Below are 144,179 nucleotides of genomic sequence, written 5' to 3'. Positions count from 1 at the left end.
TGTAAGGTCGGTATCGGTTCCCAACTGGCTAGGATTCCCTCAAAACGATCCCCTTGTCCCGATGGCATAAATCTATCAAGCAAGTAACCAGTATGGCATCCGGGGAAATTTTTTCCACTAAGAATTGATTCACTTGTTTCTTTCTCCGTTATGTAACATCATTTGGGGCATTTCAGATATAAATTTGAGACCCTGAACTGATGAAGCTTGTGAACAGCACACGTCGTGAAAATGTTTTATTATTTTTATTTTGTTAGACTCATTTACTATTTACTATTAATATTTTCATTATTAATTGTAATATATCATTAATCTTTTCGACTTCCATTGGACAATAAAAACATGTGCATTTTTCAAATTATTATAATATTTTTATTTGCCTTAGTAGCTTTGTAAATAGGTGTGGAATAGAAATTCGATATCACAAACACATAATTTTCAATACAGAATATTGGTAGTGAATCAGAAATCAAGGGTATTCAATACCGTAATCGGGAGCTCTCTTGTGTTGTCTTGTGTGGTTCGTTCCAGTTCATTATTAAATGTATTAAAAAAATGAATTTTCCCCGGCTCTCGAAAATATTCTTCTTTCCTTTTTCTGTGAAATGCCACAATTAGAAAAAAAAGTTTTCCCTCAAGTAAATGTTTTATTTCAAGTTTGAATTATCAGTAGATAACAAATTATTTCGAGCGGCCGCATTCCTTGTTTAGAGCGAATCCTGGACCTTATAACCGTTCAACTTATGAGCTCCGCGACACCCATTGAAAAGTCTGATGAGTTGTTGGATTTCCGTTAAACTCTGTATGCTTTCAACCATACAGAAAGCATTCAGTTATGTGTTGCCACATTGTTTAATATTTTGGAGATATGTTGCCATAATCGTGTGAAGGGGCTTCCCTGTTCTTACACAACCTGCTCGAAGAACAAACCTTTTTGCTAAAGTCTTCTGTGCATTTTCAAGAAGTTTGATATGGCTGCTCGGTCACCAATGGAAATTAACTTTCAATGTCAACTTCCCTTCTCGAGATAGCCGTGTAGTGTCGGTAGCGGTTTCCAACTGCCTAATAATAACACTATGGTCTACCTGTCTCGGTAGAATAAGTCCACCAAACAGCACCCGGCGGAATTATTCAAACCATGAATTGATTCACTGATTTCCTGTTCCATGTTGAAAAGGCCACTAAAACGGAAGCTTTCAAACGAAATTTTTGCGGGTTTAGTATCACAATTAGACTGACTAATTGAAAGCATAGACAGAATGTATGTCTATTGTTCGGCATATTTGCCACATAACCGGTATTCGCCGATCGATGACTTTATTATTATATGAATTCCAGTGAAGCTAAAACCATTACTAGTAAATTCATTTCTATTTTTTTGCTCTCATAAAAAACTGTTAAAGTGTTGGTTCATCAAATCGCAAACCATAGTGTGTTATAAAACATGTTTTTTTTTTATTTTTCACATAGCTACTATTTAATATATCATCTGGTATGTAACTGTTCCGAATTGATGCAACTACATACCCAGGTTTTTGGTTCTCCATGAATGGTTGAATCTGTGTATGGAGAGCTAAAATTTAAGGATATTCTATCGCTTCTCACCCACTGTGGTAAGAAGCTAAAGTCATAGGGGTTCATCGTTCTTCCTTGAGTCCTTGCTGTATTGATCTTAAAATTTTCTAGTAAATTGTATAGCATCCTTTATCAGGTACCGGATTTACTCCTGCCTATACACATTTCGAATCGGTCTGCATTCTTCCGGGAATGCAGGATAGTGTCGCTTTTATAAAATCTCTTACTCTTTTCCGGGGTTGGAGTAGGTGCTTTTTGGAACCTACTGATCGTTCAGTGTCTTTTCGAATGAAGACGATTTGTTTCTGTTAGTTTGTTTGTTGCTGTTTTTCAATTTCATCCATGATCCTATTATGCTTCCCTTTTCATCAGAAGAAATGATGAGAAGCCAAGACAATGCGCGAATCCCTAAATAACCAGGGGAACGTGAAGTTTTTAGTTTTCTAACCGTCAGTAAAAAAGATGCAAGTAAAATTGATATTTTGTAAAAAAAACCAAAATTATTATTTATCGAAAAGAATTTTTCTGTTAGTTCAATCCTAAAAGCATTTTTGTTGATTTAATTGTGCTTTGGTAGTCATTTTAAAACTAATTAAAGTTGCTTAAATATGTTACTTGAGGAAACAACGATCTTTTGAGTTTTCTGCATCCTGCATTCTGCATCTGCTTCTGCCCAATGTCGCTCGATAGGTCGCAACTCCGGTCAGTCAAGTGGATTTGTCTTTTTCGGCACAGCATGGAATCCATTCACTTTATAACATTTGCATTAAAAAAATGAACTTTTTTCGGGAGGTGATAAAAAAAGTTTAGACAGATAATTGCTGTTGATAAATTTCGCATGGAAGGTAATTGTCTAAGCATTTAACCGAATCATTCGCCATGGCGTACAAAAAAAATCGTGTAGGTATGTTTTTGAGTGCTTTCTTCGTTTAGTTTATATTTTGAGTTCTTTCTTCTTTTTATATATCAATTCTACCTAAGTTATTAGAATCATCGTCATCTTACGCTTCAGGTTGTCCCAGCAATTCTCGATGAGATGCAGCTGGGGGACGTTGGGCGGACCGACTTGGGTATCGCATCGATATTCAGCCGCTCCATCTCCTTCAATCGCTTCGAGTAGTGAGCCGACGCCAGATCCGACCAGAACAACGCGTCTTCGACCTTACGGTATTCCTTGAATGACGATTCAACTTTCGGCATACATTTCGTACTATAAATTTCCCCTTTCAAGGCCAGTCAGAAGCGAAAGAAGAACGGCTTTGACATTCGACGGTTTGGGGAACTTGGTGTGTGAAATGAACTTCACATCGGAGCTCACTTACTTCGTGGGGGAAGTAGATCTCAGATTTTTTTTTCGGGGGGTGTTTAGGAACATGTTGATCAATTTCCGTTGGAATGGTCGTTAATAGAGTCGTTTTTTGAAACCTACTCATTTTATAACTTACTTAAATATTATATATTTATTAATGGATTTAAATATTTAAAGAGAAAAGTTTTTATAATATAATATTTTTTCAGTTTTGGAGGGAGTTTGAATCCCTAAAACACTCCTCTGTATACGCGCCTGATCGTATAGATTGTCACAAATGTAGTGTTCCGATTTCCACATAAGTCAAATCATGTATTTATTGGCAAATTTACACATATTGTATTTTTAACGTATTCTGGGATATCAAACTTATGATGAAAAGTCCAGAGTCCAGAGAGTTACCGGAAATCTGCTTGAAGGCAAGTTTCGTCATCCATACTGAGACAATGTAGTTTTGTGAACATCCTTGTGTTGAATTTTTCTGCATGTCTACCGTATTCTGCTGTTCATTGCGAATCGGTGCCTTTCGAAATTTTTACGTATGTAGTCCTTCGAAGTACATAAGTTTTACTCAAATGCAGTTTTTTCACCACGTCACTTACATAACTGTCTGGATTCCTCTTGAAAGCTTGAACTACCCGTATATCATCCATTCTGGCCACTTTTTTACTTCCGATCAAAAGATAAACTTTCGTTGTACCAATTTAAAATACGAGATACCGTAGATTGTGCACCTTCCAGCTTTCTGCCGATAACATGATGAGAGAGATCTGAATTTTAAAGGTGCGTACGCAGAATTTTTTTACGCCGCTGCTGTATTCGCTCATCCACGATTAGCTCGAATCTTTGTTATTGATATCATTATCATTATCATGATTATTATCATAATCTCAAACATACAGTATAGACGAACTTCCGAAAAATCATGAGGACTGGAATCCAGATACATTCATTGGATCTATAAAACTATTATTAAATGCATTTTAGCATATGGATGCTTTGTAAGGTGACAGAATGAAGAGTCAAAACTAAATCATCTTCAAAGGACAGTGGTCCTAATGGCGATGAAAGGAGCGTTCAGGAGTTGTTCCTACTGCTGCTGTAAACAAAGAACACTTACCGACCGACACAACCGCTCACATATGCATCATCCCTGTGGCAATCTCTCTCACTGAATAGCTACATATACTGTCATTAATTGAGTATGAGTTTCACTAAGACATATTTTTGTCATGTCACTCGTACACTACCTTGGTGCTGTAACAACATGATCGAAAACTTAGAGTAACAATCAAATCTTCAAAATAACCATCATGATCGTTAATCGGATGGAAAATTAGTGGAAAAATATTCTCGGCTTAACTCATTGCTAAATTTTTACGAACATAGAGGGAAATTTTCAATGATAATAAAAATTATTTTGAAAATCCAACCGCAAGTCGTGTTTCATGCAGCTGTTTCAAAAATCCACAGCGAGCACAAACAATCACCCAAGTGCTTCGTGTGCTGAGTGTTCGAGACGAACAAAATCCTGCGCCCTTGTAACTTTCATAAATATAATTCATGCTAAATAGCATTTAATTTGGTTTTATCGAAATAGTGCGTGGCAGTAAATTAACTAGTTGGATATAAAATCTTGTAGTCAATATTTAGCATGACATATTTCTTCATTGAATTTTGCGTATTGAGAGCTTTGAAAATAACATCAATTTAATTAGGCGCCAAAATAATCATTTTCATACCTTCATCTAGCATTAATTTGCCCTTCATGTAGCATTCATTTAGTATACAGTTTTCGCTCATTGGCAATATATATCATAAAAATATTAACAGCACTACCCTGGGCATTAGCACAATCTTGAGACAGATTGAATGATGCTGTCACGGTCCCAGGGTTTGCCTGAATCCTTAATCACTGGAGAAATATGCACATCAAATGTTGCTCTTTATAACTGCCCCTCCATTCTCGAAGGAGAGAAATGGAAGCTCCTCTCCTTCTAGAAAAAGGATGACAACGAGATTCAATACAACAAATAATTATCTAAAATCTCAGCTCAATCGGCCACGTAAAGCTTGTACGCAAATAGGCCTGAATAAAAAATATCTTTTGAATAAAAAAAAATGTAGCTCTTTCTTGGATTGCGTTGTACAATACTTGGTTCTTTCTCAGGCATTCGTTACTTTCCCTCAGCCCCATGTTAATGCTCCACTTACTCACCAATTATTATTCATACTCTACTATTCGGATACAAAATAAAAAAAATACATTAATTTCCACTTTCTTGATTGTAGATTGAGTTCGTTATTTAATTTTGTTTATTCATTGTCTGATATATTACCATACGTAGCATCGACAAATATACATCGGATTAGAAATGTCAGTGTTAGTAAACCAAACATTTCGATATCTCTTCTAGATAATTAAAGTAATAATCCTTTGTAGGAAAGCAGGGAATTCTCCGAAGTTTCACTAACTAAGACATTCAAATCAATGCAACAGTTGGTAGGATGACAAAATACACTGAAGTCTTTTTTTATGCGAGTTTACGTACCGCATAAAAAACCGCATAACTCTGAAACTTTGCATAAAAAACGTAGACAGGAAATTGCATAACTCTGAAAATTCGCATAAAAACCGCATAACTCTGAAACTTCGCATAAAAAAGTCGCATAAAAAACCGCATAAAAAAGTCCTCAGTGTACCGATACGATACAGACGCTGGAACCAATAAGCCCAAGCCTCAAATTCTTTGGTGAACTTGCAATAGATGATACTCGTATCTTTCGTTGCAAATTGGTGACCGTAAAGGAATCTGTCACTTGGTTTACAATCTATCCTCGATAGATCATCTCGATAGAAGGGAATCTATCATTTCGATGATGACCTCGGTTTTTTCTAACGTTACTAGTGCTAATTTCGGCACCATAGCGTAGTCGCCTGATATAGAAAATATGGAACCAGCAAACCCGTACACTCGGCCAGAGTAGCCCATAAAGGGAAAATAAAACTATTGACACCACTTGTACATCCGAAAAATATGAACCACAAAACTGTTTTAGCTGGTACTTAAAACGTACACGGTACACGGTGTACGAAACCAAAAATCAGGTCGTATGCTGACAGGGAAGAGAGTCCTCTTAGGGGGATGTCGGAGTGCCTGTGACCCATTTTAGGAGAGGCTTCAAAAAGCTTCTGGTATCCAGTGGCTGAATAAAAAATGCTGTATCCCATCCAGCTAAATCCAAGGTGGCAGCCCCACCAACTGGATCGTCCTAGTGGTAGCTAGGACATTAAATAGAGCAAGTACGATGATCCTCCGGCGAAACAGGGAGTTGGCGTATGGGCAAATAAACCTCCCGTAAAATATTAATATTGCTAATAATACAGGTGATAATACGACGAAATAAGGACTATGACAGGAAAATGCAACAGAAAGATATACTCCTCGAAATTTCGATGTCGTAGCGCTGCAGGAACTTTGTTGGACGGAACAGAAGGTGTGGAAAAGCGGACACCGAGCGTCTAACTTCTTCCAAAGCTGGGGTACAACGAATGAGCTCGGAACTGGTTTCGTAGTTCTGAGCAAGATGCATAAGCGAGTGATTGGGTGGCAGCCGATCAACGCTAGGATGTGCAAATTGAGAATTTAAGGCCGTTTTTTTCAACTACAGCTTCATTAACGTACACTACCCACACGAAGGAAGACCTGACAAAGAGAAAGAAATGCTCTACGTTCAGCTGGAACAAGCTTTTGACGGCAGCCCACGTAGAGACGTAAAAATTGTAATCGGCGACAAGAATACCTAGGTTGGAAGGGAGGTAAAGTACCGACCGGTAATCGAACCGAACAGCCTACATGCATCAAACAATTACGACCAACGATGTTAACTTTGCGACCTCCCAAGGAAAGGTAATCATAAGCACCTTCTTTTTTTTTTAGGCACACTGCTTAAGCTCTAAGATGCCAAGAGTATTTCCTACAAAATGCCAACAAAGAGTAAATTTTCTTCGAACGATAACAGGGTCTTGGTGGGGTGCTCATCCGCAAGATGTAATAAAATTGTATCAGACAACGATACTTTCAGTGATGGAATATGGATGCGTTTGCTTTCGTTCCGCTGCAAATTCTCATATTATCAAACTGGAGCGAATTCAGTATCGGTGTTTGCGAATTGCTTTAGGATGCATGCATTCGACACATGCAATGTGTCTTGAAGTTCTGGCGGGAGTTCTTCCATTGAAGGATCGTTTTTGGGAGCTTCCGTCGCGACTGCTAATAAGATGCGAGGTACTGAATCCCCTAGTTATTAATAACTTCGAAAGGTTAGTTGAGCTTCAATCTCAAACAAGATTCATGACTGTATATTTTAACCATATGTCACAGGAAATCAACCCTTCAAGATATATTCCTATCCGTGTCAGCCTCCTAAATGTCCCTGACTCAACTTTATTTTTCGACACATCCATGCAGCGTGAAGTGCGTGGAATCCCGGATCACCTACGCTCTATGGAAATCCCAAAAATATTTTCACGTAAGTTCAGGCATATTGACTCTGAGAAAATGTTTTACACGGACGGATCGCGAATTGAAGAAGCGACAGGGTTTGGTATGTTCAACAATAATGTTTCGGCCTCATTCAAGCTTCAAGAACCTGCATCTGTTTATATAGCAGAGTTAGCAGCAGTTCATTATAGCTTGAATGTAATCGTCACATTATCTCCAAACCATTATTTCCTCTTCACAGATAGTCTGAGTGCAATTGAAGCCATTCGCTCAAACGCTGCTGAAAAAAATGAACCGTTTTTCTTGGGCAAAATAAAACAGTGTCTGAACGACATATTGAATAATAACTATCAAATCCCAATAGTCTGGGTCCCGGCTCATTGCTCCATTCCTGGCAATGAAAGAGCCGATAGTTTTGCCAAACGTGGTGCTATTGAAGGTGAAATTTATGAGCGACCGATTGCTTTCAACGAATTTTATAGCGCGACTCGCCAAAGAACACTTGCTAGCTGGCAAGCTTCTTGGGATGGAGATGATCTGGGTCGGTGGATGCACTCAATTATTCCTAAAATATCGACAAAGGCATGGTTCAAGGGGCTGGATGTGAGTAGGGACTTCATTCGTTTGATGTCCAGACTCATGTCCAATCACTACACCTTAGATGCACATCTCCTTCGAATTGGACTTTCCGAAACTAATCATTGTGCTTGTGGCAAAGGCTATCGCGATATTGATCATGTCGTTTGGACATGCGTGGAGTATCGTGTTGTCAGATCTCAACTAATAAATTCCCTGCGTACCCAAGGTAGACTATCCAATGTCCCAGTTCGAGACATTCTTGCTTGTCGTGACCTTTCTTACATGAAACTTCTTTATCATTTCATAAAGACAATTGAAGTTTCAATTTAATAATTGTCCCTTTTGAGGGTTAGTGCTGACTCCTACTGCGTCCATTAGTTCATCCAATAGCAAAATTTTAATAAAAATGATGTGCTGATACAAACAAACTCAAAATAGGTTACGAAATCAACAACAAAATGTATAAAAATTTAAGCTTATCTTATAATTTATAGCAGTTAATCGCTTGGTTCAAATAATGTTCTTAAGTAGATTTAATAATAAATAACGAAATAGCTAATATGATATTTAAAATATAAAAGGAATATGTTTTATTAAACTCAAATCGCTGTGACTATATTAGTATTATATTAGGTTAAGAATTCTATGTAAAAGTGATGATACGGCGAAGAAAAACTTATGTAAATTGCTTTAAGAAATAAACGTATTTATGAAAAAAAGAGTATTTCCTAATCTTAATTAACGACTAACTTAAAACTAGAATAGTATCATTAGATTATGTCGTCTAGAATTTTTGAAAAAAGCTTTTAGCTGGCGTTTTGCATGACTTCCAGATGTTGCTATCTATGGCCGCTTCCTTTCGGTTCGTGTGGGTCCGCGGGAAACATCGGACCATTACTTGGTTGATAAAAACATGCGCTGAAATTTTTCCACGATGAGTACCACACGTCGAAACCGAACGTCGCGGCTCAACATCGAGCGGCTCCGGGATGTTGGAGTAGCTCAGGATTACGTGCAGCAGTTGGCAATGGCACTACCAACGAAAGAGCAGTTTGGCGCAGCTACTCTTGAAGAGGGCTGGAGAGACATCCGTTCTGCATCAGAAACACTATGTATGGCGGCTCCGAACGTAAGAAACGACTAGTTCGACAACGAATGTGAACTGTTAGTGACCGAGAAGAATACAAGAACAAAAACAAACGAGGAGCGATAAAGATATGCGCGGAATAGATTAAACTCAGTATCTTGTTGAAAGAAGCGTGAGCAGAAGTCGCGAAGCGATAGAAAAGCTGTTCCGTGCTAAGGACACGAGAATGTGAGCCGTTTTTGCAGAGGCCATGTGCCAGAGGTCGATATGTGCAAGGACACCAACGGGAATCTTCTCACGAACGACTGTAAAATGATCAAGAGGTGACGGCAGTATTTCGACAAGCACCTCAACGGCAATGTAATGAGAAACGAAAGTGGCGGCGCGATAACGAACTTAGGAACACGTGCGGAGGACGATAGATTATCGGTCCCAGACCTCCAAGAAATCAAGGACGAGGTAGGCCGGTTGAAAAATAATAAGGCCGCTGGCGTTGACCAACTACCAAGCGAGCTACTAAAACACGGTGGTAATGCACTAGTGAAAGCACTGCACTAGGTCGTTACCAAGATATGGAAGAACGAGATTTTACCGGTGGAATGGATGGAAGGAAACATGTGTCCTATCTACAAAAAGAGTGACAAGCTGGATTGCTGGAATTACCGTGCGATCACTCTGTCGAACGCCGCCTACAAGGTATTGTCCCAAATCTTATGCCGCCGACTTTCACCGATTGCAAAAGAATTCGTGGGACAATATCAGGCAGGATTTATGGGCGAACGCGCTATCACGGAGCAAGTGTTCGCTATCTGCCAGATGTTGCAAAAATGCCGCGAATACAATGTGCCCACACATCACTTATTCATCGATTTCAAAACAGCCTACGACACAATCGATCGAGATCAGCTATGGAAAATCATGCACGACTACGGATTCCCGGACAAACTGATACGATTGGTCAAGGCTACGATGGATCGAGTGATGTGCGTTGTTCGAGTATCGGAGATAAACTCGAGTCCCTTCGAAACTCGCAGAGGGCTACGGCAAGGTGATGGTCTTCCGTGTCTGCTATTCAACATTGCTTTCGAGGGTGTAATAAGAAGAACGGGAATAGACACGAGTGGCATGATTTTCAGCAAGTCCGTCCAGCTGCTTGGTTTTGCTGGTGGCAAACAGGCATCAATCGAAAAAAATGAAAACGCCTCCTGTATGCGAAGGATCAATAAAATTACACTATCACTGAGTTTACTGGTTCACGGTTACTGATTCAACATGTTTCGATCGAAGTATCTTCTCTTGAATCGGGAATCAGGAATCAGAACAAATTGGCTCAAATGGCACGTTCCCCTTGATATTTGGAGATTTGTGCCTTGCCATCAATTTGTTTTTAGCATCATTTTCCCGATATATAAGAGGGAAGGATTGAAAGGAAATGGTAAGGGTTGGACTAGGAGGATGGGAAAAATTGACGACACAAAAACACATAAAAGCAGAAGTAAATTCTGCACCCCTAAGGGATGCTGAACAATCTGCTGAGGATCACATTTAGTGGAAGCAGAAGTAAATTCTGAACCTCTACGAGGTCCCGAACAGTCTGCTGTTAATAAAATCTCCAACCTCCGAGAGGATTTAGAGATCTTACAAAAGCGACACCATTCTGCACTCCCGGAAGAATGCAGAACGATTCGCAGTATGTACGAGCAGAAGTAAATTCGGTAACCCCTAAAGGATGCCAAACAATCTGCTAAACCCTATTTAAGGTGAATACAGAAGGGATTCATTCACTCCAGGAAGAACGATGAACCCTTCCGACTATAGCTCCTTACCACATTGGGTGAGAAACGAGAGAATATCCTTCAATTTTAGCTCCGCATACACAGACTCAATCATGTATGGAGAACCAAAAACCCGGATACGTAGCTGCGTCAATGCGGGACAGTTACATATCAGATGATATGAAGTACCATAATCGCATTCACACAAATCACATGAATAATACTCAGCACGTTGAATAGTAGCCATGTGATAATTGAGTTTGCAATGTCCAGTCAGAGCTCTGACCAGAATACTGCAATGATGCTTGGAGAAATGCAGTAGACACTTTGACATTTTCAGATTTAAATCTGGTAGAAATGCTTTTGTCTGAGCGCAAGTTTGCAAGCTGCGCCAGTAGCTGGCATGTTTGGATGCAGCCCAACAACGAATCTTGTGCTTTATCCAACTAGTTGAAAGTGGTAAAGCTGGTTCAGGACCAACGAAATCATTCGTTGCACCAGCTCTAGCCAACTCATCAGCCCATTCATTTCCAGTAATACCAGAATGGCCGGGTACCCATAAGAAGTAAACAGCATTTGAAATGCTGAGGTCTTCAATTTGAGTTCGACATGCGATCGCTAGATTCGACCGTGAGTCATTCGAACTGAGTGCTTTTAAGGCTGCCTGACTGTCGGAACAAAAATAAATTCGTTTACCACAGATCCTCAGCTGAAGTGCCGATTGTACTCCACACAGAATCGCGTAAATTTCTGCTTGGAACACAGTACAGTATCTACCAAGTGAATGAGACTGTTCCAACCTCATTTCACGACAGTAGACACCAGCACCAGCACGACCATTCAACAGAGAACCGTCCGTATAACAAACTATGTGTTCATCAAGTTGTCGTTCCAGACAACCAGACAACCATTCCTCACGAAGAGGATAGCTCACATTGAATGTTTTGAAAGGAAAACTACATGTGAGAGTTAGGTCACTAGGAGCGAGTAAATACTCATCCCACGTAACCATTTGAGACCACAAGCGAGTGTGGCTGGTAGCATAATCTAATGGGTTACTGTTCCAAAGCCCTGTAACCTTAAGAAGGTATGCACAAGATAATGCTTCTTGTTTTAGGAACACATGTAGTGGTTTAATGCACAGTAGCGCCTCTAGAGCAGCAGTAGGAGTTGTCGTGAATGCTCCTGTCATCGCCATTAGGACCATCCTTTGGAGATGATTTAGCTTTGACTGAACTGTCGCGACTTCTCCTTTCTGCCACCATACAAGACATCCATATGCTAAAATTGGTCTAACAATAGTTGTGTAGATCCAATGAATATATCTGGGTTTGAGTCCCCATGATTTTCCAAAAGCTCGTCTGCATTGGCCGAAAGCCATGCAAGCTCTTTTAATCCTGAAATCAATGTGAGCAGACCAATTTAGTTTTGAGTCAAGAATAACCCCGACGTATTTAACTTGATCGACTACAGTAACCTCTGAACCGAAGAACTGTAACGGACGAGCTCCTGTGATTATCCTACGATGAGTGAAAAGCACCATTGATGTTTTGCCCGGATTTACAGATAATCCAACCTGACAACACCATTGTTCAACAGATCGCAGGGCTTGTTGCATTAAATCAAAGAGAGTGTTAATGCTTATACCGGTCATCAATATATGATAATCGTCGGCAAAACCATAAGTCGGAAATCCAAGGTTATTAAATTTCCTTAACAAACCATCAGCGACTAGGTTCCATAAAAGTGGGGATAGTACACCTCCTTGAGGACACCCACAGACACTCAGCTTTTTAATCTCTGCTTGCCGAAGCGATGAACAAAGAAGTCGATTGCTAAGCATTGCGTGTATCCAATTTGTGATACTTGAAGGTATGCCATGACCACGGGCTGCTTCCAGAATTGAATTGAAAGACACGTTATCAAAGGCACCGTCAATATCTAGGAAAACTCCCAAGCAAGATTGCTTTTGTGAGAAAGCTTTTTCAATGTTGTACACAACATCATGCAACAGGGTTGTAGTGGACTTTCCACGCTGGTAAGCATGTTGCATTCCATGTAGCGGATGCACGCCCAGACTAACATTTCTGATATAGTGATCGACTATGCGTTCCACTGTTTTAAGAAGAAATGAGCTAAGACTGATAGGCCTGAAACTCTTCGCTTCCTCATAAGTGTCGCGACCGCCTTTGGGAATAAATTTGACAATTATTTCCTGCCAGGCTCTTGGAATATATCCTGTCGCAAGACTAAAAGTAAGTATTTTCTTCAAAACATGTTTGAAATGTTCATACCCTTTCTGCAGTAACACTGGGAAAACTCCATCCTTTCCAGGAGACTTGTACGGAGCAAAACTCTCAACTGCCCATTTGACCGATTCAATCGTCACAACGCTTTGATTTACTGTTTATAAAATTAATAAGTTTGTACGTTATTTTTCTGGAAAATTATTATAATACAAAATCGTTTCTTTTGTCCAGGCTTATATCTTTAGGTAGTTCATAACTAAAATTGATCTTTCCAATAATTTTCCAGTTAAAGAATATTTATCAAAACCTTCATAATGTAAAAATATGTGCGAAGGGACCAAAATAGAATAGAATAATTATCACGAAAGAATCTAATAGTCAATTTTATCATTTGCAAACAATCTAAGCACTTAAACTAGATCAAGTTTCTATTTTTTCACTTGTATTTATTCTGGGAATCTTTTATTTGCCTCATTTTTATTATAATTGTGCTCGGTGGTTTCTTGCAATTTTTTTAATGTGATAATGCTTTCCTTTGCCATTTAAATTAGTTCATTAAAACATTTATACGAAGATTTTCGGAACAAAATGTGTTAGTCATGAACTTTGTAAGTTTATCAACTTACCTAAAGTAATTTCGACCTCGTCTGGGAATTTCGAAGTCGATTCAGGCATCTTCGTTATATTTTGACGTATTGAAAAACATTGTGATTTGTCTGCTTCGTCATTTATTACATTTTCCAAACCGTAGATGTACCTCATAATCCTACCAAAAAGACTCTTGAATAGGGCTAGGTACATGGAAATTGGCAGAGCCGTGGAAAATAGAGCAGTTGATTCAAAGTTTAGCTAGCCAGCTTCGTCATTTATATCATCATATCTCCTGAGCCGAAAATGCCAGCCATTTATTCTTCGAACTTCATGAATGGGCCAATATTAAAAAATTAACGCACAAAATAAACAAATTTTCATGCACTTAGTAGTGTAATGATGGCTTCCTCATATTATTTATTATCTCATATATACTACAAAGGAATTCATCAAACACAATAAATTAAAAATGCGCATTCACCAATTTTGAAAATATCTTCGTTATAAGACTTTAAGAAATTTCATAAGAGTATAAGTTTGTGATAATCGATTCAATTATCTATGAGAGAATGAAGTGAATTCAGTTAGTTTAACCATTAATTAATATAAACTGCAAATTAAACAGCTATGAGCCATGAGCCCAATTCAAAAGGTTTTAAGTTTTTCACACCATCGTTTCAAACAGTGGTATGAAATTTCAATTATTTACTACTCTAAAATGCGTGCTTTGGAAAATTCCATGAGCGCTTCACAACACCAGGCGCATATGAAAACCCTTGTCATGAGTCATACTTTTCGTCGTAAGTATTGAAATAAATGCCCACGAATTTTTCAACGGATTTGGATATTTGGATATTGTTTGTCGCTCTTTCAAAGGTCCAGAACATTGAAAAAATTCAATTGTTTTAAAAAAAATGCATGAAATCGATAGGAATTTTTTTACGAAAATTGTATACATCTAAATGTTCAAACAGAACCCATTTATCAGTAATTGAACACAAAATAAAAACAGTCATTTTTTCTGAGCGATTTTACCCATATCGAAGATGGCGACTTCCGGTAAATCGATATTCGTAACAAAACATCGCAATATGGTTATTTTCGGAACGTGTTTAGAAAGTAGGTGTCGGAAAACGATGGATGAAGATGACAACTTCCGGTTGATCGATAATTCACGAAACCAGTAACAAAATTGATATTTTCGAAATGGGTTTGATGAATAGTTGCTGGTAAACGATGTTTGAGGATTATGAATTGCCGTTCGAATCATTTACAATACCAATATTTTTTGAATGAGCTTGAGGAGTCAACTCTAAAAAGGATGTTTGAAGTTATTTCAAATCACCGTCGGCGACTTCCGATTTATCAGTTTTATTTGGACATCCTCGTGATACAAAATAAACTAATGAAAAGAGAAAAAGATATACACTGGCAATCATTTTTATTTATCCCCTCATATGCTTTTTTACGTTGGAAATGACGCTCATCAAATACCCATATTGTTGAGTTTTGTAACGAATATCCACATGTCGCCATTTTATATAATACAAATACTTCAATCATGACTTTCTTACATGTACTCATAAAACCAAAAATGCCCATATTGTAATGGCTCGTAACGAACATCGTTGAACTGTATGTCATGGCGACTTCGAATTTGAAATGACTTCAAGTTTTTGCTTCAAATCTGTCCCCACAATATACAACACGTGTGTTGTCAGAGCAAATGTTTCCATACTTTGCGAACACCTCTTTTTACGAAATCCGACTTCGGGTCCGAAATTGTAGCTACACCCTACAGTTTTAAAAGTTTCAAACCTTCATTAAAAACGACGATTTGAAATACGTAAAAAATCTTTGAAACTGATCCGACTTAGTTGGTTAGTTGTAGTAAGAAAATATGGAATGAAACTTGCAACAATTTTCAATTTACTGGTAATGCGAAATGCATCGTTACACATTCATAAACCACGTTGGGAGGGGGGTTTTGTTCAAAGTCCACGTAGTCTTATAATTTATTTATTTACCAATCCAGTCAGATTTATTTTTTTTTGGTATGACATGAAACCATCAGCTCAGCGAAAAACAGATTCGGGAAATTAAATGATTGGAAAGTTAAATGATTATCGAAAGTAAAACATATTTTGTTTCCTATCCTTCACACTATAAAGATGTTTGTATCGAACTTTGTATCGAACTTTGTATCCCCAATACAAATGATCTGTTGTTCCGTTTGCTGTAAGTATTTTCAGGACTCAATAGAACCAGAATAGTAATAGGTGATGTAAACCAACAAAACGCGCTTTTCACAATTTTATCGTATCTCTCTGCACAATTTTATCGAAGTTAAGGGAGGGGTGGGGTCTAAAGGATGAAAAAATCATCATTTTTGCGAATTTTTTTTCAGAATTTTCGTTCAACAAAATAAATTCAAATAATTCGCCTGATAAAAGCATCATTCGAAAAACATTTTGTATTTTTATCGTGGAAAATTATTGAGAAATAAGTCGGTGAAGAGGTATCTTTGCTAACGCTTCTTAAAAATCATGATTTGCGATGTCCACTGTATCTCAGCGCAGACTAATCAGAAGTGAACAAATCAAAGCAGCATAGTTAGAGTAGAAGTTTTTCTAGACTCCAACGTTTCTGTTTGATTTTTTTAATTTTTTTTTCAATTTTTGGTGGTTGTTCAAAGTGAAAACTATGATTTTTCACGAAAAAATCCACCATTTTGTAGCTGCAAAACCTTTCCAATGTAACAAACAACGAAAAGGAAAACGTTGGGGTCTGGTTTTTTATATGTAGAAAGCGTGCGCAAAATTTTAAACAAATTGGTGCAGTAGTTTTTGAATTACGATGGACACGGACTTTCAAAACCTGCTTTCGACAAAATCGCGTTTAAAGTTTTTTGTTTATAAAATAAATGGAAACAATTTATTACTCAAGGGAGCTCGTAGGGTCTAACATTTTCAAAAAATCGTATTTTGTCTTTTATTATTTGTTATAATGAAACATTTCAAGAATGTTTTGTCAAGTTTTTGAGTCAATCGAATCAGAAATCTTGGGCCTGTGCGCTGAGCTCTTATTTCTTCGCAGTATGAGATAAGCAAATATAATAATAACTTGCTGAGTTTTGTTCCGATAGGCTTGAAAATTTCACAGAAATGTTTTACTATAAGAAAATACAAAGAAAAAAATAAATGATTTTTCAAAAGTGTTAGACCCTACCTGCCCCTTAAGCTGGTTTGGAAACTACTATTGGTTCATTAAGCAGGTTTGAATTTCAAATAGCTATCTCTTACGGTTCCGATGATATATTGGTATTAGTGACGTAAATGTCAAAACTCATTACCGCTCATTTTTTTCGAATATGGATTAACCGATATCAATAATTTTATACTCGCTCAATACTAAAATTGGACACTTCAAGTTTTGGAGATAAAATCGTACAAGTGTCGTAATCAACCAATTGACCAATGATCTCGTTCAAATGTATTATTACTAATACGCTTGGTTTGAGCAATGTTACTGAATATGTGACATAAGCACTGACACTCAAATGAGTGTCAGAAGTAATCTTAATAAAATACTATAAATGTTATACTGAGGCTGAGAAAGGTATTATCCAGTTGTATGTTCGAGCCTTAACTTAAAAGGATTCTTAGTGTCAACAGGATCATAGTACTAGCCATGCAATGATTCTGTGCGCTAAGAATCGGCTGAGAAGGCTGTTGAAACAGAACTGCCAAATTCCACGGAAGGAATGTGATACCGAGACTTTGCTTTACTTCGAGAGAATAAAGATTAATATTGAGCATTTCTTGAAAGGTTATAGTTTGTATGTCGCTATTTGTGTTCAAAATAATTTCAAACAATTTTTTTGTTATATTTCTATAGCTATAAGCTAATTCTATTAACTAACTCCAATATAAATCCATAAATCTAGGTTATAATATGAACAAAATCGCTTTCTATTTTCGAAATGTAGATATAAATTTTCAGTTTGATTTTACCGTCGAATTTCAAGCACGTCATCAACACTACGAATACAAAGGGAATGAAAGGTGGTAGTCCATCTAGGGTATCATGAAAAATACTTTTGACCGATTTCTGAAGTACTGTAGCCATTAGATTAGCTGGGAAATGGAAAGAAAAATATGTGAAGAATGTTAAAGCTTTATCAATTTATCGAAGCGCCTGACTCTATGTTTTATCAAGGAATGTAAAGCATACATCTAATACATTTTGGACATCATCGATATTTTTCTCTTCCAGAAATATGAGCATGAATCAAGTAAATCGTTCGCTTTTTACCAAGGATCACACGCTTGTTCTGCTTCCATCGATAAGTTCCAAGTACTCCACAAATTTAAATATTGCTGTGCAAATGCATTTGTAATATTATATTATAAACTGCCTTGCAAAATTTTTTACTCACTTGAGAAAATCATTTAGTTTTCTAATCGTTAATTAATCATCATTCTACATTTTTATGTACGTATTTGTACGGCAAAACATTTATGAATGCTTCTGAATTAGTTCTTTGAATTATCATTTTTTATTGTATCGAAATATTATAATGTGAACATTATGACAAGTAATACTATTTAAGTGCAACAGTTATTTTTTATCTCAGATTCGATGCATCAACACTTTGAAATATGCTACAATGACTTCGAAGCCCACCTGCTTTAAGTTTTGAAAATGACAAGAGCAAAGCAAATATTGAAAGAAAACCGAGCTCAGACTGTGATTTTGAATAAAACCAATAGGTAACGCAACAAAAATATCCCAAATAGTTGATATGTTTGCACTCATTTCATAAATGGTATTCTCAAATTTGTAGCAACTGTCTGAGGATGTCGATTCAAAATTCTTTCTATGTGATGGATTTTTAATATTTCTTCGTTTTTACACTTTTCACTAAAGCCCCAATGCATTCAATGATCCATTCCAAAATTTCTAAGAAGCTTGCATTCATCACTAGTGCAAAATAATCCAAAATATAGAAAAATCTGTGAAAACACTGTTATTTTGGAGATGTTGTAGTAAATAATAAAGTTATTCATCATAAAAAAATAAGTAATATAAAAATCAATAATGCAATAACTAAAAATATTTTTTCTAATAACTGTAGCTATTACCCAATGTAGTTTCTTGGTACATAGAAAAACATATGTCATCGCTTTGAACATAAAGAAACATGTCAAGAAAATATTTAAAAGTTCCGACCAAGCTTGAATTTGTGAAAGGGAGTTTGATCAAAATTACTACTTGATACTTGCAATTGGAAAATCTTTCAATCTGTTTCTTTGTTGGAAGATTTATCTTTACAATCATTATAAACATCAAAAATCAAAATTACAACCGTTGAGATATCGTTAGTCAAAGAGAGTTTATTTACTTGTTATGATAACTATGAAATAACTACTCTATTTAGCATTATCCATAACAGATTTTATTCTAAAGGAATGTACCTTTCTAAAGATGATAATACTTCCAATACCGGTCACAAATAAGCTAAGATACAGCTAGTCGAAACGTTTTCACTTTTGTCATCCCCTTAGTTTCGTAGCGTAAAAACATTTCTCGTTATACGCTTTGACGCTTTGTTGAAAACGTAGCACATCCCTACACATGCGAGTTGTTTATAGCGAGAAGAAGAAAAAAGAAAACAAAATTTTTAACAAAACTCGAACGAAATCTCGCGAAAGAAACGCTTTTTAACTGATATTTTTCGCCAAATGCATAGTAAAATAATTTATCTACAATCGTATGTTTTTGATTTTTCGTGAATCGGGTTAGTATTGAAGAAATTTGCAATTTAGGGTGGATTTTCGGCGAAAAAGCAAGAGGAAGCATTGAATTGTCTCGCTTCGACCTGACCACGGCGAAGCGCTACCTTAATCAGCATTGGTTGGAGCACAAGCAGAGAAGGAAACAACGAAAAAAAAATCAAATGCGTAAACAAAGAGGATTGGAACCGGCCCACCGGGCATCGTACTCTGAGTTGTTTTCCTTCGAAGTTTGCAAGTTCTCTTCTCCGGCTACCGATTCTTCACGATCCATCGAAATATGGCGCATCAAGAGCTTATGTGTAATTCAGAGGGAAGAGCTTATTAATCGGAATTGAATACTTGTCCGGAAGTTTTGCATGAAATATTCATAAAGGTTTGCTTATACTAGGTTACGAGGCGACGCTGAAGTTCTGGTGATTTCTTCTTTGTTAATGCTTGTAAAACAGTAGAAACTGGTTTAGTTATTGCATCAGTTTTCCATCGCACTTAGGCGAAAAAATAAGGTTAACTTTCTGATTTTCAAAACAGCATCCACCTTTTTTTTCAGTGTATTTCTCAAGCACCCGATCGACCCACTTGTACTCGGCGTGCAGATTTCCCCCCAGACGGCTGGCTATGTCTGCCAGCCGTTTTTGTCGGAATTCTGCCAGAATTCCGGCAAAAGTCTGGCAACAATGCAATAACCGTACATACTAATTATGGAAAATGTTATTGCCAGTAACAGTGCTTTCTCACTACCAAACATACACATATTTCAATATCATTTAACTCGTCTCAAGATTCGTTTTTTGTATGTACATGTGGGATTGACGAACATCAAATGAAGTCGAATAAAAAAAAGAAAAAAGAAGGAACAGAGAAATAAACAAGACACATACGGCGAGATAGTGACGCAATTTCGCCTGAACAATTTTGACAGCAGCCGGAATGCAGCCAGTCTTCTGACGGTTGCCAGAATTCCTCACAATCGGGGATTCGCTACAACTTGTTGGACTCCAAAAAATCTTTAAAAACTCAGTTCTTGATAGAAGTGGTCTCTTCAGCAATGCAAAACAAATGATTTGCAATTACTGAAAACATGAATAAAGTTTCATTTAAATCGCATTATGCGAAGACTGATGACTTGCTACCCTTTTCTAGAATTGATCGATTGATTAGAAAAAAATGGAAGCTAATGAAATTGCTGTTTCAATATTTGACATCTAGGACAATATTTTTCTTAGGAGCTTTAAATTCCGAAGCTCAAAGTTGTGTGGTTCTAGACCACTACTTAATTACCACGTTTCGCCACGTTTATTATATTGTGAAATACTCACTGGATCTTGACAATGCAAAGCTATAAAACTAACACAACTTTCAGATCTCCCGTAAATCACATTTCTTCAAAACTGTATCGAATGTTCCAACGAACGGCTAAAAACGAATATCGCGTTGCACTACAGTTCTTCGAAACTTGCTGAATTTTGGTAACTCAATCACTTTCCAGCATAAACAATGCAACTTATTCGCTCTCTTCTGTAAATCGCGTCATTTTTTAATTGAGCTTGGAACAAGCAACGCACACTACTCATCTTTCTATTTTCAACCAACCGATGTGCATCATTAGCACGATGTAGAACTGACACTGGTGGCGAGATAGGTCGGTTTTAACTGTGTTTGTAATATTCTCATGAAATTGACTATGGCGCCGTGATGAACACAAGTAAACTTCGAAACAAAACATGATTCCAAATTTTGTCGTGAATACGACTTACTTTACTATGGGGCGCCTTTCAAAATTTACCCTCTGAGAGAGTGATAAGTTTTTGATCGTGAATATCTCCTGTTATATCTAACGAATCAACATAATTCTTGCTACATGCCATCGGAAATATGATCACAATTTTATGATAAAACTTTCTGTTGTGTGACATATTCTTAAATAGTTCACAATTAAACTTTTCTGAAATGTTTGGTATAAACGAGTATCAAAGAGGATAATTCATATGGCGCGTTTGCCTTTCTCGTATTTTGAAAGCTCATAGTTCAGTGATCTGTAGAAGGATTTATATAATCTAACTACCAATAGAATCGAAAATCTTCAACTTGAACGTGTATTACAACAATATTGAAGTTTTTCAATAGTACACTATTGAAAAACCTGTTTGATTTAACCCATGACAGCACCAGCCAATCAGAACGCGAGATGTCTTTATCTATACAAGAGCATCCATATCAAAGTTGAATGGTTCACTTTTCCTATCATTTGCTGAGCAACTCTTCCCGAAACAAGACACACGACAGCAACATCGAGGACCTGTCGTCTCATTGTTTCCCGATATGAATGCACGAGACACCGTCAGCACAATGACACCGAAAAAGGCAGCCAAAAAGTCCAGCAAGGCCCATTGCCGAAACAAGACACACACGAGAACCATCTCATATCTCAATATTTCCTACCAGAAGATTCATCAAGATGGGAGTTAAAATAATTTGCACCGTCACTAACACATTCAATTACGAACGGCAATGCGAAAGCGAAAGTGATGATTTTGAACACATCTTTATACTAGTTTACAAATATGCCGTGCGAAACAGAGTTGCCACAGATCAATATGTATTTTTGTCGCGAGTACTTTAGTATGCGGCCGAAAACAAAAATTGTTAGAACAAATGTTTCCACTTGATTTGCGCATTCTACTTTCCAGGCGTATCAGAACTGGCTAAACTTAAAGCAATTCTAAATATTTCTTTATCACAGTGATGTGGTCATCCTGAAAAGGACGGGGTTTTCAACGGATGGCCAGCTGCAAATGGCGAGGGATGATTTTCGTTTTCGTTGTCATGGGCAGCGTTACCGGTCAACTCCAACACTTCGGCAACCAAGTACTCCATCACTGCCGCCAGATAGACCGATGCACCAGCACTGACACGCTCGGCGTAGTTCCCCTTCCGAGGCAAACGATGGATTCTGCCGCCAACTGGGCACTTCAGACCAGCACGGTTTGAGCGGGACTTTACCTTGCCCTTAATTGTTCCTCCACAATATGCTGTTAACAGCTCGACGACCCATTTAGTATTACTGGCTGCCGCTCTGCTAACTCTCTCTTTTATATCGTTTGACTGTTTCCTGTTCTGCGTATAGGAAAGGAATTCTAACAAAGGGGACGTCCTACCGTGCTACCACTAGCACGTATAAAAGGAAATGTGATGTGAGAAATAGCGTCATTTAAGTTAAAGCAGCTACTCTGTACGTACGAGACACCGTCAGAACGATGGCTCCGAAAACAGGTAGAAAAGCAGATTTGTACCGTCACTAACACATTCAATTACGAACGGCAATGCGAAAGCGAAAGTGATGATGTTGAACACATCTTTATACTAGTATGGGGTCGTGTGAAAATATGCCATGCGAAACAGGGTTGCCATATATACAGGTTAATCTGTATTATTATTATTACTATCATTATTATTATTAGAATCACTCTTGCATACCGAAGATCGTAGATACATTTCAGACCAGGCCATTGCAATTGTCTCGTACTGAAATTTCGAGAAGAATCAGATATCTTCGAACTTCATAGCTTCAATAAAAATAAACTACAAATTTGTCGTACCTAGCTTCCTATATTAGCAAATTAAAAAGGAATTGTTTCAAGTTTGGAATATATAGTTGTAGAATAGTAGCTGTTTAATGTAACTAATCTGTACTTTAATGTAGGTGTATCGCTTCAAATTCTATTAGTGAAAAAGAGGAAAGCTTGCACAATTCATACAATCAATCAACTAACTGATATTCGGAAATGTGATGGGAGCGTGTCAGTTTTTTCGTATTCACGACATCCAGTTATGTCTCTGACATTACTCACCCGCCTTTTTTTTTCTGAGCTAATAAGTAGTGTTTTCGGGTATAAGGTTCAATTTATCCACGTTATCAACTATTCCCGTCTGGGTAAACTAAAACTTTATTCTCGATTAGAGCAACTGGACGTGATTCGACGGATGATCCCGAAACGCAATGTTTACATTTTTCTTCCCATATCTTCTTGTTTTTCTAGAAGAAATGACAACCGCACTCACTCATAGGAAAACCTCGGCACCTGTCAATTTGCCATCGTGACTGAGAATAGCCACACCAACAGAGTTGCCAATTTCACAGATTGAACTATGTTTCACAGATTCTCAATATGCTGCACAGATTTTAAAATGGCACACTAACTTAAGAGTTAGAAGAGTTGACTCAGTTCCGAACAGAAATGCCAGATATTTTCATACAAAGTCTGTATTTACCCAGATTGAAAAAATTGTATTCACTATAAAACCGAAATTTTTGTATCGAAAATATGTTGAGGTCATTATTGCAATGTTATGAATTTTTAGACTCAAGCACTAAAAATTTTGACCGCAACTTCCCACATTATCAGATCCGAATGGATTCCGAATCGGCGAGAAATTTTCATTCGGAATTTCATGTGGAAATCATAATGGATTCCGAATCAATTCCAACTCCAGTGCAACAACCGATTCCGAATGAACCGGTTCGCCGACAACCGGTTCTTCTTTCCTGATTTTGCACGTTTTCGTACTGATTTTCAGTTTATTGTCGTGAATACGACTTACTTTACTATGGGGCGCCTTTTCAAAATTTACCCTCTGAGAGAGTGATAAGTTTTTGATCGTGAATATCTTCTGTTGTATCTAATGAATCAACATAATTCTTGCAACATGCCATCGGAAATATGATCACAATTTAATGATAAAATTTTCAGTTGTGTGACATAATCTTAAATAGTTCAAAATTAAACTTTTCTTAAATGTTTGGTACAAACGAGTGTCAAAGAGGATAATTCATATGGCGCGTTTGCCTTTCTCGTATTTTGGAAGCTCATAGCTCAGTGATCTGTAGAAGGATTTATATAATCTAACTACCAATAGAATCGAAATTTTTCAACTTGAACGTGTATTGCAACAACATTGAAGTTTTTCAATAGTACACTATTGAAAAACCTGTTTGATTTAACCCATGACAGCACCAGCCAATCAGAACGCGAGATGTCTGCATCTATACAAGAGCATCCATATAAAAGTTGAGTGCTTCATTTTTCCTACCATTTGCTGAGCATCTGTTCCCGAAACAAGACACACGAGAGCAACATCGTGGACCTGTCGTCTCACTGTTTCCCGTTCTGCGTACAGGAAAGGAATTCTAACAAAGGTGATGTGAAAAATAGCGGCAGTTAAGTTAAAGCACGAGTGTCAGCACGATGACAGCGAGAACCGGATGAAAGGCAGCCGAAAATTCCAGCAAATTCAAATAGCACTTTTAAGTGCTAAAAATAATCATAAAGAATTAGTTGAATTTTATCGCTTTCCTACCATTTTCCGAGCAACTGTTGCCGAAACAAGGCACACACGAGAAGTTAAATTAATTTGCACCGTCACTAACACATTCAATTACGAACGGCAATGCGAAAGTGGAAGTGATGATGTTGAATACATCTTTATACTAGTACACAAATATGCCGTGCGAAAGAGTTGCATTCTTTAGTATGGGGCGCTTTTTGATCATGATATCTAACACATTCAATTACGGCAGGACAGTAACGCTGTCTCGCAATACGAAACAGAAAATTTTGATTTAGAAACATCTTTATACTAGTATACTTTATACAAATTATTAGAACAAATGTTTTCACTTGATTTGCGCATTCTACTTTCCAGGCGTATCAGAACTGGCTAAATTTAAAGCAATCCTAAATATTTCTTTATCACAGTTATGTGGTCGTCCTGAAAAGGACGGGGTTTTCAACTCCTCGTCGTTACGGATGGACAGCTGCAGATGGCGAGGGATGATTTTCGTTTTCTTGTTGTCGCGGGCAGCATTACCGGCCAATTCCAACACTTCGGCAGCCAAGTACTACATCACTGCCGCCAGATAGACCGGTGCACCGGCACCGACACGCTCTGCGTAGTTTCCCTTCCGGAGCAGACGATGGATTTTGCCAACTGGGAACTGCAGACCAGCACGGTTCGAGCGGGACTTTGCCTTGCCCTTAATTGTTCCTCCTGTGTGCGTGTTTCCGCGTGAAAATTCCACAAGAAGTTGTTAACCTTTAGGCAGCCAATTCAGTATTACTGACTGCCGCTCTACTAACTCTCTCTTTTATATCGTCTCACTGTTTCCCGTTCTGCGAAGGGGAGGTCCGTACACCGCTACCAGTATAAATTGAAATGTGATGTGAGAAATAGCGTCATTTGAGTTAAAGCAGCTACTCTGTATGTACGAGACACCGTCAGAACGATGGCACCGAAACAGGTAGAAAAGCAGATTTGTACCGTCACTAACACATTCAATTACGAACGGCAATGCGAAAGCGAATGTTGAACACATTTTTATACTAGTATGGGGCCATGTAAAAATATGCCATGCGAAACAGGGTTGCCATATAAACAGGTTAATCTGTTTTATTATTATTATTATTAAATAGTTTCCGGAACAATCATTGTCGAGTACTCATCGTCGATTTAATTGTAGCATTGCTATTGAAATGAGTGTTCTTGCACGAATTCAACCTAATCCGACCCTTTCAGTGAGGTGAACACAGAAAAAGCACTTTTCCTTGTGCCAGTAGCGAAAAGGGAGGTGTTTGTGTTTCAAACCATACCAGTGAACCGGCCGGAGTGTTGGAAATGCAGAATGTAGAGGTTAAACCCGTAAACCCTAGGTACGCTGGCATGGATGAATTGTTGAAAACACAGAGCAATGACATTTCACACACGAATCTGCGTGTATGTGGGAGGGAAAGCATATGGGAAAATTTATGGGTGGGTTTCACTCTGACTATGGCTTCTGTGCCCGACTAACTCAATCGGTTGGTTTGAATGTGTAGCGTGTCGTTGTCCTATTTGTAAAAATAACAAACTCAAGAGGTTGTTCGACATGATACGAGTGCTAGCCTATGAGTGCATTTGCTGTTAGTTGAACTCTAGATCCGTTTGTGCCACTGTTCGGTATGACAATTAATGTTTCCACTTAATTTGCGCATTCTACTTTCCAGGCGTATCAGAACTGGCTAAACTTGAAGCAATCTAAATATTTCTTTATCACAGTTATGTGGTCGTCCTGAAAAGGACGGGGTTTTCATCTGCTCGTCGTTACGGATGGCCAGCTGCAGATGGCGAGGGATGATTTTCGTTTTCTTGTTGTCACGGGCAGCATTACCGGCCAATTCCAACACTTCGGCAGCCAAGTACTCCATCACTGCCGCCAGATAGACCGGTGCACCGGCACCGACACGCTCTGCGTAGTTTCCCTTCCGGAGCAGACGATGGATTTTGCCAACTGGGAACTGCAGACCAGCACGGTTCGAGCGGGACTTTGCCTTGCCCTTAATTGTTCCTCCTGTGTGCGTGTTTCCGCGTGAAAATTCGACAAGAAGTTGTTAACCGTTAGGCAGCCAATTCAGTATTACTGACTAGAGATGGGCAATTCGCTCCTGAGCTGTTCCAGTGAATCGAATCATTGAAGTGAGCTGACAGCTCACAGCTCTTTTCAAAAGAACCGCAGCTCATCAGCTCACTCTTTGGCTACCCAGCTCACTGCATTATGACGAAGGGATCACCCTACGAGCTGATCGGATCTTCGGCTCTTTAAGAGATTCAATTTAGTCGACATCAATTAAAGATAAACTAATTCGCATTGCATTCATTGCATCATTGCAAATCAATGATTCAATTTCGATCATGCATATGAAAGAAAACCGGTGCATAAGAAAAACGGCGCACAAAATGAAGCTTAAGTTCAAACTAAAAGAGCTGATGAGCTGATACATCGAATCGATTCACTTTGGTGAGCTGATCGGTTCGGAGCTGTTCACCAAAATGAGCTGTTTTGCACGCCTCTATTACTGACTGCCGCTCTACTAACTCTCTCTTTTATATCGTCTCACTGTTTCCCGTTCTGCGAAGGGGAGGTCCGTACCAGGGTTGCCACATATACAGATTAATCTGCATTTTACAGATTTTTCAGATAAATTTGTGACCAAGATTCTGTATATGCAGATTACAGATTTTTGGCAAAAAATACAGATTTGTACAGATTTTTGATAGCGTTGATTAAAAATTGCTTCTGATAAGATGAAAAGATGGCCATAACGTAAGGTAGTAAAATAGAAAGATTACCAATTGATCAATCAGATTAAGTTTCACTTTCAGATTGGATTTTGAAAGTTTTTCGTCAAATCATTATTTTGAAAGGCTCCATCGCAAAAACAACTTCCAGCGTTTTTTCAACTACAAAATCATAAAATTCAGACTAAGAAAAGTTTTGGTTTCTTTAAATTTGGGTTCTAAAGACTTTTTCATTCCGTTGTGCTTCGATTTCTTAGCACTTCTATATACAGATTTTCAATACAGGTTTTTGAGCTCCCGATACAGATTTACAGATTTTTCTTCTGAAAAATGCAGATTTAAATGTGGCAACCCTGGTCCGTACACCGCTACCAGTATAAATTGAAATGTGATGTGAGAAATAGCGTCATTTGAGTTAAAGCAGCTACTCTGTATGTACGAGACACCGTCAGAACGATGGCACCGAAACAGGTAGAAAAGCAGATTTGTACCGTCACTAACACATTCAATTACGAACGGCAATGCGAAAGCGAATGTTGAACACATTTTTATACTAGTATGGGACCGTGTAAAAATATGCCATGCGAAACAGGGTTGCCATATAAACAGGTTAATCTGTTTTATTATTAATATTATTATTATTATTATTATTAATATTATTATTATTATTATTATTATTATTATTATTATTATTATTACTATTATTATTATTATTATTCTTATTATTATTATTATTATTATTATTATCATTATTATTATTAGAATGACTCTTGCATACCGAAGATCGTCGATACATTTCAGACCAGCCCATTGCAATTGTCTCGTACTGAAATTTCGAGAAGAATCAGATATCTTCGAACTTTGTAGCATCAATAAAAATAAACTACAAATTTGTCGTACCTAGCCTGCTATATTAGCAAATTATAAAAGAATTGTTTCAAGTTTGGAATATATAGTTGTAGAATAGTAGCTGTTTAATGTAACTAATCTGTATTTTAATGTAGGTACATCGCTTCAAACTCTATTAGTGAAAAAGAGGAAATCTTGCACAATTCATACAATCAATCAACTAACTGATATTCGGAAAAGTGATGGGAGCGTATCAGTTTTTTCGTATTCACGACATCCAGTTATGTCTCTGACATTACCCACCCACCTTTTTTTAAACGAAAACATTATATAACTGAATATACAAATTTAAATCTTCATGTTTTTCGGATATACAGAACTAGTAAATAACCAGTTCTTCTTAGAATCCCAACATAAACTATTGAAATTCGCTGGAAATTAACAAAACGGCCTACCTTAGTCAGCATCATTCATTCCTCTAGCTGGAGTGTAGTGAAATGGCTTAAGTCGCTTAAATTTCACACTAACACATTCATAAAATGAGCGAATATTCAATGACATTTATAATGTCACTGTCAATCAGGTTGATCGAGCAGCCAACTCAGGCGAAAATTCTAGCACTGAACCGATCGAGCACTAAAAAATCATGCAGTCGAGTAAGAATTCATTGCTCATTCCGTCATTTCGATAATGTGGGTTTTTGCTCACACACTAATATTAGTGCAAGTTTCATATGTCGTTCGCATCAGGGATGCCAGGTTGAATTCAAGTTTTAAAAAGTTTATGTTGCTGTGACAATGGAAAAAATATCGCTCATTAGCGAGCGAAAATGAAAGTCAAATGCTCTAAGAAAGTAAATTTCAAAAAGAAGCATTCAACATTTGATAATAAGTAAAATCCTTAAATATCTACAGCGTAAATCAGAGATCTGTAAATTCAGAGATAAATATGCATAAGTGGCATCACTAGTTTTTATCTAAGACAAGACAAGACAGTTCGCGTTCCCGATTGTGAGAAATTCTGGCAACCGGCAGAAGGCTGGCTGCATTCCGGTTGTTGTCAAAATTGTCCAGGCGAAATTGCGTCATTATCTCGCCGTACGTGTCTTGTTTATTTTCCTCCTCTTTCTTTTTTGATTTTTTTTATTTGACTTACAAGAAACGAATCTGGAAACGAGGTAAATACAAAGCACTTACAAGATTAAATTATGGGTATGTTCGGTAGTGAGAAAGCAATGTTATTGACAATAACATTTTCCATAATTAGGATATATGAAGGACAATAACTTATTGCTTTTCATTGTTATGTACTTTTAATTGGAAAAATAAAACCAAGACGCTAAAAATGTAGAACCGATTCAAAACGGTTCTGCCAATCTTGTATGGCAAGAATCCGACAGAAAAAGAACCGTTAATAACCGCTAGGCGAGATTTTCTGCCGGAAACGGTTGTTGCATTATTGCCAGACTTTTGACGGAATTCTGCCAGAATGGTAAACTGGCTGGCTGGTAATATGTTTACCGCCGCCTGGGGGTAATCTGCCCGCCGCGTGCAAGTGGGTTACGGGCTTGGCTCCGAGCCAGGGAGCCCATTTGACGCTTTTGATGTTGTACTGTTTTCGTTATCACAGGGTTATTCTCATCATACCTATGTCGCAGTGTTTGCAGCAAGATTAGTGAAAACAACATACTACAAGATACCAATAAGTTATAGATGCCTTTATCGCTTCCGGTTATGAGGTTTTTTGCGGTTATTGTAGGTACTCTAAATAGATATTTATAAAATCTCCAAAGCTCAATTCCACACAAATACGAGGAATTTTTGGTAATATGACAAGTATTATTATTTAAATAATGGAATGACAAAAAATCAGACTAAAAATTTGATCAATGGAATGGAAATAACATGCATTATTATATACACGAAAGTGGCTCCACTGCCAATGTCGCTTGCCAAATACAGTCAACTACACTCAAAAAAATCCACACGTTAACCTTATGTGAAAAAACACGTAGATTCCAAAAATGGCTTTGTCATCGGAGTTTACGTGATCTTCTTAACAACCAGCGGATCATGATTGAACATGAAATGAACCATATGTCAGAATTATTGCTGTTGTCACATATATTTTATGTGTCACGCACTTACTTGAATTCAGTTTGACATGTTCATTTTGTGCTCGCAATATGGCGTCAGTTGAAAAACCTAGAGCAAGCAACATAGGCCAAATCCCTTTTGACCCTTCTAAGGTATTTATCACAGTGATTTTTGGGTAAATAAAATACGAAACTGGAACACAAAAACTGCTCCAAAAATACGAAACTGAAACACAGTTCAATTTTGTTTTTTTCTACAGCGCTGTTCAAAAGGCAAAACCTCTAGATTGTGTTCCAGCACATCAATCACATCTTTAACTACTAATTCCAGCTGAATGCATTCCTTAAAGGGAACAATGTTTGCTTCAGTTTAGCTGCTTCGGAGAAAGGATTTAGAACAATGCATTCTGTATTTTTGATATTTTTCACAAATGATTCAACAGAAACGATTTTAAAAGTAAAATGTTCAGAATATCTGCGTGGGTACAAAATTTATCGCAATGTTATGTCCAACAGACTATGTAATCTATTAGTTTTTAGTACCAATATACATTATTAAGATTCAATATAGAACTTTATAGTAACAATTACATGAAAATAATGTGACTATTAAGTAAAATTCTGGTAAAAAGTAAGTTCAGATGAAATAAATTTTACAGCACAATTTAAATGAACTTTGTATAAATTTCACAAAAGTATTCTATAGAATCTCCGAAAAAAGTTACGTAGATATTATGTGATACAAATGTGGACTAAGAGTTCAGGAGTTCATTCTGTGCTATCTATACTTCACATGAGTATTACAAGAAAAGTTCTATGGATAAAAATCACATACGTTTTCACGTAGCATTGAAGTGAGGATTTTTCTGAGTGTATCATTTAAATCAGCAGGGCCCATGAAAAGCAAACAAAATAGGAGTAAGAAGCCAGTTGTCTCGTCTTGTCTTAGGTTTTTATACACCCAAACCTCCGTTTACGAACACTTTTTATACGTTACCTCTTTTAACGTACCTCTTTTTACGAACCAAATCCCAAATAACGTAAACTTTTTTTACGAACCTACTTCGTAAAAAGAGGTTTTGTCATTCATCGAAAGCGATTTCCGACTCCATGGAAACTACTACAATATGGGTATTTTTGGAACGGGTTTAATGAGTAGATGTCGGAAAACGATATTTGAGGTGGTTCTTAAATCCAAGATGGCGACTTCCGGTTGATTGATATTCCTTGAAAACCCTTGCAATATGGGTATTTTCGGAACGGAATTGATGAGTAGATATCAGAAAACGATGGCGACTTCCGATTTGTTGATATTCCTCTAAAACCCTTACAATATGGGTATTTTCGGAACGGTATAGTGTTTTAAAAGAATACCAAGTTAAAGAGAATGGCAAAAACTTTCAAAAGATACTAATAAACCGGAAGTCACTGTTTCGCATTTCAAAACCACCTCAAATATAATTTTCCGACGTCTACTTCTAAATCTCTTTCCGAAAGTACCCATATTGTAAGGGGTTTCAAGGAATATCAACAAATCGGAAGTTACCATCTTGGATATAAGAACCACCTCAAACATCGTTTTCTGACAACTACTCATAAATCCCGTTCCGAAAATACCCATATTCTAAGGGTTTTCAAGGAATATCAAGAAACCGGAAGTTGCCATATTGGATCTAAGAACCACCTCAAACATTGTTTTTTGACATCTACTCATCAATCCCGTTCTGAACATACCCATTATGTAAGGGTTTTCAGGGAATATCTAGAAACCGGAAGTCACCATATAGGATGTCAAAACCACCTCAAATATCGTTTTCTGATATCTACTTATCAATCCCGTTCCGAAAATATTCATATTGTAAGGGTTTTCAAGGAATATCAACAAACCGGAAGTCGCCATCTTGAATTTCAAAACCACTTCAAACATCGTTTTCCGACATCTACTCATCAATTCCGTTCCAAAGATACCCATATTGTTAGGGGTTTTAGGCAATCTCAATAAACCGGAAGCCGCCATCTTGGATTTTGAAACGAGCCCAAACATCATTTTCTTGCACTTACTCTTCACATCCGTTCCGAAAATAAACATATGATGCGCGGTTTCCACAATAATCACACAAAACTTTTTTTGCGAAGTAAATTCCAAATAACGTAAACTTTTTTTACGAACCAAATCCCAAATAACGTAAACTTTTTTTACGAACTACCTCTTTTTACGAACCCCCGTTTAGTTCGTAAATGGAGGTTTCGGTGTATACTGGGCTTATTTGCATGTGTGTTCTGTGGGAAACGGACTGCGAAAATTATTTTTTCGCAGGAGTCTAATCAAGTATGATATGCGCAATACCATACATTCAACATTTTATGGTTTTATAATGAGAAATTAAATGAGCGTTCAATATTCATATCTCACTCTACAACGATGAGATTGAATGCTTTCAAATTTTCATCAACAATCAGAATCAACAAAACTCAATTTCAATTTCATATAGGGCAACGGCTCCCTATTTCATCAAAGCTCCTATTTCCATCTCATCCCTTCACCTCATAACTTTGAACATGAATAATATTTTACAACCTACCGGAAGCAAACTGTGAAATGTTTTAAAATGATTTGAAAAGCTATTGTCACACTTTCCTATTGAAAGAAATGGTTTTAAATTCTTCGGTGATCGTTTTTTTCATATAAAATAAACTCACTTTTCAATTTAGGATACATTTTCGTCTCAAGATTTACAGTTCGTCATGTTTCTGATTATCTACTAATCGATTCGTCTCAAAACATGATCACTTTTTCCCACAATTACACTACCATTGAATGCTGGATGACTTCATAAATAATTATGTTCACTTGCCACTTGTTTAATTAATGATTAAAAACTTCAAAAATTAACCGACAAGCAATAAAATTCTTCAAGAATATGAGAATAAAGTTTTTCACCTAGTTCACTTGATTGCGCTTTGTTTTCATCTCATTTGGTTTCGCAATGTTGCCAAGTTATCTCATAATGTTACAAAACAAAAATTGTTTTTCTTCTTCAAATTATCATAAAAAAGTATGTTCTTGGTATCCGTGACATTAGTTTAATTATATTATTGATATTAATATTTCAATAAAGCTGTTTCAGCTTCGAATATTAGCAGAAAGAACGTGTTAAATACTAATGAAATAACCATTGTGGCAAATCTAGTAGCACTGGTTTCATTCCGCTATACGCCAACATAACGCTGTGAAGTGTGTGTGTGTTTCATCGGCTGTGCACAGAGATACCAGATATTTTAATAGAAAATATGTATTACTTTGCATAGAAAGTCTATATCTGTTCTATCTGTTTTAACTAATAAAATGATGGTCAAAGATAGTTCTTTAGATCTCCGTAAGTCATTGCCCCATTAATTAGACGCGGAAATTTTTTACCAATAATAATAATGTGGAAATATCCTGGTGGGTACGGTTGTATCGTTTGAGTTGTATATCTGGCAGCGTTTAGTCAGCCATCTGGCAGCCATGCGTATGCGGGTGAGAGTGTAATAGTGAAATATTTTGTTTTGATTGCTGTCGCCATCAGAGATGCCAGGTCTGCAGATTTGTCTGTAAATCTGCAGATTTGGGGTATAGTGCTGCAGACATTTTTTGTTGTGCAGACTTTTACAGACTTTTGAAATTCTCGCAGACTTTTGCAGACTTTTGAAGTTCTCGCAGACTTTCGTCTGTATTCACAGACTTTTGAAATTTCCACGGACCTTTTTTTTTTTTTTTTTTTGCTCGCCAAGTCAGTTTTGCGGGTCATACTTTATAGAGAAATTGCTGCCAGCAAGACATACTTGCTGACTGCAGATTTTTTTTAGCTTTACAGGCCCTGTCTGCAGACATTTGAAATTTTTACCTGGCATCTCTGGTCGCCATTGCTAATTTATAGGATGAATAAAAGATCAACGATAGGATGGATAAAAATCCTTTGAGATGAAATTAGGAGCAGAGTAGTGAAAACATCACTAGCGTTTTTAGCTGTTTCATAAATATTAGTTGAATTTTCAAGAAATGTGAATCAATTCTCAACGTGGAGCAAGGGAATGAAGCAGTAATATGAAATAGTTTCAGTGATTTTAGTGGATAAATCGGGGTTTGAAGGCGACGTCCTTACAAATGAGATGAAATAGGGAGCCCTTACCCTACGTGCGAAACGTTGACTTGGTAAGTTGATGTGTGATCTCAGCGCTCAACTTCAACAACCAACACGATTTTAGGATTTTTAATTTTATCTCGTCACTACACGCTCTTTGAACATAACTCATGGTTTGAGTTGCGATTACTCAAATTCAAAAGCTGGAACAATATGTCAAAATTTGAGTATGGTTTTGAATAAAATAAAAGCGTTGCCATGAGTTCTCTCGCATTTATTCATACATTAGAGTAAGCGTTGAGTTTTTAAACATATGAGTGAAAAAAATATTTCTTGCAGTTCAGTGCGTTTTCATTCTCGGAATATTCTTATAGAAATAAAGAATGCAAGAATACGTCGTTTTCCATTGCCGTTTCTAGATCCGGTTTTAAAAACATGAATCAACGTCAATCATAGATGTTTTGTGGTTTCAAATAAGCTTCGTGAAAAGCACAACATAAGGATATCAAAACAATTCAATTTGTACTCCAAACCGTTCAAAAGGAAACGGTTTTGAATCACTACTTTGCGCATTCAAAAGCAAGAAGAATAACTTTGTATATGAAAATCAACAAAGAAAAATTTCTTCATTATGAGAGCAAGGAACTCAAATTTTGAGTTGAATTTACTCAAATTTTGAACAAAATATTTTTTACTCAAGTTTTGACAGTTTCGTCCCTTAACGCAAAAATGAGTAGATAACTGGTAACTCAAGTTTAGAGTACGTGCACTTTTTATGAATATGAGTGATGTGTCACTCCATTTTGAGTTATGTTCAATGAGAGTGTACTACTAAAAAGATAAAAAAGTGTACAATACAGATAAATCTACATAAATGGTCTCTCTGATTCGGAAAGCAAGATGCGTTTGTGTTTTATTGAAGAAACCAACCAACTATTCTGCGATCGCTGCGCTGCTCGTGTGGAGAACTTTGAACTATTTTTTTTTTCAGATTTTGCTTGAAAATTCGAAAAAAATTTTGGGTTTTTATTTTTATTTTTCTTGTGAATTGAATACTAACATTCAAAAGCGGGTGAACATTTGTTGAAAAAATCGATCATCAATGATTCAGTAACTTTCCGTGGTATGTTTTATTGATATTTAAGCAGATATCGTAAAATGAAATATCAAATTATAAGAAGTGAGGTTGGGTACTAATTCCATATCTTTAAAATCAATTGTATTGAGATCAATTGAAAAATGATTATCAAAAGCTGTGTTATTAGTCTATTTACCCATGTTTTATCATCTAAATCAAATCTGTATATAAACTGAAAATTTCAAATTTCATCCGAGATTTTCAAGTTTTTAGGACAATTTTAAATCATATGTTTGATGACAACACGTGAGTAATCATTTTTTTACCCATATTCGTAAGGTTTTGCCATCTGCATTCGTTCAAACTCAAGGAAATTGAAAAATTCGTTCAAAATTTTTCTAACACGCTTAGAAAAAGTTACTCAAAGTTTGAGTACTAGTTACTCATTTTCAAATGATACATAGAAACGTCAAAAATTGAGTAGTTATCATCAATGATATTGAGTAACTCCTACTCTAAATTTGAGTTTAACACAATAACTCGTTTTTTTGTTACTATTCGCAAGATCAGTCTAAAAGTTGTGATAACCATTTGTAGCAACAGGTTGTATATTTTGTTAGTGAGATCGCGTATTTCGAGGGTGAGTCGCACAACGCAAACGGTGTTGTGTCTGCAAAAACCGGAATGATAAACACCGTTTTGTGCTTTAGAATGAAACCGAATATGCTCAAATGTCATTTATGAGGAATAAGTGTATGATTGGTGCCTGAGCATAACTGACATGTATGTTAATTTGCGATTGACACACTACTCCAAGCAACCACCACTTGATATAGTATTGAGTTCAATTACTTAATATTTTAATACAATACACTCAGAAAAGGAGCATTTTTTTTTGCAAATTTGGTATATGTGAAATAAAATATCACTCAAAATTTGAGTGATAGTTACTCTATTTTTGGTACATGTACGAATAAAGTATTACTCAGTAAATGAGTAGATTTTACCCAAATATCGTTTCCAGTGGAAGAACTCAAATTTGAGTAACTTCGGAGTTACTCTAAATTAGAGTTGTTCCACTTTTTCTGTAGATGAGTGAGATCTTACTCATTTTTGAGTAACTATTTTTAAGCGTGAAATGCATGGGATATGTCAAAAGAATCACCGTAACGCTATCTCGTGGTGAGCACGTTGATTGGATTCTTCAACAGGCATGTTGAAGAATCCAATCAGAATGTTCACCACGAGATAGCGTGGTGATAATTCAAAATACGATTAAGCCTAGAAAATCTACAGAAATCTGTCAAATTGGGCTAATAGAATGTTTAATAATTGAGTTCAATTTATTTTGACTACTTTACTTACTTTGCCCGGGTTTTCGGAAAAATTGTATGGCCGAGATATAATGCTCTGTATGAAAAAAAAAACTTCAACTACATTACTTCTTCCATTTCCACAACGGTTTTTAAATAAATTTGTCCGTTTTAATCAGAAGTGGTTCAGCTGAGCTCATGAACTCATTTAAAATTTTCCTACCGTTTTTGACAGCTTATGCTGGAAGAATTATCTCCAAGCGAGCATAGCAGTTTAATTACAACCACAACTGCAAATGAAATCGGATGGTTTTCATCACGAAATACCAGTTTCAAGTACGATTCAAACGACCAATCAACTTTAGTCGACGTCAAGATAAATTCATTATTAAATAACCATAACGTGTGAATTGCACTTAAACATTGTTTTTATGTTCATCACTTTATATACCGGCCATCAATGTTTAATTGGGGACATCGTTCTATCACGCAGAGAAATTGAGCTTGTTTAAAATAACAAAACAGTCAGTAGATTTTAAAATATGATTTCTGTTAATTTTAAGCTAGAATATGATTGTTTTGAACCAATTTCTCCCTTCTACATCAACAATTATATCTATTTGATTTGAAGACAAATTCTCATCCTGGCTAACAAAAAACTGGTTTGTTTCGGCAGATTTTATCGTTATTGGCAACGTTTTTGTTGATTCAATCGTGTTTTACATTTATATCAAGAAAAAAAATTGATTTATTTTATCTATGATCTTATTTGTGTAATGACAACTAAGTTTATTGTTTGAACTAATCGTATCACTTTTGTTGCTTATAAACCAGAGAATTTTTCTCCCGTGGATAATCAAAAAAGTTTGCACGTGTTTTAAAAGGAGAATTTAAATGTTTATCTTTTTTCTTTGGAGTCTTTTAACAGTTCAAGTGTATGAATGGATAATTAAAAAGCTTTACTAAACTTGCATCACATTAACATAACACGTCTTTTACAGAAAAATATTTGATGCCGGAATTCTATCTTGACTAGAATAATGAAGCACCGAATCATTGATTGTGACATGTGATAAATTTGATCGTCCCACGACAGAAGGGCCCAACTGCTGTTAACAGAAATAGACAATTTCAAATGGATAAAAATCGAAATAAAATTAATTTAAAAAATTACCTTGAAAATTTGTTTGAAAGAAATCCTTTTAAGAATATGTATGGTTTTAACAAATGAAAGCGTATGTTGAAATACTAATTATTTAAAGTTTGAATCTTATCGTTCATTCAACTGCCAAGTTTATAAACTTTCAACTGCCAAGTTTATAAATTCAAAGAACTAATATTATTATCATTCAGCTAGTTCATTTTAAACTTATTTTGAAAGTTAAATTTACCATGAAATTGTTTGCCAAGAAATTGACAGGAACGCGTAAGTAGCATATTTGTTATTTTTAACAAAATATTTCTTGAAATAAACTAATGCACTGAGCAAAATCAAATATCTTATTTCGTAGCTTCAAGCAACAATATTTGCCATTTCAAATCAGATTTTCTGTTGTCACTATTTCAACAAAATAAATCGTTGCGTGAAACCAAAATTTAGTTATTTTTACAATATTTTTCTCTGCGTGATTTTCACCGGGTGTTGAGGTTTCTTTGCCCGGTGAAAAATGAACGGCGACCCTCGTGAAAAATGGGTGGGAACAGCAACAATAATTGTTAACAATTCATATGAAGGGACACTACGTCAAGTTCATGGAACATTTGACCGTTGGGTGCATGAGCAATATTCGGCAAAAAAAAATCATTAAATTAATCTTGACGTTGACCGAAGTTGATTAATCGTCTGAATCGTGTTTAATGCAGGCGTTTCCTGATGAAAGCAAACCAATCTCATTAGCATTTGTGGTAAATTGTAAGTGAGCTGTCAGAAAGACAAAAAAAAAATTTTTTTTTCCCAGAAAGTCGATTTTTACAAAAAAAAAAACTTTTTGAGATAACACTAAATCTCGGCGTTTCATGCGATTTTTAAGATTTTTGGTATCAAATCCTTTTTCAAGATCGAAAATTTTCAAACCTTAACCGCCCGGCAGCACCTCTTACCCATGTCCGATTTAGCTCAAATTTTGCATGAGGACTTTTTACGAGTTACTTAAACTTTTAACCACTAGCGCTTTACGAAATTAGAGGCGATCTCAAAATATTGGCACCCTTATATATTAGAGCGGCAAAAATCAACGTGTTTTGTCGGTTATGTCACTTATATCATCATATCTCCGGAAACAGAAGTCGCAATCGTTTGATCTTCGAACTTGATCAATGGTTCAATAGTAACTTTCAAACGAGCCTAAGCTGGTTAAAATCGGTTCAGCCATCTCTGAGAAAATTGAGCGCGTAAAAATACAAAACGTTTTGTCGGTTACGTCACTAATACCAACATAAGGAGTGTATCGAAAAGTAGTTAGCAACATTGATTATTGAATAAAAATGCGAAAAAAACATATTTTGACATCAGTTTTCGATATATTGTAGAAAAATTAAATATTTATGCATTTCACTGATTATATTGAAGAAAATCCTAGTTTCTGTGAAACGCTCGCACTTTGGACTTGACATTCTTCATTAAATTCTGCACAGTTACTTTTGTGACTTTTCCTGGTGGCAGCTGTCCAGTTTTTTTTGAACTCCTTCATGTTTTGGGACACTGTACCTTCCTTCCGAAAGTGCCGCTTGACAATTGCCCAATACCTTTCAATTGGCCGAAGATCCGGGCAGTTCGGTGGGTTAATGTCCTTTTCCACGAATTGTACATTATTTTTTGACAACCACTGTAGAACGGAGTTGGCGTAGTGTGTTGAAGCCAAATCCGGCCAGAAGAGAGGAGGAGCCTTATGCTTTCTGTACAGTGGCAGCATTCTCTTCTTCAAACATTCTTCCTCGTACACCTTGGCGTTGATTGTGCCCTTCGTGAAGAAAATAGACGACCGCAAACCACAGGTACAAATTGCTTGCCAGACTAACACCTTCTGCCCAAACTGTTCCATCGCAACCGTGGTGTAAGCGTCGTCCAGGTCCTGGTACACCGATTTCGTATAATATTGCGGTCCGGGCAGCGCTCGAGAGTCTTCCTTGGCGTAGGTTTCGTCGTCGATCAGGATGCATCCGTCTTTATTCTGTAGAATCCGGTTATACAGATTTTGCGCTCTTGTTTTGGCCTGAACTTGCTGTACCAGGGACTTTTTCGGCACCTTCTGTTTCTTGTACGTTTTCAGGGAGTTCCGAACATTGATCCGTTGAATCATCCCGATGCTGGTGTTGAACTGCTTGGCCAAATCCCGCGTCGACGCCGATGGGTTTTTCCTGATGTACTCAACCACTTTTAAGTCCGTTCGGGGCAAATCCTTCATGGAAAGGGTCTTACCGAACTTCTCAATAATATTTTTGACACTGGTGTGGTGCACTTTCACCCGTTTTGCAATTTCGTTGTGCGTGACACCACTTTCAGAGCACCAAGTGTGCAGAATTTTCTTTCGCATTTCTGGATCAATTCGACTCATCATTGAAACGATAAACCGTACCGAAACCAATCGATTGCGCAGCTGTTATTGACATGTAAACAAACATGTCACCGCAAAACACACTGCAAAAAAATAAGCCATTTCAGAGTAATAACTGTTTGAATGTTGCTAACTACTTATCGATACACTCCTTATCTCCGGAACCAAAAGTCACAGCCACGAATTCTCAGTCCTGACTATCAACTAAAAGCGTTTAATTAATTCCTTCATTGATTTCTCTTACAATCCAGTCACATGACCGTGAAACGCGCAAAACGTATAAATGGTGCCCAACAAAACAAAGGCCGGAAAATTTCTAAGCTCTCGATATTTTCCTTCAAACGAACGTGAAGAACCAATTTCACGTGCGGCTTTTGGCACGAACCAAGGTCTGTCGGCGTTGGCAGAATTGTGTAACGGTAGTAAATTCCCTGCCACTCAACTGAAAAACCACAACCGCGGAAAGAAAAAAACAAAAGCAACAGAATTACATCTGTAGAATTGGAACAAATTTTTATTACACGCTATTCATTATGGAAATGTACGCTGGGTATCGTAAATACTGAAATATACTTGTCCAGTGAGAGGGGGGCCCATTTTTTCCTTATCTGATTAACGAGTTTTCGTAGCCCTAAAAATACGCTAAAATCACAGTGTATAAACATTCGAGCGAAGCGGTTGGATAACCGTTACTCAACTGAATCTTTTGGAACGTTTAGAGTTGGATTTCGGAAATGCCTCTCTAATGCGGTAAAACATTGCAGTAAACATTTGAAGGGTGGAAGCTTCTGAAGATTAATTGTCGGTTTAGCCAGCTAATCTTTAGGCAAATAAACAAACAGTGAACTAGAGCTCTTGAGCAAAAAGGCGGGTGGGTAATGTCAGAGACATAACTGGATGTCGTGAATACGAAAACAAATGACATGTTCCTTAACACTTCCGAATATCAAATAGTTGATCAATTGTATGAATTATGCAAGCATTCCCCTTTTCCACATTTTTCGCAAAAACAAAGAAGGCTTCACTTGATCTCGATTACTGTGAATTTCACACAGCGAAAAGTGCAAGAATCTAACCAAACTGTTCTACATTTGCACTAAACTGAGGATATTTTCTTTTGATTTGCGAACAACACATCCTAATAGTTCTTCAGAAAACTTTTAGAGCCATTAGAACGGCTGATTTTTTATAATGCTTTCCAACGATGCTTATTCATCCATCGAAATGACTGGCAGCTGTGACGTAATCACTCTTATCGGAAGCGAAACTAGCTGTGCAGACGACACAAAATACATCTGCTCGCATTGGCGATAGAATCCAAACTGATTAGATTTTTGTTAGGAGCTTTCTTTTACGTGATTTCGTTTGTAGCATTTTCACTAATGGGCGGTCCTAACGGCTATAAAAATAGTCGCATACAGAATATTAATGTCGATTATTTTATTTCGCATTTGCAAATTTATTGAAAAAAAACTATCAATATGCTGTAGCGATTCATTTCCAGCATTCAGAAGGGACAAATTGCGTAATTCTCTACGATATTAAACTCGGAACATTTTTCGCAAAAAAAAGCTTCACTTGATCTCGATTACTGTGAATTTCACACAGCGAAAAGTGCACAAATCTAACCAAATTGTTCTTGATTTGCACTAAACTGAGGATAATTACCTGCGGTTTGCGAAAAACAAATCCTAATAGTTCTTTAGAAAAATTTTAGAGCCATTAGAACGGCTGATTTTTTATAATGCTCTCCAACGTTGCTTTTTCATCCATCGAAATGACTGGCAGCTGTGACGTAATCGCTCTTGTCGAAAGCGAAACTAGCTGTGCAGACGACACAAAACACATCTGCTCGCAGTGGCGGTAGAATCCAAACTGATTCAATTTTTGTTAAGAGTTTCCTTTATGTGATTTCGTTTGTAGCTTTTTCACTAATGGGCGGTCCTAACGGCTATAAAAATAGCCGCATACAGAATTTTTATGTCGATTATTTCATTTCGGATTTGCATAATTTATTGAAAAAAAACTATCAATATGCTGTAGGGATTCATTTCCAGCATTCAGAAGGGTCAAATTGCGTAATTCTCTACGATATTAAACTCGGAACATTTTTCGCAAAAAAAGGCTTCACTTGATCTCGATTACTGTGAATTTCACACAGCGAAAAGTGCACAAATCTAACCAAATTGTTCTTGATTTGCACTAAACTGAGGATAATTACCTGCGATTTGCGAAAAACAAATCCTAATAGTTCTTTAGAAAAATTTTAGAGCCATTAGAACGGCTGATTTTTTATAATGCTCTCCAACGTTGCTTTTTCATCCATCGAAATGACTGGCAGCTGTGACGTAATCGCTCTTGTCGAAAGCGAAACTAGCTGTGCAGACGACACAAAACACATCTGCTCGCAGTGGCGATAGAATCCAAACTGATTCAATTTTTGTTAAGAGATTTCCTTTTATTTGATTTCGTTTGTAGCTTTTCCACTAATGGGCGGTCCTAACGGCTATAAAAATAGCCGCATACAGAATTTTTATGTCGATTATTTCATTTCGGATTTGCAAAATTTTTTGAAAAAAACTATCAATATGCTGTAGGGATTCATTTCCAACATTCAGAAGGGTCAAATTGCGTAATTCTCTACGATATTAAACTCGGAACATTTTTCGCAAAAAAAGGCTTCACTTGATCTCGATTACTGTGAATTTCACACAGCGAAAAGTGCACAAATCTAACCAAATTGTTCTTGATTTGCACTAAACTGAGGATAATTACCTGCGATTTGCGAAAAACAAATCCTAATAGTTCTTTAGAAAAATTTTAGAGCCATTAGAACGGCTGATTTTTTATAATGCTCTCCAACGTTGCTTTTTCATCCATCGAAATGACTGGCAGCTGTGACGTAATCGCTCTTGTCGAAAGCGAAACTAGCTGTGCAGACGACACAAAACACATCTGCTCGCAGTGGCGATAGAATCCAAACTGATTCAATTTTTGTTAAGAGATTTCCTTTTATGTGATTTCGTTTGTAGCTTTTTCACTAATGGGCGGTCCTAACGGCTATAAAAATAGCCGCATATAGAATTTCAATGTCGATTATTTCATTTCGGATTTGCATAATTTATTGAAAGAGACTATCAATATGCTGTAGGGATTCGTTTCTAGCATTCAGAAGGACCAAATTGAGGAACTCACTACGATATTCACCACTTTTGGAAACATTTTTCTTGAACGATTTGTTGTACAGCAGCAGCTATTTTCTTCTCTTCCTCAGAACGCGTTCTGATTGGCTGGTGTTGACATGGGTCAAATGAGATAGGTTTTTCAATAGTGTACTATTGAAATACTTCAATGCTCTTGCTATACACGTTTAAGTCGAAAAATTTCGATTCTATTGGTAGTTAGATTATATAAATCCTTCCACAGATCACTGAGCTATGAGCTTTCAAAATACGAGAAAGGCAAACGCGCCATATGAATTATCCTCTTTGATACTCGTTTATACCAAACATTTCAGAAAAGTTTAATTTTGAACTATTTGAGATTATGTCACACAACTGAAAATTTTATCATAAAATTGTGATCATATTTCCGATGGCATGTAGCAAAAATTATGTTGATTCGTTAGATACAACAAGAGATATTCACGATCAAAAACTTATCACTCTCTCAGAGGGTAAATTTTGAAAAGGCACCCCATAGTAAAGTAAGTCGTATTCACGACAAAAAAAAGATCCGTTGAGTGTTGCTTCTGGAATCTTATCCTTAAACCATTATTAACCGTTTTTGCTACAAATATGTTTTCCAAAGAGATCTGTCCAATATTGCGCACGCTAAAATTGATGTTGGCATTTAGTTGATAATTCCATTACGGCCAATCGTACGCGACCCCCGAATGAAACGAGCAAATGCTGATCTTGATTCCGAATGTACCGTTCCCATCAGTCGATCGTAAATTCAAATTTCGTTGCCACTTTTACGACCTCCTACCGTTGGTTCTGCCGTCCATCCGCTGACTTCGTCCTGTGAATGTACAACAGCAGAAAGCAGAATGGTTCCGTTTGGGGAATCGTCTGTGGTCTGTTGACCCCCACCCCCTCCCCAGCAGACAAGAGATGACTTGTTTCATAAAGCGCTTCATTTTTATACGGTTTGATAAGAAATTATCGCTTTTCGTGTCACTCGGGTCGTCGGTACAGTCTAGCAAAAAAAAGCATGTTTAATTTGAACCCCCCCGTCTCCATCCATGCCGGGAGAAAGGGGCGGTTGGAGGTCTAGTCCACGAGTGGTTCCACCATCTGCCAAGGATGCAATATTGATTTTCGCGTCGCAGTCGACCGTGCACCGAACGACGGACCAGCGACGGCGTGGAAGGTCTGTAAAGCGGTTTCCGCTCATGGCAGCGCAGACACATCGAATTCACTGACCCACATCCGAAAGGGGCTTCGTTCCAGGCTAACACTTTCCAGCATGCTTCCAGGATCGCTCATTATCTTAATGTGCTGACGCTGGCGCGGGATGGAGAAGCGAGAAAAAAAAGTGCAACTCGCATGACGGTGCAATTTCGACAAATGACTGCTCGATTGAATATTCTGCACTCTCCGCTCACTGATGGAAATTGGATTCTGAGCGGCGATGGTAAAGCGTAATGGCGGTTGCTAGATTATTCATTAGCAATTTACGTGAGAAATTTTGCTTGATCAGCAGCGCTCGGCATGAGTATGAAGGGTGCTTAAACATTTTAATTTGTGTTGTCTGGAGCTGATTGCTGATCTGGATTTGCTTTTAGCCGCAAGAAATATTATTAGGAAAATCTGTCTATTTTGCACTATTCATGTTCGTGTGAAAACTACAAACACAAATACCTAATTGCGTTTCGAACAAAATTGATGTTAATGTCATTTATTTAGATTTATCTGTATTATGAAAATTTTTACAAGCACATACAGATTTCATATAAAATACAGATTTTATACAGATTTCATTAATTAATACAAATTCTGAGAGATTTCACAAAAAAATTGGAAAAACATATAAAACTTTTTCTGTGCGGAGCTCTCTTTGGTAGCAGTGACGAGATACAAGTTTCACAGCCAATGGACAAATAATCATATTTGAATACTGTTTGAAAATTTGTCAAATTTTAACCGATATTCAATATTCATGAAAGTCGTCGCATTCTGAAACTTCGCCAGACTACGAGTTGAATGGCCTGACTTAAGCTTACACGTGAATTTGTTTTATATAAAAACAATCATTTCGTTGTAACAATTTCGCTTTTTCAGTGAAAATAGATCAATACAGATTTTGCATTTAGTGTAATACAGATTTTCTATGAAAATATCTGGCATCGCTGTTGTCAAGTGGTTGTCAAAATTGCATCGAAACACAAACAAATCATTTTAACTTTTAACTTTAACTGAAATTTTAACCGATGGTAGAATCCTTTTGCGATTTCTCGAGTGACGAAGATTGAGTTCGACGAGTGGCGACGGACAGACCACGATAGAATTGAAGAATCCTACCAACTCTTTTGCGATCGCTGCGCTGCCCGAGTGGCGAGCTTTGAACTAAGCGATGGTGATAATTTTCAAATTTTGCTTGAAGATTCGAACAAAATGCAGTTTTATTTTTTTTTCTTATGAATCGAATACTAACATACAAAAACGTGTGAAAATTTGGTAAAAAAATCGATCATTTATGATTCAGTAACTTTCCAAGGTATGTTTGATTGATATTTATGGAGAAATCGTAACATGAAATACCAAATTCGAAGAAGTGAGGTTGGGTACTGTTTTCATATCTGGGATATTCTTTTTTTTTGCGTTGGATTTTGAGATTAATTGATAAATTATGATCAAAAGTTTTATGACTAGTCTATTTACTCATGTTTTTTCTTCTGAATCAAACCTGTATGTGAACTGAAAATTTCAAATTTCATTCGAGATTGTCAAGAGTATAGGACAAATTGAAATCATATGTTTGATGACAACACGTGAATAATCGTTTTTCTTACAAATATTTGTAAGGTTTTGCCATCTACATTCTTTCAAACTCAAGTAAATTGAAAAATTCGTCAAAAATTTTTCTAAATACATGCGATATGTCAAAACAATCACCATAACGCTATCTCGTGGTGACCACGCTGATTGGATTGTTCAATACCGAAGGCAGCAAGATCTAGTGGAGTCCAGGAAAGTTTTGGGTTTTTTTTATTCATTCTACCCTGCGCAATTGACTGAGTAGATGTTTTCGTCAGTGCATCATGAGTGGGTCATTTCGGTCAGTCCAGAAATCAGATCCACATCCAGGATACAGTTCCAGAATGCAGGTTAAAAATTCAGTTCCGAATTCCAGATTACTCTTCCAGAATCCAACTCTAGAGTGTAGGTGGTTTAGAGTTCAATTTCATAATTCCGGATCTAAATTCAATCGCAGAATCCAGGTCAAACATGCTGTTCTAGAATCCTGGTTCAGAACTTAGTTTTAGAGTTCAGTTTCAGCCTACAGTTTCAGAATACAGCTCCCGATTTCAGTTTCAGAATTCAGTTCTTTTTCAGAAATCAGTTCCAGAATTCAGTTCCGAAATCCAGGTCCAGTATTCAGGTTCTGGACTCAGCTACGAAATTCAGATTCTGAATCCAGTTGTAAAATTCAGGCTCAGATTTTAGTTTCAGAAATCTGTCTTAGAATCCCGGTGAAAAACTCAGTTCCAGACTCAGATTTAAAATCCTTTTCAAAAGGTCAGTTACAGAATTCCGCTTCAGAATCCAGATTCAGAATTCAGTTTAAGGATTTAGCTCTTGAATCTATAGGTTCAAAATTTAGTTTCAAATCCCAGGTGCAGAACTCAGTTCGAGAAATCAGTTTAAGAATCCAGAATTCTGGATTATAGAAAGCCTCAGAATCTAGTTCTAGAATCCAGATTAGCAATTCAGTTGCAGAATTCAGCTCCAGAGTTTAGTGCCAGAATTTATTTCCAGGTTCAAAGATCAGTTTCATATATCTGAATCAATGCTCAGAATTCAGTTCTAGAATCTGAGTCCAAAATTCAGTTCCAGAATCCAGTTCTAGAACTTCAACACAGACTTCAGTTTCAGAGTTAAGTTCTAGAATCAAGGTTTAGAATCCTGGTTAAACATTCTGTTCCATAATCCTAGTTCAGAACTCAGTCTAAGAGTTCAGTTCTAGACAACTGTTTCAGAATACAGCTCCCAATTTCAGTTCTAGAATTCAGTTCCAAAATCCAGGCCCAGAATATAGATTCTGAGTTCAGTTACAAAAATCATTTCCAGAACACAGACTCCAGTTATGGAATATAGTATATAGTTATATATACTATACTGCCCATAGTTGCATATCAGTCCCATATAGAAAATCGGTATGTCGAGAAAAAGACGATTAAAATTTTATTTTCGAATTTTTTGATTTATTGCGCTACCTAATGCTAAAATCATGGTATTATTACATGGAATATCGGTAATACACCGTTGCTATTCCAATATTGCAACAAATGAAATTATTGAAATTTGCACTGAATGGGACTGATATGCGAGTACTTTGCATATGGGACAGACATAAGTTGATATTTTTTTCACATTTTAATGAACAAACCATAAACTTTTATTGCAGTTTCTGAGAGTATATTAAGGATAGATTGCCTTCCTGAAGCTAACTCAATATTGGCGAAAATCGATATGGGACTGATTTGCGAGTATGGGCAGTGTAGTGCGTGTTTTGTTTTAGAATTCAAGTCAAAAATTCAATTTCAGAATCCAGGTTCGAAGCTCAGACTTAAAAATCAAAATTAAGATTTAGCATTCAGTTCCTGAGTTCAGTTCCACAGTTCTTAGATTTCAGTTTCAGAAATCTGTCTTAGAATCCAACTGAAAAATTCAGTTCCAGAATCCAGAGTCAGAATCCTTGTCAAGAATCCAGCTCCAGAATCCAGGTTCAAAACTCAGTTTAAAGATTTAGCTCTTCAATCTAGGTTCAAAATTTAGTTCCAAATCCCAGGTGCAGAACTCAGTTCGAGAATGCAGTTTGAAAATCCTGAATTTAGAGTCATAGAAAGGCTCCGAATCCAGTTCTTGAATTCAGAATCAGAGACCAGGTCAAACAGGTCTACAGTTTCAGAATACAGCTCCCGATTTCAGTTCCTATTTCAGAAACCAGTTCCAGAATTCAGTTCCAAAATCCAAGTCCAGGATTCAGGTTCTGCACTCAGCTACAAAATTCTGTTCCAGAATTCATTTCCAGAATCCAGATCTATAATTCAGTTCCAGAATTGAGTTTCATAATTCAGCTTCTGAATTCATTTCCTAAATTCGTTCGCAGCATTTGATTCTTAAATCCATTTCAAGAATTCAGTCTCAGAATCCAGGACAAAAATTCATTCTCCAGAATCCAGATTCAGAAATCAGTTTCAGAAGTCAGCTCCAGAATTTGGTTCCAGACTTTAGTTCCGGAATCCACGTTCGAAGCCCATTTCCAGAAATCGGAATAAGGATTAGAATTCAGTTCCAGAATTCCGGTTTTGAATTGAATTCCTGAATCCAGTTCTAGAATTCCGGCTTAATTAAGAATTAAGATTCAGAATCCCGGTCAAAACTTCAGTTTCAGGCATCAGGTCAAAAATTCAATTTGAGAATTTATGTGAAGAATCCAGGCTCAGAGCTTAGTTTCAAAATTCAGAGTTATAGAAAGGCTCAGTTCTAGAATTCAGGCTCAGAGCTTAGATCAAAAACTCAGGTCTAGAATCCATTTCCAAACTCCAGATTCAGAACTCAGTTTCAGAATTATTCAGCTCCAGAATTTGGTTCGAGAATTTGGTTCCAGAATCCAGATTCAAAGCCCAGTTTCAGAAATCAGAATCATGATTTAGAATTCAGTTGCAGAGTCTAGGTCCAGAATTCAGTTTAAGAATTCCGGATCTGAATTCAATTTCAATCCTGGACAAGAATCTAGTTCCAGAATCCTGCTACAGAATCCAGATTCTTAATTCAGTTCCAGAATCCAGGTCCAGTTTTCAGGTTCTGGACTCTACTTCAGTTCCTGAACTCATTCCCAAAACCCCGTTCTCGAACTCAGGTTCAAATTTTAGTTTCAGAATTCAGTTATGGAATCCAGGTTCAGAATCCAGCTCTAGTACATAGGTTAAAAACTTAGTTTCAGAACTCAGCTCTAGACTCTAAGTTATGAATTCAGCTCCAGATTCTGTTTCTAGAATCTAGGCTCAAAGCCCAGTTCCGGAAATCAGTTGCAGAATTACCTTTCAGAATCCTGGTACTGAAATCAATTTTGGAATTCAGATCCAGAATTCAGAATCTGAACTCTGGTTCTGAACTCAGCTTCTGAACTCAGGTTCTGAATTCAGTTTCAGAATTCATTTCCAGAATCCAGATCTAGAAATTAGGCTCAGATTTCAATTTCAGAATTCAGTGAAAGAATCTATGTTCCGGCCCAGACTCCAGGTCAAAAATGCAGTTTTATAATCCAGTTTCAGGATATAGGTTCAGAACTCAGTTTAAGATTCCCGATTCAGAACCTCGATTAAGAAACCAGGATGGGAAATCAGTTTCAAAACTCAACTCCACCATTCAGTTCTTGAATTTAGGCTCAGATTCCAGTTTCAGAATTCTAGCTCTAGAATGGTTCAGAATTCAGTTCTAGAATCCAGGTCAAAAATCCAGTTCCAGGTTCTTGATTTAGCATTTAGTGCCGTGACTTATTTCTAGAATCAACGTTTAAAATTTGGTTATAGAATCCAAGCTTAGAATTCAGTTTGAGAATCCATTTCCAGAATTTAGCTCCAGTATTCAGATGCAGAATCCTGGTCCAATGCCCAGCGGCAAAATTAAGTTCCAGAATCCAGTTCTAGAATTCAGGCTCAGAATTAAATCCCATAATTAATTTTAAACTCCATGTTCAGTTCCAGAATCCAGGTCAGAAATTTAGTTCCAAGTTCAAAATCCAGGTCCAGATTCCCGTTCCCGAATCGAACTCCAAAATTCAGGTTCAGAAATCAGTTTCAAAATTCAGTTCTAGAATGCATACAGTTTGGTAATTGAACTCCAGAATAAAGTTCCAAAATCTTCTCACTTCCAAAAATCAGTTCCAGGATTCAGCTTCAGAATCCACGACCTAAAATCAATTTCAAATCAAGGTTCTAATCCAGATCCAGAGCGAAGATCCAGGATTCATCTCCAATCCAAGAGATTTTCATATTTTTCATCCGTGAGCTCCGCCTTTTTCGGTTACTGTGTGTAATGATGCTGATGTTTAAACAGAGTCCTTTCTCGCAACCTGTATTAGTACTGAACATATTTATTCTCTATGAAGTTCGTTGGCACCGTTTCAATACGTGATATTTTCACTTCACATTCGGAACAAATAGCAATAACTTTGTAAATTAATAAATATATTATATCTAATGGCCCTTTTCAGGGCCAGTAAATCAATTCCGAAGAATTATATTACGAAGTTGGATATTTTCGCAAAAATACGCCGATAACTATTATGAGAGTTATTAAGAAACGCACTTCAAAGCAAGGTTCTTTGATTTGCGATATCTGATCCTAGATACTCTCGAGGTTGCTTAAATATCGAAGTTGATATTATTCGTACATTGCTCAAGTAGCAATTGCAACTTATAAAAATTCGCACTGTTGTAGAACGGTTGTTATTGTTAGAAAAGTAACTTCATGTGCATTTGAAATAAATATTAAAATTATTTATATTACCACTTGTAAAAAAGTTATATTATGCAAGCTGCCTCGATCAAATACAGTCTTGATTGACTGCAAATAGTGTTAAATTCGACCTTCGATTTATAAAATTGCAGTTTTGCTTTAAGAACACATGCACAATCGATCCAGTGTGGGAAAAATGTTTTCCCACAGTCCTGAGTGGCGTTCAAGAAAACCAATTTCTTATGCGGTTTATCTGGTCTGAACATAATGTATCCACATGAATCGCTGGTCACCTACGATAATCTGTGGGCCACATGTCAATATTACCAAAAACCCGTTCGATGCGGTGATTTATCTAGTCCGTTCAAACCAATCGAAACGTTGGGAAATTTAAGAACAAAATTGTTTGTTGAAGCGTTTCAGACTACCTGAAAAGCCATGAAATACAATAAAAATTCTATATCCAGTTATTGAAGCATAGATACAAGCAATAAAAACCAAATAAAATAAAATAAACTTCAAATTCTGTTGGCGTGTTCAGTGTCGTTTCATGGTTTGTTTGTTGATTCTTACAAAATTTGATACCTCTGCTCGTCATAATAATTGTGACAATTACTAAACCTCGATTTTTTACCAAGAATGTGGCACAAATTATGTTGCTCTAATTGACGACAACGATTCTCCATAGCTCCATAGCACTTTAACCACATACAGAAACAGTTATGTCTATCCAACTGCAACAAATGTATGTTAAGTTGATTCTAAAGAAAAAAAAACCTCTTCTCAAAGGGAAACCGTATTGGTTTTGCAATGATGCGAAAGAGCTAAGTGCAGAGAAAATGCGAACTTCATTTGCGGTGGCACTGGAATCAACGTGGGTGAAATTGCGCCGTCATGTCACCAAACAGGAGCAAAAAAAATCCGTTGCATATCCACTTGAAATAACCGGAATCCAGGATGGTTGAAACTCAAACAGAAACTTTCTTTCGAACGTGGTTCGTTTTTTCTCTCTTCTTTTCTTTGCACACTATCATAGATTTATGGTCGAAATGTATGTTTCTTCACCCTCCATGTATTCCGAATTCTTCGCTTTGATGCTGGTATTACGACACGAAGACGGCGTTTCAGTGCTGCCAGCAGAATTCGGAAATAGCAAAGAATCAGCCAGCCTTACCGAGATCATATACGATGGGTGAGATTTGTCTTGCTCGTTAGGTGTTATTTTCTGGCTGTTGGAAGCTTAGCACACCTCAACGAAATGTCATGTTTTCCGAGGTGCATTATGCGGGACACCGCAAAGGGTTTGGGCTGTCTTCGACTTCCGGGAGTTTCACGTTTTCACGAATGTGGTTCTGTTGAAGCTACTATCCTTTTGTTGGTTTTCATGTCGATGCCGTTGGAAAGTACAGGGTCCGGCACTCGAAGTGTAACCAATTAAAAAGGCCATAAATTCAGTTTGGAAAATTACTTTTACTTAATTCAAAGTACAAAATGTGTAAAAATAACAACGCAACAGATAATGGTTTGGGCCGCTGTAACCGCAGATGGGCGCTCTCCAATCGTTTTCATCGAGCCTGGCGTCAAGGTAAATGCGACATATTATCGGGAAAGTATTCTGGAGGTTGCTTTGAAGCCGTGGGCAGACAAACATTTCGGTGGCAGACCATGGACGTTTCAGCAGGACTCGGCACCGTCTCACAAAGCTCGAGTGAACCAAGAATGGCTGAAAAACAACGTTCAGAACTTCATCACGTCAACACAATGGCTCTCGAATTCACCAGATGCGAATCCAATAGATTATTCTCTTTGGGCCATTTTGGAGAGCAAAGTCTGAAATAGAAGATACACCAGTCTCGAGGCGCTGAAAAAAGTTATTGCCCTCGAGTGGGCCAAAATACCTGCAAGTCACATTCGGCCAAACGAAGCAACTCCTTCGCTCTCTCAAGTCATCAAGTCAAGGCAAAAGGTGGTCATATCGAGCAAAAGTGAATTGATTCTGAATTTTGTATTATTTTTATACATTTTGTACTTTGAATTAAGTAAAAGTAATTTTCCAAACTGAATTTATGGCCTTTTTAATTGGTTACACTTCGAGTGCCGGACCCTGTACACCAGCACAGAGTCGTCGTTAGCTGTAAGTTACTGGTTTTGTTTGTACCAAGACAATCTAAAAGTTTAGCTTTTGATAACCCCACATCCCACCATCCGTATTTACAAATAGGTCATATCGATCTGGTAAAATTACACTCCTCTAAAAGCAATTACCTCGTATATCGGGAACCAGTAATTCGATTCGAATAAAATTCTATAGCGTGCTATAAAACCATAAGACCTTTAATATGAATTTAAGTTAAAAGATGACTACTCAGCCTACTGCGACTAAAAATTTGTCAACAGTAGACAAAAAAAGACGAAATGACAAAACTGATTACATTATTGGATTTTTGAACTATTGGATTATTGGATTACTGAACCAGTTTTAGATTTTTAAATTCTTGGTTTTTTTTGGATGTTCGGAGTTTCGGTTTTGTAGATTCTTGGATTTTTGGATTTTTGGATTTTTAGATTTTTGGATTTTTAAATTTTTAGATTGTAAGACTTTTGGATAGTTGAATTTTCTCAATTTTTTTAATTTTTAATTATTGAATTATTGAACTATTGGATTATTGGATTTCTGGATTTGTTGATATCGATTTTTCGATTTTGAGATTTTCGGATCTTTGGACTTTTGGAATTTTAGATTCATGATTTTTTGGATTTTTGGATTCTTGGTATTTTGCAGTATTAGATTTTTGGGCATTAGAATTTTTGGGTTATCGGCTTTTACGATTTTTGATTTTTGTGTTTCTCTGTGTTTTTATTTTGGATTATCGAATTATAAAACTATTGAATGTTTGAAGTTTTGGTTTATTTGAAGTTTAAATTCTAAGATTTTTGGACAATTGAATTTTTCGATTTTTGGAATTTCAAATTCAGGGATTTTTTAATTTTTGAATAGTAGGATTTTTGGACTTTTGAACATTTAAATTTTTAGATTTTCAAATTATTGGATTTTGGATCTCGGATTTTTGAAATGATGGGTTCATGGTTTTTGGATTTTTTTTTGTATATTTATGGATATTTGAATTCTTAAATTTTTCGATAATTGAGATTTTTAGATTACAACCTTAAAAATGTTGGGATTTTTGAATTCTCGGAGTTTTTATTTTTGGATTATTCGATTATTAGGTCTTTCGATTTGAGGATTTTAAAATTTTGGATTTTAGGTTGCTCGGATACCAAGAGTTTGTGTTTATTTTTATTTTTGAAGTTTTCGATTTTTTTGGATTTTTACATTTTGATTGTGACATTTTAGAATAATAGGATTTTTTAGCTTTTGGATTATAGGATTTTTTGATTTTTAAACTTTTAGTTTTCTAAACAATTGAATTTTTTTGAATTGGGGATTATTGGATTTTGGATCTGGGTTTTTATATTTTTGGATTTTTGAAATTTGGTTTTTTTGAATTTCTGATTTTTTGAATTCCTGGATTTTTAGATCTTTGGATTTTGGAATTTTTAGATTCTTGGTTTTTATGATTTTTTGTTTTTTTTTAATTTTAAATTCTTGGCATTCTCTTAGATTTTCAGATATCAAAATATTATTCAAGTATTTTTGGATTACTGGCTTTTAAGGTTTTCAGATTTCAAGATTTAGATTTTTAGACGTTTAGGTTTTATGGATTTTGGATTCTCGGACTTTTGATTTTTGGATTATGTGATTATAAGATCTTTGGATTCTAGAATTATGAGATGTTTGAAATTTCGGATTTTTGGTTTTACTGAGCTTTTAATTGTGGATTTTTGGATGTTCGTTTTTTTACACTTTTGGATTTTGAATTCTTGGTTTCTTATTGTAGGATTTTTTGATTCTTGGATATTGAGATTTTTAGCTTTTTTGATTTTTGAAGTATTCGTTTTTTTTTTTAATTTTTATTTTCAGGATTTTTTTGTAAAATCTTATGTAGACTGATTAAAGTTGTGATTAAGATTGCTTTATTTCTATCAATTCGTTAACTTATATATCCCATGCTCTCCTAGCCTAGCTAATCGGTTTTTACAATTGGGATTACTGAGAATCTGGGAGGAGGAGTTAGAACGCGCAGTGTAAATCGGGTTTAACCAATGGGACTCGTTGTATCGTGTCGGCCAATGTATATTTCGTGGGCAAGAGAGTGAGTAAAGCTTCTTGATAAGCGTGACCGGGTGTGATCCGGAGAGGAGAGGGCTATGGCATGTTGGGTTATTCTCGTGAGTGTCGGTTTGAATCAATGTGTGTTCTTGAGTTACTGTTACTCTAGGTCGTGCTGGCTGGTATTCAATTGTGGACATGAGGGACGTCAAGAAGAGGGAAGTGACACAGTCGGTTATGTTTATTTTGTATGTTCTGCCTTTTTGATGACATAACGATTTGAAACTTGATGCTTCCTGGTTTCTGCAGTCGAATTTTATGACCACGGTGTTTCTTTCTCTGGGTCACCGGAAAGTGCAAGTGTTGATATTTTAGTTGCCTTCACGTAGGTAATGTATTTATTTTATGTAGGTTTCGAGGTTTTCGCGGAATGGTGCTATTACGGGGTTTTGTCAAGTGCGTGTTGTCTGGAGTGTGTGAAAGATTTAGTCTTGAATATTCATAGTACATGGTCTGGAATGTGTGAGGAGATTTAGTGTTAAAGGCTCATATTACACTTAGAATAGTTGGATTTTTGAACTTTTGGATTTTATACCTTTATGTTCGAGTTTTGTTGGTTGGATTTTTTTATTTTTGGATTGTTTGAGTTTTGGTTAGATTTTCAGATTTTAGGGGTAATTTAATTTTTTGATTTTTGGATCATTAGATTTTAAATTGTTGGACTTTGATTCTGGTATTTTATATTTTTGGATTTTTTGAATTTTAGATTCTTGGCTTTTTGCTTATTTGTTTTTTGGATTTTCGGACTCTTGGTATTTTCTTAGATTTTTAGATATTAGGATTTTTGATTGCTTGGATTCTTGGATTGTAGGATTTTTTTTATCACTGAATTGAAGTTTTGAACTTTGGATTTTTAATTTTGGAATAATTCTTAGATTTTTGTTATATTTGGATTTTTGAAGTTTTGGTTCTTAGGATTTTTTATTTTTAAATTTTTAGATATTTGCACATTCGATTTTTTTGGTTTTTGAAGTGTTGGATTTTGCATCCGGGATTTTATACTTTTGGATTTTTGGGAATTTGATTTTTAAAATTTTTAGATCTCTGAATTTTTGAATTCTCAGATTTTTTTATCTTTGGATTTTTGAAACGTTAGATTCTTGGTTTGTTGGATTTCTGATTTTTTTTGGATTTTTTATTTGACCGGATTTTTGGATTCTTGGTATTTTCTTAGATTTCTAGATATTAGTATTTTTGGATCACTGACAGTTTAGATTGTCGAATTTTCGGATTATTTTATTATAAGATCTTTGCATTCTAGGATTGTAAAATGTTATGACTTCGGATTTTTTGATTTTTTACTTTGAATTTTCGGATATTTGGTGTTTTGGACAAAAGAAATTTCAAATTTTTGATTTTCAGATTGTTAGATTTTTGTTTGTTTGGATTCTTGAATTTTTGGATTTTTGAAGTTTTCGGATTTCTAAATAAGTGTTTTTATTGTTAAATCATACAATAGTAGGGTTTTGGAATTTATGGTTTTTGTATTTTACATTTTTAGTTTGTTAGATTTTTAGATTCTCAGAATGTTGGATTTTTGATTGTTTGGATACTTGGATTGGAATTTTTGGATTTTCAGACAGTTGGGTGTTTTGAGTTTTGGGTTGGTTCGCTTCTTAAATTTTTGTTATATTTGTAATTTTGGTTTTTAGGATTTTTTATAATTTTTTTATTCCTAAATTTTCAGATGTTTGGACATTAAAAGTTTTTAGTTCTTGAATTATTGGATTTTGCATCTGGGATTTTATACTTTCGGATTTTAGGAAATTTGCTTTTTAAAATTTTTAGATCTCTGAATATTTGAATTTTTAGATTTATTGATCTTTAGATTTCTGGAATGTTAGATTCTTGGTTTGTTGGATTTTTGATATTTTTATTGGTTTTTTATTTGATCGGATTTTTGGATTCTTGGTAGTTAGGATCCTTGGATTTTTGGATATTTGGATTTTTGGATCACTGACTTTCAAGATGTTCGGAACTTAGATTTTTTTTTGATTTTATAATTTTCGGTTTTTCGTTGATTTGATTCTTGGATTATTCGATTATAAGATATTATAATATAAGGATTTTATTTCTTTTTAACTTTTGTACTCACGGTTTTTCAGAGTTTTGTTTTTATTGCACTTTTGGGTTTTTGATTTTCGAATTTTTAGATTTTCAGATCGTTAAATTTTGGTAGTTTAATTGTTTGGAATCTCGGATGTTTCAATTTTTGATTCTTAGATTTTTGAAGCTCTGGGTTTTCAAAGTTTTAAATATATGCATTTTTTATTGTGAAATCTTAAACTAGTAGAATTTTTGAATTTAGGAATATTTAAGAATATGTAGGATTCTAGAATAGCAGAAAGAAGAATCTTGGAAATGTAAAACATTGAATTTTTAAATTTGTAAATGATTGCATTTTGGATTTGAGATGTTTAATATTTGGATTTTTTGAATTTTTGAGCTTTGGATTTTTGAGTTTAGATATTTTTGGATTTCGGGTATTATGGATTTTTGATTATTGGATTCTGGACTTTGGATTCAGGATTTTGTAATTTTTATTTTTGGATTTTTTTATTGTAGTATTCAAGTACTGTTCAGAAATCGGTCTAAAAATTCTTTATAACTTTTCTAGATCAATTATTTTGCTTAATGATTCGAAAGACATATTCCTGAAATTTATACGAAAAAAAATTAGTAAATCCGCAAAAACGAAGTAAAGCTCTGTTAAAAAATTTCTTTGCCAAGGTAGGGTAACGGAGGTATTTTGGCCACTCTAATATATTACGACCAGACGCTTATGTTTTTTATTGTTATCAAAATGAAGTACTTATTCATAACACATGGATCAATAAGTCCCGAGACTAACAATGGAAACAACATTTTTTTTTTGCAAAAATTTTTTTTTAATCAACATAATTACCTTTTAGGGTGATACAATGGTTCCAACGTTTTTCCAATTTTTAATACCATGTTTATAAAAAAATTTATCTTTCGCTTCAAAATAAGCTTCAGTTTCAGCGATGACCTCCTTATTTGAGCCAAATCTTTTTCCCTGGAACATTTTTTTAAGATCAGCAAAGAGCTAGTAGTCACTGGGGGCTAAATCTGGCGAGTATGGGGGGTGGGGAAGCAGATCAAAGCCCAATTCGTTCAATTTAAACTGCTTTCTGAATCATCGACTCGTTGCTGTTTTTGTTCCATCGAAAGCATTCGCGGCACCCACTTGGAAAAAACCTTTTTCATGCTCAATTTTTCACGAAGGATAGTAAATACACTTCCATATGATATCTGTGTCATCTCAGCAATCTCACGGAGCTTCACTTTACGATCTTTCATTATAATTTTTGTCAATTCACTCACGTTTTCCGGTGTAACGGCTTTCACAGGTCTACCCGAGCGTTCCGCGTCATTTGTGTCGGTACGACCACGTTTAAACTCGGCGAACCACCAGCAAATCGTTGCTTTTGATAGACAAGAGTCCGGATAACATTTTTCAATCCATTGTTTCGCTTGCACGGTGTTTTTACCCATTAAAAACAATGTTTTATCAAAACACGAAACTCGTTTTTTCCATTTTTTAAACAAACTACAAAACGACTTTACTCCAACCTCGATAACTCAGCTGTTTCTGGTCGGATCGACTTAAAATTTTGACCCGTTTCAAGCAAAGGTTAGTACTCCAGAAAAACGTGGTTACTGGTTTACTACGAGCGCCATCTCTGCTTTAGTCTCGGGACTTATTGATCCGTGTGTTACCTAATATGCTAAATAATGCAACTGTCTTTAAAATTCTGAGACACGATGTATTTCATTTAGATTACATCCAGAAATATGTACACCGGACCGAAATACGAAAATCCGCATATGAAACGAAGAACCTCGGCAAATAGTAGGAAAATTGCATAACTTAAGAAATCCGCATTAAATAGACGGGTGGCTAGCAACAGTGTCATGACTGGATAACGGGAATATAAATTTAACTAAAACGCTTCCGTCAAACTTCCGAATACCGATCATCGTTTTTATTAGATTGTGTGAATCGTCCAAATCTTTGCATTTTTATTTTCAGAATGGCAACGGTGCTCCTATACTAACCATATTTTAACACACATTTAATTAGGGCGAGACACGAGACGGGACGGCTTAGACCATCACCATTTGCGCAGTCTACCTGCACAGATAAAAATATTTTGTGACTTTACATCTATTTTCAAGCACATATTTCGAGCAGGCAATTGAACATAAATATACTTTACAATTCTGTACGTTTCCTTATAATTCAATCGCAAAACTAAGCGTTAAATGAAAGATACAGTTTTATTCATTTCGAATTCATTGCAATCTCCAATTAATTTTTGCATCGATGATGGTTTTCAATTCAACTTTCGATTCAACCCATATATATTCCATATGACTATTGATTTACATGTCGTGTAAATTTCATGGAACAAAATATCACAAAAAATAACAAATTGGAATCGATTTTTGGTTCTTAAAAGTACCAAATTGAATTATTGAGTTTCTTCCACTTCAAACAAGCTTGATAGCATTTTCTTTGAAAACAACAACGGGACTGATTTGAGCTACCTGCAATAAAATCGTCGTACAGAAAAGTTTCCTGTATATTAAAAGAACAGAAGTAAGTTTACTATTTTCAGGAATAATCACCTGGTATGTTCATTTGGCAGGGCTAAAAGTGCAAAGTGTCACGTCATTGTGAGATCCGAACCCTCCGGAGTATTTACGTACATATTGTTACCAAGATAATGCTCCAAGATTTATGCGGGATTCTACTCACAGAACTTTTCCTGGATCCTGCGTCCGTATCGCTGATGATACTGATGCCGTTCTTCCCCTCCATCGGTTTTGAAGAAGAAAAAAACCGCGCAATTTAATTCCAACCGGATGGGCGTGAGTGAAGTAGCATCACTTTTAATACACCCATGTTCGGCGGAGTTGTTTATTCACTTCAATAGTAGATTTCGTTTCTTTTCGTCTTGTTTACTCACATCCGTATCGTGACGTTCGAGAGGAAAACTTTGGGCTGCCACAGATACTGATTTGTTTCTGCCCGAACGGTTTGCACTTGGGGCTTGCGGAGAGCATGTTGTTCCTCGACACGGAAGAAAGTTTCTTTTTTCGCGGCTGTTTTTTTTTCGTTCTTCCTACGAATAGTGCTGCTTGTCGAGTTGAAAGGCCAGAACAGAGAAAAAGTCCCCTTCTTCACCTCTGCGGATGCCGAAGGAGAAAGTTTCCGGGCGAAAAGGCAACCCAAGTGTGTGAGTGGACTTTGGAAGATGTTCATGGTGATGATGATGATGATGATGATGGGAAGGAAGGAAGGAAGGGAGGTTATGTTTTGATTGAAGATATTCGAGAGATGCTACGGGATTAGCCGAAGGAGAGTGGTGTGAAAAAAAACGGCTTCCGAAACAAGACGAGGCTTTCTTGCAGCTTTCTTCGGACCAGGGACATGTGAGTAAAATGGCGATGGCGATACCGAGTCTTCACGTACGGCTATTATCTCGGGGTTTGTTTCCGGGAAGTGCGATAAACGAAGTGGAAAGTTGAAAAGTTTCGGATTTGTTTTTCATGTCGAGAAAAGCCAGTTTGGAAGAGTGTGTTGTTGGATACTTTGATGTTGCCACTGAACAGAACATAGAGCTTTCAATATGCCTTATCAACCTCGGGCGATGAGAAATGTTCCGATCTGTTTATTTTCTGTGTATTCACTCGTTGGTATAATTTAAAACTTCATTTGTGTTCCGACTGTTGTTTGCCAAGTCCATTTCAAGCCGATAATGTTGACGCAGTGGCGTAACTCGAGCGCCAGCCAAGTCCTCCGGCACGGAACTCGAACGGCCGTAACCCGTAAGTGTTAAATATTCGCAGCCGCACTTTCCGGGAAACAGTGGACTATGAATTTTTATCAGTTTCATTACGTGTCGAATTACTCTTTCACCATGGAATGCCACCGGTTTTCTGAAAGGACCTGCTTCTCGGTTTCTTCGCCCGGCATCACAGCGAAATGCTCGGTAACAGCAAAATGCAAAATTTTATCAAATTAAATGAACGTATCTAAATTCATATTTTCATTGCGTGTGGCACTTTGTGACTCATAGAGTCCAACAAGCGATACGCACGCCAGGCACTGCGGATTCTGTCGGTAACTGTGAAATCGCAAAATACGAACCACGAGGCCTGGTGGCTTTTCACCGCTATCGACCGGAAGGGCGGCAACTTCCTTTCTGCCGACTGCAGCGACCGGCATCCCGTTCCGGGTCTCCTCTTGACAGTAGCGAACCACTTAAAAATGATAATTATAATTGTCGAAGAAGACGGTTGCCGCATTTTTAACGCCTGGCTGGTAGGCTTCCGCCACCGAGAGAGAGAGCACGAGATAGGTATGTAAAATTAAAAGCAACAACACTCACTCACACATACACGCTGCGTGTCACTCGTCATTCACCGGTCCCGAGAAAGACCGTGTCGAAAACGAGACCACTTGTTCCGCACTGGCACCTTGTTTAATGTACAAGAAAACATCCTCTGAATTGAAGCACTCGACAAAGAAGTGGCTCACGTAGCAACCGAAAGGTTTCGCCGCCGGCAACAGCAAATCGAGTGCGATACTGACCAAAAAAAGAAAACAAAACTTCCAGAGCAAATCATCGACCCAGGGGGCGTTACTATGGCGATAGTTCGGCCAGTACAATTTCTCCGTACGATTTACTTCGCCTACTCAGTTGGAATCTCTTCGGCCAACCGAATCCTTTTCGGTCCTCAGCATTCAGTAATTGGCTTGCATTTCCGTACGAATCGGTCAATAGATAAGATTTGCTGGAACTGCTCGAGTGCCATTATTGATATTGGAAAGCTACCTTGCCACTTCGCTTGTGAAGCCGGGCAACCGCTACTAATAATATTATATTTCAAATTCATTCATCCGATACAGCTTATTTCTAACATTTGTGTCGGCCGGCAACCTTTTGCCCATTCTCTTCGGCTGTAATGCTCTTGAATTTTGGTAGATGTAGGGTAACGGCTCTCTATTCCATCTGAGCTCCTATTTCCATCGCATCCCATCACCTCATTACTTTGAAAATGAATAATATCCTACAACGTACCTGAATCAAACTATGGAATGTTTTAAAATGATTATTCAACCTATTGTCACCTTTCTCATTGGAAGAAATGGTTTTAAATGATTCAGTGATAATTTTTTTTTCATTTAAAACAAACTCACTTTTCAATTTAGGACACATTTTCGGCTCAAGATTCACAGTTCGTTGTGTTTCTGAATATCTACGAATCAATTCGTCTCAAAACATGATCACTATTTCTCGCAATTACACTACTATTTAATGCTGGATGACTTCATGATTAGTAATGTTCACTTGCCACTTGTTTAATTAATGATTAAAAACTTCAAAAATTAACCGACAAGCAATAAAATTCTTCAAGAATATGAGAATAAAGTTTTTCACTTAGTTCACTTGATTGCGCCTTGTTTTCATCTCATTTGGTTCCGCAAAGTTGTCCAGTTTTCTCATAATGTTACAAAAGAAACTAAATTATCATTCTTCTTCAAATTATCATCAACAAGTATTTTTTTTTTGGTATCCGTGACATTAATTTAACTATATTGTTGATATTTATATTTCAATAAAACTGGTTCGGCTTCGAATATTACCAGAAAGAGTGTGTTAAGTACTAATGAAATAACCATTGTGTCAAATCTAGCACTGGTTTCGTTCCGTTATATGTCTATTTTTTTCACTAATGAAATGAAATGATGAAATTATCTATCTGTTTCCACTAATAAAATGAATCAGTTCAAATTCGTTTAAAATTTTAATACAAATGTTTGGCAGTGTTGATCATCAAATATTAAAATGAAAGGTAACGAAAACTATCCAAAAAATTTTAGGCGTCGACATGATTCCAAGCTGTTTCTAAAAATATCGTGTGTTGTCTCATAGTTGGCATTAGGCCCTTTTTAAGACAAGTTCTGACATTTTGAACCTGAGAGTGTAATAGTGCAATGTTTTGGTTTTGATTGCTGTCGCCATTGCTAATTTATGGGATGAATAGAGGACCAACGATTGGATGAATAAAAATGCTTTGAGATGAAATTAGAAGCAGAGTAGTGAACATATCAGAAGTGTTTTTAGCTGATTTTTTTTAAATATTATTTTAATTTCCAAGGAATGTGAATCAACCCCCAATGTGGAGCAAGGCGAATTGAGCAAAAATATGTCAAAATCGTAGTGATTTTAGTGGCTAAATCAGGTTTTTAAGGTAACGTCCTTACAAATGAGATGAAATAGGGAGCCCTTACCCTAGATGTATTCTCGTGCATGATGAGTGACGTAGATATCAGTTTGACGCCAACATTTCAAATGGCCAATTTGTTAACCTTCTCTTCTGTTAATTACTCATCAACTTTCACGTTTACCTGCTGACAAATTTGTGTAGAATGACACCCAAAATGTTCGTTTTGCTATCAGTACCAGATAGTATAATAACTCGATTGAAAATCGAAATAATGTCATCGGTTTTTTGGCCCAATTGAAATTCCTTTAACTCACAAATCTCGGTTGATTTTTCAGAAGACCGTAAGAGCAAGTGGCAGTTTTTCTTTGTTTACTTCCGCTTCTATCAATTGCCAAGAGGTTTCCACGGTTTATCACTCAACTCTTTGCATAAAATGATACCCATATCTTTCAAACGGAATTGTGAAATCCAAAAAAATCATTATAATCACGTCACAATAATCGCAAGAGAAAGTAGACAAAAAGAAACTGTCACTTACTCTTACGGCCTTAGGTACCTGAACCGAACTGTGAAATGTTTATTTAAGTTTTTGTCACACTTTCCCATCAAAACATAGTTTTAAATCCTTCAGCGATCGTTTTCAATTTTCAATTTAAGTACCATTTTCTTCTCAAGTTTTTTGTCTTGTCTCAGAATATTTTCTGACTGATTCGTTTTAAATCATGATCACTATTTCACATAATTGCATCACTATTCAATGTTGGATGACTTAATAATTAGTAATGTTTTACTTTTCACTTGTTGAATCAACGATTGAAAACTTCTGAATTTACCCGCTAATCAATGAGAATCTTCAAAAATATGAGATTTGCACTTAATTTACTTGGTTGCCTTTTTGTTTTCATCTTCTTTCGTATCGCAAGGCTGCCAAGTTTTCTGAAGTGAAAAAAAAAGTTATCATCAACCAATTTTTTTTGCATTTGTGATATTACTCGATGAACATTAGAAATGGTCCCAAGTGCAAATGACAGATTCTCTTTGTTCACTTTATCTTCCAATTATTGCGGCGTATCCCTGTAATTCCCAACAATTTCTTAACTACAGATCGAAAGTCGACGGGTTCAGTCGTTATTCTATGTAAAGAGTTAGAGAGAGGGATTACCGATAAGACCGTAATAATCAAAAGAGAAAGTAAACAAAGAGAAACTTTCATTTGCACTTAGGACCTTTTCTCGTAGTAGCAGCACGTTCTTTTTGTGCCGAATATTAAAGCGAACAGACCCAAACAAATGTTAATTGTGTGAAAATAAACACAAAAGTTTTTTCTGACTTTTTTTTGTAGTATCATAAATTGGAAAGCATTAATCGAAAAGTTGAGTGGATTGAATATTTATGAGGTGAAATCGACCGCTTTCGTGATTCAATACCGGATGTTATCAAAATTTTCGCAACAAAAGTTTTATCTCGTAATTTTCAAAATGTCATTCGATTTCGGCTACCGGCACTCCATTTTTTTCGACAAATCGTGAAAAATTGTCAGTGACATGTAGAGATGCCAAATCTGCAAAATTACTTTTTACAGACTCTTGAAACTTCGAGTTTTTGCCGACATTCGTCAGAATTTTCGGACTTATTAAAACTTTTTTTGTGTGTTTTTCCTAGCTAAACTTATTGTTTATCTGGCATCTCTGGTGATATGCAACACGTGCACGGAAAATAATTTGCACGCTACCATCATGTGCAAAGCATTTGAACTATCACTACTTGTAGAACACGTGAAATTCATAGAAAATACACTTAACTCATAAAATGAATGTAAAACCTGTTGATATTTAGTGGAAATAACGGTACATTTATTTGGAATGCACATTAAAACGATGAGATATATCGTTACCTCTAGATTCTATATGAATTCCAAACGAATGTCACATTGTTTTCCACATAAATTTCAATTGAAACACATTTGGCCGAATCAAGTGTTTTGCACATACATTTGTGCTGTACTCATTTCCACTAGAAAATTAAGTGTTAAATACATGTAGTTCGATTCAGTAGCAGCAAACATCACATCCAAAGTAAAAGCACATCAAAGCACTAAGTGAAAAATAATCTGATCTTGCATCTTAGTGAATTTTTACATGAAATCTTCAAACAAATCGCGTTGGTTATGTATTGAAATGAAAAAGCACATTAAATTGAAGTGCAATTTACATATGAATCGATCGTACAAATTTTTATCAGTGTGGATAAATTGACAGCCTGAATGCAATTCTCGGTTGATTTTTCATTAGTTCGTATAAGCAAGTGACAGTTTCTCTTTGTTTACTTTCTCTTCTATTAATTACCAAGCGGTTTCCACGTTTATCACCCAATTCTTTGCATGAAATGATACCCGAAACTTTCGACTTTCAAACAGAATAGTGACATCAAAGAAAATCTTTTTAATCACATCACAATAATCGAAAGAGAGAGAGTGATTAAAGAAAACTGTCACTTGCTTATACGCCCTAATGAAAAATCAACCGAGAATTGTTCTCTGGTTCAGTTCGCAATGGCGCCTCCAAACAAATCGTCAAAGTCAAGAAAAATGAACTTTAATGAACTGATTAATGCCATTAAACGTTGCTTATTGGCAGTAACGTATTCTAAGCCGTGAAGCCGGTGGAAGTAGGCCAAATAAACTGTGGAAGTCAGTATCAGGCAATGAAGACTTTGGTCCAAAACATCTCCGAAAAGAACTAATTCCGTTTTTCTTTGAATAATTGCAGTCTTCACTAATATTTTTCCATTTTTAGCGAAATTTCTTGAGGTGCCGGTAAGCGAATAACTTTTTTGAAATGGCCAAAATTTATCACTTTAGTAAATTGATAATACAAAAAATAATGAAACAGCCATTATGGCAAAACTAGTAGCACTGGTTTCATTCCAATATACACACTTAGTAATAGTTACTCAAAAATGAGTAAGATCTCACTCATCTACAGAAAAAGTGGAACAACTTTAATTTAGAGTAACTCCGAAGTTACTCAAATTTGAGTTTTTCCACTGGAAACGATATTTGGGTAAAATCTACTCATTTACTAAGTAATACTTTATTTGTACACGTACCAAAAATAGAGTAACTTTCACTCAAATTTTGAGTGAAGTTTTATTTCACATATACCAAATTTGAAAAAAAATTGCTCCTTTTCTGAGTGTATTGTATTAAAATATCAAGTAATTGAGCTCAATACTATATCAAGCTAATTAGTGGATCAAGCTAATTGGAGTAGTGTGTCAATCGCAAATTAACATACATGTCAGTTATGCTCAGGCACCAACCATACACTTATTCCTCATAAATGACTCAATATCATTGATGATAACTACTCAATTTTTGACGTTTCCAGGTATCATTTGAAAATGAGTAACTAGTACTCAAATCTGAGTAACTTTTTCTAAGCGTGTATGTTAAAATGACGCTGATAAAAGTAAAGTACGATTCAGACGGTCCGGCTTCTTCCGTCACCGTCACCGTCATTCTGATTCACACGATCCGGTTTTCTATCCGTTTCCGTCATGTCATTTTCTTACACGCAGAATTTGAAGAACTTAGTTTCGCACAATTTTATTCCACTAATACAAAATCTGGGAGCTTTTCAAGCCAATCGAGTTGTTGTTTTCCTACCTTTTAATCGAATAAATAACTTCAAAAATTAACTAGAAAGAGGAAAAAACAAAACAATCAGTTCCACTCAACAACGTAACGTACTTTGCAAATCTACTGATAAGTTTAATTACTTATATGTGGTATATTTTGTTTAAGATTGGGATCTTGACATCGAATACATACATAACAAACGTCAGTTCAATACCGTAATCATATGAATCGTGCATGGGTGCGATAATCACAGTCCGTCAAATATTCTTGACAGACGTTGACGTTCCGGATCTCTGCTGGATCGTGTGAATGCGCAAAGGGAAAACTCATTTGACTAATTTTGACGGAGGCTGACGTTCCGGTGACGGTGACGGAAGAAGTCGAATCGTCTGAATCGTACATAAGTGTGTTTTATCGGTTGTGCATCTGATAAATTTTTATTTTTAAAAAGGTCAATCCAGATGAACTGTAACTATCGTGTGATGTCACACAGATGGAATTAGGCCCTTTTAAAAAGAATTCTGACAATTTGAACCTGAGAGTGTGATAGTGCAATGTTTTGTTTTGATTACTATCGGAATTGCATTCACTCACGAGAGAATGAATAAAATTCATTGGGATCGAATTAGAAACAGAGTAGTGAACATATCAGAGGTGTTTTCAGCTGTTTTTGAATTTTAGTTTAATTTTCAAGAAATGTGAATCAATCAGCCCGGTGGCAAGGATAGGGCGCTTCAGCAAGTGCTATCGTAGCCAACATCTAGGGCATTTGGTGGGCAATCAGAGCGCTCAGACACAATCCATCCATCTTTTGTCAAATAAAATATTGTTTCAGCTGACGAATCTGGGATTCAAGTATTGCAATTGATATTACCATAAATTTCAATTTGAAAACTATTCAGATGAATGGTATACATTTGCCACTTTATTTTTTATTCATGTTAGTACTTGTAGCGAAACCGAATCGCCATTTAATTCCGTCCCGCAATGAAATAATTTCTGAAAAGCTTGTTTTCATTTTCACTGGGTTAGAAAAACTAACTCGATAAAATTATTTTCTCCTCCCGTCACTGCCCCTCAAAATGCCAACATTTTTGTCTGGCAAATGGCACATGCACTGTCGCAAAGTACGTCCCGTCTCTTGAATTGTTCTCGACTGTGTAATTTGTGAAATATTTTAAGCCCGAGACCTCTGCGCCACCAGGCCATTAACTAATAGCTGGTTGACATGTGCCATTTACAGAGTGTCGTACATGGAACCGTGTTCTCCACAGTGTAAACACAACTCATCATCATAAATTGATCCGGGGACGCGTTCGATCTGGTGGCAAAGTTATGCTTCGGAGAACATCTTTCGTGTAATTATCCAGATATTCTGAGAGAGGGCATTTGCAGCAGACATTGGCAAGCCAGAAACCATTTAATTAAGCAGCGTTTGATCATTAAAAATGCATTTCATTAGCGTTGGAACGAGGACAGCGCAAAAAAGCGAACACCTGGGAACCATACCGGGCGGGTGATTCACTCGTTCTCACCAGGACCCAATCCGCAATGAGATAGAAACAGGTGGAGCAACCTTCGCGTTTTGGTGTGCGTAACATGGATCCAAGTAACACATGCTTAATTTCGTCAAACCTCTTGATCAAGTTTCCGTTGAATCGAACCATGCTATCGAAGAAATTTAAAAACATTTGCAAAATTTCAGTTACCAACACCAGCAAGCCGAGTGCCCGGTGTCACCTGGTTATATCTTATTGGCTCATCCTGACATCAGCTGAAATTATATTTTCCAGCACCTGCGAAGGAACATGAAATTTAACGAGTTGAAGCTACAAAAAAAATATATTCCCCGTGTGACGATAATGAGGCTCTCGCGGCACCTCCATTTACAGGTCAGCTGCTGATGCTGTGGCCGGTGTTGATGGTGCTGATGGCACTAGAACTCTTACACACACACAGACACACAAACCTCACACTTCTGCAACTTATCCTAGCAAGCGAATGAAGGCTCAAGCACTAACCAGCCAACTTGCTGATGAAGGCTTGGGACGGGTTAACTGGAATGCAAAAAAAATGTACAAGAAAAGATTAAATGTTCACACCACTTCCGGGACTCAAAAGTCCAGAGTTGCCAGATGGTTTCTTATAATGTCGGTATAACTCTAGCTGAAACATCGGTATAAAGTAACTAAAAATTTTTGCGTGGAAACTACTATTTAGTAGTAATCAAGAGAATAAAGTGAACATTAGAAGGAGTTCAATTCCAATTCAAAAAAGTTTAGGAGGGATTGTGTAGATTTACCGATCTAGAACAGTACTGGGGGAAGTTTAGAGTCTATAGATTAGAATGATTCCCTAAAACCGGGGTAATAAAAATGATATAAAAAATTGACGGACTTAGAGGCGCCTTAAAAAATTGCTTCTGTACTGGATCAATGCACTCTGTGAGCAGTTCTGCTACGGGACGGATTTATTTTGTGCACCGTTCGCAGTGTGAGACTCGCTTTCAGCAAGGGCGATTACATCAGCATTCATTTGCTGGTCGTTTGCATTGTCGAGAAATACACCGAAAAGTGTACAACGACGAAGAAAATCTACAAATCACCCCCTTTAAGGGCTATAAATGTTTACAAAAGAGCTCTAAGAATTCGCATCGTTTTTTTTGCCCTAAGAGGCGAATGACATTAAGGTTGAAGCCTCTATGATCGCAATAAAATAAATATCCGATACTCCTTATCACACGCTCTTTGAACATAACTCATGGTTTGAGTTGCGATCATTCAAATTCATAAACTGGAACAATATGTCAAAATTTGAGTATGGATTTGAGTAAAATTTGCTCAGACCATGAGTTTCATAGTTTTATTCATACATTAGATATTTAGTTTTCAAATATTTGAGTTTTTTTTTCTATACTTCTAGCAGTTTTTTTATCGAAATATTCTTACCGAATTTAAAGATGCAAGAATTCGTCGTTTTTCATTGCCGTTTCTAAATCTAGATTAAACTCACTCAAATTTAGAAAAAAATATTTTTTCATATTTTGAGTAAAAAATACCTAAATTTCGAAAGCTTCGTCTCTTAACTCAAAAATGAGTAGATAGATGGTAACTCAAGTGTAGAGTACGTGCACTTTTTATGAAGTTGAGTGGTATGTCTCTCAGTTTTGAGTTATTTTGAATGGTGGTGCACTCTATCGGGGAGAGGTCAGTCTTAAAATCGGGCCGATGCGGGTCGACAATATCTATCGGGTATATTTGGCCAGAGCAGGGATGCCAAATATTCAAAATAAAAATCTGTATACTCAGTAAGTCTGTAAATTCAGACTGATGAAACAGAGCTAAAATTCATTGACGTATTCGGCGAACATTGGAAATCGACCTGCGTTCTGCAAATTTTTAACTGATTACTGATGGATGGTAACATCCACCAAGCGATCACTACAATCGTATAAGACTATAAAAAATAACAGGGTTGGGTACAAGAAACGACCGATTGCGATGACAATAAAAATGCAGTAATTGAATTATTAACTAAATTACTCTTCACAGACTATTTCCACTGATTTGTGAAACAACTCAAGTTTGAATGTTTATTATTTTGGATAGCGCATGCGCTATTACAAAGAATTATTTCTATTGTTTCCTATACTTTCGATGTGTGTTATCATTTTTGATATTGAACTAATTATTATTGTATGTCTTTTGATTAGTTCCAATTTTAAACCTATATTTGTCGTTCACCGGAGCTGATGTCGATCAAAGTTTGAGTTCAGCAAAGTTTCAGTGGCGCTATTCGTATTCAAAGTCCAGTATCGTTAGGTCGCTGACATTACCCACCCGCCTTTTTTAGTAAATCAAAGTTTTTTGTTTCTTATTTTCAATGTGCTGTCATTCAGCAGCGATGGTGACAATTAAAAAACGTCAAATTTTCCAATTCTAACCGCTTTTTTTCAGCAGTTAATGTGAATTTCGTTTCAGATTGAAAGTTTTCTAAGCTGTGCCCTAACTGAAAATATTCCCTGAAGAAAAAAAAACGAAACATTTTTACTTAATAAGCAATAAACATTAACTAAATCATTAATTGTATTCGCAATTTTGTCAACTGTGTAATCCAAATATCAGCATATAAATTAGGCACAGAGCTAGTTTATTTCTTTCCGTATGAGGAAAAAAACAGTTGAAGAATTTAGTGATCGCTGCGCTGCTCAAGTGGTGAGCTTTGAACTAAGCAATGGTGATAAATTTCTGATTTTGCGTGAAGATTTGAGAAAATTGCTGCTTTTTCATATTTTTTCTAATGTATCGAATACTAACATAAGAAAACTTGTGAAAATTCGGAAAACGAGCTTTATCATTAATGATTCAGTTGCTTTCCGTTGTATAAAAAATTCATATTTATGGAGAAATCGAGAGATGAAATAACAAACTCGAAAAGGTGAGACTGTGCACTGTTTTAAAATCTGGGGAGTGACAACGAATCAATGCACGGAAGCGTGAATGGCGAGCCTCTGCTCCCTCTACATTCGTTAGATAGCAATGGAAAATAGCTGAATAAAAAAAGTGAGTGGGTAATGTCATGAGACAAAACCGAGTGGCGTGAATACGTCTAAAATATATGGTTACGTTTTTTTATATTATTGAATTTGAATAGTAGACCTGGAATTCTGGAGCCGAATTTCTAAGCCAGATACTATATGAATTCTAGAACTGAGCTATGGATCTGGATTGTTGAACTGAATTTCAATTACAGATTTACGGCCCAGTAAGTATTCAGTTTTCAAATTCGGATCCATAATTCGGCACTGAAATTCAGATCCGAATTTTAATTCAAAAATTTTCAGAATCTAGTTCCTGAATTCAGTTGCACTTCAAAATACTTCTAGAATTTAGGAACTGACATTTGGATCCAAATTCTAAACCTGCATTCTGGAACAAAATTCTGAAACTTTATTTTGGAATATTTTTAGAACTGAAGTCTGGAAATACAACTAAATTTTGGATCTGAATTCTGATGCTGGATTTTTGTCTGAAACTCCAGAGCTTCAAGCTCAGAGCTCAGATTCAGAAACTAAATTCTGAAACTGAATTTTCAATCGGAATTTTGTAGCTACTGAATTCTGATCTGGGCCTCAATTTCAGTTCCAGAATCTAGTCCAGTCGAAGTCTACAGTTCATTTCCAAAATTTAGTTTCGAAGCCCAGGTCTGGAATAAAAATCGTGATCTCAATTCCAGATCTCGATTTCAAAATCCAGCTTTAGAGTTAAGTGCTGAAATTCAGTTTCAGTTCTAGAATTCCGGAACTAGATTTAGGCCTTGGATTCCGGACAAGGAACTAAATTTTTGATCTGGATTCAGCAAATGGAAAAGAAATCTGGTCTCGCGTTCTAAAACTGAATTTCAGAACAGGACTCTGGGGACGGGTGTAGCGTGATGGGATAGTCGATGCCTTTCACGCAGCCCGCCTGGGTTCGATTCCCAACCCCGCACATAGGGTCAGATAAATTTTCTGGTCCGAAGAGGCGAATGACCTAAGATGTTAAAGCCTCTATAATTGAAACAAAAAAAAAAAAAAAGAACAGGACTCTAGTATTTGGTTTTGGCCCTAAATTCTGGTCTGAACTGAATGAGTCAACTAAGCAGTCTAAAAAGAACAAAGCATTAAGTTTTTTACTCTCTTCACTTATCAAATTTTTCCAGACTCATGTCCAATCACTACACGTTTGATGCACATCTCCTTCGAATTGGACTTTCCGAGACTAATCATTGTGCTTGTGGCGAAGGTAACCGCGATATTGACCATGTCGTTTGGACATGCGTGGAGTATCGTGATGACAGATCTCAACTAATAAATTCCTGGCGTACCCAAGGTAGACTATCCAATGTCCCAGTTCGCGACATTCTTGTTTGTCGTGACGTTCCTTACATGAAACTTCTTTATTATTTCATTAAGTCCATTGGAATTCCAACTTAAATTTTATTTTATATTAGACTGTTTTCTCTTCCATGAGTTCAACCAATAGCCAGCAATCTTATATTAAATAAAAGTGATGAACTGATACAAACAAACCTGAAATAGTTATAAGAACATGTTCAAAATAAAACTATTTCATTTAATGTAACTTATAATAGCAACTCGTTTGATCAAAACAGTGTTTAGATTAACTAATGAATACCAACATACTAATATGATATTCGAAATGTATTAGGTTTAAAGTACTATGTATTGTGGATGCCACGGCGAAGAAAAACTTATGTATATTGCCTATGAAATAAACGTATTATGGAAAAAAACTTATCAAATTTCAGAAAATTTAAGTTCCGAGTTATTAATGGTTATCTGATTCTAATGAAAATTCTACCACAAATTTTCGACCATATCTCCGAATACGTGCAGAAAAAAATAGGTTGACAAGTTTGATACAAAAATTTAGACATTCACGATCTAAACCTATCACTCTCCCAGAGGGTAAATCTTGAAAAGGCGCCCCATAGTGAAGTAAGACGTATTCTCATCAAAAACTTAATAAAAAAATTATATGAAAACAGTCAGACCAATTGTTTTTTTTATTTCGATTATAAAGGTTTTAACCTTAAGATCGTTCGCGTGAAAGTTATCGAGTAACCCATCATGCTATACCCGTTCCCAGTCAAACACATTGTTTACAAATTTTTCATTCCCAAGCTACTATCATGATTTCTCTGAACAAAGACGACAGTTTCGTACAAATTTCGCTCTTCAAAATGTGTTTTCGAATATAAGAAAAGTGCTTTAACAAATCAAGAATCATTATCGAATCGACTTGCGCTCTGTGCGATTCGTAATGCCTTAGAGTAGGTTGCTGTGCACATCAGCTAGTGGAGCTTATACGGATTTATTTTCCGCACCGTTCACCTCGCACGATAGACAATGATTTTCAATGGAGTGTGCGCATTTAAATCAAGCCCTCTCGCAGAACAAGAGTTAGTTTTTATTCTTCATCGAAATTCTGTTGTTTTTTCGTAGTCCCGGAAAACGCAGGATGACCTCGATCATGGACACTAAACGGCCCTGTTCAGGGCATCCAAAATTCGAAAAAAATATTTCTCCTATATAAAGGGTGGTTTTTCAATAGTTTGCTGATTTGAAATTTAGATAAAACACATGCAAAATTATTGAATGGTCAATTATTTTTTTATTGGTAGATCATTTATTGGCATTTAGCATTTAAATATGATTTCAGACATATGGCCGCCACGACTATTTTTCATAAAGGTCCTTCTAGAGGATCAATTTTCGACCACTTTTTCATTCATTTGAGGGCGTATTTCAGCAATGACACGTTGAATATTGGTTTCCAAAGCATCAATCTTTGCTGGTTTATCTCCACAAAAATTAATCGAGTGGCGTGAACAACCGGTTCATTTCTCGAAAAATGTTGTCGTTTAAAAATTCTTTCAAAAAATCGATTGTACACGGAGAACTCGCAGATCACAACTAAAATTTGTTTCAACTAAAATGTTGTTGATTTAACTAACATATCTGCTGGAGAACGAAGACAGCAAAAGGCAGAACAAAAAACCTCTTCCACAGAAAGAAATTATGAATTTTACAGGTGACATAATACTACAAACGATACAATTCATAACTACTTAATTTCTCTAATGACGCAATATTCAAATATTTATTGCAATTGGCGTTTAAAAAATATTTATTGCAATTGGCGTTTTAAGTTCAAATAACTGAATAATTGGTTGAAACAACTGAGACATTTTTTTGCTTTCATGCATATAAGCAACTTTGCTGGGATTGTGTCTTTGCTCAATTGCACGAGTGACATCTCATTGAAACGTTTCATTGTTCGTTGCTAAGCTGCCAGCACGATAAATCAAAAATGACAGATTAGTTAAAACAACAGTCGATTAGTTGTACCAAATTTTAACCAATCAAAATCAGAAAAACAACTAATATTTTAGTTGTTTTGCGATCGCTGGCTTTTCCGTGTAGCGGCCGCAGTATGACAAGTGACACCATTCTGTTGAAACCACATTTCGTCTATAGCCATACCTTTGTAACATGACTACTCTAGCACAATATAAGATAACGTTCCCACGCACCAAAGACCACCCTTATGGAAACACTTAAAATCATGCAAAACCATACCCGCTCATCGTTATTAAACAGACAATTCAAAACGCTGACACAAACCCAAGCACCCTTGTAAGCATGTATCACTTACCACTTGTAAACAACCTTCTTGACACACAAAATAAATACGGACATAGAGCAGATACAACGCAACGCTGCCCTAAGCCTAGCAAAACATGTATCGTAAGACAGTTACTCGCCGATTCAGGTCAAGTACTTCCGTACACTCACGACAAGACACTCACTCGCTCTTTAAAACAGATTAAACAAACTTAAAATAACTCGCTTCTGATTCTCACACTCTTCTCTCGCGCTCTCTCTCCTGCCTCGCAAAGCCACGCGATTGGCTAATCCTTTTGAATTGTTACTTCCCCTGCCACCATAAAAAATGCAAATTTTTGAGAATAAGCTAGAACAGGAGAAGAGAAAGTTGGGTATAAAAAGTATAGTTAAATTTGAATAAAGTGTGATTCAGATTCAGACTTCAGTTCACTTGTAATTCGTAACAATTGGTAAAAGTCCAATATCCCAAGTGTTGGGATACCACATATCCCAAATCTTGAAGATTTGACAACAAAACTTCATTGATCATGGTTCTGTATTGATTTCCATTCACGGTAACACGTTATTTTTCTTCACTTTCAAAGAAATAAGGACCGATGATTCCTCTTAGACCGCACCAAATAGTACATTTATCGGAATGCATTTGTAGTTACCACATTTGGCTTGTTGACGTACCCGTTTAACCAAAAATGTGATCATCACTGAAGATAATTTACTGCTACTAACAGTTTTAATTGAACACTGATTTTGAAACTAAATTTCCACGATTTGAAAGCGTTGTTTTGGAGTGATGTACTCTGTGATGGCCCAGCACGCGAGCTCTCATACAGTCCGTGTGCTGTACCTTTTTAAAAACACGCCCACGAAGTCTGAAGCACACGAAGTCGTATGCTTCGAAGAACCAGCTCGCGATGCTGGCTCATCTGCTGGCTCATGAGCTGGAATGGGGAGCTAGCTCGTGAGCTGACTCATGTGCTAGCTCACGTGCTGAGTTGAGTGTCCGTTTTTTTTTAAATTTTATAATATAATATAATTTTAAGGCACACAGTGTCCGCTCTTGTATTGTCTCCTGTCAGTAAGTGGACTACACAAATAGTACACGCTCATGAGCCTGGTTTGAAAAGCACAGCACACGAGTTTAATAGGCACACACTGCAGGTATAGAGCAGCTCGTGTGCTGAGCTCGGACATCACTGGATGTACTAAACAATACTGAGTAGAGACGTCACTTTACACTGTCAAAACAACTTTCAGAAAATATAGTAATCCCTATTGAAAAAACGTGCTTAATCCACCTATCAGTGAGATGATACCTTTTTTTATCAATCCGCATGTGTTTTTTTCATGAATATTCTTCGGTTTTCAAGACATTATTTTAATGACCGTCGTTTTAAGTTGCAATTTGACATTTTAATCACTCATTACTCTATCTAAAAAGGTTACAATCGATTAAACTTTTCATGATATGTCGAATTGGTTTCCTCTTTAGAATTTACGTTAATTTAAGGTACTTCCAGAGCCGGTATTCAGGAACCAGCATAACCCAAACCGATTCGTATGGCCATATGACGAATAAATTGCAATAGTTTTGAGTCCAACTTTCAAGCTTTTCGGGATTATCATCTTCTATATCGGTTTGAATTTTAAAAATTCATCCTTCTGTAATTCCAGAATCAGAAGTCAGCATTGAATAAAATTAATTAATTTTGTTTGGGACTATAAGTTTATTTTAATTTAAATTTTTTTTTTCTGAAATTCGATTTGGCTTTATTTGAGAAAACGATTGAGCTTTGAGAAACGATTCGATACTGGAGCCGGAATTCGAAAATCGGTGTAGCCGAAGTCAGACAAATTCACCTGATTAGTTTACATTTGTTTCAATATGTTTAAAAATCAGTATAGACATCTTTGAGAAATCGTAGTACGAGTTAAATTGTTGGGTGCCTTCCGAATCGAAAACTGAATACCACTAAAACTGAAATAAGTTTATTTGGTTGTCGACTATTCAAATCAGCAAATTTTAGATGATTCTTAGATATCATTTGAATCTTAGATCGGTTCAGCCATCTACGAGGAAAATAAGTTACACAATTTTAATTTCGTTTCACATATCATCCTGTAGTTCCGGAACCAGAAGTCGGATCCAAACATAATTCAGGAACCTTGTTTAGGAGCATACGAATTTTCACATAAATCTAAGTTTGTAGAAAACGGTTGAGTCATCTTCGAAAATAAGGTAAAAAATTGAGTGAAATTATTTGTCACATACGCATTTGCTGATCTCGACGAACTGATTCAAATGGTATATAGGTGTTTTGTTTTTCCAGCATTTATTGCTGTAAGCAGTTTAAATCAATATAATTATGAAATTGTTCAGAATTCGGAAGTACTACCATCTTTCCAATATGTCATATTCGAACGATTATGTTGCCAAAAACGAACCGTGCTAAAATTGGTCCGAGGCTAAATGTCATGAAAAATAATGCTGTTTACAGTCTTTTTGGTACTTAGAAACTATTGTATGTAACAGTATAAAAAATCGTGTTTTACGTTGCTCCCAAGCCTTTCTTTGCCATACAGCGCTCAGAGCTTCTACTACTGGAATATGGGGGAAAAGTCGCTTACACAAAAAATTCGATATCTCCGTTAAAAATGGACGGATTTTAACAATCTATGGCTTGTTGGATAGCTATTACCGTGCGCAATCTAAGTCTGAAAACATATTCTGTTTTCAAGGTCAATTGTGACAGATACTGTCAAAAAACAGAAAATTTTGACATAAAACTTCGTATAACTCAAAAAGTAAACATCCTATCTCAAAACCATTCAATAGCGTTCTGGGTGATGGGGAGACCTTTCATTTGCGACTAGTTTGATCAAAATCGGTCCAGCCATCTCTGAGATCTCGACCTCTTAGTTGACAACACACACACACACACAGACATTTGCTCAGTTCGTCGAGCTGAATCGATTGGTATATGACATTCGGCCCTCCGGGCCTCGGAAAATTTGTCGATAGTTTGAGCGAATTCTATACCTATTTTTTATATATATAAAAAAGGTAAAAAAAACAAATCTCCTAAAAAAACACCCGTCACAAATAACTTATATGGAACGCAAAACAAAAAGTTCTACCAATGTTTTTGAAACTGATTTCAGCAGGGATTTTGACAATAATTGTGTAGTCCCACGTCAATAGTTCGAACAATCCGATTTACCATAACATTCTAGTCCCTAAATTTATCTTACATATTAAAAAAAAACAAATGACAACATTATCGGTTAAAAACATGAAAACTAAATCGCTATATCTGGCAACGTTGCTCTTCACTGACGATGATGATAAAAAGAAGTCGAACGGAGCTAACCTTCTCTCTACTCTACTACCCATGGTTTGAGGACGTAATCAGATTAAACTTGTGTGTCCGTGTGTGAGTGTGAGAATCACCTGCTCCGTGGGTGATGGTAGGATGATAATAGCTGCAAGGGACACATTCTCACTAATCGCAAAAGCTATTCAAAAGACAAATGTTTTTGCTAGGACTGAAGTCCCTCCCGTACACATGACATGCCAATCAATTATCGGAAACATCCAGCGTCGGTAATCTTTTAAGCACCCATTACATTAAACAGCATTACAACTCATCCGCTATCAACCAATCTTAACCTGTTTCCATTGCACTATCATGCATGTGTGTGTGTGTGTGTGTGACTCCAACTGTCATTCGGTGTCGATAAATTCGGCATTCGGTAATTCGATAACGTTTGAATGGTTCATCCAAACACCGCTCGGAAATCGCTTTGGCGGGTCGGTTGGTCGTGTCAGAAGATTACTACCCCACCCTCCCCGGAGCTTTCCTGGGTCCTCCGCGGGCTTCTGTCTTCGCGGCGACAGTAGCGGTTTCGTAAACAGCGATTATTTACCGACTTATCGCCGACCGAAGCACCAAGCAATTTTTTCCCGTGCAGCCGAAACAATCGTGAAAGTTGAACCATAATCACCCCAACAGCATTAACCAAATTGTTCATTCAATTTATTGACGTTTGCTTGATTTAGCTCGAAAATGATGTGTCAAATGTAATTTGGTGGAAGCCAGAATGCGAGGGCAGGAGAACAAAAAAATCGACCGCCCACTTCCGAAAATGCTCGGCAAGTCAAACATTTGTTTTTCCGCGGGAAATGTTGAATGGTGTTTCTGCCTGTTTGTGCCAGGCCAGCTTCAACGTGTTATGCGCACACATAGATATGTGAAACAAATTAGGAGCACATCGACAAACAGACCCTCAGACAGACAGCCAGGCATATGTTCAACATGGCTAAGTTCCATCCAGAGCCTAAAACATTAGGCATATATTTACACTACTGATGAGCAGTTCGGTGTTTGTCTTGTTCCAGGGTGCGAATAAAATACTTGGGCTTCGGAAGTATTTTTTTTTTCACACCCCGAACCGACGTTATTCGTTATTCCGGAATTGATGAAATATCATCAAATTCCGAGCAATCCGACACGCGCCAGTTCCGCGGCAAACACCCGAATGTTTAGACAAGCGAATCACATTTCGTTAATCCTCTGCAAAACAATGCGACGGATGGTGCGCCCAGTTCCCTGGAAAGGTTTCAAGTGCAAAACTGGAAAGATTATCCGTTTAGGGAAAGCGTGCCCGGGATTAGGATCGGGTCCTTAAGCGGTATGCGGTGGGTGAGGCGAATGGAAGCCTTAGATAAAGGTGGGCGTTTCGGTCGGGAAACCGCAATACGTGAAAAAACATGATATGATTCGATATATGCAACGCATTTGGCGGCATGTTTGAACAGGTGGAATGTATGAAAGAAAACCATGATTAGAACTATAAAAATCAGTTGGACTCAAGGACAAATAAATCGAACGCGAAGAATCTTCAACAGAATATTCAATGAGGAAATTTTGTTTGCTGGATATCGCTCTCGTTAACTCCGCCCTTTTGAATGTTAACGTGTAGTGTCGCGAATCTTTAAAGAGAGTACATTTTTACTTCTATTCATTTAATCTGCACCGTGAGCAGTTCTGCAGCTGGAGGCAGTTTTATTACTTTGCAGACATCATTAAGTGGTATATTTGGAAGATTTGGTTCGAACTAGAGATAGTAAGGTTCCCGGTAGTTGAACTTGAGACGCGATCCGAAACCGAGCCCGACAGTTTAGGGTTTCCTCAGGCACGTGGTGAAGGGATTTATTCCAGGTTCAAGAATTTGTATACTCGACCTTTGCTTCGTTTGAAGACTACTAAAAGGCCATTGATCAAGTTTTTAAGACTCATGACAAACACTTCCGGATCTATAGATATAATCCTATAATTGACGTAACCGACGAACTACACTAATTTTATCCGCATCAGTTTTCCGAAGATAGTTAAACTAATTTGAGCAAACTTTTATCGTATCAAAGAACGCTCACTAGCAACTCTTCACACGATTCAATCAGTGCCATAAAAAAGAGACGCATATCATCGCAGCAACAAAAAACCGGCATGGTTCATTTAACATAGAATAGACACCAGTGCGAGAGTGAATTTCTCTCGATGACCTGTCTGAGAATCATGCGGTGCGGATTCTCTCTGAAGCAACAAACGGTCGCTTGTTCTCGTTTCGCGTTCCGATTCTATACGGACAGTAGATAATAGATTTATTTCACTATTGCCGCTTATTCTAACTATCTGCATATAACCTTTGTATAAGTCGCGTCTAAGAAAATGTATGTGAATGTTCCACACAAGGGTTTTGAAATATTGCAACCTAGTATGAGAATTATCAAGTCGAATCATCGATTCGATTTTCTGTGATAATTGTCAACTTGCGAATCTCTTTTGGTAATTTCCACACAGCATCGTTCATTACCAGACTGTATTTTTTAAGGGCCGTGAACTACTCTGAGTATGAAGTGGAGAGCAGAAATGTAGAAAAATTCTCTTACGGCACATGCATTGAGGGACACGAGTTCTTGTAGCATCTTCTACCGGATTGAAAACGTTGTATACAATATAGATGAAAATCGAGCAGCTTCTGTGAAATTATCGGCAATCACCACCACTGGCTGTAGATATGATCGTATAAATGACGTAACCGAACAAACTGATATTTTTCCTTAGAGATACCAGAACCCTTCTCGACAAACTTGAGAATGTTTGAAAGCAGCAAATAGGCTAATGATCAAGTTGTTATGTATTATTCATTATTCTTTACGTTTCTTTTTCGACTCGTCAGCGCAGAGCAAAATAAGAATAATAAAAATAAATAAATTACATTGTCTATTGGACATATAATTGCGATAAAATTTGTTCGCACGCAGATATTCTGATAATTTTGCTCAAAAAATTTCGTTTCTGTTGAATCACTGGTGAAAAAGATCAGAAATACAGAACGCATTTTTCTATACGTATGATCTGATCCTTTCTCCGGAGCAGCTAAACTGAAGCAAACATTGTTCCCTTTAAGGAATGTATTCAACTAGAACTAGTAGTTCAAGATGTGATTTCGTTAATCCACTTTTGGTAGATTGATGTGCTGGAACACAATCTAGGGGTTTTGCCGTTTGAACTCCACTGCGGAAAAAAAACAAAATTGTATTGTGACTCCGTTTCGTATTTTTGGAGCACAGAATTCGCGTAATACATATTGGTCATGCAAATAAGTTTTTGAGGGATGGTTTCGTAGAGCCGTTTCGTAAACTCAATAAATGGGACATTCGCTAATAAATTTTACCTCTGCTTGCTACTAATATTATATCTGAAAGTGATACAAATTAATTAGACTTCATGACTGTCAATAAAACTAATGAGGAATTATTTACTCTAAAATCACTGTGATAAATACCGTAGAAGGGTCAATAAGGATTTGGCCTATGTTGTTTGATTGGGGGTTTTCAACAGACGTCATATTGCGAGCACAAAATGGAAACATGGTTGACAAATAAATTCAAACAAGTACGTGACCAGTGCAGTAAAACTTCATTCAATTCAATTGAAACTGAATGTGTGAACACATTGACGATCTCTACACTGCAGTAAACTTCACCCTTTGACACACGCAATGTTTGCTGACGGCTCGAACGAGCAGCATTCAGTTCATCACTCGTTTCTCTTCAATCGAGGCTCAGTTTAATTACCGTCTGTTGATCTCTTGAAGTAACAAAATATCTCTTTCAATTGAAGAATCCAACCAACTCTTTTGCGATCGCAGCGCTGCCCGAGTGGCAAGCTTTGAACTAAGCGATGGTGATAATTTTCAGATTTTGCTTGAAGATTCGAACAAAATGCAGGGTTTTTATTATCTTTTCTTATGAATCGAATACTAACATACAAAAACGTGTGAAAATTTGGTAAAAAAATCGATCATTAATGATTCAGTAACTTTCAGTGGTATGTTTTTACCGGTTGCTCGGCCATCCATGGAAGTTGACCATCAATGTTAACTTCCCTCTCTGAGCAGCCTAGATAGCCGTGTAGTGTCGGTAGCGGTTTCCCAACTGGCTAAGAATAACGCTACGGTCCACCTGTACCGGTGGTATAAGTCCACCAAACAGGTAAGCCGTGTGGCATCCGGCAGAATTATTTTTTACCAAGAATTGATCCACTGGTTTCCTGTTCCATGTCGTAAAAGGCCACAAAAATAGGAACTCCTAAGTCAAGGTGTATTTCCGTGCCGATGGCTCAATGGCTGCAGGAGGTTAAACATTGCAGTCGTAAACGGAATATCTTGGGTTTTTCCTCAAGGTGGTGTACTATCCCCACTTTTATGGAACCTAGTCACTGATGGTTTGTTAAGGAAACTTAATAACCTCGGATTTCCGACTTATGGTTTTGCCGACGATTATCATATATTGATGACCGGTATAAGCATTAACACTCTCTTTGATTTAATGCAACAAGCCCTGCGATCTGTTGAACAATGGTGTTGTCAGGTTGGATTATCTGTAAATCCGGGCAAAACATCAATGGTGCTTTTCACTCATCGTAGGATAATTACAGGAGCTCGTCCGTTGCAGTTCTTTGGTTCAGAGGTCACTGTGGTCGATCAAGTTAAATACGTCGGGGTTATTCTTGACTCAAAACTGAATTGGTCTGCTCACATTGACTTCAGGATTGAAAGAGCTTGCATGGCTTTCGGCCAATGCAGACGAGCTTTTGGAAAATCATGGGGACTCAAACCCAGATATATTCATTGGATCTACACAACTATTGTTAGACCAATTTTAGCATATGGATGTCTTGTATGGTGGCAGAAAGGAGAAGTCGCGACAGTTCAGTCAAAGCTAAATCATCTCCAAAGGATGGTCCTAATGGCGATGACAGGAGCATTCACGACAACTCCTAATGCTGCTCTAGAGGCGCTACTGTGCATTAAACCACTACATGTGTTCCTAAAACACGAAGCATTATCTTGTGCATACCGTCTTAGGGTTACAGGGCTTTGGAACAGTAACCCATTAGATTATGCTACCAGCCACACTCGCTTGTGGTCTCAAATGGTTACGTGGGATGAGTATTTACTCGCTCCTAGTGACCTAACTCTCACATGCAGTTTTCCTTTCAAACCTTTCCATGTGAGCTATCCTCTTCGTGAGGAATGGTTGTCTGATTGTCTGGAACGAAGACTTGATGAAAACACAGTTTGTTATACGGACGGTTCTCTGTTGAATGGTCGTGCTGGTGCTGGTGTCTGCTGTCGTGAAATGAGGCTGGAGCAGTCTCATTCACTTGGTAGATACTGTACTGTGCTCCAAGCAGAAATCTACGCAATTCTGTGAGGAGTACAATCGGTACTTCAGCAGAGGATCTGTGGTAAACGTATTTATTTTTGTTCCGACAGTCAGGCAGCCTTAAAAGCACTCAGTTCGAATGACTCACGGTCGAATCTAGTGATCGCATGTCGAACTCAAATTGAAGACCTCAGCATTTCAAATGCTGTTTACTTCTTATGGGTACCCGGCCATTCTGGTATTACTAGAAATGAATGGGCTGATGAGTTGGCTAGAGCTGGTGCAACGAATGATTTCGTTGGTCCTGAACCAGCTTTACCACTTTCAACTAGTTGAATAACGCACAAGATACGTTCTTGGGCTGCATCCAAACATGCCAGCTACTGGCGCAGCTTGCAAACTTGCGCTCAGACAAAAGCATTTCTACCAGATTTAAATCCGAAAATGTCAAAGTGTCTACTGCATTTCTCCAAGTATCATTGAAGTATTCTGGCCAGAGCTCTGACTGGACATTGCAAACTCAATTATCACATGGCTACTATTCAACGTGCTGAGTATTATTCGTGTGATTTGTGTGAATGCGATTACGGTACTTCATATCATCTGATATGTAACTGTCCCGCATTGACGCAGCTACGTATCCGGGTTTTTGGTTCTCCATACATGGTTGAGTCTGTGTATGCGGAGCTAAAATTGAAGGATATTCCCTCGTTTCTCACCCAATGTGGTAAGGAGCTATAGTCAGAAGGGTTCATCGTTCTTCCTGGAGTGAATGAATCCCTTCTGTATTCACCTTAAATAGGGTTTAGCAGATTGTTTGGCATCCTTTGGGGGGTACCGAATTTACTTCTGCTCGTACATACTGCGAGTCGTTCTGCATTCTTCCGGGAGTGCAGAATGGTGTCGCTATTGTAAGATCTCTAAATCCTCTCGGGGGTTGGAAGTTTTATGAACAGCAGACTGCTCGGGACCTCGTAGAGGTTCAGAATTTCCTTCTGCTTCCACTAAATGTGATCCTCAGCAGATTGTTCAGCATCCCTTAGGGGTGCAGAATTTACTTCTGCTTTTATGTGTTTTTGTGTCGTCAATTTTTCCCATCCTCCTAGTCCAACCCTTACCATTTCCTTTCAATCCTTCCCTCTTATATATCGGGAAAATGATGCTAAAAACATATTGATGGCAAGGCACAAATCTCCAAATATCAAGGGGGACGTGCCATTTGAGCCAATTTGTTCTGATTCCTGATTCCTGATGTTTTATTGATATTTATGGAGAAATCGTAACATGAAATACCAAATTCGAAGAAGTGAGGTTGGGTACTGTTCTCATATCTGGGATATTCTTTGTTTTTTGGGTTGGATTTTGAGATTAATTGATAAATTATGATCAAAAGTTTTATGACTAGTCCATTTTCTCATGTTTTATCATCTAAATCAAATCTGTATGTGAACTGAAAATTTCATATTTCATCCGAGATTGTCAAGAGTATAGGACAATTTGAAATCATTTGTTTGATGACAACACGCGAATAATCGTTTTTCTTACCCATATTTGTAAGGTTTTGCCATCTGCATTCTTTCAAACTCAAGTAAATTGAAAAAATCGTCAAAAATTTTTCTAAATACATGGGATATGTCAAAACAATCACCATAACGCTATCTCGTGGTGACCACGCTGATTGGATTGTTCAATAGTGTGAGAGCGGCCTTCAAATGAGGTTCATGTAAACATTCGAATTGGTTCAAGATAATAGATGAAAGACTAATCAGATAGCTGAAATATTAATCACAGAATACACATAAATTAATTGTTTCCTCCTTCAGTTTTCATTTTTAATACTTTACTCCATTTATAATTCTATTCGTTCGAATCTGCTTACTACCAAGAGCGAAGACAATGAAGCAGCTATACTACTTGGCACTTGAAACTGAGCAAGCAAAACTTCAAATGACTAGGTACAATTATTCAACTGACGATGAATTATGGGAGCTTCACTTGAAAAGTCAAATGAATTAGTAGGGACACGCTGACGGTCAGCGGCAATAAATTTCATTTTCATCTAATATTATTCGATTGAAAATGAAATTTTACCGCACTGTACGTGACACATAAAAATATGTGACAACAGCAATAATTCTGACATATAGTTCATTTCATATTCAATCATGATTCGATGGTTGTTAAGAAGATCACGATCACAAAACCATTTTTGGAATCTATGTGTTTTTTCACACAAGATTAAAGTGTGGATTTTTTTGCGTGTATCGTCTTCACTTTCAAGAGTTATAAAGCAGTATTCAACTTTTTTCGTGAATGTTATGAATAGTGTTGAAAAGACGAAACCTATAGCCTATGAGGGCGATCTTTAACAGACCATTTCTGATATATAGAATATATCAGCAAAATTAAAATGAAATGAACGATGTTTTACAAGTTACTTTGATTGCGATATTTTTTTCATTGCGTTCGTGATATTGAATTTAAATTAACTGCACATTATCTTTTCTCTCCGGGAAAGTTAGAATGTAAAAGAAAGTTGTCATTTTTATAAATTCTCTATGAATTACAAGTGCATATACTAAGCTGTCTGTCCATTGCTGTGAACTGTTTTGTGACGAAACATTCCAAAACTCCACAAATAGAAAGTTTGTTTTGCACTGAAAAAATGTTATTAAATAGTATGATAAGTGCAATACAGTAAGCATAAGAAAAAGTTATACTTATTACTTTTACTACAATTGATAGCTCTCGATGAGGCGAATTAAAAGTTACGATTTTTAATACTAAATTATTTTGTTTTGAAGCATTTATTTATTCATAAACAACGTGATATTGTGTATTTCTATCACTGGAACCGCAATCATTCCCACAGCAAACATGAATACAAATGGAATTATTTTTCAAATCAAGAAATTGTAAGACTTAATTCGGGAATGTTGGTAAAATTCTGGAACTAACATTAAGATTAATTTGTTTTGTTCTGCTGGCACATTTCACACATATTTATATAAATAGGGATTTTTATAAAGCAAAATGTTCTCATCCGAGTTAGTATCAGATTGAAATTCTAAGCCGTATTTACAGCTTATTTTTTCGTGCAGTGTACATCGAGCTATATTCCATATATTTGGAGTTGTTTGGTTAAGTGTACTGATTGGGAAAGCCGTCATATGTGTATTGAAAAATTTGTAGTGTATTAGTAACCTTTTTTGCCACCGCATTTTACTGTGATGTCCCTCGTGAATCGCAAGAGTGATCCATATTGATATATAAGGGAGAGTGGGGCTACTCGAACCACTTTTTTGTTAATTGGTATATCTTTTAAACTATTTGAGGTAAAATATGTTTCACCTACGGTTAATCAAAACAAACCTTTCTTTTCGATATTCAATGTAATCAATAAATGTAAATTCGCTTTTTGACATAAATAGCAGCTTTGTACAGTATTATGTCAGAAGGTTCAAGTATCCCCATACATGGGGATACTTGAACCACCCCATGGGAATAATTGAACCACCTTTAAGGAAAGAATAAAAATATATAGAACTATATGAAAAAAATTTTCTTATATTTTTGAACATGTCTCTTTTTTTAAAAAAATAAAAAATAAATATCAGATTTATTTAGTATAACGTATGAAATGACTTTGTCTGCTTTTGTTTGAGAATACTTTTTCCTCGAGTTTTATACATTCTTCGTGTAGCCATTGGAAACCCTCGTTTGTATTCTAAATATTGTCCTTGTAGAAATTCACATTTATTTAGCATTCTATTGCCTTTTTTGGCACTATGGATGCCAACGGAATATTGTCAATGTTAGAGAGCATGAGGTGCTAAAGCTTCTGTTGGTAAACTTACTTCCTAGAAAGTCTGATACAGAAAATGTTTGTGAATTAAAAGGAAAAATTCCTGTCTTTTGAAATGCAGATTTTATATTCGTTGGACTAATTGCATTGTCATGCGCAGCATTCACGCATTCTGCAACCTCGTAAATTGTAAATGGGTGCTGCAAAGATCTGCATGCAGAGAATGGTCGTAAGCTGTTTTAAATGAACTGTAAATAAGGTTCTGTCTAATGGTTGCATCTTATTGTGTGGTGGTAAAGTTAAAATTGTAAGGCCATTTTTTTTGCTAAATCCAAAAATCCCAATGTACAGGTGGCCTTCGTGGTTTTCGAAATTTAATGATTTCAGATTTGTTTTCAACGCGTTCGAAAATTTAATAAAATGATTCAACACCTCTAAAAACTATTCTGCATTCATGCATCCTGTTTTATTTGCAAGGTCGAGTGTATTCGGCACACTGTTTTTCAACATTTTAGGAATGAAGCTATTCCGTGGAAATACCATCGCATGTGGTAGAAAACCTCCAGCAGCATTGACGAAAGTGGTTCATGTAACCCCACAAAAAGTGGTTCATGTATCCCCACAAATCATTACCAGATTGGAACTGTTTTCAAGACGGCAAGAAATTTTTTATCTTTTCAAACTTTTTGTGAAAATGAATGAATTTGTATGTATTTACGATAACAATTAATGTTATGCAGTTATGTACCACAGGTGGAACACATTAAACATTTTCCAGAATAAAGTGAGGTCGCGATTCGTGCAGTTTCATGCAGAGAATATCTTTTATAATTAATAACAGTAACAACACGCGTCAGAAGCGTGCACAAATATGTGTGAGGTTAGGTTACCGATAGGGTTACCGGTACACCTTATGATCGTAGAAAAGTTTTAAGTCAGTGAAGAAATATCCCTAATGGTTCATGTATCCCCGTGGTTCAACTAACCCCACTCTCCCCTAGTATATTTGGTAAGTGTCAAGTGTGCGAGAATGAAAAAAATATAGGCTCGGATGTATTTCAAATATACAATTGCTTGAGGATTGAACTGATTCCTTTCGATTTCGAGCATAGTTACCCGGTCGAATAAATTCGCGGATTTCATGTTCTTCGAATGTTCACAGCCCTATAACTGATATCCGGTTCTAACCAGATGAAAATAACGACCAATATTTTTTTTAGAGTCATTTGTGGAACTGCGCTACCCTATTTTCAACGGGACGAACGCCGTATAATGAGAAGCTTTCGAATCGAATCGGATTCGGAAAGAATGATGAGATGCGTCGTATTACATAACACTTCGTAAACCGAGTTTTATTGCCCATAACATTCCGGGTGTGACACTTCAGTTCAGTTCATACGCACGGCTTGCTGCGATAGCAAACAAGCAAATCCATTGCCAATCCAATCACGAAGCGGCCAGTTCGGGTGTGGTGTCACCAGTCGGAACTCGATTTGAGTGATTCAGTGATTATTCTTAACGTGCTGAGCGCAAGGATGGTACTCGGAACAAAGCGCGGTAGAAGTTCCAACAACTATAAATCAGCCGGGCTGTCTCGAGTTCTGACCAATGGACTGTGTTGAGTGTTTGTTTGTTAACTCATTCGGCAGGAGTTTTTTTTTGCTTGTTTGGTTTCACATTGCTCGGTTGCTTGGTGGCTGTACGAGTTGCCTGTTGGACTGTTTCAGAGCATTGTTTAAATTTCAAGCTCGGTTGACAGTTGGAGTGAATGGTGGTAATGGAAGACCAGCTGCCGGCATCGGCTACTACTGTACGACCAAAATGTGTGGCCAGAACGAACAAAGAGAATAGGAGAAAACCGGCGGTGAACAACTTGCCAACAAATGAACCGTGACTAGGAAAACCGAAAGGATAAAGAATTACTTTGCTATAAATCGATCTAATGGCTGAAAATCCATTAGGAGTTGCTGAATTGAAATCCATCTGGACGATCTGGGATGCCGGACAACGTTATCTGCAATGTCGCACGAGGCTGCTCTTTGCCTCGATGGCGGCCGTTTTCGATTCACCGAAAATATAAGTCGTAGCTATCTCAGCGTAAAATTGTGCGGGTTATCGAACGTATTTCCCTTCATTTTTCATGCGCGTCTCCCTCACCGTGCCCCACCCAAACTTTAATGGCCGTCCCAACACTAGTCAAATTGAACCAGTTTCCAGTGTGGAAAAATTTATTTAAAAAAAAGAATGCCCCACCAAGCCCCGGTCCGACCAAGCCCGGGGTCGGCGAAAAGGACGATGTCGACACCGAAGAGGTTGGCACTGAAAGCAGCATGAAAAATTCAAAAGCACTACGTGCTTTCCAATTCAAAGAAGTGCCACGAGGGTTCTTAATCATTGGAAAACTGTTGATCCCTCACGCGCGGTGGCCGCAGGTTCGGTTCCACTGTTGGTTCATGTGTGTGTGGATTCTGGTTGCAGTGCGCTCGGAAAAATCTCCGGACCGGACCGTGCCCCTTTTGTGTGGTGCAGTCTGTGCTGTGATGAGTATCCTCGGCACGCATCACCCATTGGAAGAAAAAGCAAACGTGTGCCCAGCGTTAAAAAAAAAGTGGCATATTTTTATGCACCGAACTCGCAGGATCACTCTCTCTCTCTCTCTCCCTCCTGCCAGCGTCGTTTTGTTCAACACTGTTTTGTCTCTAACCAATCGGTATTTGTCATTGCACCACGACAACGTGTTTCGGTTCTTGAACGCCTGAAATCTCGCTTCTCGTCATTCGAAGCTGATGGGTACATTATGTGGCTAAGGAATGGCTCCTGAAAACGGTTTTTCCATGTAACCACTGTTATCGGTTCTAAGAAGTAATGGGACAAATTATAACTCTATCCGAACATGCAGTTGAGAATGACGTTTCTCATTGCGATTGAATTAAAACTTGTTTGTATTTTCGAGTCGAACTGTTCAACTGGGGGCCAGATCTGGACTATGTGGAGAGCGCGGAAGCAACTGGAAGTATAATTCGTTCAATTTAATCATCGTTGCCATCAGTTTGTGAATTGAGGCATTGTCTTGGTAAGTAAACAGGGTCTATGGTGCGAACGTTTAGTAGTGATCATACCATCTACCAGAGCTGCGGCAATACACGTGAACAGCTTTCATCGTGATAGGTGATATGCAGAGGCGCGTGATCGATTGGTGGCTGATCGACGAAAGAATGAGCAGGTTGAGTATCAAGGATCGTTTCTTCAACTTTAGCATAATCAATGTGCACAACCCTCACCCCGGAAGCACTGATGATAACAAGGACGCCTTTTACGCGCAGCTCGAACACGAGTACGACTGTTGCCCAAGCCACGACGTCAAGATCAGACCTGAACGCTCAGGTAGGCCAGGAGGAGGAGTTCAGACCGACGATTGGAAAGTTCAGCGCCCACCAGCTGACAAACGAAAACGGCCTACGACTCATCGATTTTTTCAACTCCAAGAACATGGCCATTTTGCCAACTCCAAGAACATGGCGACCTTCTTCCAACAAAGCCTCCCCTATTGTTACACCTGGAGATCCCCACAGCAGACGGAATCGCAAATCGACCACGTTCTGATTGATGGAAGGCACTTGTCCGACATTATCGACGTCAGGACCTATCGTGGCGCTAACGTCAACTCTGACCACTATATGGTGATGGTGAAACTGCGCTCAAAACTCTCCGTCATCAACAATGCACGGTACCAGCTACCGCCACGGCACGACATAGAGCGATTGAAGCAACCGGATGTCGCCTCAGCATACGCGCAGAATCTCGACGCAGCGTTTCCAGACGAGGGAGAGCTCGATGTGGCTCCCCTAGAAGACTGTTGGAGTACAGTAAAAGCAGCCATAAAAAACGCAGCCGAGTGCACCGTCGAGTTCGTGGAACGGAGTCGACGGAACGAACGGTTCGACGAAGAATGCAGAGTGATTTTGGAGGAGAAGATCGCAGCGCGGGCGGTAATGCTGCAGCATGGAACCCGGCAGAACGTGGAACGACACAAACAGAAGCGGAAACAGCAGACCCGCATCTTTCGGGAGAAAAACGCCACCTGGAAGAAGCGGAGTGCGAGAAAATGGATCTGCTGTACTGCTTCCAAGAAACGCGAAATTTGCATCGAATAATAGTCAGGATCTGGGAAACCGAACAGCTACCGGAGCAGTGGAAGGAAGGAGTAATTTGCCCCATTCACAAAAAAGGCGACTATTTGGAATGCGAGGACTTCCGAATGCCGAATTCTGAATGCCGAATTCTGAATGACGCCTTCAAAGGGGAGCGGGTTATTTCGCCGAAAGTCGTTTCGCCGAAAGTCGTTTCGCCGAATAGGTCATTTTGCCGAAAGTCATTTCGCCGAAAGGGTCGTTTCGCCGAAAGGGCCATTTCGCCGAAAGGATAATTTCGAATACATCAAATTATTTTTTTGTGTTATTATGCCTCCTATATAACTGATGTGGCGCAGCCACATAACCAACGCCAAGATGGCTCGGCGGCATAAAACCGCCGAGGCGACGCCGGCTGAGTTGGCCGCCGACCCACCGTCGGAAGCGGCGGCCTCTTGTATACAAATCTGTAACCGCCTCGTTTGTCCGGTCTACTTTCTTTCTTTGCTTTAGTTAGGTCCGAACGAGCGGTAGCGAGGTCGGACAGCACACGAATCAAATCGATGTGGCGAAGCCGCATTAGATATTTTTTTATTTAGTAAACGGAAAATACCACATTCATTTGCTTGGTAGATACCTATGGAATTGCTTTGATGATTAGTGGGTAATAGTCAACAAGTTTCTTTGGGAACTCCGTTCTGAGGTTCATGAATCAATCTTTATTCAAGAAGTACAATTGTAGGTCAACAAAACGGGCGTTAACGTTATCATCTTTAATTTGTCTTTATTGTCGTGAATACGACTTACTTTACTATGGGGTGCCTTTTCAAAATTTACCCTCTGAGAGAGTGATAAGTTTTTGATCGTGAATATCTCTTGTGCAGCGCCCTTAGCAGATTTCCCTTCGAACATGTTAGTATTGTGAATAAAATAGGGAGCCATGAAGGTATAATGACATTGCAAGAACAGCAACCTAGTCGTGAAGGAAAAACTCGTCACCTTTCAGGCAAGCCTTCATGTCAGCGTAAACGCGACGAGCAATAACAAAAATGTCTTTTCACGGGCACCGGTCACTGTCATTGGCATAGTGACAATGGTCTCGGCTCTCGATAGAACTTCGGGAGAAAGTCGGATGAACTTTCTACTTGAAATCACAAGCTCGGCTTGTACTAAAATCTTCGGGCTTCACCCGAAAGTAAGTGTTAGGAGATTAAAAACCCCTAGTTGGGAAGAGTTAGGGTGAGTTCAGTTTTACAGAGTGCGGTAGATAGGCGCGAGTCTCGGGAGTCGACCCGTAGACAGATTAAGTAATTTTTGCTTCGAGTATTCGGGTTAGTCTAGTTCGGAGTGTAATACAGTAAGCCGTAGGAGTATGCATAGTGCGCATTGTGAGGTTCGAGTATCAAGTGACCTCAAAATCAAGTAAGAAATAATGTTTTCGGAAGGCATCTAAAGAATTGAGTGAAAGATTGCTGTAATGAATAAAGATTTAACAGTTTCATGTGCAGTGTTTGATACTCATATGCGAGAAGAACAAAGTAGTTAGACACAACCATTGCTCGTGTCAAGATAGTGTTGATAAATTACGACAACAAAATTATGTGTTGAAGAATTAGTGTTGATAAATCACGACAGCAAAAGTATGTGTTGAAGAATTAGGGTTGGCAATATACGACAACAAAAGTATGTGTTGAAGAATAACTTCTTTTATTAATGTAAACAAGTAAATGTTGAGACATATATTCGACGAGATCACCATGAAGTGTTGTGAGTAGATTTACAAACTAGTGGAGTATGCAATAGAACTACGAGTCAAATTAAAGAAATAACTCAACATACTATGGTTGTAACATAACTGCACAGAATTTACGGTGAAAGTTAAAAGGTTCCAATTCTAATGTAAAGTCGGTGTGAAAGGTGTGAAGGTGAAATTCGTGATATTAAACTCAAGTACATGGAGAAACCGAATTGAAGAGTATTACTCCGTATAGAACTGAAAGAAACATCCTCTTCGTTATTCCTCTTCCGCCACCGCTCGGCCGGAAGCTATACAAGTGGTGACAGCGGTACTAGCCGGAAGTGGCAAGGATTCGCCAGGACTGAGGAATAGGAATCCGGAATTAAGGATGTTGGGAGAAGTAGCATTAGTATGGTGAGTCCCCATTATTTTTATTTTTTTTTCCTCGTTGTTTTGATCACGTAATGTTGCCACTTATTGTCATAAAAAAAAAATAAAGATGGCATTAGCGCGAAAATTTTTCTGATTGGTTTAGCTCGCGCTCGCAAGGACCAATATTATTTTTTCTAACTACATTACTCACAATCCATCAACTAGTAAACGATATCAGAACTTTTTCTCATGCCTACAGCGGGTTTCTAGAACAGTTATATACATTCCGTTGTTGAGGCATTTGGCAAGCAATAAATTTGTTCAAGTTTCCTTGAAAACTGCGGACGTATAGATTACGCTCACAGTTGATTTGTTTACGTTTTGACCACGGTCAATACGAGCGCAGGTGTTGAAGAAAAAAAAAACAACACCGCGATAATACTTACAAAAGTGGCCACACTAGCATAAAGGCCTTAGAAGTTTTTTTTTTGCCTTCGTTGAAAAAACACGGATATCACGACCAGCTGAACAGTTAGCACTGGTGTAATTATTATAAGGTCAAGGTGACCATCCGAAACCAACGCGTATGAGCGAAGGAATCGGCAATCTGACGCATCATTTTGCGAATAAGCAAAAGTAGCCGTCTGACATAACGAAGCAAGTCAGTGAGCTAGGTACCAGGAGTGCATGCCACGAAGTAGATGTTCAAATTTGGTGAAGAACCAACCCGTATGGGCGGAGCCTATAGCAAAATGCGTTGCTAGGTAACACACCAAAAACAATCGCGGCCATATTTGCGGGTAAAAGTCTGGCAACCGAAATAAAAACAGAGTACGGTAGCGGTATATGACAATAATAATAATAAACCGACATTGACTTTGAGTCGCGTACGGTAAACTATAATGTTAAACCACGAGTATGGTACGATGCGTTGTTGAAGCCTATGCCGCCGACCTTTGTAGCGAAATTAACAAAGACAGTTTGGTTTGCGCACACGGCGGGTATGACTAATTTGAGAGCACCGAGTTGGGCTGGCTCAATAAGAATAATAAAAAAATGCCAATGCGAACGAAATTTGACCACGTAGGGCTCGTAGCAGTTGAAGCTTTGTACGATACAATGACCAGTAATGTGAGACTAGGTCAAGTTTGTTTACGTGAATGAATGTCGACCATAACCACGGTCAAGAATCAAGATTGTAATTATTTACAGCAAAAATGAATATCGTCCAGGGGGATTCATTTCAGCATTTTCTAAACATACGGCAAGCCAAATAATAATTTGGAGGCTTGACAGAGATATCATAGTACGAGAATCAAATTCAAACAAGCATGGAATTTCAATTCCCTAAAGCGGAAGCACTGCAGTGCATTCCAGAGTTCGATGGAACTACCGAACAGTTAGATGCGTTCATCTATCATATTGAACATTTCGAAAAACAATTCCCAGAAGAAACATCTAGAGACGATCTGATCTACGTAATATTATTGAAGTTGAAAAAAGAAGCAGCAGCTAGATTACTGCACATAAAAGCCGAAAATTGGCCTAAAATCAAAGAAAATCTTATACGTGAATTTGGGGAAATCGAAAGAATCGAAGACGTTGTTTTAAAAATAGAAACTTTGCGGCAAGAACCCAATGAACCATTCAAAAATTACAAAAAGCGCATAATGAAAATTAAAGAGCAGTTGGACAATTACAATGAAGGGTGCTTTGCTCGGGAATCGCCAATGGAAGTCAGTCTAAGACTACATTGCTTAGCAGGCTTATACAACGACGAATTGAAACGAATGGCACAAGGCCACAAAAAAAAGACATTGTATGAGTTACTGGAGTATTTAGAAGAAATTGATATAGAACGAAAACATATCGAAGTACTTGAACACAGACTTCAAGCAACAGAGCTGGGCTATAGAGTTCTTATGAGGAATCAAAAGTTTAGAACTCACGAAGGGTACCAATATGAAAATAATGAGTATCAGCAAAAATACGATTTAACAAATCGATATGATAATAGAAAACCACCTAATAGATACAATGGTAATATTCGAGAGGAAAATAATGGGTTTTATAAAAAACACTACGAAAATAATGAAGTACAGTTATGGGTAAATTGCATGACTTACGATAATAGAAAAATATTTCGAAGATATGATCATAATATCAGGTCCAGAAATATGCCTGATCAAATGAGATATGGAGCATCAAGAACTACGAATGCAAATTTAGCCAAGCAAACATGTAAAATACAAAATTGGGATCGATACGGGGAGAATGAAAATGACGATAACCGTAAACCAATGAAGAGTGATGTGTACAAAAAACGTAAAGAAGGGATATGGGTCAAATTACATAAGACGAAAGACAACGAATTTATGATGCTGTTGAGATCGGCAAACGAACCAAATAACGAGATGGGGTTGCTGGTAGACACTGGAGCATCTGGCAACTTGATAAGTAGACGAAGTGCAGAGTACATGGGAGCATATACAATTAATGATAACGAAATCATAGAATATTCCGGGATAACAGGTACTGTTATGAAAACATTAGGTACCGTAGAACTAAACTTCATCATCGCAGGAAGAATTTTCCAAACGAAGTTCGACGTAGTGGAGAATTTGACTCCAGGGGGCATTTTGGGAATGACATTTATGAATAAGTATGTGACTAGCATACACAATGACCAAGGTTGGATATGCTTACGGAAAATACCTCTAACCTTTGAACCAAAAACAGATTCATATGAAGCTCATCAAAAACAGGAGAAGAGAGTCGCAAAATATGAGGCAGAGAACAATGTCAAAATACAGGAAAAATACCAAGCGTATGATCAATCCAAGCTTAGTCCACAGGGTACGCAGTGTACAGAAACGACAAAAAAATATACGGGGCAATGGCAAGAAGGTATGCCGCCACACGAAATGTTAAAAATAGATTGTGCTAAAAACAACCAGTTATTTGTAAAAGTTGCTGCTGCAAATAGACCTAACGAAAAAATTAAGTACTTGCTCGATACTGGAGCATTTTATAACGTAATGAGATGGGATACTGTCGCGAGAATAGGATCAGAGAAAATAAACTATAAAGATAATTTATACATTGCAGGCTTTGATGGAACTCAATCACAGACTATTGGGTCAGTAAAAGTCACGTTGGTGATTGGAAAAACTCATTACAGAGTTAGATTTTATATAGTAAAAGATTTGTGTGTTCCTGGAATCATTGGAGCAGAGTTTTTAAAGATATACACAATTTATGTCACTCAGAATTTCGAGTACATATGCCTAAGTGTACCAAACGAGCACAAGAATGTGGCAAATACACCAGTAACAGGCAAAGAAAAGGTACACGCAACTGAGCATTATGGGATGCGTGCTGCAGATCAGAATGAGTGCAACATTGAAATAGCCACCCGCATAAATAATGAGAGAAATAATGAAGTAAATGATAATAATGAGAAGCCAAAGATGTCTTCAAACAGTGCAACTGAAGCAAAGAATAATTTTGAAATAAAAAAATCTCCTAGTAGAAATAGGACAACCGAAAAACATATTAAAACTGATGCAAAGAGTGGCAAAAATGAAGTAATTATCGTAAATGCTGAAGTCTTAGAGGGTAGTTTATCAAAGCATAATAAATATGAAGTGAATAAAAAGCACGTGAATAAAAATGATAACATTAATGCATCATATCAGAGCAATTATGAGTTATACAAAAACGACGATCGTTCAGATAGTATGCTCCCCGGTTGTGGAACTACTATTCCTAATGAAGAAGAAGAGGATTTTATTGACAGAGAGTATGACGAGGAAGACAAATGTTTCCTTGATTTAGATACAAATCAAGACGTAATTCTTACGGAAAATAAAAGATACGGTCAAATAACTGGTCGAGACCGAACGGAAAAAGTACTAGAATCACTAAATATGAATCATCTAAAAAGAGAAAATTTTAGAGATATAGAGAAGATTATGGCATCATATAGCGATGTATTCTATCTGAAGGGGGATAAATTAACTATCACTGATGCGGCAGTGCACGAAATTGAGACCACGTCAAACGTGCCTATCAACAAACGGCAATACAGATTTCCGGAAGCTACAAAGAAGCATATTAATGAAGAAATTGAAGAAATGCGTAGACAAGGTATCATAAGGCCTAGCAAAAGTCCGTGGAATGCACCAGTCCTATGTGTTCCCAAGAAGGACGATGAATTTGGTAACAAGAAATACAGAATCGTGGTTGACTTCAGGGCTTTAAATTTAGTTACGAAGCCATTTGTATACCCAATTCCACTAATTGATGAGATTCTAGATAATCTTGGAAACAGTAAATATTTTTCTACCTTGGATTTAAAATCAGGGTTTTACCAAGTGCCAATCAACTCAAAAGATGCAGCCAAGACAGCGTTCTCAACTCCAAAAGGGCACTTTGAATTTACAAGAATGCCTATGGGCCTGCGTAACAGCCCGTCGACGTTCCAAAGATTAATGAATACGGTACTTTATGAGATAGAAGGGGTTAAAGCAATCGTCTATCTGGATGACATAATTGTTTTCGGTGTTACTATCGAAGAACACAATGAAAACTTACGCAAAGTTTTAGAGGCTCTCCGTCGACATAATCTAAAAGTCGAGCCAGGTAAATGCCAAATTTTGAAAAATGAAATAAAGTATTTAGGACATGTAATTGACAAAGAAGGAATTCGTCCTATGGAGGACAATATAAAAACAATTAAAGAGATGGCGGCACCAAAAACAGTCAAAGGTGTTCGGTCATTTTTAGGAACAGTAAATTTTTATGGAAAATTCATACCTCACATAGCAGAGAAACGTAAACCTTTGAACGATCTCTTGCGAAAGAATGTTAAGTTTACTTGGACAGAAGAGTGTCAAAAATCTTTTGAGGAATTGCGGAATTTTTTAACTTCTGACACACTGTTAGTTAGACCGAACTATAAAGATACGTTCGTGATCACGACAGATGCAAGCGAGTACGCTATTGGAGCAGTACTCTCGAATGAAAAATCGATCGACAGGCCTATTTCATATGCAAGCAGAGGTCTAGTAGGTGCTGAAAGAAAGTACCATACGATTGAAAAAGAGTTGCTAGCCATCGTATGGGCAGTGAACCGTTTCAAACATTTTATTTATAATCAGAGATTTATTATATACACTGATCATAGACCGCTAATTTCAATATGGCATTTAAAAGAAACTTCGCCTACGCTAACGCGTTTACGTCTGAAACTTCAAGGGTTGGAAATGGACATTCGCTATAAACAAGGCAAAGCCAATGTTGTGGCAGACTTTTTATCCAGACTGCCCGAACAGGCCGAGCCCTTACACCCTATTTCAATAGTCACTAGACAGCAAAAGCGTCAACAGCAGCAAACAGAGAAAAATGAACTTGCGAAGCGGAAAGACGCGGAAAATAAAACAACTTCCCCAAAACAACTGAAAGACGAATCAGGCAGGTTTACGTTATTTAGAAATAAACAAAAGACAGAATGGAATCCGCACATGGACGGATTGGAAAACATCGACTTTGGATGGGACGAAAAGGAAGATTTGGGAGCACTCTCATATTTCGAAGAATATGAAATATGCATAAATAACAATGACATCAAATTTGATCTGCTGAAATTTTCTAAACAAAAAACTAACGAAAGTGATTTTGATGGTACTTTCGTAATAGTAAACAGTAGATCAGCATATAAAGAACTAGCCGAACTGATACACTTACCACACGGGTTAAAAGACTACCTAAATGGAAGAGTATTTTCAATTCCAGATCGTAAAATATGGGGATTGGTTCTAAATGGCTCGAGTAGATCAATAACCGATACAAGAATTCTAATAGATGGGTTAGTAGATGCATTCACTAACTGCCCTGAAGACCTGAAAAATGCAAAGAACATTCAAATTATCTCTTTTCGAAACATGCAGAAAACCCCTGAGGCAAATGTGTTGAGATTTATTGCCGAGAAATTTGATAAAATTTTTACACTATACGCACCTGAAAAGGATAGGATGTGGGTGCCAGAAAAAGACCGCGAAACTATATTGAAAGAATTCCACGATGCTCCTCTAAGCGGACATGTTGGAAGCAAACGAATGTTGAAAAGAATGAGTCCACTATTCCATTGGACTAATATGCGGAAGGATATTGAAAATTATGTTAAACAATGTAGCTCGTGCCAGAAAAACAAAATCGGTCGAGCGAACAAAATTCCAATGAGAATTACCACGACATCGTCCGAACCGTTCGAGAAATTGTATATGGACATAGTGGTTTTACCCGAGTCAGAATGGGGGAACAGATACGGACTTGTGATGCAAGACGATCTGACTAGATATCTAATTGTAGCACCGATGGAAAATCAAGAGAGTGCCACGGTTGCGCAAACTTTCGTGAATAATTATATTTGTAAATATGGAACACCCGTCGAATTGGTAACCGATAATGGAACCAATTTCGTTAGTTCTCTTATGAAAAATGTATGTAAAATTTTAAAAATTAAAAAAATTACTACGAGTACATATCATCCACAAGCAAACTTGGTGGAACGATCGAATAGGGAACTAAAAACCTATTTAAGACAATACGTAGGCAACGAACCGAAAACATGGGATCAATTACTCCCATTCTTCAGTTTCGAATATAATACTACTGTAAATTCCTCAACGGGTTATACACCGTTTGAATTATTATACGGAAGACGGGCGAACATCCCAAACTCCGTCTACAAATACGATAATGATGGTCTCTACTATGAGGACTACGTCAATGAAATGCGATCTACATTTAAACGACTTCACCATCAAGCCCGGGAGAATCTAATTGCATCTAAACACAAGCGCAAAGAATTATATGATAAAAACTCCAACGAATGGCAGCCAATGTGGGGAGACTTAGTGCTAGTAAAAGCCAATCCCACAGGCGCAGGACAAAAATTGCAATCACTTTGGAGAGGACCGTATGAAGTAGTTGCTCTTCCTAGTGAGCAAACAACAACTATAAAGAATGGGAATAGACTAGAAAAGGTTCACAATAACCGATTGAAAAAGTATACGGATTGAGAAACTGTACCTTATCACAGAATATTGAGATGATTAAGAAATTATCCAAGAAACATTAGAAAAGTAATAAAAAGATTCAACATGTATACAAAGTGATACACGAAAATAAACATATTGTACTAAAAGTTTCATCGAAAAACTAAATACAAAGGAATAATATTTAAAACATAAGGGAAATTGAAACCCTGAGAGTAATTGGAATAAAGAAAAATAGGATACAGTTATAAAAGAAATTAACAGCAAACATCATACAATGATACGTTGACATAAGAATTCAACGAAAAACTTAAAACCACAGTGTGAGGAAAACAATGGATAAGATAAAACCATGAAAAATATACCAAGAAGAGAAAAATATCAACGAAATATGTAAGATGAAAGTCGAAATGAATCAATTCGAACACGAAAAAAAAACATGATTGCGAGCAGAAGGATATTAAAACCGTTAAGAGGGTAATATACACATGTTTTACGATGTTATTAAAAAAAAAAGTACGAGAGTCAATAAGAAATAAAATTATACTTCTGCGATGAAACAAACACAATGAAAACAAATGGACACCAAACGAAGAAAAAAAAATAAGGTGAAACTGATGATTATAAACTGATAATAATAAAGATACATCAGAGGGACAATAAAGCAATAGGTTACATTGTCAAAGAAGATATATAATGGGGGGAAAACATATGAAGAAGAAAAAAGAGAGAGTATACTTAAAGAAACTCAAACATATGGTTGAAGTAAAACAAAGTGGAAACAAACTATGGGAAAATATGGGATTCTAATGATCCTAGATGAGTCAACCAATCTAGAATATTCAAATATTTTATAAACATGGGAATCATGTCATACACAGCAATACCGTGCTGGTCATAAGAAAATAAAAAAGTTAAATTCAAGAGGAAGATTATAGATGTGAGCAAAATGTGTTTTTGGGAGGAAGCTATAATGCTACAAATTAAAAATGAACTGGGGAAAAGTTGCGTTTAGAAAAAAAGAAGAGCACATTACACAAGGGAGGTAAACATAATGGTATAGAATACGGAAACAATGTTATAAATAAGGAGAATTTCTATGGTGAAATAAAATGGTTTATCATTCAATAGCATAAAACTAACACTGGAAATATACTAAAAGAATACTTCGAATAAAAAAATAAATGTAAAATAGTGATGAAATATGACTGATACGACAAGAAAAGGATAAGACACAAGCGAACAGACTATCAAAACGACGCTGGCCAGCAAATAATTTCTATATAATGTATGCATTTATGCAATGATACTAGTATGAGTGATCAAGTGTGTGCGGACAAGGGGATCGCGACCCCGGAATGAAAAAAATGAAAGATGCATACAATATGAATGAATTGAGGATTTCTTAAGTGCAAATTACGCACTCAAATCAAAATGTCAATAAAATACAGATACGACAATATGGACATGTAAAAGTTACGAAAACACAATGAAAGTAGGATACAACAAATAATTAAAATATTATATACCAAAGAATTCATGGGGGATTACAAAAATACATATATATGAAAACTCTGCCACTAACAAACTAATAATATTTTAATACTTTATGGGTTACCGTTATTATTGGAAAAATATTAAAACCCAGATTTGAGTCTATTTTTAGAAAGGAAAAACAGGAACACGTGCCGAAAGAACCAGCTCAAGTAGTGGGGGAGAGAAGCTGCGGCATGAGCACTACACAACCGACCAGATGGAAGGACGGCTCTGAAGCTACGCAAGCAAGGATGGTAAGACACCATTAAAATGAACACGGTATAGAAGCTAGTTGCGGGAAAAATTTAGAAAAAAAACAGGTTTAGAAAAGATTCATTACCTGCAACAAGCATTCGCATGCCGCAACTTTAATAACAATTTTATATCCACAGACAGACGTATTGTCGACAGACGGGTTGTCGACCTGTATCTACGGGTTAAAAGAGGTGCGGGGTACCTCAATAAAAAAAAAAAGTAAACATTAAAACCTCTCGATTAATGGAAAAGTACACGAGATAACATATAGACGAATAAATAGATCGCAGAAACATTTAAATGCAAGAAAAAAAAAACACATGGATTCAACTAATAGAAGGAACATGTATAACGAAAAAAAATATATTTACGATGCACAAAGATATGACAATGGAAAAAAAAATATATATATATATATACAAATGATATCAATCATAGAATAGAAAAATGATTATACTAAAGGCACAGAGTCGTACAAAATGTATAAAAGTAGTTTTTTTTTTTTGGAGTCCCAAACTGTGTGTGTGCCCGAAAATTAGTCGTCGCAGAAGGATGTCAGTAGCTTAGCCAAGCTACCTAAGAGAACGAGAGGGTGTGATCGGATGCGGTGGCAAGTTGAAGACAAAGGGAACCGGGGAATCACCAAGACGTCAGAAGGAAGAACAGCAGAGCTGAAAAATCGAGGCCGAAAAAAATTGCGGAAAAATTTAACATGGAAGACGTAATAACAAATCAAAATAATGGCAACGTTACAAATTGCTACATCAACAAGTACAAATGATAACAAAACATGAAGGAAGTAAATGCAGTCAACACAGTTAAAGATGACTTGCGCGGGTATGCAACAACGTTACAAACTGCTACCCTATAATTTATTCAGTAAGCATCGTCAAAGCTCAGCTGAATACCATAAACAATTATTGGAAAATCAAAGCTTATTAATGCGTGAAAAAAAAAAAATTAAACAGTTGGTTGTTTAAAAATACACTACGAAGAAGATAACCACGAAGTCAAATGCAATGCATAAAAGTTGCTAGGAGCCTCAACACATTGTACCAAACGAGAAGCCAGGATGAGAAGCAACAATACAGAATACCAATATTACTACTGACAGTAATCCCAATGATGTCCAAAATGCAAAGGAGTCAACGGTCAATTTTCAACTATGCCCAATGAAGCGAGTACATAAGCAATGAGAAGCCACCAACACAGAAGAAGGAGCTATTAGGAACGAGAACGACACGGAACCCAGAGTCCGAGACTAGCAACCGTTCGATCACTCCCACAGATAAAGCAACAATAGAAGCATACCATGGAGCAGGATGGCGTCAGAGGAGAACACACACACACACGGACCATCGTAAGGTTAGGAAATTGAACTAACGTATAGCCAACAACAAAAAAATAAACCAATTGGCAATTGTAAATACGGAAATTTGTGACCCAGCTACAAACTTTAATGTTATAAACCAACGCATCCGACTTGATGTTTACCCTTCAGGTAACATCAAGCTCAGTAAGTAAGGGGGCATGCAGCGCCCTTAGCAGATTTCCCTTCGAACATGTTAGTATTGTGAATAAAATAGGGAGCCATGAAGGTATAATGACATTGCAAGAACAGCAACCTAGTCGTGAAGGAAAAACTCGTCACCTTTCAGGCAAGCCTTCATGTCAGCGTAAACGCGACGAGCAATAACAAAAATGTCTTTTCACGGGCACCGGTCACTGTCATTGGCATAGTGACAATGGTCTCGGCTCTCGATAGAACTTCGGGAGAAAGTCGGATGAACTTTCTACTTGAAATCACAAGCTCGGCTTGTACTAAAATCTTCGGGCTTCACCCGAAAGTAAGTGTTAGGAGATTAAAAACCCCTAGTTGGGAAGAGTTAGGGTGAGTTCAGTTTTACAGAGTGCGGTAGATAGGCGCGAGTCTCGGGAGTCGACCCGTAGACAGATTAAGTAATTTTTGCTTCGAGTATTCGGGTTAGTCTAGTTCGGAGTGTAATACAGTAAGCCGTAGGAGTATGCATAGTGCGCATTGTGAGGTTCGAGTATCAAGTGACCTCAAAATCAAGTAAGAAATAATGTTTTCGGAAGGCATCTAAAGAATTGAGTGAAAGATTGCTGTAATGAATAAAGATTTAACAGTTTCATGTGCAGTGTTTGATACTCATATGCGAGAAGAACAAAGTAGTTAGACACAACCATTGCTCGTGTCAAGATAGTGTTGATAAATTACGACAACAAAATTATGTGTTGAAGAATTAGTGTTGATAAATCACGACAGCAAAAGTATGTGTTGAAGAATTAGGGTTGGCAATATACGACAACAAAAGTATGTGTTGAAGAATAACTTCTTTTATTAATGTAAACAAGTAAATGTTGAGACATATATTCGACGAGATCACCATGAAGTGTTGTGAGTAGATTTACAAACTAGTGGAGTATGCAATAGAACTACGAGTCAAATTAAAGAAATAACTCAACATACTATGGTTGTAACATAACTGCACAGAATTTACGGTGAAAGTTAAAAGGTTCCAATTCTAATGTAAAGTCGGTGTGAAAGGTGTGAAGGTGAAATTCGTGATATTAAACTCAAGTACATGGAGAAACCGAATTGAAGAGTATTACTCCGTATAGAACTGAAAGAAACATCCTCTTCGTTATTCCTCTTCCGCCACCGCTCGGCCGGAAGCCATACACTTGTTGTATCTAACAAATCAAGATAATTTTTGCTACATGCCATCGGGAATATGATCACAATTTTATGATAAAATTTTCAGTTGTGTGACATAATCTCAAATAATTCAAAATTAAACTTTTCTGAAATGTTTGGTATAAACGAGTATCAAAGAGGATAATTCACAAGGCGCGTTTGCCTATCTCGTATTTTGAAAGCTGATAGCTCAGTGATCTGTAGAAGGATTTATAAAATCTAACTACCAATAGAATCGAAAATTTTTGACTTGAACGTGTATTGCAACAACATTGAAGTATTTCAATAGTACACTGTCTCATTTGACCCATGTCAACACCAGCCAATCAGAACGCGTTCTGAGGAAGAGAACAAAATATCTGCTGCTGTACAACAAATCGTTCGAGGAAAATGTTCCGAAAAGTGGTGAATATCGTAGTGAGTTCCACAATTTGGTCTTTCTGAAAGGCAGGAATGAATCCCGTACTGCATCCGGATAGTATCTTTCAATGAAATGCAAATCCGAAATGAAATATCGAAATTAAAATTCTATATGCTGCTATTTTCATAGCCGTTAGAACCGCCCATTAGTGAAAAAGCTACAAACGAAATCAGGTAAAAACAAGCCTCTCAACAAAAATGGGATCAGTTTGGATTCTACCGCCACTGCGAGCAGATGTATTTTGTGTCGTTTGCAAAGCTAGTTTCGCCTCCGACAAAAGATTACGTCACAGCTGCCAGTCATTTGCATTGGTGAAAAAGCAACGCTGGAGAGCATTACACAAAATCAGTCGTTCTAATGACTCTAAAAGTTTTCTAAAGAACGATAACGATTTCTTGCTCGCAAATCGAAGGGAAATATCCTCAGTTTAGTGCAAATCTAGAACTGTTTGATTTGATTTTTGCACTTTTCGCTGTGTGAAATTTACAGTAATCTAGATCAAGTGAAGCCTTCTTTGTTTTTGCGAAAAATGTGGAAAAGGGGAATGCTTGCATAATTCATACATTTGATCAACTAATTGATATTCGGAAGTGTTAAGGAACATGTCAGTTGTTTTCGTATTCACGACATCCAGTTATGTCTCTGACATTACCCACCCGCCTTTTTTAAAACGATTCTCATTACGATTTTAAGACAATCGCAGGAATCGGCGAAATGACCCTTTCGGCGAAATGGCTTTCGGCGGAGTGGCTTTCGGCGAAATGGCTTTCGGCGACATGACCCTGATCCCCTTCAAAGTGCTATCCCAGACCAACCTCCGTCGTCTGTCACCTAAAACATATGAGTTCGTGGGAAGTTCTCAAACCGGCTTCATCGATGGCCGTTCGACTACGGACCAGATCTTCACCGTGCGGAAAATCCTCCAATTATGCCGTGAACACCAGGTCCCAACGCATCACCTGTTCATCGACTTCAAGACGGCATACGATAGTATCGAAACTTTGGAACGGACCCTTTTGTGGAATTTGACTTGACAGTAAAAGTTTATAGTTCTAACAAATTAGGTAATATTGGAAATGATTTCGAAAACTGTACCGCTAATCAATAAGCATTCTGATAATAAGCCGAGGATTCCGTAGCTCACACTCACGTTATGAACAAAAAAGTTCATGAGATAGTTCTGAATATTTAATTAGGAATTAGGAACTGGAAGATTCGCCGCGATTAAACTGACGTGAAAGATACAGTGTACATGTGCGGTAGCTACAGTACAGGGCTTCCGGCGAACGACCAAAATTAGGTTAAAGCCGGGTATAAATAAACGATATAAAAAAACAGTACAGGGTAGCTTAGAAGTCCAATAGTTACAGAACTTAAAGTCCTCTCTATTTGAGCTGTTTAATTGTTCTAATTTTTTTTTTCTGCCAATTCCCAATGCAATTTCTCTGGGTCCAAAAGTTTAGTGGTGAGACACTCTCATCCACAGGAACATAGCAAAGTGTGTTTCTGCTCGGAAAAGATACTCGTCAATTCTGTCTTATCTTTTTGATTATGGCTGTGTGTCTAACCTTATCGCTGTGCAGAGCAAAAAGGTCGGAGAAAAACACATCTCCGATAATTTTTCCTCACCGTCAAGTTCAGTGTAAAAAAATAAGCTAATATTGTGTACCACTTTTCAAGTCCGATACCATTCAGGCATCGATTGACTGAAGCAACTCATCGGAAAATGAGTAGCAGTATATATATTTTTTTCGATCGTTGAAGCTGTGCCTATCGGTATTCAATTTAGTTCGAAGCCTTTCAGAGTCAAGCTAGGAACCGTTTTTAAACCGTACGGTTCCGTTATTCCCAAATTCACCTGTAAATCGCCAGACTGCCAGATAGTGATAATCGGGACATTAGCTATGACGTGTTGGCTGGCTGCAAATGGAACTGGGTTAGCAACTGGAAAAATGACGAAAATCTATTCAACCGAACCAGGAAAGCCCGCGTTATCAGCGTGAACAGCCTCAAAAGCCTGTATTAAAACGAATGTGGCTTACGCTGGTTGATTCGGCAAACAATCGGAACACTGCCGCTCGAATGATTCCATCCAGGCTTGTTCAGTTCAGTTACGAGTTGAATGGTAAGAGAAAATCGGTCCGGAACATTTGATGGACAGCTCCACCACCGTTAGTTGTTAGTTGATATTAATAGTTGGTTCGGGAAACTCGGGAGCTTCGGAGTGCAGTGGAAATTCTGATAACTTGGTTGCCGTTGCGATATGACCGATTATTGTTTCGCTTTCACCGCAACAGGGCCGCGCTTGTGTGGCGGAACCAGAATGTTTGAGTTTCCAACTAGACGAAATAGCAGAAATTTCCGTTTTTGTCGATACAGGAAAAGTTGGGTGTTATATTGGTTTAGATTCATCCGTTTAAGTGCTCTGGTTTGGGGCCAAATGAGAACGGGCGGGGGAGGGAAACCATTCCGAATGCAGTGAGTAATAATAGAACGAACCGTTTCATGATTCCCAACCACTGTCTGTGTGAAATTTTAATTAGATATCAGCTAACTTTGCACTTCGATCTCCGACATTCGCATTATGCGGAATTAATTAAAACAGGTGGTTAGGTGCTCGACTATGCGTGCAAAAGTTATTATGCGAATAGATGATGAGGGTTCGTGGAATGTCCTAATAACAAGCAGTCGACAATAATCGACGTCAAGCTGAGGCCGGTAATGTTGGGTCGAGGAAATCGATTTGTACTACTGACATATTTCTGATTTTCAGCGCTCTCGCGATGCTTTTGAATTAATTTCTGTTTGATCGCGCTCAACTCAATCCCAATTAAATTTTAGATTTTCAAGGACCCATAAAAAGTTACTTTTTATAGGGAAAAATCGCTACCATGCAATAAAATTACTAGGTGTTTTTGTGTGGAATATACACACAAAAGTCACCATCATAATCCTATATAGCATTTATTTTTGTTCATTTTTCCATATATAAGTTGTAGATGTTACACCCAAACCTCCGTTTACGCACAACTTTTATACGTTACCGGTTTACGTAACTCTTTTTACGAACCAAATCCCAAATAACGTAAACTTTTTTGTCGTGAATACGACTTATTTTAATATGGGGCGCCTTTTCAAAATTTACCCTTACAGAGTGATAAGTTTGTGATTGTGAATATCTCTTGTTGTATCTAGCGTATCAACATATTTTTTGCGACATACCATCGGAAATATGATCGTCAATTTATGATAACATTTTAAGTTGTATGACATAATCACAAATAATTCAAAATTAAAGTTTTCTGAAATGTTTGATATCAATGAGTATCAAAGAAGAAAACTCATGATGCCTTTCTCGTATGGGTAGGTATAAACGGTTAACACTCGATATAATTCGTTCATTTTAGCCTGCGCAGTTGACTGAGCGAAAGTAAAGCAAGTGCATCATTCTGGTTGGATCAGGTCCAGAGCTCAGTTCCAGTTCCAGTATTAGTATTGAATCAATTACGGAACGTTCGCGGAGCCAATTTCCCTTCAAAGTAGAACGATTGCGTCATCCTGCTGCTGGTCGCTTGCATTGGAGCAAAATACAACGAAAAGTGGAAAATGATGGGGTACATTATGCCAAATCAATCCTTCTAATAACTCCAGATGCACTTTTCGTAGCGAAAAAATCACACCAAACGAGTGAGAATAAAGTTAGTATTTGAATGCTCCGAACAGTGTTTAATATCGTAGAATTCCATAATTCGACCCTTTTGAATACCAGAAATGAATCCCGTACAATATGTTGATAGTTTCTTTCACTGAAATGTGGAAATCTGAAATGATCGACCTCAAAATTCTATATGTGGCCGTTGGACTCGCCCATTTGTGAAAAAACTACACACGAAATCACGTAAAAAGAAAGTCATTAACCAGAAATTGTTCAATATGGAATCAATCGGCACTGTGAACAGTTCTGTTGCGGGGTGATCCAATTTCGCTCCAAACAAGAGCGATTGCGTCATCCTGTTGCTGGTCGTTTGCATTAGAGCAGAGTACAACGAAAAGTAGATCATTATGGAGAACATTATGCAAAATCAGCCCTTCTAATAGATCCAAATGTTATCTAAAATCTACAGTCTGATAGGTTCTAATTAGAAAATTTTCGCCTATTTTTCTCAGCTCAGAATGTTTGATGTAACTAATCCGTACTGCATGCATAGTTTTAAATATCAGGTGTACAACTTTGCTTCCGCCGTTTTTTCCAGAATTAAAAGCTTTATTGCGAAAAAGTGCTTAACACATGGATCAATAAGTCCCGAGACTAAAGCAGAGATGGCGCTCGTAATAAACCAGTAACCACGTCTTTCTAGAGTGCTAACCTTTGCTTGAAACGGGTCAAAATTTTAAGTCGATCCGACACGAAACACCTGATATATCGAGGTTGGAGTAAAGTCGTTTTGTAGTTTGTTTAAATAATGGAAAAAACCGTGTTTCGTGTTTTGATAAAACATTGTTTTTTAATGGGTAAAAACACCGTGCAAGCGAAACAATTGATTGAAAAATGTTATCCGGACTCTTGTCCATCAAAAGCAACGATTTGTCGGTGGTTCGCCGAGTTTAAACGTGGTCGTACCGACCCAAATGACGCGGAACACTCGGGTAGACCTGTGGAAGCCGTTACACCGGAAAATGTGAGTGAAGTGACAAAAATTATAATGAAATATCCTCCGTGAGATTGCTGAGATGACACAGATATCATATGGAAATGTATTTACTATCCTTCATGAAAAATTGAGCATGAAAACGGTTTTTTCCAAGTGGATGCCGCGATTGCTTTCGATGAAACAAAATGCACCCTGCCACAAGTCGATGAAAACAATGGTGAAATTGAACGAATTGGGCTTTGATCTGCTTCCCCACCCCTAATACTCACCAGATTTCACCCCCAGTGACTACTGGCTCTTTGCGGATCTTAAAAAAATGCTCCAGGGAAAAAGATTTGGCTCAAATGAAGAGGTCATCGCTGAAACTGAAGCTTATTTTGAAGCGAAAGATAATTTTTTTATAAACATGGTATTGAAAAATTGGAAAAACGTTGAAACCATTGTATCACCCTAAAAGGTGATTATGTTGATGAATAAAAAAAAATTTGCAAAAAAAAATGTTGTTTCCATTGTTAGTCTCGGGACTTATTGATCCATGTGTTACAGATGTAGATGCTAGCGAAAACTTTCTCCCATCTTTCCGGCAATTTTCGGATCCCGGTTCGAAAAAAGGAGTCCTCTTTTGACGCTATCCGTGAAGCAATCAATTTTTCCAACTCTTTGAAGGATTGAAAATGTTGATCTGCCAGGCCGTGTGCCATCGAACGGAATAGGTGGAAGTCAGAAGGGGCGACATCTGGGGAATACGGCGTGTGGGGCAAGACTTCCCATTTCAGCGTTTCCAGGTACTTTTTGATCACTTTTGCGACGTGAGGCCAACCATTGTCGTGTTGGAGAATGACTTTGTCATGTCGCTGTTGATATTACGCCCGCTTTTCTTTTAGCGCGCGATTAAGACGCATCAGTTGCATTCGGTAGCGATCTCCTGTGATAGCTTCACCCAGTTTTAAGAGCTCGTAGTAAATCACACCGATCTGATCCCACCAAATACAAACCATAACCTTGGTACCGTGAATATTCGGTTTTGTCTTCGACGAAGCAGCATGCCCGGGCTTTCCCCATGATTTTCTGCATTTAGGATTATCGTATCGAACCCACTTTTCATCACCGGTTACGATTCGATGTAAAAAACCTGTCTATTTTGTCTTTGAAGCAATTTCTCACATACAAATAGACGGCGCTCGAAGCCCCTCGGTTTCAACTCGTACGGCACCCAGTTTCCTCTTCTTTCTGAATCATGGCCAGGGCCTTGAGACGTTTTGAAATGGCTTGCTGACTCACTCCCAACGATTCAGCCAGCTCTTCTTGGGTTTGGCACGAATCTCTAATCAAGCAATGCTTCTAGTTGTTCATCTTTGAAGGTTTTTTCTCTTCCACCACCATGTTTGCCTTCGACATCGAAATCACCATTTTTAAAACGTTGAAACCACTCCCGACACGTTCTTTTACTCAGAGCTGCATCACCGTAAATTTCTGAGAGCATTCGAAGCGCTTCAGCTGCATTTTTTTTCGAATTGTAACAGGAAAGTAAAACTTCCCGCAAATGGCGAGAATTGGGCACATAAACAGACATTTTCGAGCGTGAATAATGCGAAAACAAGAACAACTGTCACTGAAACGGCGGAGACAATTCGTTAGGCACTGTACACACACACTTTAACGGCATTATAATTTATGTATTTTGATCAGCCTCAGCCGGTACAGCCACCTATCGGAAAACGGCGGGAGCAAAGTTGTACACATGATACTAGTAGTGAAGAAGCGAACAGCTTCCACAATTCACACAATCGATTAACTTACTGATATTCGGAAGTGTGAAGGAAGCGTGCGTTCTATTCGTATTCACATCCTCCAGTTATGTCTCTGACATTACCCACACGCCCGATCACAAACATCTTTCGTTTTTGGTACCTATACACTAAATCTATACTAAAACTATATCCATATTGTGAGTATTTTTAAAAAGTATCAATAGACCGGAAGATATCATCTTGGATTCAGAACGATCACAAACATCGTCATTATGACACCACATCAAATCCTTTTCGAAAATACCCCTACTGTAGGGGTTTTCAAGGAATATCAAAAGGCCGGAAGTCGCCATCTTGAATTTCAGAACCACCTCAAACATCGTTTTCCGACATCTGCTCATCAATCCCGTTCCGAAAATACCCATATTGTAAGGGTTTTCAAGGTATATCAAAAACCGGAAGCCGCCATCTTGGATTTTGAAACGAGCGCCAACTTCATTTTCTTGCACTTGCTCTTCACATCCGTTTCAAAAATAGCCATATGATTGGCGGTTTCCACATTCATTACATTTTTACGAAGTAAATTCCAAATAACGTAAACTTTTTTTACGAACTACCTACTAACCCCTGTTTAGTTCGTAAATGGAGGTTTCGGTGTACTTGGTTTTAAATCAAGCTTGATTTTTTTTTTAAACGCTTCACTTTACTAGGGGTGCCTTTTCAAAATTTAATTAGAACAAGAATGGGTAGAACTCAGTCGCGAAACAAATAAATGGAAACTTGCACAATTCACATAATATATCAACTTATGAAAACGTTATTTCCATATTCAGAATTGTAAAGATACGTGTGATTTTTATTCGTATTCCTGTCATCGAGTTATGTCTCTGACATTATCCACCCACTTTTCTTGGTATCAAACTTTCACGTTTCAAAAAAGGTTCACAATTACCCTATGAAAGTGGTTTCTCATTTTTTGGTTTGAAATTGGCTATACGTTATAAATTACGGATTCTACCTAAGCACATTTTTGATCGGATTTCTTCCCTATTGTTTTGCTGTAGCAACATTCAAAATAATCGCTCTTCCATCTGTCTGAAACCATGACCAATGAATGTCTAATAAACATTTTAATGACGAAATTGTGTATGACAACATCGTTTCGCTGTGTTATTTCTCTCTCTCTGGTATAGAAAATAGAAGACCCTTCCTCCCCCCAACAAATAACGATGGCGTTCGACCTATACAAACTGACAGACTGCCGAAGTGAGTCACTTCATATTACGACCCTTTTTCGGAACGAAAACACAGAAACTCGGTGAACGGTGATGGTGCATAGACCTAAGCAAAAATATATCACTGAAACCACGCCTATCTTGAAGATTTATCCTTCTCTTACGCGCACTACTATTAGAGGGAGATCCTTGCTTTTAAGTCGATCCGACACGAAACACCTGATATATCGAGGTTGGAGTAAAGTCGTTTTGTAGTTTGTTTAAATAATGGAAAAAACCGTGTTTCGTGTTTTGATAAAACATTGTTTTTTAATGGGTAAAAACACCGTGCAAGCGGAACAATTGATTGAAAAATGTTATCCCGACTCTTGTCCATCAAAAGCAACGATTTGTCGGTGGTTCGCCGAGTTTAAACGTGGTCGTACCGACCCAAATGACGCGGAACACTCGGGTAGACCTGTGGAAGCCGTTACACCGGAAAATGTGAGTGAAGTGACAAAAATTATAATGAAATATCCTCCGTGAGATTGCTGAGATGACACAGATATCATATGGAAATGTATTTACTATCCTTCATGAAAAATTGAGCATGAAAAAGGTTTTTTCCAAGTGGATGCCGCGATTGCTTTCGATGAAACAAAATGCACCCTGCCACAAGTCGATGAAAACAATGGTGAAATTGAACGAATTGGGCTTTGATCTGCTTCCCCACCCCTAATACTCACCAGATTTCACCCCCAGTGACTACTGGCTCTTTGCGGATCTTAAAAAAATGCTCCAGGGAAAAAGATTTGGCTCAAATGAAGAGGTCATCGCTGAAACTGAAGCTTATTTTGAAGCGAAAGATAATTTTTTTATAAACATGGTATTGAAAAATTGGAAAAACGTTGAAACCATTGTATCACCCTAAAAGGTGATTATGTTGATGAATAAAAAAAAAATTGCAAAAAAAATGTTGTTTCCATTGTTAGTCTCGGGACTTATTGATCCATGTGTTACAGATGTAGATGCTAGCGAAAACTTTCTCCCATCTTTCCGGCAATTTTCGGATCCCGGTTCGAAAAAACGAGTCCTCTTTTGACGCTATCCGTGAAGCAATCAATTTTTCCAACTCTTTGAAGGATTGAAAATGTTGATCTGCCAGGCCGTGTGCCATCGAACGGAATAGGTGGAAGTCAGAAGGGGCGACATCTGGGGAATACGGCGTGTGGGGCAAGACTTCCCATTTCAGCGTTTCCAGGTACTTTTTGATCACTTTTGCGACGTGAGGCCAACCATTGTCGTGTTGGAGAATGACTTTGTCATGTCGCTGTTGATATTACGCCCGCTTTTCTTTTAGCGCGCGATTAAGACGCATCAGTTGCATTCGGTAGCGATCTCCTGTGATAGCTTCACCCAGTTTTAAGAGCTCGTAGTAAATCACACCGATCTGATCCCACCAAATACAAACCATAACCTTGGTACCGTGAATATTCGGTTTTGTCTTCGACGAAGCAGCATGCCCGGGCTTTCCCCATGATTTTCTGCATTTAGGATTATCGTATCGAACCCACTTTTCATCACCGGTTACGATTCGATGTAAAAAACCTGTCTATTTTGTCTTTGAAGCAATTTCTCACATATAATAGACGGCGCTCGAAGCCCCTCGGTTTCAACTCGTACGGCACCCAGTTTCCTCTTCTTTCTGAATCATGGCCAGGGCCTTGAGACGTTTTGAAATGGCTTGCTGACTCACTCCCAACGATTCAGCCAGCTCTTCTTGGGTTTGGCACGAATCTCTAATCAAGCAATGCTTCTAGTTGTTCATCTTTGAAGGTTTTTTCTCTTCCACCACCATGTTTGCCTTCGACATCGAAATCACCATTTTTAAAACGTTGAAACCACTCCCGACACGTTCTTTTACTCAGAGCTGCATCACCGTAAATTTCTGAGAGCATTCGAAGCGCTTCAGCTGCATTTTTTTCGAATTGTAACAGGAAAGTAAAACTTCCCGCAAATGGCGAGAATTGGGCACATAAACAGACATTTTCGAGCGTGAATAATGCGAAAACAAGAACAACTGTCACTGAAACGGCGGAGACAATTCGTTAGGCACTGTACACACACACTTTAACGGCATTATAATTTATGTATTTTGATCAGCCTCAGCCGGTACAGCCACCTATCGGAAAACGGCGGGAGCAAAGTTGTACACATGATACTAGTAGTGAAGAAGCGAACAGCTTCCACAATTCACACAATCGATTAACTTACTGATATTCGGAAGTGTGAAGGAAGCGTGCGTTCTATTCGTATTCACATCCTCCAGTTATGTCTCTGACATTACCCACACGCCCGATCACAAACATCTTTCGTTTTTGGTACCTATACACTAAATCTATACTAAAACTATATCCATATTGTGAGTATTTTTAAAAAGTATCAATAGACCGGAAGATATCATCTTGGATTCAGAACGATCACAAACATCGTCATTATGACACCACATCAAATCCTTTTCGAAAATACCCCTACTGTAGGGGTTTTCAAGGAATATCAAAAGGCCGGAAGTCGCCATCTTGAATTTCAGAACCACCTCAAACATCGTTTTCCGACATCTGCTCATCAATCCCGTTCCGAAAATACCCATATTGTAAGGGTTTTCAAGGTATATCAAAAACCGGAAGCCGCCATCTTGGATTTTGAAACGAGCGCCAACTTCATTTTCTTGCACTTGCTCTTCACATCCGTTTCAAAAATAGCCATATGATTGGCGGTTTCCACATTCATTACATTTTTACGAAGTAAATTCCAAATAACGTAAACTTTTTTTACGAACTACCTACTAACCCCTGTTTAGTTCGTAAATGGAGGTTTCGGTGTACTTGGTTTTAAATCAAGCTTGATTTTTTTTTTAAACGCTTCACTTTACTAGGGGTGCCTTTTCAAAATTTAATTAGAACAAGAATGGGTAGAACTCAGTCGCGAAACAAATAAATGGAAACTTGCACAATTCACATAATATATCAACTTATGAAAACGTTATTTCCATATTCAGAATTGTAAAGATACGTGTGATTTTTATTCGTATTCCTGTCATCGAGTTATGTCTCTGACATTATCCACCCACTTTTCTTGGTATCAAACTTTCAGATTTTTCAGGCACGTTTCAAAAAAGGTTCACAATTACCCTATGAAAGTGGTTTCTCATTTTTTGGTTTGAAATTGGCTATACGTTATAAATTACGGATTCTACCTAAGCACATTTTTGATCGGATTTCTTCCCTATTGTTTTGCTGTAGCAACATTCAAAATAATCGCTCTTCCATCTGTCTGAAACCATGACCAATGAATGTCTAATAAACATTTTAATGACAAAATTGTGTATGACAACATCGTTTCGCTGTGTTAGAAGACCCTTCCTCCCCCCAACAAATAACGATGGCGTTCGACCTATACAAACTGACAGACTGCCGAAGTGAGTCACTTCATATTACGACCCTTTTTCGGAACGAAAACACAGAAACTCGGTGAACGGTGATGGTGTATAGACCTAAGCAAAAATATATCACTGAAACCACGCCTATCTTGAAGATTTATCCTTCTCTTACGCGCACTACTATTAGAGGGAGATCCTTGCTAGGTCCACTCAGCACCAGAACAATTCAACCAAAGTCTATTAGTACCGGTTGTGGTGCAGGCAAAGATTGATGAAGGGTCCATTAAATTACCATAAATAACGATTTATCCGAAATGCGCGCTTTATTCTTTCAGATATTGCTCGTCTGATTTTCGTCATCCGAAACTACTTTCGATGGAGTCAATACGGAAAGTGGCGCGGATTTTTTTTTGTTTAGTTCGGACCGGAAACAGGACCATTCCATTAGACAATTGGGTAAGTTATTTTTTAATGTATTTCGAGCATCTGTTGTTTATATTTGTGGCTGCATAATATTGAATGGAGCTACACCACCGCAGGAACCAGGTTCAATGCGGACAAAACTAATTTCAAAATCAATTATTCATATTGAAAAATAAATATACAACGTTGTTAAACTTTCGAGAAAGAAAAATTACTTTCAAACCAAACATTTGACTTCAATTCTTCCATTTGCGAAACCGCAGACGATGTCGATGTCGGTGAACGGCTGCTGGAATTGAATTCCGAACCGAAACTTTATTAGAAACTATTCATCAGCAACACATGTTTGACAATCGGTGTGTGCTGCTGTTCCATTGACATAAGCGTCGCACGGGACAAATTCCCGAATCGAACCGAACCGAACCGAAGGCAAGCAGCGTCACAAGCTGATCTTGTTCTATAAACTTTATCTCACACTGGCAAACCCTAATAAAACTTACAGCGATCCAATCTACTATTGCCGTCTATCCTGTTTTACGCTGTTTGTTCGAACCCTGAACCGATTCCCGTCCGGAGACAATCTGTTTCTTGCGCCAACATGATTTCGTGGCACTTTTCGAACAGCTGCCGGAGTTCCGCTGCTCACGCCGAGTGTTGAGATTAGGAACTTTGTCAAGTGACATGGCAGGGCGTCCCGACACACACACACACACAACCACTTGAGTCGTATGCCACTGCATGTGAACATACGGAGCTCGATCCGTTCCGTTTCGCAGTCCGAAGACTCCAGTTCTCAGTTCCCGGAAGGGTGTGATAAATGTTGGATAATTAATCATCACATAAGTGATATTCTGTTTCGATGATTTATATTAAATTTTCTCCACCAGAAGCATATTTGTCTTTCGCCGTGAGTACGACGAAAGGGACTGACGGAAGACAGCTAGAGCTGCATGCGGGAGAATGTTGTCACCGAAGGAACCGAGGAGGACCTCGGCGCATCCGTTGACAAGTTAGCGGATAATGCATGAAATATGATTTCGGCATTCTTTTGAATGTATCACCACGATTCTTCCGAGACTTGAGATTTCAGCAGACGGAATGGTCGTCTGTAGTGGGATGTTTTCCATATGTCAAAATTAGTGTGGAACGCTGCTAGAGCAGAATCTGTCATTTTGAAATTTTCATGTCATGAAATCCTTGCAGTTACATGCTTTTATTTGCGACCAACTTGTCCCACACCATGTTTCCATCGCTCTATATATGTAACCATTCGAGCAGAACTGCTAGTTCAGGAATATTTCAACAGTGGACAGCTGAAAAAAAAACAAAAACAAAATCAATTGTCCCTTCTTATCACACATGACAATTGGACACGAACGATAGCTTATACGTTCGAAGTACCTGTTCACTTCTGATTTTGATATCAGCACTCACACACATACACACACAAAATTTCCTCTGTTTTGAATGTCAGCTCATCAATATGACAAAGTTAGTTTTTTTCCTCCAATCAACCGTTCTATTATCCACTCGAATGCTTCCCATTCGACCGGAACCGGCAATCTTCACTCGGCACGCAGTAGGCCAGGCCGTCAGCTAGTAACCAACAGAAGAATCAACCGCTAGCTAGTGGCCGGCACAGCAATTGCCAACGATGATAGATTTTCCGGTTCAGTTGCTTTTCAGTCGAGAGAGAGAGAGAGAAGGGGGCATCGTAACAACCCAGTAAATCCGAACATCGGACGCATCGTGCAAGAAAGCTTTTGATTGCTTTTCGAGCTTACATAGTGTATCGGTAGAACAATAGAGTGAAGAATTACCAAAGCAGAGAGCGGATGTCTGATACTCAGGGGGTGGGATATATCGGGGTTGGATTTCCGACTCCGAACATAGGGCCAGAGTTTTTCTGGCCCTAAGAGTCGAATGACCTTAAGGTTAAAGCCTCTATGATCGAAACAAAAGAATATATTTCACACCTTATCCGGGAGACGTCGGCTCGAAAATGCCTTGTTTGATGTTCCTTCGCTCAGTTCCTATAGCGATACATAATGTAAACATAAAACTTTTTTAGGTCGACGCGGTTGATGCAAATGGTGCAAAATTGTCCGATGGCGGGTCGATCGAAGCGCTACGATCGGCCCCATATCGTGCTCAATCGGTCCGATAATCGGGCCGATGATCGGACTTATACAGGTCGACAAATTTCACTGGGAAAGCGAGAAAAAAATATAAACGTTTGTTTCTTTCCGACGACGAACGCAACCGAACGGCATTGCTTTACGTTGCTGGCCGGTACTGCCTTTGCAGCCGTGACAGCTTCATCCTGACATCCGCCGACGAACCAAACGAAGCGAAACGACCTCGGAAGAGGCCAGTGAAAAGGAAAATAACATTTCAATTAGCTAATTGAGAGATTTGATGTAATAAAAGAGGAGCTTAATTTTCTCTATTTTTTTTGTTTGGTCCTTGTCTTGATTTCACCTTTGGCCATCAAAACCACAGCCTGCTGAAGTAAACCGGGTTTCTGCCGTTTCTTTTGACACCTAGATGACGAACGAAACGAACGAAACAATAAATCGACGTCAACTTTACAAAAGGGCATAAAAACAATTGATAGATTGTCTTTGTTTACTTGCTCTTTCGACTTTATCTGCGTTATTACACAAATGTTCGTTACTTATTTGGTACTGTTAGAAATATTGTCTTTCATTCTATACGAATATTTTGTAAGTACACGTGAAAACTAAGGAGATATTAACAAAAGAGAAAGTAAACAAAGAGTAAACTCTCATTGGTTTATGTGACCTTATGAAATGTTGACGTCGAAATATAAAAAAAAACAACGTGCTCCCATGTCTTTCCTAAAAATCTTGGGATTCAATCGATTATTCGGAAATTGAATATCCCGATCAGATAATCGTATCGAAATAGAAGATTATAATTAAACCGGAAAATGTATCTATTTTATACATAACATATAGTGGCAAGCATAGAACTAATCGAAAGTGATAATATTAAAATGTAGCTTGATTAAAAAAAAATGCTAGCTTTTCATATTTTCCCCCAATAAACCGTTTAAGGGCAATGGTATTGTTCTGTCATCGAACGCAATTGTAACTCAAATTTTTCAACTTTTATCTGCACCACACAGAAAGAAAAGATGAAACCTACACGACCTGTAAACCGATAGTACTATGAAATAGACATCAGTTTAAACGAAAATCTGACTTATAACAATGATTGATGTAAAAATACATTAAGATTCATTTAGTTTTTCATTGAACAAGACTATATATTTACATTGGGACATTGTGTCCCGGGTTGGCGGTTCAATGCATAGGGCAGAAGTGAACAGGTCTTACAAATCAGTTGTCTTATGTTCGAACCCTGACCTGGTAAGATTCGTAGTGTCAATAGGATCGTAGCACCCCAGCTATTCAATGGTTCTGTACACTCTGAATCGGCCGCGAAGTCTGTTGAAACAGAAGGTCAAATTCCACTACAGGAATGTAATACTAAGCCTTTGGCTTATTTTTCTAATGTAACTTTCCATTCAACTGCCTGCTCCAAATATGTGCATGAAAATAAATGAAAAATTTACAAAATATTTTTATCTGTGCAGATGAGAAAATGGATCTGAAAAGAGCTGACAAAACGCAGAGCAGAAAAGAAATTTCGCAAAAAAATACACAGAAAGAAAACATGAAACTTACACGACCTGTAAACCGATAGTACTATGAAATAGACATCAGTTTAAACGACAATCTGACTTAAAACCATGATTGATGTAAAATTACATTAAAATTCATTTAGTTTTTCATTGAACAAGACTGTATATTTACAAACCGCTTCGTTTTGTAATATAAATTTCCATTCAATTTCGAGCTCCAAATATGTGCATGAAAATAAATGTAAAATCACAAAATATTTTTATCTGTGTATCTTTCAAACATTACTAAGCGGTTTCTACATTTACTAATCAACTTTTTGTATCGAATGTTACCTAAAACTTTCTCGTCAAAATATTCGAAAGAGAAAGTAAACAAAGCGTGACTGTCACTTGAATATTCGGACAATTAAAAAATCAACCGATATATTCCCGCTTGCTTGTGTCTGGCAGATTTCCCCCAGACACCCAACAGCGTCTGCCAGAAGCTTTTGACACAAGCTATAGGGTAACAGAGGTATTTTGGCCACTTCATATATTTTGGCCCACCTAACAAACTTTATCGATTTTATCGGATTTTATCCATGTTAAGTAACCCATGTTGCATCATATTGATGCCTATCATATTAAATTGCCTATTGCGGAAGGGTTTTTCAAAGATATCACAACATTTGGAGGATATTTGTACAAAGTGGGCCAAAATAAAATCAATCCTAAAGTGGGCCAAAATACCTCTGTTACCCTATTAGGGTCTAATACTTTTGAAAAATCATTTATTATTTTCTTTATACTGTCTTATAGTAAAATATTTCAAGAAAATTCTGTGAAATTTTCAAGCTTATTGGAACGAAACTCTGGAAGTTATGGATCTTTATCTATGGACAGGCCCAAGATTTCTACTTCGATTGACTTCAAAACTTGACAAAACAATCGTGAAATATTTCATTACAATAAATTATAAAAGAAAAAATATGATTTTTTGAAAATGTTAGACCCTGCGGGCTCCCTGGAGTAATTCATTGTTACCTTTAATTTTATAGACAAAAAACTTTGAACGCATTTTTCTCGAAAGCAGGTTTCGAAAGTCCGTGTCCATCGTCATTCAAAAACTACTGCACCAGTTTTTTCAAATTTTGCACACATTTTCTACATATAAAAAGCAGACCCCAATGTTTACCTTTTCGTTGTTTGTTACTTTGGGGAGGTTTGAAAAAATTTAAAAAAAAATCAAACAGAAACGTTGGGGTCCAGCAAAACTTCTTCTCTAATTATGCTGCGCTCATTTGTTCACTTCTGATTAGTCTGCGCTGAGATACAGTGGACACCGCAAATCATGATTTTTAAGAAGCGTCCTCAGAAATATCTCTTCACCGACTTATTTCTCAACATTTTTCCACGAAAAATTTACAAAATGTTCGAATGATGTTTTTATCATGCAAAACATTTGAATTTATTTTGTTGAACGATAATTTTGGACAAAATTCGCAAAAATGATGACTTCTAAAGAAATATCAAATGAGGTTAAACAGAAAAAGAAGGAAAAGCGATTTTGCAAGACGTGACGTGACGAGAGAATAGCGCAATTTCGCCTGCAAAATTTTGACAGCTGCCGGAATTTTGTCGGGCTGCTACAAACTATCATAATTTTTCACAAGCGGGTTGTCGTAAAACTCAATTACACGGTAGCGATACCTGTGTATGAGAACTAAAATTAAGAAAAGGCAGTTGTGATTTGGAACGTTGTCTCGCTATATTCAGGCTGTGGATCATCCCGCGAATTATTATAAACTTTTAGTTAAAATTTGACAGTTGACCAGTTATTGTCTCGTTTGTCAAAAATAACCCTGCTCAAGAGTATTGTTAGTTTTGACAGTTCGATTGGCTTTCAAACGCAAAACTCAAATCAACTCCGCGCCTTCTATGTTTCACATCATGGACCAAGAAAACGATGATGTTAGCAAATTATCACATAGAGCAATATATGAATCGAGTATTAAATGCGGAAATAGTAACTAACACAGTAATTTTTCCTTAAACAAACCTCCGAAATGGGTAAAACTTTTGCATTCATTCAACTTGTGCAAAAAAGTAAACCTTCACTTTCTTCAATACTTAACTATATTCATATATTGATGCTAAATGAGGTTATGTCATCAATTTTCGTAATCGAAATTAAAGGTTTAAACGAATGGAAAGGAGAAATAAACTGCCAGACCAATTATTTCAGAGCGGTGTCAACAAGTAAAGTCAATATTATCAATCTGTAGGTCATTCTGAAAGCAAAAAAAAAATAGATTTATTCTCAAGCGGAATATTAAAAATATTGGTTGAAAATATTGGTTAATAGAAATCAACGTTTTTCCCTAATTAAAACAGAATATTCTTTGATTATTCGAATTTCAACTACAAATAAATAAAAATTCACTGGAGAATAAACATTCCTATGTATTTTGACAGCTTCATTCGAAAACATCATCGTTTGTACAACAGCACCATCTACATGTCGAGCTGTCGTTAGTAGACCAATAGTTATTCTCCAACACTGAAGAAAATCTTGCAAAATAATTCTTAATTCATTCATCATTATTAAAATTTACTTCTGTGTAATTCCCTTTTGTGCTATCAGTCCGAGGCTGTCATCTATACCTATTTATCAGTATTTATACCCATTTCTGTAATCGATACAGTAATACAGATATGTTCTCTTAAAATACCGATAATACAATTTTCGTACATATAAACACCGATTTTCTAGTTTTTTGTTTGATGGCATAGTGTTGAACCTTGAATCTTGAACTTTTTCTGCCAAACCTGCCTGAAAAATTAGTTGGCAGCTCTGTATTAGTCAAAGAAATACCTCAACAAAAATCACCAAACGAAGCAAGTTTGTCATTGTTTAGCCGGACGTGGACGAGATCGAATTTGCCGATCTTGCTTCTTTCTTTTCTGTTCGACTTCATTTGTTATTCGTCATGTTCATGTTTGGTAGTGCCAAAGCTAGTTTATTACCCTTCGTATATATTTCTTATGAAAAACCTAAATAAAACAAGGCACTTAAAAACGTAGAACCGATTCAAAACGACTCTGTCTGTCTTATATGGCAATAATCCGGCAGAAACAGAACCGTAAATGATCACTAGGCTAAATTTTCAGCCGGAAACGGTTATTACATTGTTGCCAGATTCTTTGCGGCGTTCTGGAAAATTTCAAAAATTTCTGGCAGCCATAGTCCGTCGTCTGTGGGGAAACCTGCCAGTCGCCGAAGAGTGGGACGCGTCGATGGTTTCAAGTTTATCTGTCAAAAACCAAATACCGAGTAGTTGTTTTTGACATTCTAATGTCGTTTTCGCTTGATGCCAAACCTAACCCAGTTTCCACTCTAACTGCTGTCAAACCGTTTGTTTGAAGCTAGTTTCGAACCTAGTTTTAACGTTGTTGAACTGAAAATCGAGTCAGTTTCGAACCTGGTTGTTATATCAGGTTTGCTCAAACCCCCGTTGCTAAGTGCTAAATCAACACAGTTTCGTGAAAAGTGTTTGTTTGATGAAACTACCCTGGGTCAGTGTCAGTGTTCTCAAGCGAAAACGACATAACACAAACGTAGTTTAACCTCGTGCATCATTTAATGTAGTTTTCACTTGAGAAAACTGAAACTGACTCAGGGCAGAGTTACCATATTCATAGATTTTTCTGTAAAACCACAGATTTTGTTGCCTATTTTGCCACATTGGTTCTGTGTCACAGAACACAAATTTTATCAAAATTCACAGATTTTTGTGTATATTTCATAAAAATGGCAGATTGTCAAAAAGTTTATCACAGATTTTCACAGGTTATGACCGAAAATATGCAACACAGATGGTACACAGATTAACACAGATTTTAACATGGCAACTCATCAAACAAGCAGTTTTCACGAAACTGTGTTGCGTTCGCACTTAGCAACGGGGATTTGAGTAAACCTGATATAAAAACCAGGTTCGAAACTGACTCGATTTTCAGTTCAACAATGTTGGAACTAGGTTCGAGACTAGCTTCAATTCGTCGGTTACGTCACGCATAACATTACATCTGTCGAACCAATCTGTCCAAATTTGACGGACATTGTTAGCTTTGAAATAAGTTTATCGAAATTCGTTGAGTCGTTTATGGAAAATAATCAGCCGATGAAAAATGTGCGGTTAGTCGGTTACGTCACTTACACTATTATATCTTCAGAACCGGAAGCGAAAAGCATTTGATTTTTAAATTCCATCCCAAATTCATCAGTAGCTTTCAAATGAGCCAAGATTGTTAGAAATTGGCTAAGCCATCTCTGAGAAAATTGAACGGTAAAAACAATGCGGTTTGTTGGTTACGTCACTTATACTAATACTTATACTTCGGAATCATAGGTGACAGCCATTTAATTTTCGAAAAATTGTTGATGCCAAATGTTTTAGAATTGTCTGAAACGTCGAGATCTAGTGTCATCTCGAAATTTTTTCCTGAAAAAAAAAACAATTCTGAGATTTTGAAAAGTTTTGAGATTTCCTAAATCGAATTGTTATTTCTGGATCACGGTCATTTCGCCGTTTCGCCGAAAACCATTTCTCCGAAAAGGTAGTTTCGCCGAAAAGGTAATTTCGCCGAATTCTTCATTAGTCTCAATATCGTACTTTGATTTGAATAAATAAAGAACAAAAACACAATTATTTTAATTTCCGTTTTGTTGACCTACAATCGAACTTCTGAAATGATCCAGACACTTGAATCATTTTTTCATGTTTATTCATAATCCTCGGAACGGTATTCCCAAAAAAACTTGTTGACTTTATTAGTCTATCTATCAAGCAATTGTTTGCGGTATTTTCTGATAACAGCGCGCAGATGAAAACAATATCTAATGCGGCTTCGCCACATCGTTTTGTTCGTATGATATTCTAACTGAAGCAAAGAAACCTGGGTTTGAGTAGACCGGACAAACGAGATGGCTACAGGTTTGTATGCAAGAGGCCGCCGCTTCCGACGGCGGGTCGGCGGCCAACTCAGCTGGCGTCTCCTCGGCGGCTTTATGCCGCCGAGCTATCTTAGCTTCGGTTTTGTGGCTGCGCCACATCAATTATCTAGTAGATATAAAAACAAATAGATATTTTTGATGATTAACCAGATTAACAAGAATTTGCCGTTTCCCAATAAATTATGGTATGTATTCAAAATTACCCTTTCGTAAAAATGACCCTTTAGCCGAAATGGCCCTTTCGGCGAAATAACCCTTTCGGCGAAACGACTTTTGACGAAATAGCTTTCGGTGAAATGATTATTTCCCGTTTTTTTGTTGTCGAATGTCTTAGAATTGCAAGAATTTTTTTCGAGATAACATCAGATCTGCACGTTAGATGCAATTCTAATACATTCGGACTAAAAAAAATTTCGCTTTCTGAAATCTACATTTTTTCTGTCTTAGTCGATTTGTTTAGAAAAAAAAACGAGATTACACTAGATCTCGACGTTTCAGACATCAATAAAAAATATCGATCTCGGAAATCTTAAAACTTTGAGTTGATTTTTTCAAAAAAAATTAAAAAAAATTTCGGGATGACATTAAATTCCGAAAATTTCATACAATTCTAAAACTTTTAGCATAAAAAATCGATTTTAAGTGATTTTTCAAGATTGAAAATTTTCAAACTTTGACCGGCGGGCAACACCCTTTACCCATATCCGATTAAGCTCAAATAGTGCATAGGAATTTTTTTAGATGCTTAAACTTTTGAGCGCTTCTGCTTAAGGTGAAATGTAGCGTCATAAAATGCGCGCAAAATTTTATCCACTTCATTTGAACGAACCGTCGCACAAAGAATAACAAGAAAAACCGACACATAGAAACAAGAACTTTTTTCAATGATTGAGCGCAGTGGGCTTACCTCTCATTATATTGGCTTGTAAACAAGACTGGACGTAATGGATTTTTGAATCCTTCATACTTTGAATATATGCTAATTCAATCGTTATTGTTAGTGATTACTCTTACACTAGAGCTATAGGTCATGCGTAATTATGAATGACTAACATGAAGTTATATGTATATGTTGCTAACCATGTATATGCCTGTTGTTTTTCAATGTTGATCACATTGTTTGTATCACGATAATACTTGCTTTGTATTTCATTCAGTAGCTTGTCAATGATGAAGTTATAGTTTTGCTATAAAAATTGCTATAATCTAAAATAATACCTGTTATACGATATCACACAGCTAGGCTTTATTGCTTCAGCAACATCAATGCATTGAACTCAACAGAATAGGACATAAATGACAGTTACTTAGAAAATAAACAATTTCTTACAATACCCATTTTATTGTATTCAACTCGTTTTTATTTCAACACAAAAACCAATGCTGCATAAATTCGCGTCATTATTTTATATGTAATTTTTGCTCACGATATAATGCCACCGTGTCCAGCGTGCATTTCTCACACCACCTCAATACGAAACAGCAGCGCGCAAGCAATAAAAAAAATGCGGAAAAATTTATGTAAACTTTGTGAAATTCTGCTACAAACACTACTTTTCAGTTCTAAAATCATCCCCGTGGAACGGAACAGTAACCGTTTATACATTTCAAAAACCAATTACAGCTCGGCAAAGCAAAATTTCAAAATTCTAAGAATACTTAGTTATGATAAATTTGATTTCGAAAACTTAAGTGTTTTTGGTTTCTCGAAAATCGGTCTAGTTTTTGAATAATTGATCAAAAACGCGATTTTCGCATTCCGCTACATTTCACCTTAAGGGCTGAGGCCAGTGAGTCGCGTAAAACCACGTGGCTCGCTGTGCGTATTACATTTCTCTCCATATTCTCTCGCAAATGTGCAACATGACTCTCGATGTGGCCGGGTGGCCAAGAAGGTTTTGATATTTTCGGTTACAAGTTTGACTAAAGTCCAATAATGCTACCGCTTGTTTGGCAGCCTTTTTGAGATGATTTTGTTTCTCTCTCATATTTCGTTACGTTACTAGGGAACTGGAGCAGAAAACAATGGCGCCGCCATAGAAATCGACTTACCTTCACAAAAGTAACTTTCACTACATTTTTATCGCGACAACATATATGTTTTTATGCACTAATCGCATCTAAATTAAATTATCCAGACATTGTCGAAATGAATTTTTGATCCATGCTTTTAAAGGCGGAAAATTGAATGAACAAGTTGATAGACGGCGTTTTCAGCTATGCAATTCTCCCTTCAGAAAAAAAACTTTCAGAATAATCTAAACTAATTTTCTAAGAGATTGTTAGTTGGTTTTTTTTTTATATTCGTCACCTTTTCTGAGAATATCAGATTTGAAGCGTGAAAATAGCCTTCTAAAATACCCTAAAATACACTGGCTTCAGCCCGTAACGAAATTAGCGATGACCCTAAAATATGGGCACCCTACTGTACACAGGACGAGTGATTTCCTCTGCTAATCGAAGTTCATTTCCTCCGTTGAATTTGTTCGGAAACTGATGATCTGACAAGGCAAGCTATAGACTTGGAGCTGTGTAAGTGTAGAACTAAAAAAATTTCTATAATTTGTTTTCATAAGATTTGGCAAGCGGCCACTACTGACTATCGGGTCGTCGCCCAATTAGAGATATTGATATCGGAAATTTTCGAGTAAAAGACAAAGGAAACTGTGAAACGCAGTACAGATGGGTCGACGAGATTGAAAGTCGGTAAGTTCATGGGAATTTCGTCGATGTAAATTAGACCTATTGTTTTTCAGACAAAACTGCATTCTTTCTGCATCACCTCAGACGATATTCAAAGTTTATTCAATTGAAGTGCCATCACAACACAAATGCCAATAAATAGAATCTAGCGTTGAAAGCAACCTCAAATCATTAGTGCCTTATTGTTCCAAACTGCTCACGTTGGCATCATTTGTTTTGATCATGCTTTGAGTATGCTCGGAAGATGCAGACAAATCATGCAATTCCCGGCAGAATACTGAAAAATAAGCTATCCTGAATTCCACTCCACTGTCCGTGACAGTTATTGATGGCCATTATTAATAAACCTCATGCCAAACTCTTTAAGGTATTCGGTTTTTTTTGTTTTTGTTCTTTCTTGATAACAACAGCCCGATCGTGAAGGTTCATTTTTCTTGAATCCAACCCGAATCCAACGGAGAAGTCAACGGACGAAAGCAAAAAAAAAAACACCCCAGAAAGCATAATCTAAACTATGATGCTGGCGTCCCGCTCGGCTCACCCGGATCCCGTCACCCAGCCCGGCCCCGAGAGATTGATTGAGGCAAAAGGAAAATTTTCTCCTGAACAGATAATAATTCAACCGAAACTTGTCGTGGCTATAGGTCAAGCCATGGATGGTCCGCTTCCATGAATCACCGTAACCGGAACGGGCAAAAAAAAAGAAGTAAAATAAACCACCGGAGCCAGAAACACCGATTCGCAGTAGTAGCAGCAGCAGCAGCAGCAGAGGACGATGATACGGCGATATTAAAAAAGTTCGTCCGCGTTTCGCGAAGCTCTCTCTCTGACTCTCTCTCTCTCTATCTTCAGTGGAATGAACTCGGAAAATGGCCATCCGCTACGCCGGTGCGTTACTTTGCCTGCCTGCCTGTCTATCTGTTTGCCTGTTTCGTTCCGCGGCCACTGGGTCGAGCGAGACAAAACCTGCCTGGTGCCTCATAAGCAAAGTTCGCTGATCCGGAACAGAGCCAAATTGAGCCGGAACAGAGCCAAATTAATTACCGATTGCAGGATAGCTAGCCAGCTGCTTGGGCTTAGGATTTGGTTATTTTTTGTTGGCTTGGTATTTGGAAATCGGGAAACGTTTGACTGCGGAGATTTGTCGGCTGTGTTTGAACAAACGAAACCATCCGGAAAAACATTTAGCTGCACTGTTTTATGATTATTTAACGAACCGATAGCAAGTCGCAACGTCACCAGTTCGAACCACGATGTCATTGCACTTACCTCTATTGGAAATGGCCGCATCCGTCGCTGGAACCAATAGCATCAGTGGCAACAGACAGCAGCTCAACATGCCGAGAAGGACCAAATCGAGGGACAGACGACCGACCGGGAAGAGTCGCCGGAACGCAGAGCAATTAACTGTGCTAAGTTGATTGCGCTTGCTGGCGTTGCTGATGCTGCTTCTGTAGCTGCCGAGGCTGATGCCGTTTCCGATGCTAGTGCCGCCGTCATCATCGCATCTGGTGCAGTCAGTGCTGATACGGGCGCGATTGCTGGCAGTGGTTTCCACTCCAAAGGATATTGATTCGTTTGCATTAGCACACATTTTGCACTTTTTTTTTCTTTCTACAACGGAAAAACCTTCACTGCTGCACTCAATCACTAAATGGAAGAAACAAACGCACCATTCTGCAAAAGTATTCACCGGTTGTTTTCTGCAAAAAAAAAAGTAAGAAAATTTCTATCAACTTAACTGCCCGGTAAGGATGAAAAGCTAGCTGTCTTCAGCAAAACATTCAACAGTCTTGGCTACACATAAAGCATGCAATTAAAAAACAATTATCCATGAGTATAATCTACTCCCACTTTGGTCATAAATTGAATATACCAATCCAACGTCGCGTAACAGAAAAAAAACAGGAAAATCTTCCCATTACTACTCACATATCTGTACCTTGGAGCGCCCTTGCAGCTTTTTATTCCCGCGACGAATGTCCTATCCTATGTCCGTCGTCGTTTTTTTTTGTTCCTCACTAAACACACGGCACACCGTGCACGGACTACGGATCTACAAACCTCTCAACGATTCTCAGTGAGTGGTCGGTCCAGAACCGGCGAGTTCCGAAGTACACTCGGGTAAAGGATTAGCACTTTTTGCCATAATTTTTGCGTTCATTGCTTGCCTTTAGGTTTCTAACTTTCCTGATACCTCGAACCACGAACCAAAAAAACGGGGGGCTTCTGAAATGTAGAGAAAATAAGTGGAAAACAAGATTAAATTACGCAAAAACATCATTTCGGTTGGCTGGCGGTCGTCGGTTGTCTGGAGGCTCGCGACAGAAAAATGTTTTGTTTATGAAATTTGAATAAAAATTTCGTAAATGACATGCTTCCGAGCAAACGTTAACCAACCAGGGGGACGAGTTCCGTTAATAATGTGCCGACCCAAGCTGTTGAAAAAAAAGATAGCTTCAATCACCAACCGAATGTCACGGAGTATTTAGATTCATTATTAACGAGAAAATGGGTGATGGAATTTGAAAGCCTCGAATCAGATTCCACGTGAATTTAGAAACCGCTTTATCAGGGGAGCCTCAGAAAATTTCAGGCGCATTCCAACGGTAGGTAGTTTTTGCTGGAATTGTTGTTGACCCCTCGTTAACAAGATTAACTTGAATGCTTGCTAAAAACAGATAAAATCTGAGTAAATTCATTTGCAGATGCCTTCCGTGTGGAACATCAATTAGCAATGCTTGTTTTAATATGAGCATAGGGAACAGACATCCAAGCATCAGATCAAAATGAATTCAAAGATATGCTTTTAACTTATGTAACGTTTGTCTAATTGTTTATTTATTTATTTATTTATTTATTTATTTGGGGACTGAGAAAAGCCCGGTGGAGTTGAAATTTGGCAATCTCTCTTTCCAGCAGGCATAAAACCTCCTCATCATTTGTATCAACCGATTACAAAGTTTTAAGCATGTTATAAGGAAAACAAAAAGGCTTTTCAGAATGAATAATTATCTCTACTGCCAACAGTGATCGCGAGGAATTCATTATTTATACCAGGGAGCAACCGGAATAAGAAGAGAAATATTTGTCTGGAAAAAGAAGACAGTTGTCTGATCTTGTCCTAGTTTTTTTTTCTAAAAAAATGACCACCGCATCCACACATAGAAAAATCACGCCTCCTGTCCATTTACCATCTTGCATCACCGTTTGGGGAACGCTGACATCCAGGAATGCCAGGTCATTTTTTAAAAAAATCTGTGCTAGAAACCGATCTGTGCGAAATCTGTGCACGCTTTTCGACCATAATAGCTGATCGGAATCATTTTGGTGAACAAAAAAAGACGGGTGGGTAATGCCAGAGACATAACTGGAGAACGAGAATACGAACAAAACAAACATGCTTCTTTCACGATCAATGATAGTTATTTTTTTTAAATATTCATTTATTAGAATATGAGTTAAAATTAAATTATTAAGATTTAAATTGGGTGTTCAGCCACAAGTGGTGACTTTTCAGCCCTATTATATACATGATTTGGTTATTACCATGAGGACATCATTTGCTTCCGCAATTCTGAGATTTTTGTGAAGGGAAAATTCTAAACCTACTTGTATTGTGTAATGGGGAAAAGGAACTTATATACTATCATACTAACTAATACAGAGAGCGAATCGATTCAATTGAAGATTGCATCGATTTTTGTCGGAATTTGCTTATTATATTATGTAACATTACATCTAATGGTTCTATATTTGTGAGACTGTGTAACTCATTTGTACTAAACCAGGGAGGACGCTTCAAAATCGTTTTCAGAATTTTATTCTGAATCCTTTGAAGCGTTTTCTTCCTGGTGGAACAACAACTCGACCAAATTGGTACTGCATAAAGCATGGCTGGTCTGAAAATTTGTTTATAAATTAACAATTTGTTTTTTTAGACAAAGCTTAGAATCAGACCATGTCAATTCCAAGCCATTCAATTTGAGAATGTGATTATTGTTTGGTTTAAGAAAAGAAGCTCTTGGCTTATGAGGAAAGATAATTAATTGCGTTTTTGCTGCATTTGGTTTAATTTTCCATTTTGACAGATAATCACTGAAAATATTTAAACTTCTTTGTAGGCGACTGCAGATCACTCTTAGATTTCTACCTGTGGCTAACAGACTTGTGTCGTCACAGAATAGCGATTTCTGACAACCAACGGGTAGATTTGGAAGATCAGAAGTGAAAATATTATACAAGATTGGAGCTACGCTCGAACCCTGCGGAACACCGGCTCGTACGGGTAGCAATTCAGATTTACAATTCTGATAGCTAACCTGAAGAGTACGATCAGTTAAATAATTTTGAATCATTTTGATCAAATAAATAGGAAACTGGAAATCAGACATTTTTGGTATTAAATCTTTGTGCCAATCACTGTCGAATGCTTTTTCTATGTCTAGAAGAGCAACTCCAGTGGATAACCCAGAAGATTTATTTGCTTTTATCATGTTCGTTACTCTGACAAGTTGATGAGTAGTTGAATGTTCATGACGAAATCCAAACTGCTCTGGTAAAAAAATTGAATTCTCATTTATATAAGACATCATTCTCAACAGGATAATTTTTTCAAAAAGTTTACTGATAGAAGAAAGTAAGCTAATTGGTCGATAACTTGATGTTTCTGCTGGATTTTTATCACGTTTCAGGATAGGAATTACTTTAGCGTTTTTCCATCTTTTTGGGAAGTAAGCTAATGAAAAACACTTGTTGAAAATTTTAACTAGGAGTCTCAAGGCAACATTGGGAAGATTTTTAATAAGAATATTAAAAATTCCATTATTACCAGGAGCCTTCATGTCTAAATAATGTCATCTTGTGATAACACTTGAGTTGAAATATGCTCATATTTCAGTGAGACTTCATTTACAATAGGTTTCACAACGTTCAAATCAAAATTGTGGACACTCTCGAACTGCTGAGCAAGTTTTCGAGCTTTTTCGCCATTTGTAAGAAGTATTTGATTTCCTTCCTTGAGTGCAGGGATTTGGTTTCTGAGGTTTCTTAAGAACCTTAGAAAGTTTCCAGAAAGGTTTAGAATATGGTTTAATTTGTTTAACTTCTTCAGCGAAATTTTCAATTCGCAAAAGAGTAAATCTATGTTTAATTTCTTTTCGTAAATCCTTAACTATGTTTTTCATAGCAGGATCACGAGAACGTTGTCGTCGACGAACATTCTTCAACCGAATGAGCAGTTGAAGATTGTCATCGATGATAGATTTAGTTTGAGCTTTGGTAACTGACAGATTTCTAGCTTCGATAATATAATAATTCAAATTATCAGTTGCTGTGTCGATGTCCGCAGAATTTTCTAAAATAGTTTCATGATCCACATGATTTTCAATGTGAGATCTGTAATCCAACTAATTAGCTCTATGATAGTTGAATATAGAACTAATTGGAATGATTTAAGCTTCGTTGGAAAGTCTGAATGTTACAGGAAGATGATCTGAGTCAAAGTCAGCATGTGTAATCGGTTCACTACAAATGTGACTTTGATCTGTTAGAACCAGATCAATTGTAGACGGGTTTTTCACGGAAGAGAAACAAGTAGGATTACTGGGATGAAGAACTGTGAAGTAACCAGCTGAGAGTTGATTATGAAGTATTTTACCATTACTGTTATTTTGCCTACAATTCCACTGGACATGCTTAGCATTTAAGTCCCCTATTACGAAAAATTTTGGTCGATATCTTGTGAGTTTTTGCAAATCGCCTTTAAAGAAATTTAATTGTTCGCCGTTGCATATTGGCAAATATGCTCCAGCGATGAAATAAATTCCATGAATGGTTTCAACTTCGATTCCCAAGCTTTCAATAACTTAAGTATTGAAAGAAGGTAAAATTCGATGTTTAGTTTGCCGTTGGACAGAAATGCAACTCCGCCAACCATTCCAACAAACCTGTCAAATCGATGAACCACATAATGTGGATTACTTTTTCATTTGACATTTGGTTTAAGAAAAGTTTCTGTCACAATGGCAATATGAATTTTGTGAACATTGAGAAAGTTATAAAATTCATCTTCACTCGATTTCAAAGATCGACCATTCCAATTTAAAATATTCTAATAATTCTTAAGTTTACGTTTCGTCTTCGACTCATCAGTGCGTCAGCAGATTATGCTGACGCAAACCCCCGGATCAACATAATCCGCTGAGCAGACGTAAAGTTAATGCTATTTGCAAGACACTTTTTTTGTACACATGAAGTGTAACGTCTAACCTGACGTCTCGAACGAAACAAGTTTCGGCTTACTGGCCGTACAGATTGTGGTAATTAGCATAATCTGCTGACGCACTGATGAGTCGAAGACGAAACGTAAACTTAAGAAAATGGTTATGTGCACCTAGCATAAACTTGGGGGTAAAAGTAAGCTTTTTCCCCTTCAAATTACCACAATCTGTACGGCCAGTAAGCCGAAACTTGTTTCGTTCGAGACGTCAGGTTAGACGTTACACTTCATGTGTACAAAAAAAGTGTCTTGCAAATAGCATTAACTTTACGTCTGCTCAGCGGATTATGTTGATCCGGGGGTTTGCGTCAGCATAATCTGCTGACGCACTGATGAGTCGAAGACGAAACGTAAACTTAAGAAAATGGTTATGTGCACCTAGCATAAACTTGGGGGTAAAAGTAAGCTTTTTCCCCTTCAAATTACCACAATCTGTACGGCCAGTAAGCCGAAACTTGTTTCGTTCGAGACGTCAGGTTAGACGTTACACTTCATGTGTACAAAAAAAGTGTCTTGCAAATAGCATTAACTTTACGTCTGCTCAGCGGATTATGTTGATCCGGGGGTTTGCGTCAGCATAATCTGCTGACGCACTGATGAGTCGAAGACGAAACGTAAACTTAAGAAAATGGTTATGTGCACCTAGCATAAACTTGGGGGTAAAAGTAAGCTTTTTCCCCTTCAAATTACCACAATCTGTACGGCCAGTAAGCCGAAACTTGTTTCGTTCGAGACGTCAGGTTAGACGTTACACTTCATGTGTACAAAAAAAGTGTCTTGCAAATAGCATTAACTTTACGTCTGCTCAGCGGATTATGTTGATCCGGGGGTTTGCGTCAGCATAATCTGCTGACGCACTGATGAGTCGAAGACGAAACGTAAACTTAAGAAAATGGTTATGTGCACCTAGCATAAACTTGGGGGTAAAAGTAAGCTTTTTCCCCTTCAAATTACCACAATCTGTACGGCCAGTAAGCCGAAACTTGTTTCGTTCGAGACGTCAGGTTAGACGTTACACTTCATGTGTACAAAAAAAGTGTCTTGCAAATAGCATTAACTTTACGTCTGCTCAGCGGATTATGTTGATCCGGGGGTTTGCGTCAGCATAATCTGCTGACGCACTGATGAGTCGAGGACGAAACGTAAACTTAAGAAAATGGTTATGTGCACCTAGCATAAACTTGGGGGTAAAAGTAAGCTTTTTCCCCTTCAAATTACCATTCTAATAATTATTTAACATCACTGTTGAATTTTAAATTCATTATAATATTATTTCCGAATTGCCGATCCGATTTGAAATGCTTCAAAAAGTGATGAAGTCGAATTCATCCGGATGATCATTTGAAAAAGTTGATCCTGTAGGTAGATCATTTTATTTTCAGTTATATCGCCTAAATCGACTTCATTTAAAGAAGCGAATGGCATTGAAGGAATATTTGTAGGTAGATTGCCATTAGAAGAAGATGATTTGGCTGATCTACCTATTAATAAATTGTTTTCGTTAGAAAATGAACTGCAAGGCGGTCCTGTGTTTTGATTATTTACATTAGAAGAATTAAGTGGTAGATTTCTACCTATTATACTAGCATAACACATGGATCAATAAGTCCCGAGACTAAAGCAGAGATGGCGCTCGTAGTAAACCAGTAACCACGTCTTTCTAGAATACTAACCTTTGCTTGAAACGGGTCAAAATTTTAAGTCGATCCGACCAGAAACAGCTGAGTTATCGAGGTTGGAGTAAAGTCGGTTTGTAGTTTGTTTAAAAAATGAAAAAAAAAACGTGTTTCGTGTTTTGATAAAACATTGTTTTTTAATGGGTAAAAACACCGTGCAAGCGAAACAATGGATTGAAAAATGTTACCCGGACTTTTGTCTATCAAAAGCAACGATTTGTCGGTGGTTCGCCGAGTTTAAACGCGGTCGTACCGACACAAATGACGCGGAACGCTCGGGTAGACCTGTGGAAGCCGTTACACCGGAAAATGTGAGTGAAGTGACAAAAATTATAATGAAAGATCGTAAAGTGAAGCTCCGTGAGATTGCTGAGATGACACAGATATCATATGGAAGTGTATTTACTATCCTTCATGAAAAATTGAGCATGAAAAAAGTTTTTTCCAAGTGGGTGCCGCGATTGCTTTCGATGGAACAAAAACAGCAACGAGTCGATGATTCAGAAAGCAGCTTAAATTGAACGAATTGGGCTTTGATCTGCTTCCCCACCCCCCATACTCGCCAGATTTAGCCCTCAGTGACTACTGGCTCTTTGCTGATCTTAAAACAATGCTCCAGGGAAAAAGATTTGGCTCAAATGAGGAGGTCATCGCTGAAACTGAAGCTTATTTTGAAGCGAAAGATAAATTTTTTTATAAACATGGTATTGAAAAATTGGAAAAACGTTGGAACCATTGTATCACCCTAAAATGTGTTTATGTTTATAAATAAAAAAAAATTTGCAAACAAAATTTTGTTTCCATTGTTGTTATTGATCCATGTGTTAGGATCTCAGTATTTTCTCTGACGGTGAAGGAAACTATGATTATTGCGGTCATTGTTTACTGCACGCACTGACAGACAAATGACAACCGAACCAAAGCAATACCCTGTATAATTGCAAGTGTAACGCACGTAGATATACGCACAAGTCGGACACGCCTCGTATTTCCGAAGCTATTTGCTACTTGAAAAATGATTTGATGTATTGCCTTCCCTGGAGCAAGCAGCGCAAATTTGCTTACACAACAATTTCAATGGAAAAATGGTTTATCTTGCATAATTACTTCGAATTGAAATTTTAATATAAACATTAATAAACACGTACTTTCCGAGGACTTTGTCGAAATATGAAAAAATACAATTATGCGAAGTGAAAGCTCCTTCTCTACTGAGCAGTTTGCATTTGGAGCTCGCCTCCCCCAGTCACCCCCCTGGGGAATCGTTTCGTGTTCAGTTGGCCTCCAGTTTGCCACTCGGTCGACACTCAAACCGAACACTGGCAAACAGACAAAGCATTCCAAGACAGCAACGAATTCCTCCATCAAAGAAAAATAAGAAAACAAAAGTTGCTCACAAAAAAAAAGAATGAAAACATAAAATTTTATTATGATACAAGCTCGTTGAAAATTAAATATTTCACTCAACGCACCAGTTCTCGGAAACTGGCTGGAACCGGCTACTCGCATCACGAGCTCAACCGGGCTAAAGTGGCTGAATCCTTTTCTTTTTTTTTATTTCCGTTCTCTCCCATCCCTAATCACTAACTAGAGCAGTACGGAGAGCAAATTTCACCGGATAACCATTAGGAGAAAAACTACGAAATGTTCGTTTATATTGGGACCGGTTGCAAGGGGGCAGCAAAAAACCAAAAAAAAAGACCCGTTTTAGGGCGACTGTTTCCACCCAAACACCAATTGGGACACGAGCCGAAAAAGCAACCTACCTACGAAAAGAAAAGAATTGCAAGAAGTAAAATTAAGCTTCAGCCGCTCGAGCAAATAAGTTGGCCGTTCCGAATGCCACATTTTTTCTTGTTTTTTCTCTCGCTCACACTCTCGGGGCTGATTGTTGGGATGTTTCGGAATTCCACCCTAGAAGTCTCCGGCGCGGGTTGCACGCTGTATGTTGCGAATCCTACACAGAATAAACCGTGGGATTTTCCTCGTTTATTTATTGCCAAACAACTGGGGGTAAAAAAAAACAACACTACCCCTAGCCACCTAGTGGTGTGATAATGCCTTTCTCGTGTGTTATTTGAATACACTTAGCTCAAATGAAACAAACAAATGCTTTTTGATTCTACAAAAATTTTCAAGCATCAAGTTAAACAACGATTCCATAGTTTTTCTTTCACAGAACCGGGGAAAAAAACATGGAAACAGCACAAAGCAATGCCGTATTACAAATGAGCAATGCCCACTCAAGGGGATGATTGTTTTAATTGTGTTGTTAATAAGTTCAACGGAAACGGACAGCCTGGCCGGGATATGGAATAAGTTTCTCGGTTTGGCTTCTTTCACGGGCTGAGACTGAGACTGAATTACGTTTTTTTTTTTCATTCTTTAGATAGCCATTTTTTGCTGGAGATTCGTCTGACTAAAAGAGCCGGCTGTCACTCGAATGAAGGCGATTGGGTGTTTTGTTCTGTGGCACTACAATCTAGCAGTAGTTGATAAACCACTGGTGAAATGATATACCGACCACAAAAACTAGCTGCAGTAAGAAATTATTAGTAAATTAGTAGGATCAAAAAATAATTTTGAAATGATTAGTAGGTGTAGGAAATGTCATCGAAACTGATATTGATTGACTCTCATGATCAAATGAAAAAAAAAAACAATTACATGCTATTTACCGCTATTTAGGGTCAAATTAATGATTTATAGAAGTAACAGGAGTGCAGGGTTTTGAGCAGCCCTCTGCTTAGAAACTATGTTGGCTACGATAGCACTTGGTTGAACGTTTGTTTGTGTTCGATTCTGCGCTCCTGTTACTCATCTGCATGAAATTTAAGTAAATAGTGCTATTTTTTTAACTGCTACGTTAAACATATTTTGTGATGTCATTATTATTGTTTTTAATCACAGCATGACATAAAAAGTTTGAAATTGATTTTTAATACATCATAACATTGATCATCGTGTGAACGATTATCGTTTCATTTTCGTGTGAGTTTATAGAACATTACTATAGTGATATTGAACGAGATGAGATTTTGTCCATACTCTCTTCGAGTGATCATAACCATCGTTAACAAAAAACAGGTACGCCTGCCAATTCGTCTTCTAACGAAAACAACTTATTGACAGGTAGATCGACCTCGTCATCATCTTCTTCTAATGTCACTTAACACATGGATCAATAAGTCCCGAGACTAACAATGGAAACAACATTTTTTTGCAATTTTTTTTTATTCATCAACATAATCACCTTTTAGGGTGATACAATGGTTCCAACGTTTTTCCAATTTTTCAATACGATCTTTATAAAAAAAAAATTATCTTTCGCTTCAAAATAAGCTTCAGTTTCAGCGATGACCTCCTCATTTGAGCCAAATCTTTTTCCCTGGAGCATTTTTTTAAGATCAGCAAAGAGCCAGTAGTCACTGGGGGCTAAATCTGGCGAGTATGGGGGGTGGGGAAGCAGATCAAAGCCCAATTTGTTTTCATCGACAATCGCGGCACCCACTTGGAAAAACCCTTTTTCATGCTCAATTTTTCATACACTACCAAATGATATCTGTGTCATCTCAGCAATCTCACGGAGTTTCACTTTACGATCTTTCATTATAATTTTTGTCACTTCACTCACATTTTCCGGTGTAACGGCTTCCACAGGTCTACCCGAGCGTTCCGCGTCATTTGTGTCGGTACGACCACGTTTAAACTCGGCGAACCACCGACAAATCGTTGCTTTTGATGGACAAGAGTCCGGATAACATTTTTCAATCCATTGTTTCGCTCGCACGGTGTTTTTACCCATTAAAAAACAATGTTTTATCCAAACACGAAACTCGGTTTTTTTCCATTTTTTAAACAAACTACAAAACGACTTTACTCCAACCTCGATAACTCAGCTGTTTCTGGTCGGATCGACTTAAAATTTTGACCCGTTTCAAGCAAAGGTTAGTACTCTAGAAAGACGTGGTTACTGGTTTATCAATTTTATTTCTGTTTGGGGGCGGTTTTTATATGCATACCCGGCTACACCGTTTCTAAAAAACTCGACTGTAGAAACCATTACTAGTTATTTTTGATTATTTAAAATGGACAATTGGATTTCTTATAAGTACACACTGGATTCGTGTGCGTGTCAGAGTCGTCAAACCGCTCAAGTGATTTTTATGCCCAGTGGCCACAGAGGAATTTTATTATTGTTTTTATTTTTTTTTATTTAATAGATATTTTATTCAGGCCTATTTGCGTACAAGCTTTACGTGGCCGATTTAGCTGAGTTTTTAACAGTTCGACTGAAAAGTTCGTATCGTTTAATAGAAACACAAATTTTTTTGCCAAAACTCGTTTTTATTATTCAACATAATTGCCATCAGAGGCGATACAGCGATTATAGCGATCTTCCAACTTTTCGATACCATTTTTGTAGTACGATTTGTCCTTCGCCTCAAAATAGGCCTCAGTTTCAGCGATTACCTCTTAATTGCTTCTAAATTTTTTACCAGCGAGCATTCTCTTGAGGTCTGAGAACAGGAAAAAGTCACTGGGGGCCAAATCTGGAGAATACGGTGTATGAGGGAAGCCCAATTCGTTCAATTTCAGCATGATTTTCATCGACTTGTGACACGGTGCATTGTCTTGATGAAACAAATTTTTTTTCTTTTTCAAATGAGGCCGTTTTTTGAAATCTCGTCCGCTCTAATAACGCTATATAATAGTCACTGTTGATGGTTTTTCCTTTTTCAAGGTAGTCGATGAAAATTATACCATGCAAATCCCAAAATACAGACGTCATAACCTTACCGGCCGATTGAGGAGTCTTTCAACGATTTGGGTTCGGTTCATCGCGTGCAGTCCACTCAGCTGACTGTCGATTGGACTCCGGAGTGAAATTATGGAGCCATGTTTCTTCCATTGTTAAATATCGACGAAAAAATCGGTTTTATATCGATATAACAGCTCCAAACACTGCACAGAATCATCAATTCGTTGTTGTTTTTGATCGATTGTGAGCTCACGCGGCACCCATTTTGCACAAAACTTTCTCATATCCAAATATTCGTGAATAATATGTCCAACACGTTCCTTTGATATCTTTAGGGTGTCAGCTATCTCGATCAACTTCACTTTACGGTCATTGAAAATCATTTTGTGGATTTTTTTCACGTTTTCATCGGTAACAGCCTCTTTTGGACGTCCACTGCGTTCATCGTCTTCGGTGCTCATATGACCAGTACGAAATTTTGCAAACCACTTACGAATTGTTGCTTCGCCCGGTGCAGAGTCTGGATAACACTCATCAAGCCATTTTTTGGTATCGGCGGCACTTTTTTTCATCAAATAGTAGTGTTTCATCAACACACGAAATTCATTTTTTTCCATTTTTGGCATTAAAAATGCCTTACTCTTCACTATATGGGACCGGGTGTCAATTAAAAGTTTCAAAAATAGTCGCGTAACCTTTTTGTGTCATAATTTTGAACGTTAATAACTCGGTCATTTGTTGATGGATTGTTATAATTTAACAACCAATCGATTCGGAAACTTTTAACTTAAACATGTATGACGACGTCGTTTCAGTATTTCAATAGTATACTATTGAAAAAATGGTTGGAATAGACCTATGTTTTCATCCACCAATCCCTGTTGTACAAAATGACGTCAACTTCTTGTTCGACATAGGAGGCTTTGCGTCATGCATAAAAAACACCGCATCGTTATGCGTAATATGAAGAGAAATCTATAAATATAGGCTGCACAATATTTCTTTGCCGTGTTCGCTTGAGTATCTTATATATCCTAACTATTGAAGAACCGAATCAGCGTGGTTACCGATTTTTTTAAAACATCCCTTTTATTTAGCAAATTTTTGGTCGATTTGCTATTAAAAATGCCTTACACTTCGCTTCCCGAGGGTGGGTGTCAATTTAAAACATGCAAAACTAATCGCGTAACATTTTTCTGTCATAATTTTGAACGCTTATCACTCAGCCATTTGTTGATGGATTTATATAATTCACCAACCAATCGATTTGGAAACATTTCATTTAAACTTATGAGATAACGTCATTTGAATATTTCAATTGCATGCCATTGAAAAATTGGTTTGAATTGAGTATTTTATGTTGGTTCTCTGGTAACTATCAGGCCAATTTAGAATTATCGGCAATAGATCGGATCTAATGTGCAGCGCTTGTTCCTCGATGATTTGTTAATGGATTTCCCTAATTTAAATGATTCCAGTTGTGTGATGATGATAATCATAGATATTTCTTTTTCATTGTATGTGACTGAACAAGTTGTTGTCCCACCAGAAATTAAACGCTTCAAAAGATTCAAAATTAAATTCTGAAACTTCTAAAAGCGGTCTCCTCGGTTTGGTAGTATAAATGAGTTCCACAGGCTCACATATACAGAACTATTAGATGCAATATCATATAGTATCAAAGATAAGCTCAAGGTATGTTTACTTGCGATTTTACATGTATCGTTTGAATAGCAACCCTCGTAGAATTTGGTTAACCGCCAGTTTCAGTTCAATTATTATTTGCTTCAGAACAATAAGTGTCTGATGGCTACACACGTTGTAACTATGACAATTTTCATTCATGTGTTAATAACATCAAGTTACAATATGAACAAAGTTTCAAAATTTTGTTGCGTATCCATTCCGTATATTCCTAATATGCCAAAGCGAAAATCAATGTAAGTAACTAAATATTTTATGCGGACTGTTCCACATATTTTCTTCCTCGTATTGTTGCCGTATTATTTACCGACACTTTCCGAAGATTATCGACAATTTTGAAGAAGGATTAATAAAATTACACTATTACTGAGTTTACTGGTACAACATTTTTCGTTAAAATAAATAAAATCTTCTCTTGGATCGATTAACTGTTTATAAAATAATAAGTTTGTACGTTTCTCGAAAATTATTATCATACAATAAAATAGTTTCATTTGTTCAGGTTTAAATCTTTAGGTAGTTTGTATCTTAAA

The sequence above is a fragment of the Malaya genurostris genome, chromosome 1 (genome assembly GCF_030247185.1).
Source record: "Malaya genurostris strain Urasoe2022 chromosome 1, Malgen_1.1, whole genome shotgun sequence".
Lineage (NCBI taxonomy): Eukaryota > Metazoa > Arthropoda > Insecta > Diptera > Culicidae > Malaya > Malaya genurostris.
Note: the sequence above shows the minus strand (reverse complement) of the source record.